Source organism: Lagopus muta, chromosome 1 (assembly GCF_023343835.1).
Source record: "Lagopus muta isolate bLagMut1 chromosome 1, bLagMut1 primary, whole genome shotgun sequence".
Taxonomy (NCBI): domain Eukaryota; kingdom Metazoa; phylum Chordata; class Aves; order Galliformes; family Phasianidae; genus Lagopus; species Lagopus muta.
In genome coordinates this window covers 83,778,926-83,923,104 of record NC_064433.1, presented here as the reverse complement: position 1 = coordinate 83,923,104, position 144,179 = coordinate 83,778,926, and the positions used below count along the sequence as shown (strand labels likewise).

Here is a 144,179-nt window from a genome sequence, read left to right as displayed (position 1 = left end):
TCCTCTCTTGTGTGAGGCCTGAAGGATGCTGTAGACCTGACACACACACACATAATAACTAACCGAGATCTAAAGCCAAACACACAAGTTTCTTATGTTAGCAGCTGGGACTAAGCACATAGATTTGGGTCCCAGGTTGTTCTGGTTTTGTCTTTTGTACCCTTCCTTCAGTCTGCTGACACTCTGGATTTTTGCTCCAGCTGAGAGGGGGAAAATTTATTTTATTCTGACTTACAACTTTATTCTGGTATTTGATTGATGAAGTAGGTAGTTACATAGCTTCCTCACTTCTGTTTTTGCCTGGTATTCCTCACTGGTCCCTCACAAAGAGCTGGCTGGGCACTGTGGAGAGAGAGATGAGCAGCACAGCTCCACTGTTTGCTCTTTGCATGTCTTGTGCTCCACTGAGCACACTTGCAGATGCACAGGCTGAACATGGTGTACAACCACACCAGAAAATTATCATTTGAATGCTTTTTCAGAAGAAGTTTCTGTTTTATAATGTATGCTATTAAGAAGCAATTCAGTAAGTACTTCTGTTCTGTCACCATAATGCCTGACACTCGGTCTTTATGTTAGTTTTCTTTCTATTCTCGAAGAGCATACTGCTACATTGACAGAAGCCAGTGCCTTGCTTCAGTCCTGAAATGCAAGTGCTGTATGAAGGAGGGGGAAATGTCAAATGAGGCTCCCCTAGTTCTGCCTGCTGTTGCAGAATCTGCAGAAGAACATTTCATTTCTAAATGTGAGGGGAACAACTGGGATTAAATAGCACTGTTCTTCAAGGAAATGGTTTCAGCTTTAAAGCATCAGGTTGTCAAAAACAATCCAGCAATTTGAAGTGCTGTTTTAGACAGCAGGGTGCAAGCTGGAGGCATGGCTGGAAGAGGGCGTCAAGCACTCCAGCATTTGTTTGTTCTCCCTGTAGGTATTCCATCTGGGTTTGGCTTCCAGCACTCTAGTTACAGCCATGTGAGGATGCAAGCATTCAGTGGTGGAGAGAAAGCAACTTCCCAGGGGGAGGATGAGATGCTGGTTGTTCTGTTCATACACTTCTGCTTGGCTTTTACTTTCTAGTTCATAAAAAGTCAAAGACCCTAAATAAGCATAGATAAATGTAAACATTTACGAATACTTTAGCTCAGGTGCTGTCTTGAAGAGGTACATTTCTGAACTGGGATCCTACTCATTTTTACTGGTGCCAAAGTTAAAGCAGATCTTCTTTATTCCTAATGTGAATTCCACAGTTCCTTTTTAAAATAATATTTTCTTTTAAATGACTTTATGCTATTATCCCAAAACTGAGTGGAGAGTTCCCTGCGATCTGTGAATGAATCTTTTTCCAATGGTTGCTTAGGAATCTGTTGGGATGTTGAATGTCCAGCATGGCCTACACAATGAAAGTACTCAGCACAGATGCCTGTGGTTTTACTTAGTGTTGGTGCTTTCCTTGCAGATTGCCTTTTACTCTTGCCTCTTTAGCTATTACATTGGGATACCAGAATGTGATGTAGGGATGGGATGGGAGAAGAAGATATTCTTTAGGGTCAAGGGAGTGCTTGTCAAATTCAGCCACAAAAGACAGTAGAATTTATGTCACAATTTACACTAAATCTTTATTGTTTGTGATTGATATCACTTCATCAGTAAGCAACAGTGCCCAGCTGATAACACTTCTGCTCTTTGTAGTAACAAGATTGGTAGTTAATAAAGTCTCAGATGTGAAGCAGACCACAGGATGATGTCTATAGAGGAAAAATCTACAGTAAGTATGTCCAAAGTTATTTCTGGCAGTTCAATAAATGTATAGACTTAAAATTAGATGTTAAGTATAATTGCTAAAAGAGCACAGCCAGAATGCAAACAGGCAACTTGACAAAGATTCCTACATTGATTTATGTGGCAAACACATAGCGAAGGCAGGCAGCCATTAGAAAATGTCTTTTCATACTCATTCCTGCTATTCTTATCACTCTGACTATTTCTGGAAACTGTCTTTCTCTGCCTTGAAAAGAGTGAAGACACGCACGTACAAGTTTGCCAACTATTATCCTGCAATTGCCATCTGGCCACAGATTCCAAGTAACTATCTAAAATAATGGAACAGTTCCTGGGACATGTCATTCATCAGGGAGATCTTGGCTGGAAGAGTGATATGTTATTGCCAGTGTTATTGGGTAATTGGGTGTTAGCTCTTCCCTCCTGTGACCCTACAGCATTTGGAAAAACTAAAAGGTGGAGAACGACTCAGTACCTCGGCTGGCAGCTACCTTTGGAATGAAGAAGGCTTTTTAAAAAGTTGGTGATAAGTAGATGCTTTAAAAACTCAGTTTTTCCACTATATATGTAGTAAAGCAGCCCCGTGCCTCTACCAAATGTGCTTGTTTTGTGAGTAGAGAACTAAGAATCTTTTTTGTAGTTGTCTCCTCTGCAAAAGCACTTTGGCTCTATGTGGTGATGAGCTCCATGACAGAAAGGGAATGAATCAGATATGCTGATTCAGTTTAATCAGGTTTAAACCTTTTAAAACCTTTTAAAAGTTCTTTAAACCTTTAGAAAGGGCTTAATGGTAAAAGAACAAACAAACAAACAAAAAAACAACAACAACAAAAAAAATCCTGTAGAATTTGGTTAGAAAATGTGATAGGGGCAGTTCTAACTTGCAGTTTGTATGCTACATAGTTTAACATCTTCTGCATTTGGGATAAAAGAATAAAGCTGATTGATGGTGTTGCATTCTCTGTCACTTAAAATTTCAGTTCAGCTGCTGTGCCTGATCCTGACCAAATTTCTCCTGTAGGCACTGCAGCAGTGTAGCAGAAATTCTGAGTCACAGCTTGAAGCAGTGATTGAGCACCTGGCAAGAAGGCAGGGCCAACCCAGGGGAGCTCAGGTGCAAGCAGTGCTCCTGATTGACCAGAAGGGGTGGAGCCAGAATCCACCCCTTCCCAGACCTCATAAATGAAGAAAGGGTTGGCAGCAGGGGCAAGGGTATCTTGTTGGAGATCCTTGTGTACTTGAGGCCTTCTAAGGGTAAGCAGGTTCTTTTCTCTGTTTCTGTGCCCACAGCTGCTGCGTTTGAGCAAGTGTTCACTTGCTGCAGCCTAGGACTTTGCTACTCTAATTGCCACTGCTGCACTTTCCATCGTGTTACAGTGGTACAAGCACTGTGTTGTTGAAGGTCACAGAACTGCAGTATGCTGTGGGTTCGAGAAGCTGGCCCTCTCAAGGGTGTCTGTAAGTAGATTGAATTTGCTGGGTACAAGGTACACTTCTTTCAGTAGTTGTGTTAATTTAAATCATTTGGAGACCTGGGGTTTGGCTTCCTACCCTGTCTTTTTGAACCAGCATCAAATTTGAGATATGGTACAGCTAGGAAGACCTCATTGGCTGGATGTGAAAAATAGAAGAGAATAAAATAACGATGTAGGGCGTTGAGCAGTGGTAGCCCCCTTCCAGCCAACTCTCTCCGGTTTTATTGTCAAGCATGATGCCATATGGTATAGGATGTCCCTTAGGCTATTCCCTGTCAATCTAGGTTTACTCCTCTACTCCTAATAAACTGGTATGAGCTTAATCAAAAGCATATGTTACAGTTGTACTATTTCTGATAGCAAATTGTCATTTTTACTTCTCAGTTTTCCCTTCTGTTCACAGTGCTTCAGTACTTGCACATGTTTTAGTACTGTGGTAGAAAAGTGCCATTTCCTGAATGCTTGATCCTACCTCCTGATAGTACAAATGGGCAATGCTGTGCTCAGTGAGGTCTAGCCAAACAAGGTGTTGCTGCAGGCATAAATAGAGACAGGAGCAACAGCATGGTTGTGCAGCAGGCGGAGGAGAAGGCTTCGTTGCAAGGAAGTAGCCACATGCAATAAAGTGTAAATAATAATAATTAAGACCTAAGTGAAGTAAGTCTTTGAGGCTCTGTATCATAAGTTGTCAAAGCATTTAGTGACGTGAATATAAATGTTAATGCTGTGTGCTGAGATGATGTGTTAGGTGTCTCAAAATAACTTTCCTCCTTTTGCTTTCCTTCCTACTCCCCAGATCAAAGGTGTCAGAACTTGTGTTAATGTTTGAAAAACCACAGTCAGGAAACTGAGGCAGGCAGCATTTTTTTTTCCAATGAATTTTATAGGAAAATGCATGATTGTCCCACCATTTGGTTAGTGAAGCCCAAATATGTTCCTGCAAATAAGCACATTAAACTATAAATCTTTCACACTTGAAGTGAAACTCATTCTACAGAAACAATAGATATACACAGAACAGAATGGATCCTGGTGTTGTGAAAGTAGGGTGGTTATGGTTCTCAGTGACTTGTCTTGTTTCTTGCTATCTATTATTTCCATGCATTATTATTATTATTTAGTGCTTTCCAGTATTAAACTTTTCTTACCATGCAAACTGGTACTTGTTGAAGGCATCAAAAAGTTGCTCTCTTCTAATATCAATGCATATTGTACTCTGAGTGCTTTTTTTAAATTTAATGAAATATTAGTGTTGGTCTCACAGACATAGTCAGTCTTTGTGTAATGAACAAGAGAGATGCAAAATCTGGTAGAGGCAGAAAGAAATGCCTTCAAGTGGTTTAGTCTTCGACAATCTCCTTTCCAAATCAAACTAATCTTATTTTTGTGAGAACTGGGTAGAGGAATATACAAGGGTTTGGTAGGTGGCTTGGGCTGGGAAGGGAAGCTAAGCAGAGAAGTGTCACCTATCTATAGGTTAACTCCATTTTCTTGCTTTCTCTAGATTTTTGGCATGTGCAGTGTAGATGCCTTCACAGTTAGTGAAGGAGCAGCTGGTCAAGGCTTGTGTTTAAATAGTCTGGATTCTCCAGGGTAAATTCACTCTTTGCTTTTCACACTGTGGTCTGCAGTAATTTTCTGGCTGTCCATCTCCATGCTAGCAGCCAGCACTCCTGCTGGCATGGGCTGCTCACTTGTCACTTGGCTCCAAACTGTTGAGGAGGGCAGTGGAGCAGCCTGGGCTGGAGAGAAGGGAGCTGAAGAGGTGCCACAAGAGCAGCCCTCAGCTAGCATAAGCCCTGCTCTGCTTCTGGCTGCCAACTGTCTGTCCAGCTGGTGCCAGGCTGGGGTCCAGCTGCAGCTCTGTCTTTATTCTCTGTTAGTCAGAGATGAAACCTATCTACAATAAAAACAATCTCCAAGCTGCTGCAGGTCCCTGTGTAACTTAGTATGGACTTAACAATCTGTATGGTTACAGAATGGCTTTCTGTATAATGAATGAGAGCAGTGTGTGGCTGCCTGCGGTCCATACATGCCTGGTCACACACTTCTCTGGAAAGGCAGTGTTAGATTGCATGTTCCTGATTTCTTCACTTTTTTATGCCAGACATGAGATGTTCAGATCAACTCCAGGACTGGCATTTTCCTGGGAGAAAGGCATGATGTTTTGTTACTGCAGTGCTTACATGACACCAAGCACAATGGCAGCATGCGAGATGAACAAAGGAATGTGCCTGGGTACTGATACCAGGAGTCTGGATGCAAGATGTGGAGCAGGGAGAAGTTTGTCCTCCCTGGTACAGAGTGTATCTCATGATGTAGAGCAGTAATGGAAGGGAAAAATTGGGATCTTCAGAGCTACTATTGAGAGCAAATGTCTACTTTGTTTGCTCCTTCTGTAGCTGTAATGAAATTAATGGGGCTGTCTGTGCATTGAGATACCAGGTTTTGCAGCAGGATTGGGTTCATAGGGACAGAAGTGTCATTTGCTGTTTTGGCTTATCTGAGCTCCTGAAGAGAAGCCGTGCTTCTCCATGGGCAGCAGGAGATGGATGTTATACATCATTTTAATTGCTCTAAGCAATGAAAATGCTGCCTGCATGCATACCTTAATGGATGTAATTTACTGTTTTTGTGCAGTTTGTCACACCTGGACAAATGATTCTGAATAATGCTGTCTTGCTCAATAGCGTGTGTTTTCACTGTAGAGCAGACTGTCAGCCCATCAAAAACCCGACAAAATGATCTCACCAGGCTTTTCTGACTGGGCATCCTCTAGTATATTTAGAGACAATAATGGTGTTTTAATCAGCAAGAGGAATAGCTCCATCCATCTGTGCTTTCTGTCACTGGGACTGGTGGCACAGTGAGGAGCTTAAACAATGGCTTGCTGCATGTCTTGTTCCTATGAGCTGCACCACTGCTTGGGGTGAGATATAAAAAGTGCCACTTAAGAGCTCAGTCTCTCCAGTAGGTGTGTTTCAGAGGCGCTGCAACTCTTCTGTGAGTTCTAGATTGCCCAGAGAGGTGGTGGATACCCTGTCTCTGGAGATATTCAAGGTCAGGCTGGATGAGGCTCTGAGCAACCTGATTTAGTTGCTGATATCTCTGTTCACTGAAGAGGAGTTGGACTAGATGACCTTTAGAGGACCCAATACTGTGAGTTCTTGTTTGCATTGCTACCTAGTCTGAAATGAGCTCAAAGCAAACCCAACCAAAGAGTGGTTGGGTTTACCTACTCTTAGTATGGAGAAAGGATTTGGTTACTGAGCAGCATCAGGTTTGCTCCTGGAAAGCCACGTTGGCTTACATGTGCTTGTTTTTCCCAAACCTCAGAAATTACAATGTATAGAGGAAAGATCCTGAGATTCTAAAGGGCACGAGCCATGATGAGTTGTATAGGTAAATGTGTCAATTTTAAGATATCATGAAATATGCTAGCCTGATACCCAGGAATGCCCGTGACTTTTCTGTTTGTTGTAGTATGTGGGGGTCCTCCAAGTCAGAAGCTTCTGAACTGTGGTCTGCTATTCCATTGGCATTTCACCTTGTTCTTTATGAAATCAGGGGGAACTTCCATCTGACTGAGTAGCAGTTAGTATGTGTTTTGCCTTTCCTAACTGAAGGATTTTTTTTTTTTATTTTTTTTTTTCCAGATAAATAGGGCCTTAATTAGGCTGTTCTTTGTGGAAGAGAAGCTGTTTGAAGGAGGATATTAGAGTGGTGGACAATTTTCTTAATTTTTCTGTGGATGGCTGAATTGAGGAGTGATATTCTTTGTGGGCTACAGCTACTTCTTTTGGTTACTTTTGTTATGTTGCTGGTATTTTTAACTGGAGCATGCACTGAATAAGCTGGGTACTTTTCATGCTTAATTCAAATAAGTAATTAGGCTCACTAGGGGATTCAATCACTCCAGTGAAATTCTATTCCTGCCTTGCTTCCAGACTTGGGGAGTGGGAATCTATTCAAGATACTGAATCCTCACTGCGAGACATGGTGAGTATCATAGCATATGTTGTATTACAGCATATGTTCTGTGTCTGTGAGGTAGGAATGTGCTCTGTCCCTTGTTTTATGGCTGTGAAGATGACTGAAGCACACAGGCTGTCTGATTTTTCAAAGCTATTCAGACAAAATGGCTTATGGATTTATATGTGTTTTGTTCTGTTCTTCAAATCCCTTCCTGCATTAAAATCGAGTTGGAGACCTGGATGTTTTGGAAATTCAGCTGAAAGCCTTTCTGTAATTTGAGGTGTCTGAATACATGCAGAAAATCCCTTGAACAGACTTTCAAAGGTCACGCAGAGACTTTGGGAATTGAATCTGATTATGTCAAAATGCAGAGCTGAAGTTTTGCTACCTGATCATGAGTCTCCATTTCCAGTCAGACTGAAAGTTAAGTGGGAGGGCAGCAGGGCAAATGACCCACCTGTGTTTCACAGCATCATTTTTGCAGCAGCCACCCCTTCTGCCCTGCAGGATGGTATAGTGCCAGTTTTCTGAGGACAACTCACACCCCTCTGTGCAGCATGTCCTGAGAAAAAGGAGCTAGGAGCAAAGAACTGCGCTGCAGGCAGTGCAGCATTCCCTATTCTAAAGAATGCTGCTTGGGATCTGACAGCGTGTTTACCGTGCAGGTACTGCAGCAGCACAGCAGGTGATTCAGAGTCCTTGGAGGCTGCTGGCAGTGGGGAGCCTCCTGGGCATTCTCAGTCCTCATGGCACACTGACTGCAGGGCCACACAGCAGGTGGCTGCTCTGAAACACAGCACACAGCTGAGGGCATATGTGATAGCTCCCTCCAACAAATCTATTGTTGGAGGTACAGCAGAGACAAAGATTTTCTGACAGTTTTCCAGTGCCAAAACTGAGAAGGCTACAGCCATCACTTTTCTGGTTTATTTTAGCAATCATTTACTGACTGTAGGCAGCAGTGTGATTTAGCAATGCAGTGTGGCGTAAGCTGCATCATAAAGCATTTGATATCAAACTAGAGGTAGCTGTAGGTACTGCAAATGCATCTCGTCCCTCCATCTCTGTGTGCTCTGCAGGTTGTATTTAACAACTGAGCAGCCCTCCTTGTATCACAGGCTATGACTCCAGTGGATCTTAGTGTTGCTTCTTGTTTTATAGGTGACAGTTCAGCATGATTGCTGTGCAGTGTGCTGGGTGCCTCAACCTCTTGTACTGTCAGGGGCCTTCTTGTGGCTCTGCAGTCCACCTCATAAGTGCAGCTCTGTGCCTTGATGCTCAGGCTAACAGGGCTGCCTTTTCCATTGCCTCTGGGCAGTGGTGTCTTTCCCCTTGTTAGTGATAGTCTCATAGTGTTGCATATCCTGAGGGGATTGTTGCTGTTGTGAGCACCACTGATGGGGTTCTAGCCCTTGCTTTACATTAGGGCACCCAATTTGATGCATCTGTAGAATTGATGTGCACCACCTGTGCTTGCTCCTCAGGTGCTCTGATCAGCACAGTGCAAGGACAGCCCACAGCTGATGAGTTGCTCTTGCTGGAAATTACAGTTACTAGGGATGAATGACCTGTTAAACTGGAGGGGCACTTGGGGAGGATGATGATTTGGGGGCCCTTTCCTGGGGTCCTTGATGGCCAATGGAGAGCAAGCTCTTGCTTGCTTTCTCCCTTTCCCCCAGAAGGAAATCCCACCATTAGAGCTGATGTACAACTTCACCTACTACTAAATCTTTGTGCATGTGTGCATTTCACTGTTCTTGTGAAGATATTCCATTCCAAGTAAGCCAGTCCTTTAGCATGCCAGCAGAATGAATGCACCTAACATTCATGATGGTAGACATCAGAAACAAACTTTCTTCCAAGCACAGTCATACCATGACTAAATTCAATAGCTCCTGCTTGGTGTTGTGTTTGAGGCTGATTATGTTGAGACCTGTGAAATTACTGCAGCCTGCCATATGCAGGGATAAAAACATTCTCCATGTTAAATCAATATTATATTACAAGTTTTTAAGCAGGAGGATTTTGCAAGAGATAAGGCAGCCCAGAACCTGCTTCCATAGCACCTGCCTGGGGGCAGGGACAGAAAGCAGCTGTGCAGCTGTGGTATTGACAGTGCTGCTTCACACTGACACAAGCTGAAGCTGTACAACCTCAGAAGAGATTCTCTGTCAGGCAGAGCAGGCTGCTCATCTGAAGAAATGCTTGGGATCGCTGTTGCTGGGAATGGCCTTGCTAACCAGTTCCTAATTGTGTTGGAGCAGTTACGCAATTACAGCTTGCACATCACTTGTAAACCCTTCTTTTCCTTTCATTTAATCTTGGGAGATAAAGAGCAACTGGTGGCATACACACAGCCTGCACAACGATGGCACAGCTGCAAGGCTTTTTTCTCCTGCTCCTGTTGCCCTCTTGCTGCCTGTGGCACCTGGGTGAAGGTTGTGCTGTGATATGGCAGGGTGCCAGCTGACAGCCCAGCGCATGGCTGCTGCTCAGGGGAAGCAGGGCTCTGTTCTGCCTCAGCCTTCTTCTCTTAGGTTTCCTCTGACTTCACTGTGGGTAACGCTTTCTGACTTGTACCTGATCTTGTGGGGGAGGCTGTGAGCAAGTGTGAATGTTTCTGAAGTGCTTAATTAACTGTTGTTATACACATTAAGCCTTTTTTTAATATATACTTAATATATACTTCAGAAGCTTAGGGGAAAAGTTTATTTAGCAAATCTTGCATGATACAGCCAAGACATAGTTGTAGCAGGAGATCCCTTGTAGATGGGGAGAGGATGAGGAGCACTTGAACATGGAGACTTAAAAGTAGGATTAATGATGAAAGTGCATACAGGTATGCAAGCTGTAATGTGCATCCCCTGTAGTTGTATTAAAGCCTGGCAATTTGGCACTGCTTCTGTGAACTTGGCCTGGCTGAGTGCGTTGCTTTCAGAGTTATAGGGACAAACCTGCAAGGAGGGATTGTTACCTGAAGGTCTTTTTCTTCTTTATAGTGCGGCATATTCAGCTCTGTAACCCACTATTTTTATGAATGTGCTATTTTCTCGATTGTTTTCCTTTGTTAACTGTGTTCTCTGCAATAAGGCATACTAGCCAGACTACAGAATCACAGGCCTTGAAGTAAAGAGGGAAGGGACAAAGCACTGCCAGCACAAAGCTGAAGTGGATGCAAGCCAGTCTGGCATGGAAAAACGTGGCACAGCTCATGGATGAAGTGCAGCTTAACTGAAGTTGCTTAGGCAACTGAGAATACTCTGGTGCTGTGTGGTGGAACATTTAGTCTCTTTCAATTTGTCACTTGACAGTGTTCAGAGAATAAAGGTTTCTATGCCTTCACAAAAATGCTTCTTAATATAAGAATGCTGTGTATGAAATAGTTTATTTTCCACTTTCACAGAGGTCATGGTTAGAATAAAACTTTATTTTTCACATGGGATGTGACATTGAGGAATTCTACTAGTACCAAATATTCAATCTGTAGTGTTTCCTAAGCAGATGTAGGACCAATTTTGGAAAAAGTTTCAGCTTTTATTTGTAAGGCAATGAAATGCCCATGCATGTAGTACTTTAATAAGCTTCAGTGCCTTGGAGCAATCAATCTTCTGCCTGGAAATTAAATACAGAGATCTTTTGGGGAAAATGTCATGTAATAAGCTGTGAAAATGGTACAGTGTTATTCTAATAAAATGAGCCTGGTATATTAGTGATTGCTCAGTTGTACTGAAGAAGTGAATCAGCTGAGTCCAGAATTGTCATCAGGATGTCAGTATTAGGGTACGGAAGTCATTTGAATGCCAGAGAACCTTTAAAACTAATTTAATCCAAAGTTACAGAGCAAACATTTGCTTTTTTTTTTTTTCCCCTTTGAACCTGACCTCGTTATTATGTCTATCAAGGGAGCCATTCTGAAGGATATACAGAGTATCTGAAGGCAATGCTAGATTTGCAGTGGATAAATGGTGCGGTGGAGGGGGGGGAGGAACAATCAGCCATAAATTCCTACCATCTGTCTGTACAGAGGGGTCTGATACTTCACTTCTGTGCTGTAGTGGTAATGCACAACGGCCTATGCTGTGAATTCATGGCTTTTCTTTATAGTGTACAGGCTACCCTTCTGTATGCCAGCTGAATACCTGCTGAAGCTGTTAAGCCCAAATCTGGCAGAATATAAGAACAGCTGTCAAATGTGTATCTAATACAGCACCAGTTTCTGACAATGACCAAATGTGAAGTACAGGACAGCATTAAAAATACACATTCCTCTGACTACTCACTCAGGCCCAGCCAAGATAAGTGTATTCTAGTAACTCTGATTTCTCTCTGAATTTGTCTGATGTCCTCCTGAACCCACACGTACTTGTACCATTTAGAGAACCCTGTGCAGTGTCGTTGAAGTTACGTGTCTATATAACAAAGAACCATCTCCTCTGGATTGTCCCCAACTTTTCTCCTGCCAGTTTCTTTTGATATCTGCTAATCCTCGTACTGGATTGCCAAGTTGTCATTTACACACACAATCTCCACTGACTTCAATATTTTACAGACCTCTGTTGTTCTTCATTCCCAGTCATCTCTTCTGCAGAGTTCATTTGTGTCATGAATTTTTCCCTTGCAGTGTGACATAGCTCCATTATGATAATGTAAAAGCAGAAGAAAAACCACGAAACCAAACAGATTGCGAGAGCTGGATTTGTCTTCAGATACTGTGGAGTAGAAGGCATATGAGCACTGATTTTTTTTCTCTTAGTGGGGGGAGAGATGTTGTTTGTGCTCTCCAGAAGGGAAGCAGGTGGATACTACTGCCTACTGTATTGCAGGCCCGGTTTGTTCACCAGTGCAGTGTTTGGAAAGAAGCTGGCTTGTGGCTGACTGGGTCAAAGCACCTGGAGTGGATGTGAGATTGCCGCTCTGAGCCATGCCACACATCCTGAGCTGTGTGCTCATTGCCGTACTATGGTAAGGGCGCAGAGTAAACAGCATCTTCAGAGTGGTGCTTTGCTATTAAGTCACATTCCTATTTTGTTCAGGTTTTACTACATAGAACAGTGCTGAAATAAACATGTTCTCATGCGAACTTCTTTACTGCAATATAGACATCTACTGCAGTATGTACCTTTGTGAGCCAAAAGGCTGTAAAACTGACTTGATTTTGAGTGAATAGATAGTGGTAGAATTACACCTTTTTTCTTTTTTTTTTTTTTCTTTCCTTTTTTTTTTTCTTTCCTTTTTTTTTTCCTTTCCTTTTTTTTTTTTTTTTTTTTTTTTTTTTTCTTTTTAAATGACAAACACAGCTTCCTGGGTAGCAGATTACAAGGAACTGTAAAATGGTCACAGTGTTATTGCCCCTGCCAAAGTCTTGAAGATCTACGTTTATGGAGGCTCCTCCCTGGAAACACCAAGTGAGCAGGAGAGGAGGAATGGCATCTCTCAGCAGGCCCTTCTGATCTGGTACCCTTAAAATGCATTACTGATACCCTTGAAAAGAACAGAAGCATTAAGACTGTTCTCCAGGCACTGCTGACTGGCAGTTAAGCCAGTGTTTGGTATTTCCTGGGCTCTGAACTTCTTCCAACGGCAGTGTTGACTGGGACATGTGTGACTGCTTCGACATAAGAGGAACCTTGATATATTTCAGCCTGATAGTATTAAAGGGAGAATGTTACCAGCATTATAAGCTGGCAGGATGTTATTGCAGAGCTGTTCACTGAGCATGGCTGCTGCGGTGATACTGGTGAGCTACAGTTTGCTCCTTGCTGAGGGAGCTAGAGGAACACTGAGAAGCTGGAAAGGATTCACAGGGAAGGAAGAAAATTGATGATGGGCCTGGAAAATTTTATTTATGGACAAGATTAGAGTGTTCAGTATGTCAGACTAGAAAAAATGGCAGATGAGAAGACAACAGTTTTGTAGATATACTAAGAAAGGAGAGTTATTTAGGACCCCTTCTAAGGTCTGAAAAAGGAAGGTAAAGTACTGAAGCAAGGGAAGGGAGAGCTGCGTTGGATACAGGGAAAATCTTTTAAATAGGGATGCGTATACTGCAGTGAAGATATATATTCAGGTGAATAATTATGACAGTAGTCTCCAGACTCAAAGAAGGGACTGACATGTTCATGGTCATGTCACAAACTGTTGATGGTTTATGCAGCAGTTTGGCCCCCACTGTCAGATGTGGCACTGGACCCCTGGGGTCACCATCCTGTTTTAGTCTGGGATGACCTGTTTCCAAGTCTCCGAAGTTAATACATGAAGGTGAATCACTGTTTTAGTGGGAACCACTGCTTCTCTGAGTATCTTTGAGACTGTTATCCCTGTCCTCTAGTACTAAAAATAACTATGTCAGTTTTACTTACTCAGCAGTTGTTTGTTTTTTTTTTTAATTAGTTCTGTTCCCTTCTGTTTTTCAGTGTTGTCTTTGGTAATGTCTTTCCACTACTCTTGGAACAAGAATTTACTGATATCATTGTATTGATCTGTTTTTCACGTAACATCTTACACATTAGACAATTTCTCAAGGTGAAAACTGTCATGATGTTAATGCATTATATTAGAGAGCTGTGACCAGATCATCTAATCTACTTTCCTGGTTTTGGCACATTGCTTCCTCACGTAAGGGACTTCTTGCTGTTTCAGTGATCAGTAAGGTTTTTTCCTCAGTCTTTTTTTCTTCAGTCACTTTATTTTTCTTAATAATGATCCCTTGCATGGTATTTCACCTTATTCCTTCGTAATGAATGTTCCAAAAACATATTTAGGATGTGATACGTTTCAATGCATTATCAAGGAAGTCAGTGTTAGTGTTCCTACTTTACAGGTTATGAAATGGAAACTCAGAAGGGAAATTGAAACCAGAGAGCCAGGGACTGAATCCCCAAAATCTGTTCTCTATCTGACACTCTTTTCAGTAAGGGGCCCTCCTTTCTGCTGAAGTTGTTCATCTCTGCTAGGTACTTAGCTCAGCTCTCTTGACTTTGCTGCCTCTACTGATGGACACATCTGTTGTCTTCAGGAGTTTATGTGAAGTTTGGATGTGTTAGAGTCTCAGGTTTTTTTTTAGGAAGCTAGGCTTCTTCCTGACAGTAGAGATGAAGCATCCTGGTATATTGTGTAGCTGTGTCACAAGAAATCAAACTGAGTCCTGATGAGGCCTATGCTTCGTGTATTTCTAAATCTAGCTTCTCTATAAGAATGTGGACTTGCATAGTGTGATCCTCTTGTTATTTAATTTATAGTAACATCTGAAAGTCTGTTCAGAGCCCCACGGGTCTGCACACCCCCTTAATGCCTTAAGCGGGTCAGCAATCCCATTCAGTGTATCTTCCTGGATATAGGAAATGCCTAAACAGTCATGGAGAACTTAATTTCCTGCTGCAGACCAGAGCATGACTTCCAGTGTCATGTTTGGATTGTATCATAACCTTAAACAGCTGCTTGTCTCCATTTAGGAAGTGGAAAGTCAAAACTGACTGGATACTGTGATAGCTACAGCACTCCTTTGTGTTCCACCACTTGTAGGAGCAGGTGTTGCTTGTCTGTTTTAACCTTTGAGGAGATACATATCTAGTCTGGTTGATTATTGGACTTACAGGAGTATCTAAAAGCTGCAGTGAATGACTTATGTGCTGTTGTGCTGGGTGTTGTATAGGACTGAGCATAAGGAATTTCTCTGTGTTAAGTGACAGGTAAGTTTATTGCCTTTGGCACTGGTGCTAATGAGTCATTAGTGCTATGCTGATAGAATTTTGAGTTGTGCTGTTAAAGTCACTTAGCTAAAGCCTTCCAGCCAGCGAGTGGTAGAGCTAGAACCAGAATGCACACACAGCTGAATCTTTTCCTTTAGTTTGTGACTAGGCTATTAGCTAAAATAAACTTCAGGCTGACTTTATGTTGGCAGACATTATTACATAACCTTGTGTCTATCTTAAGTGACAGAGGTAATGTACTTTTCCAATGGACAGCTTAAAGTGTACTATTTCATTATGCTCACCTGTTATTTCCTTCCTTCTCAACTGTGAGTAACCTTGTAAATGATTCTGATTAACCCAGATGGCTGTTTCTGCTATTCCAGCCCTCCCTACAGCCTATTCTGTTCTCAGCAGATGGAGTGGGCTTGGTGCTCCAGTGTTAGGGCTGCAGAGGACATGTGCATGCTTGGTGGAAGAACAGACTGAGTCACTCAAATATTTATGGTGTTCTTCCTGTTGAAAAGATTAATGGGGAGATGAGAAGTGCAGAAAAAAATTGCTTTGCTGCAGAAATAACTGTGTTTCCCAGTAAAGAACTATAAACAGCAGTACTGTAGGGATTGATTTAGGAAGAGCAGAAACAGGAGGAATTCTGCAGACCTCAGTTGAATGATGGCAACTGTTAGGCCATGAGAAAGGTAAGGTGCTATTCAAAGTGGGACAAAAAGGCACAGCTGAATTCAAGGGAAAGGAAATGAGTGTACATAATGCTGGCTGAATGTTGCTCAGATGTTCTGGGCAGTGAGACCTTTCTTCTGCTTCCCCAAAGGAGGGGTAGAGGGTTGCAGTATGTGGGGTAACTTGGTTTTTCACTGAACAAAACAAGCCTGAATTGTGTCCTAGAACTTCATGACTGTGCAAGGTTGTAGGGAGTAAATACAGGCTATTCAGACATCAGACCTGTCTGTGTGAAAGGAACTACTTGCTATTCTCCTGGAGCAGGTGTGTGAAGGTGGATGCTACAATTCTTTGTCCAGAATCTGTCTCCTCCTGCTTTTGATGAAACCAGAGAATTATAGTAACTCCTCCAAGTCTTCCATGAATCTTATTTTTCTTTCCTTATAGACCGAATTAGTTCTGGCTTGTGTCAGCTGCAGATGTATACAGCTTCTGAGGGAAATTTTAATGCTAAGCTGAGGCCAGATGGTCAGGCTTTTTTTTTTTTTTTTTTTTTTTTTTCTGGGGAATTGGAAATAAAGGCAGGTGCCACACTTTGGGGATAAATTCTAGTCAGGTCATCCTATGTGTATATGCCTGTGTCTCTGAGATGGTGAGGACTGTATTCATTTAGGTTACTCACTTCTTAGGAAATCCCTCCGTTTACTTGGAAGGATTCCAGCTCTGTTCCTAATCAGTGCAGTCATATTGATTTGCTGAACGAAATAAGCTTTGAATATTGGGTAACTTACCTCTGGGTAGAAATCAGCAGCAATGCCAGATTAAGTGAATCACAGAGTTTGAAAGCGGTAGTGGTGTGGAATGAGACCTGACCATTTAACAATGAAGCATTTATGTTTTTTGAACTGTTTTTTTTTTTTTCCATTCCTGGTAAGCATACTCAAGCAGTGCTTGGTAGGTCAAAAGTAAAAGAATTCTGTGAAGTACAAAGATAAAATCTTGGAAATAGATGTGCGGATCCTGTCAACATAGAGTAATCTTAGTTTCATAAAAACACCTTTTTCAGGTAGCTCATATCTCAGTTCATAAAACATTGCTGCCTTGATAGTTTTTCTGAGTTTTGATTTAAATTAGTGTATTTGATCAGCAACTCAGACGTGCTTCCAGATATCCTTTGTGCATGGAAAGCACACTGCTCACATTCAGCATCTATGCAGTAACATGTACAGTTAGGTACTGTAATGCATTTTCTGATATCTTACAATTTTGGAATGTGATTTTTGAGGCTCAACCAAGCCCTTGAGATGTACTTAGTGTGCAGGTATGGAAGCAGGCTGTATGTTTTGCACATATTATGTATGCAAATGGAAGAGCTGCAGTGCTGGTCCATTGCTAAGAGCTGAACAGCTGTCTCCTCCAGGAACCAATGCATGTATTTTAGAAGTAGGTTTAAAAGATCTTTGCTTCATGGCTCAGATTGGGTCAGTAAATAACACTTCTTCCATGCCTTGTATGGAGAGCAGCTTTTTGTCTCAACAAAGAGAATTGGGAGCAAATTATGATTTTTATCTTTATTGATGTAACAGCACTGTACTGTACAATACTGTACTTCAGCTAGATCATCTCTAACCTTTTTGTTGGCTTTTACAAAGTTACCGTTCTGTACCATTGTCACATCCCATACCATCTGCTTTTCTGTTATGCTCTTTACATCTCTTCCATAAGTACTAAGGCATAAAGTCTCCTCCAATTTCTGCCACTTAATCTGGGCTGGGAGCCTGATTAAGTGGCGCGATTTTACCCTATGGAGAACTTCAAATATCATTTGGTGAATTGGGCTTTTTTCCCACATTCTTCTGTAAAATATTCTTCCAGATCACTTGCCACTTTTCTGGAAGATGCTGACACTTGATAAGGAAACTCATGCAGATAACAAACCATGAGACTGTCTATCCTATGCCTCTTGACAAATCAGCTTAGGTGTTTTATTTTGTTTTGGGGTAGGTTTTTTTTTGTTTTTTAAGAAATTTTTCCAATGAACTCTGAGGATGATTTTATTTTCGTCAGTGTGGTAGAATTTCTGTGACTTCAATATGTGATGAAAGTGTTGACCAGCTCTGATTATTCTGATTGTTGTGCTTTTCAAAATTGTCTTGCTACCTAGCAACTAATGTGGTCTTCATTCTTATTATAACACAGGTAAAATTATTTATGCTTTTAAATGTTTATTTAGCTACATCTGATGGGTGATTTGGGGACAGTGCTAGCTACACAATTTTCTCTTTGTTATTGATAAATAAGCATGTTTGTTTTTGCTTTGTGCCAAGTCAGTTGGGAGTTGCATTCAACAATGCAATACTATCCTGATATTATCATCAACAGAACCCATAATAATACAGATAGGTTTTGTAATATTCTGTTATGTTACTTGCCTATAACAACCTCGTCCCCTGTGGATTGTGACCCAGTCCATGCAGAGGACAGTAGAATTGTTACAGGCTCATGGAAAACTGGCAGTCCCCATCTTCAAGGGCATACAGCATCTTCAGTGGCATGCAGTCCTTTGGGGCTTCTATTTGCTACTTACTCATTTTCTTACAATGCAGCAATGCATACCCTTCCTAAGTACTGTATTTGGGCAGATCATCTTTCTTTAACACCTTTGGTTTCTTCCCCAGTTCTATATAACTTGTTTGAGAGTGTAAGGAAGCTCTGGAGGATTGTTCCAGATATTTTGCTTTAGCTATTATCTGCTTGGAGAGTTGCTCATCTGGAGAGTTAACCGCTCATTTTAATCCCAAAGCTATGTGATACAGCCTTCAATAGTATTTGTAATCAAAAATAAATGTAGCGATTGTGACTTTTGCTTGCTGCAGGTATGGTGTGCTCATGACACACGGATTTCCTGAAAGAATAATTTTCAGGGAATCTCACGCATTGCTTCCTACTTTTGGATATACTTTTACTTAAGGATAGGAAAGTTTTCATAAGCTTGAAGACAAATCTGTAACAAAATCATAAAGGAGAAGTGTTAAAGCATTATTTAGCTGAGATGTTCTCCAGCAGTATGCACTCTGTGCATTAAGGTGGTCGCACCTGTTTGGGTGTTATTGCTGTTTGTTACAGGCTAACCACAGGCCTTTCCTGTGATAACACCTGTTGGCTGTCCCAGAACTGAGCTGCAGATAGTCTTTATTTTGCTTTTTGCAGAGCACGAATCTGATGCTGAGAGTTCTATAGGTATTTGAGGAAGTTGAAGATTCGTAAGAAACTGTGTTCCCTCTGACTCCAAAGCCAAAGAAAAAAATACCAGATAAAAATCCACTGGAGAATTTGAAGTGCTGCTGATAGAAAATGTTTCTGGCAGTCCAGTGTGAGGCTAGTTTTCATGATATGCCAAAGTCAGGGTGGTTTAAGTGTTCAAGTTTGGCTGCTTTTCAGACCCTTAGAGCTGTAGCTTCTAGCTGTGTCTTGGTACTTGATAATTGCTAAGGATGCTATAAATAAGAACTGAAGGTCAGACCAAATATGAACTCAGATCAAAGACTCGCAAGCAAAGTAATAGCTGATATTCATTTTCTTCCTGAACTGTTGCACTACAAGCTTCAGTACTTTTGTGTCACAGCCTGTAGTAAAGATCGGGCCATTGCAACTTGATTCTTTGTTGATCAACTAAGGATGAACAAATCAGGGTGAAACTGGCTTCCTTCTCTTTGATGTTCTCCTTTGGGTTAAATAGGATAGCACAGTAGTCTCTTGCTCTATACTGACTTCTTTGTGAATGCAGTGACTTTTCCAGGTCTTTTTTTCCGTATGCTGACTATTCAGATCTTGGCTGCATTAGAAATCCAGATCTTAGCATCAGCTGATGTTTGCTAGCTGTGCTCTGATGCTACTATCATTTGCCCATAGCAGGCCTATGTAAGGCTTTGGCACCCCACACAGCCGCAGAGGGCTTTGCCTGCTGTCCCCACGGGGGCAGCACACACCTATTTATGTCCTTCCCCACAGCTCCTTTTCATGACAGCAGTGATGGTGAAGTATCCTGTAGGTCAGGAGACAGATTTTTCTCCTTTCTGTCTGATCACGGGCCTGTTTCCAGTGCTTGGTGAAAGTCATCTCTTCCACTGTGCTTTTTCTCCATTAGTCTCTTTTTCCACAGGCAAATGAGAAAGTAAAAATGAGAAGACGCCCTCATCCTCAGAAGTGTGACCAGCAGATAAATGGGGAGAGGAGTGAGACTGAAAACTCAGGAGATGGCTGTATCTGATGTAAGTGGTGATGCATACATAGCATGGCTCAACTAAATTTTTGTGTGTGTGTGGCTTGAAGAACTAGGGGGCCAGAAAGGCAAGGCTGATATATTGAAGCATGGAACAAGACGTGTGTTGTGGCCTGGTGGGCCTCCACCAGAGATGCACATTTGCTGGGCGAAGAGCTATCTGTATCAAGGTATCTTTGATACAGCTTATTTTATTTGTGCTGGCTTCGAGGATGTGATTTAGGACCCTACACCTCGTCTTGTTTCAGAGAGAAGAGAGTGTGTGGCACTTTCAGACTCTATCCCAACCACAGCAGTTAACTGGTGAATGACTTTACCTCCTTCCTTGTTCCTCCTTGGAAATGAGGAAATGGTAAATGTAATTTCCAGGTGGGAGCTCTGTCTTGGCATAGCAAGGACCTGGGAGCTCCCTCTCCACATCGGGGTGGGCACTCCCCTGTCTGTCCCAAGAGTGTTGGTGCGTGACTGTCCCCTCACACAACAAAACACAAATGATTGCAAGTCTCTAACTCACTAGAGCTAGGCTGGCAGGGTTAATGCTTGAGTATTGAAAATTGGTGAAAGGTTGCAAATGTTACATTTTAACTTTATACCCTGTTGATAAAATGCAAACATGGCTGGATCTTCTCAGTTTTTCAGTGCTGGCCAGTCTTGAGATTACTACATGATGTGACTTTGTCCATCTCTGGGCAAGGCCAAGCACTGCCTTGTGATGAGTATCACTGTGATTTGTCTCATGCCTTTATGTGTGAGATAGTACAGAAGAAAACATTCCTACCTTCTCCCATAGCTTGCCTTTTGGGCTCAGTCTGTGTTTTATATCAGTCTCTGTTTGGATAGAGATGTAGCAGCCGTAGAATGTTGTGCAAAACAACAGTCTGGAAGCAGATCAAGTTACTGTGCCTGTACTATTTCAAAGCTCCCTTGAAGTGTTCTTGGTCTTTATTGCGTATGACAGGAATCTCTGTATTATTTTCAGTGATTAAAGAGAGCATACAACTTATAAGGGCTGACAATGGACTAATTTTAAATACCACCAAAACAGTACACTTTCCTGCTGATTATCTCCATTTTTAAACGAGATGGAGAAAAAGTTGACATAGGGGTGATGGTCATTTTAGGCAGAATAAGTGGATCTGTTCCTCAGGCATGGGAAATAAAGGGCATATGAGGGAAAAGAAGGATAACTAGAGGAGGTTTGCCAATGAAGAATGGAAGGGAATAGCTCTATCTCTATGAAAGTTGACTGGTTTTCAGAAGGTGAAATTTTTTTGGCTCATGATAGGGGGAAAAAAAAAGGGAGAGGTGATTTTTGGAGAAATGTGATTATGGGAATCTCATATGACTAAGGACAGATGATGACCGTTTTGAAGGGAAGTGCATACAAAAAGATTAAAAGCAGTTAAAGAAAAAAACAAGTATCAAAGTAAGCAAAATAAGCAATTGTACCACACTGTTGAGGATTACTTAACTGATCTTTATTGATATGAAACACCTTAACTAACTTTTTATTCTTATCTAACTGTCTTGTACTCCTGGATGAGTGGCCTATTGTTGTAGAGCATAGAGGAGAGTGTCCATTACAAGCACTATGTGTCTCAGCCTGACCTGCACCTTCTCTGCAGTCTTGTGGATTTTGCAGCCCACAGTGACAGGGAATAACTATGTTGTTGCCTTGTTAGGATGGTCAAGGCAAGTCTGGGACTTCTCTTGTCTGACAGGGCAGTAGAAGGTTATCTGGAGGTTTCGAAGGTTTGGAAGGTTTCCTCGGTTTGGGCTTCAAGTGAGATGGGGACATTTGCTGAAAAGATGGGTACTGGTTTGTCTTGATGCTGAGCATTCTGATAATGTGATAGGAGGACAGCGCTGGACAAGTCTTTCTGTGTGAATAGGCTTCTGAAGTACGAGATAGGATGAGGTACTACAAGAGCCACAGGAAAAAGCCATCTTTTATCTCTGATTTCTTTTTAAACATGCTTAGGTACTTCATGCTCGCCTCAGTCCTGGTTTAGGCTGACACTGTTGACCCAGGTTGTCAGGACACCAAGACCAACTGCTCAGCATATCTGATGCTGGGCTGTAGACCCAGCAGTCCCACTTTAGGCAGACTTCTATGTGGTATTGGCATTTGTGTATGAAGTTTTCATTGAGAAGCAAACCTTTTCATGTTCTGTTGCATTTTATTATCAGTGCAACATGGAAAAACCCTGTCTTGCCAGTTCCTAAAGCACAAGCAGCTTGATTGTTGTTTCCCCCCCCCCCCCCATATCTAAAACCAAATAACATTTGTTGGTTGAGTTATTGTTACCTTTGGTCTTCCAAAATGATTTACATGGATGGAAAGTTGGCAGCAACTGTACAACAGTTGTAAGTATGTGCTGCTTTGTTTTCCTGTGCTTACCCAAGTCATTAGAGCAGGACTGAGTAGTCAAGATCTGACTTCCAAGTAGTATTTTTTCAGTCTACTTAATTTGCAGAAGTGAGTTTTCAGGACATGTATTTTATGAGAATGTTTAGGTTTTTCTTGCATAAGCTGCTCATGACCAACTGAGCTGAAGAAATAATAGGGCATCCCTTAGAGTAGAACAACAGATCATGGATCAGATAAGGAACAGCATAAAAAATTTGAGCTGAAATAGCACTAGCTGTTCTATTCTCTGTGATGATAGAGATGTGACAAATATAACTTGTTCATCAGATCCAGCAAATGACTGTACTGAAGGCTTTGCTTCCTGTGACAAGTACTGATCAGTTGGGCTTCCTGAGCTTTTTGGAACTGGGAGCTTGGTAGGAGATATATTTTACATGAAAAGACAGGGCAAAATTTCTTTTCATAGGCTGTCTGATGAAATCCTATTTCAGATGTGGCCCACAGCCCAGGTTCACACAGGTACCATTTACCAGAAAAGTATGGTTTGGAAAGCAGAGTCATGCTGAGCAGCAGAAAGTTCACCTACCTGTTTGTATGGGATCCATATAAGTGAACCTTCTCTTCTGAAGGAGATAGAGTCACTTAAGGGAGATGAAAGTAATTGTTAATGGAAACAGTTGGTGGAAGCTGAGGAAAGTATGCTTGTCTTCCCTCAAGTGCAGGGCTTTCACTGTTTCAGGAAAGTGGTTGCTTTCTTTCTTTCATGTAGTATGTTTTGCCTCTGTACTGAGGTCTCAGCCCTAAATTTGCAAGCCATACAGAAGAGAGTGGATTATAAAATCATGGCCATTTCAAAGTCCTAGAAAACTATTTGGCTGATTACTGCTCTGAGGCAAAGAATTGAGATATGAGAGAGAAGAGAAGAAAAAGCCAGAGTGCAAATAGGAAACTGAAGTGATTTTGAGCCCCTTCTGTCTCTTCTACTGGATGGGTCATTTAATTCAGCAAATTCTTCACAGGTTATCTGTCTTTTTTGTGTCTAAATATGACCACTGTTAGCTAAAGATAGCTGCACTGTTGAAGCTGCTCTCCTCAAAGAAAAAAGTGGAATGATGCATGAAAAATAACCGGAGTTCTTTACTTCATTTGTATGTCTGGAAAGATCATGGTTTGCTGCAAGCACTTCCCTTTTACATTTGTCTCTTAAGATGCCTCTGTTTTAACATGTGATAACTGGCAAGAAAAGCCTAATTCAAAATCATAACTTTTCAGTGACATAGCTTTTCAATGACATGGTATCTGTATCTCTTTGAAAATGGATGAAGAAAGTGATCCTTGGAATTGCAGAGAAGCGACCATCTGATACAGAGCCAGAGCATTTGGACACCTGCAACCTCAAACACATTAATGTATATTCTTTGTGGATATCAATTTCTCTTAACTTCTCTCTGTCCATTTAGCCTAATTAGTCATCCATTGCTCTGCAACTCTATCCAGCAAATTAGCAGGGTACAAAACAGAGAGGGGCTTCTAGTCTTTCCTCTTCTCTGCTTTGCATCTTTTTGCATCACACTACATGCTCATTAGTCTTAAACATGGAAGTATTTTAAACACGTGCAGACTGATGTGGGTCTGGTCAAGATGTATTCCGAATGCTCATTGGTAGTATGGGGAAGAAAAGACAGTAAGTAGGGAAATTTTGTAGGTCACGGTAATTTCTTTCAGTTGGTGAAAGCTCTTAAGGTTTGTTAGATACTTCAGTGGGAATTAAACATCTTGGCAGTCCAATGACAGATGAAATTTGGCACGTGTAAGGCTACAATAATGCCCACTGGCAAAAGCAATGTAAGTTTCTCTTACCTGTGTCAGCTCTGCATTTGCAATCTGCTTCCAAGGCAGAGGGAGCATTAGGGTAGATGTTATCGTAGATAGCTTTATGCAGCGTACAGCTGCAGTTTCAAAAATGGAACTGAGCTGCTTGCATTAAGAACAAAGAAACAAGAACCTTCCACACACACAGTGAACTCTGGATAATCTGGTCGAAAGTTGATGAACAGCACAAAACTGACACTGCAATTGCTTCCTGAGGACGTGAGGTCAGCAGGTCAAAAAGAGTTATCTAGTTGAAGGGATATTAAAAGCACCTCAAATTAAATGAGAGAAATGCTCAGAAGGCTAAGTGTTCCATCTGTATTCTTCGGAGGCCTAAGTTAACTACTCTGAGACATGGAAGAAAGTGTTACAGATGTTTCTTAGGGATTTTTCTTTTCCTTATATGTTTCCTTGCAGCAGTAGCATTGGCTGCTACCAGTGGGATGGAACATCAGAATGAATTGCAGATCTGATCCAATAGGGAAATAAGTGAGATTTCGATAGCAAAATTATAGTGATACATAGTACAGTGCTCTGTCATTTCAGTACTCAGATCATCCCTCCTTTAAATAAAAGCACCATCACCTTATTAAGTGCTGGATTGGTAAAATTTTATGCTGAGATGGAGAATATTTAATTCAACTGGCCATATGCAGCTTTCAGGAAGTCTAAGAATTAAACACAATAAGAAAAGTTTTAAAATGACCTGGAAAGCTCAGCACTCATGATGAAAGTGAGATGTTTTGCTACCAAGTTGGCCTCTCCAGGAGCAAGGCGTGATAGAGTACCTGAAAAATTTTATGACCTGCTAAGATGAGGTGCATAGGATGTACCAGAAAATATGAGGACAAACACAGCCCTTAAATGTTGTATAATGCTCTTAACATTGAAAACAAGTGTTTTATTTCCTACTTCTACATGTTTAAAATGTTCTCAAAACAAGCATAGTTTTCCCCTTACAAATGCATGATAGACAATATAGCCGTCTTCTAAGGTGATCAGGTGGCACTGGGTTTTAAATACCTTATTTCTTGATTTGTCTGTCCAGTGCCAAGTTCCACTCAAATACTTTTTCCTGGAGTCACAATCATTTGGGAGACATTATCACGTGAGCCCGCAAAATTTTTGGTGTTTTTTTTTTTTTTCCTAGATGTTGCTACTCAATATATTTATTTTTGTTCTGTGAGTATTATTGTTCAAATAGTTGAAAGGTGAGATTCTTTCTTACAGGCTTTAGCAGCAAGGGAAAAGCTAGGGCAAAGTCCCAGCCAGCACACCTGGTGCCTTACATGTAAGATTTGGGCAGTGGAGAACAGTTAAGTAACCAGGGTCTGGCCAGCTCTAGTGCTGGTAGGTCCATTATGGGGCCTGCTCCATAACTATTTTTTAGTATGGGGGATAAAACCTAAGGCAATCACTTCACAAGTGTCCTTGGAAGCTCTTGGTTTCCCCTTACAGATCTGAGATCTTTTGCTGCAGAATACAAACATGCCTGGTCTTTTTGTCTTCAGCCTAGAGCTACTGATGTTGTGCAGGCTAGTACTGGTTGGCAGTTTTAAGTTCTGTTTTTATTTAGTGGTCTGGCTGGGTTCTCAGATGGCCTTACCTTAGAGCTTATGCAAAACACCCTAGGGACACGTTTTTCAGAAGAATTCTGTGCTTGACTAATCCCAAAGGAGATGGTGGGGATTGTTGACTAGTGTGTGCTGATGACTTGTATAGAACTTTTATCCATCCATTTCCTGAGACACTAGTCTGATGTATTTAGTTGGGGTTTTTTTGAGGGGAAGAAATGATGAAATTTGTTATCTCAAAGTCAGACCTCTTGTATATGTGTTTACCACATTAGTTTGCAAATTGAACGCCATCTATGAAGCAGCCATATGAGATGTTCTTTGAGTGTAGAGCATCTCTTTTTGAGGAAACAAAACGAAGGCTGACTAGATCTTTAGCTGTTGAAAAATGGCACTTGAAGCTAGTCTGTTTTTACTAGTTAAGGACTTGATTCCTGACTTTAAAATCTTTCTTTTTTCTTTTTTTTTTTTCCACATTTTTTTTGTGTGATATGAAACAATTATAAACAAGCAGTTGGATATTTTTTCTTTTTTCATTTGTGACTCTTTCAAAAGAAAAGTGAATATTAAGAAGTAGGAGTCATAGCGTTTGGATGGGAAAGCAATAAAGCTTTGTCACGAGTCTGTTTGCTGTTTTCCTGTAGTAGAGGAAGAACTCTGACATCTGCTGCTGCTCTAAAGGAGTTCTGCTCCTCTAGAATGGAACAGCTGTAATCTCACTGCTGCAGATTGTGTCTCTAGGTATTTTGTCAAGATTTCATAGGATTGTTACTGAGTACAGGATACTCACTGTGTTCAGAGCCACACCAGTAAGGAATATCAAGTTTTCATGACTCCTTCAATCTACTTGAATTCTGAGTGGCTGCTATTCTTCTGTGAAAAGAACATTTAATTGTTTTAAAATATAATGGCATCTACATTTATTGATTTGCAGCCTGTACTCTGTGCTTGGCAGCAAACTGTTATTTACAGCTACCGTTATGGTTAATCAGTGGGAGCAGAGGCTAAGAGCTACTAACTGTGCCTCTGAGCATACAAAGTAAACAATATATTTTTCTGCTGAGGGTCTTGTATTACAGTAAAGCTTAATAGGTTCCAGGCATGTAGTAACTATCTGAAAATTGTACTTCACTGTCTTCGGATCAGTAAGACCATCCGTGTTACTCCATTTGCTAATATGTATTGATACAGGCTAATACTAACTATAATGTACGTCAGCACTAGAAAGATCAATTGCTGGAGCAAACTGGCTTGTCAGTCAAGTGTTACGTACCTTGCTAGCACTGCTATGGGTTGATGGCTTACTTAGCAATTTTAAGGATCCTAATGTAATGGTGTAAATTTCATTTTCTTTCTTCTTGCTCAGCTTTTCATTCTGGCCCAGTACCTCACGAATTGTCTTAGTGTCTGATGATCAGATGGCTGACTTATTCAAGGAAAAAAACAAAAACAGAAAAACAATCATTCAGTCATTTCTCACTAGCTAGAATTGTATTATTGTGTCAAGTGTATATTTTGGGGAATGAAAGGCAGGATCTTGACACAGCTAGTCTGGTTCCTGTTTTTCTGAAAACTGCTTATGCTTCCACCAGAAGTCCTGCAGCTTGCATTATGTATTTGCTGTCCTGCTGGTAGGCTTTCATTCAAGTCCTACTAACTTATACAAATGGAAAAGGAATTGTCTGAACTTACGAGAGAGACGTGTAAGTTTTTCTACCCCTGCTATTTAGGATATTACTAGGTATGTATATGCTGTCTAATAAGGATGATGCTGAGGTGCTGTTGAGTGATGTTCATTCCACAACAAATACAAAGTTAAGCCTGAAGTTTTTTACAGGTGAGTATCTCAAACGAAAGGAAGTACTTAAGCTGTGTACAGAGATCAGCCTGCTAGAGTTATGCTGAGCCATACACAGAAATAAATTCTGGAGCTGCAAACTGTCTGTTAGTTGTACCAAAAAATTTCTGGTATCACTTAGGATTCAAATGCTTATTTCTTCAATTTTTAGTCAACAGCACTTTATAAACCTGAGCTTCTGCACATCCCTGCAGGAAAGTGCTTCTTGTTTCCTTCCTTATCTACTTCATGATTCTGAGATGGTTAAGTGCACTCCAAAATTTGATTGTAAAGACTATTTAGACTTCCCTTTATAAAGGATGGGAAAGGTTACCATTGATTTCTCAGCCAATCCCGTATATTTGGCAGACCCGTACAGAGTTTCCATTTCTTCAGGGAAGAAATTGTTATCTGTTTTTGCTGGTAAAGTTGAGAGGAATGTTCAGGCAAGAAGTTAGTGTGACATTTCAGGTGTTTTGTGAGTTTCTAATGTTTTATTCATTTCTGTTGAAACTTTATCTCCCCTGAAATACTATTCACATTCATATATTGGAGAATTATTCACCTGCACACTGTTGTGGGCACTTCTCATGTTTTATGGATTTGTGTGGCTATCTAGAGGAGATTGGTTGGCTAGAGAATAGCAAACAAACCCCTTCATGGCCTAGTCCTTGCCATGAATTACTCTGAATTTCACATGTAATGATAATATCTGATAGTCATTTTCTGATGGCCTATGTGAAATGAATTGGTGTACTCAGTCCAGTCAGAATGAACTGACACATGGATATCTGCCATCGGCCTCTGATGAGAGTAACTGTGATCTATACAAATGTCCATCTCCAGCACAGATTTTTCACGAAAGAGCCACTCGTGTCTTTCTTTTGTTTACATTTCCTATATGCAAAATGAGAGGGGTTACCCTGCTTGCAGGTTATACAGGTCCAAAGCAGAATCAGAAAAGGACACCACAGGAAATTGTAGTAAATGATCTTTACTACTTCTGCTTTTTTGGGGGGGGTCCCACCTCTTCATAGAGAGAGGTAATTTTCATTTAGGAAGAAAATCCTCTGTATCACATTCCAGATCTGCTTATATTGTTACTTCTGCCTTTTTCTGCTTATCAAAGGATTTTCTCAATTTTTTTTGTCATCACTAGAGTTTGCTTGGCATGACCTATATGAAATAATGGAGCTGGGATTCAAAGGCAGGACTTCCATGTGGGTTGGCTATTAATGCTTTCATGAATTTGTAGCTGAATTGACAGTAAGAGGAACTGAGTCTCATAGGGGAAAGCATGGCTTGCTGAAATGCATAGCAGCCTTGTGACCAGAAAATACCATTTCTGCATGGTGTGAAGTGTGTGGTAAGATGGGGGAAAATACAATCTATGATGCAGTATACTTGGAGGATGAGTGGTAGCTGAGTGGAGAGACAGAGTATGTGGGGAAGGATTTGTGTGAAGTGCATGGGTGGGAAAGGGTTTGTGTGCAGGGAGGTTCATGAAAAGGCTGTGAGGTAGTAAAGGAAATATTGGGCTTTGACACTTTATGTGCCTAGTGATATTTTTGGCTTGCAGAGGAGGAGAATTGTGGATAGAAGAAGGGTGTCATAAGGCTTCTTCTGAGGTAATAAGTAAGTGGCGCTTTGAGGAGACTTACCCATAAGAATGGATGATTGTCTGAATGGTTGAAGCAGAGAAATGTGCGTGCTGGTTCATTTTGCTTCCCTTCCAACTAGTATCTGTGGTTTTTATATAGTGGCTTGGGGTAAAGCCTTTGTGTTGAATCATCATGGAAAGATTGAAACATAGAGTTCAAATCATGCACATTGTTTCCTTAGCATCTAGATTATAGAGGATGCTCTCTGAAACATGGGGCTTCTAGAAGTTTTAGAGAGCTGGAGCACCTCACCTACAAAGACCTGCTGAGGAAGCTGGGCTTTTTGAGCCCAGCTGCGAGGAGACCTCATTGCAGCCTGCCAGTATTTAAAAGGGGATTATAAAGAGGAGGGGAATCAACTTTTTACAAGGGTAGACAGTGATGGGACAAGGGGGAGTGGTTTTAAGCTCAAGGAGGGAAGGTTTAGATTGGATGTTGGGGAAATTCTTTACTGTGAGAGTGGTGAGATGCTGTAACAGGCTGCCCAGAGAGACTCTGTCCCTGGAGGTGTTCCAGACCAGATTGGATAGGACCCTGGGCAACCTGGTCTAGTACCAGATCTGGAGGTTGGTGGCCCTGTCTGTGGCAGGAGGGTTGGAATTTGATCCTTGAGGTTCCTTCCAACCCAAGCAATTCTGTGATAAGTTAGAACTCATCAAATGAGAGACTAATTTAACTCTTTACTCATGGTTCTGACCACTGGACAGTTCTTGGGTTCTATGTAGTCTTTATGGCTAAAAAAACCCAGCAACCTACCTTTTCTTCTATCTTGCAGAGATTATTTTTGTGGCCTGTAGTTGGGATAGCTGTTCTCTTCTCCTAGGACAGCTGCATCTTCCTGCCTTTAGGTAGCTGTCTGTTTAGCAACATCTCTTTTGCAGTTAATTTTGTAGTATTTTAGTGCTGGAGAATAGTGGGAATCCAGGAGCATAATACCATTTAAAGCAAGTCAGACAGAACCTTTAATAATTATAATCATAGTGAGAGAACACTTGAGCTGTATTTCCCTCTCTAATTTTCTGTTCTCTTCTAAGTGATTGCAGAGGTCTGGATTATAAGAAAAGAAAGGGGTGAGGAAAAAATACCTCAAATGTTGACAAAGCCAGGCGTTCATCCCTGGAAGGGATGGACTTCAGTTGATCCTTTACATGTTAACAAGGCCCAGTCCCCATGTCTGATAGAGATTAACTTCCACTGAGTGAGCCAGTAGAATTGGTACATCTAGTATTATCATATTGTAGAAGTAGAGGTTGTAAATAATCACAAACTACTAGCTTTAGTCAAAAGCAGCGTACCTTTTATTACAATAAATTTCATGCTCAGACTTCTTGAATCTTGAATATTAATAATTTTGCCACCTTACCAGAGTGTAGTTCAAAAGCCAAGTATAGTAATGATGAAATGTTACCTGGAGTCACCCTATCCCTGAAAATTCAGGCTAAAGAACAGGTAGCAGATTTTATTGCTGTTACCTGCAAAACCTAATGCTTCTTCCAATTTCTTTATGAAGGAATGTCCAAGTGTAAGTGAGGATGTTTGTGAGGTTTTATTTTTAATTGAAAATTAAACAAATAATCCTCTCCAAGGTTAAATCCAGTTACTTGCAAAGAATTGCCATGTTCCCTAAGATGACAGGCATATGTGTTGACCTGGCAACATTTGGAGGTGCTTTGTGTTTGGTAACATTTACCACATTGCAGATGCTTTGCAAGTTCCCGAAACACATCCTGTGAAAGCCAGCTTGTAAAATGAAGTTAGAAGAACTTCAGTTTGATAGCTCTGCTGAAATAGCTTTGCAATTTCTGGGCAAGGGGCACTGAAAATCCATGGAGGGCATAAATTCAGATGTGCTTTTTAAGGACAAATTGATATGATCCTACCATCTTCACTGTGAAGACTGCAGTGGTGACCTCTCTGTGTCTGTTGCCTTTCTGGCTTTTTGCTCTCTGGTTCCAAGAAGGTCTGAGACAAGCCCATGGGCTTTTGTTATTGTGGACTTTTTTGTTTGGTTAAAGAATAAAACAACAACAACAAAACTTTCCAAAGGATGGATTTGTGGAGGAATATGTAACAGTTTGATCTTCACTGCATTGCACTGGCATAGAGCTGTATAGAGTGAACGGGGATGGCTCAGTTTCTAAATGTAAATTGCACAGGAGCAAGACTTCAGAAAGAGATTGTTACAGGTGCTTTTAAGGCTTTATTTTAACTGTACATTGCCAGATTTGGTGGCTAAAGGACAGTGATTCAAGATGAGGGAGAATCAAAAATTCCTCGTTAACATGTTTTCACTTCTATTAATCTATTTATGCTGAAGATGTGGTTCTTTTGGATTCTGTTTCAGGTAATCTAGTTTTATTGTAACTGGTTATTGTTGGCATGGGAAACAAGGGAGCAGCTGCAGGCTTTGTTTGCTTTGATTTTGAATTTTACTTTTGGCAAAGGCAATTTTGTATACAGGATCAGTCATTTCTTTTCCTTCTATTTGTTATAAAACCAGATAAAAGTCTGCCAACATGGAAACTGGAAGAATGAAATCATGCCATTAGATGAAAAGCCAAAGGCGATGAAATGACCTAGACACCATATTCAATGACCCCTTTCCATCAGTTACGATGAGACCGCATATTGCCTGCCCTGACACAGAAATAGTTTGTGTTTTTCTATTGTATAAAGTTTTGTAATCAATCTTCTCTGACTCACATCGTGTTTTTCAGTCCATCCCTAGACTGACTTCTTATGAAAAATCCCTTTTCTCCTGTAGTTTCTAAGTCTTGATAAGGAAGCGGGAGAGTAGCAAACAAATATGAGGAGAGCTAAGAAATGTATCTGGATCTGGAGTCAATGAGAGTAGATACAATTGTATCATCACTTTTTTGTAAATACGTTTTTTATCAAGAAAAAGAAAAGGGAAATAAGAGTGAGCATATCATGGTAAGACTGATGCTGCAAGCATTTCTTTGCTGGAAAAGGCCTGAATTGTATTTGGACCAGATGACGTATTAATGTGGCTGTCTATTTAACTGTCTATTTGGTGTACTGAAACTTCACTTTGGCTTCATGCCTGCTGGGAAGAGATATGGTTATCTTAGTAGCATTACTGTTCATAGGAATGTACCATCATTGTGGGTATCTAAGAAGGAAAGGCAGGTAATTAAAAATAGCTTTTTTGGCTCATCAGGCATCATTTCAGTGCACAGTGACTTGTCTGAATTCTGTGCTATATAGAGGTATTTAGCCTTGTAAATGATTTTACAGTCAGCATTCTAACAGGCTTTTCAGCATACTGCTTATGGTCTGTATGAGATGTACTTTGTGCATCTGTTTGTGCTCTACAAATTCTCAGCTGTGTGCGCTTGGCCTTTCAAGCCTATTTCAGTTCAAACTAATGACCTGAGAGAATACTACCTAAGGCCACAAGAGTTTTTCTGCATTTGAATCAATTGAGTTTAAAAACCTGGAGGAAAATAAGTATGGAAGGTAACAGAGTGTAAAAATGGATACACGAAGTGGGTACACTCTTCTAGGAAATGTACATTGGGAACTTTTTCTTCTTCTGGCAACAGAACTTTCTTTTGAAAGCCCAAATGTAAAAAATCTGGAAAAACATCTCCAAAATTAAACAGGAGATGCCATTTTAGGTTGAAGAACATGACAGTCTGTAGCATAACACAATTCAGACTTTGTTCCTGTAGGAATGTGGCTTGATTTTAACATGTATAGCAAAGCGGGGACTGGCTGCAAAGCATTTTGCCACAGTGTTCAGCTGGACGTTGCTGGGAATCTGTCACACAGCTGGGTTATCACCTCAGAATTTGTTCCCAGTCCAGAAATACAGCATCCTTCACTTGCATTTGGTGAAACAGTTAAAGCCGACCATGAAGCAGATGTGAAATATCAATGGCAGTTTCTGCAGATGAGTAACAAGGCTCTTTAGGAGGGCTAAAAATAATCCCATGCTATAATCATGAAGAGGCTATCCCTAGTAGTCAATCTATAAATAACTAGCTAGTGACTAGTATGGTAGATATGCATCTTTCGTATGTTTTAAGCACTTCTCAAAGCAGGGATAATGTGGTCAAGAGGTTAAAGCAAAGAACTGGGAAGTGAGGGCTGTTTCCAGACTCTCAGACCTGGTTTGTAGGACTTGCAGAACAGTGGTACTGTGTTCGGCCTTTGGCTGTTTCAAAATTCAGTCATTTAAGATGGGAGGAACATTTTAAAATGTGGTCCCACCACTAGATGGGAGGAAATAATTATCTTGATGGTAGTTTACAGCCCCCTTATTAAAAGGGAGGCACAGTGATTTACTGGTCATGCTGCTGCTTTTCTCTGCAAGCTGATTTTAGGCGTAGTCCATATAACCCAGCATAGCTGCCTTGACTCTCATTGTTAGACAGAAAACAAGAGCCACATCAGGGGTTTATTTTTCCCTTTCCAAAAGTAGTTTTCTAGATCCAGGTACCTGAATGACGTTGTAGAAGTACTGGTTTCTCCTGTGCTGAATTATAAAAGGGAGCTGAGGGGATTTATCAGAGATGTGTCCACCTTCTCTGTGGGTGTCAAAAGGCAGAGGAAATATATCCTGCACATGGGAGCTGCATACTTATAGATGTATGCACACATTTCCACACTTTCTGGGGAATGCCCTGCTGCCTACTGGACTGAAAAATGATTGAAGACACTCCTCTGTCTTTGGTTATGTGAAAGACTTAAGTGAAGCCTATTTGCTTGTTCCACTGAGTGCTTCCTCCTTCAGCAACCAGGAGAACAGGGTTGTCTAGCCCATAGCACAGGGCTCCCACTGCAGGCAGGGCCCTTGCATGCTGTTGGCTGCCTGGCCTGTCTCACCAGCGTCACAGATGCTCCAGCTCTGTGGTTATAGATGAGGCTGATTTAGAGTCATTTCCACACCTACTCCGTTCTCCAAACAGCTTTCGCTTTAACTCATGGAAATGTACAAATGCTTGGGAGGCCTTCAAGTGGGGTTTTTGGAGGCATTGTGGTTTTGTTTTGTACAACTATTGTCTGTTACGATACCTAAACCACACCAACAGTGTCAGTTCATGTGGTTCTTCATCTTAAAAATGTACTTGGAGAGACTTCGGGTTTGATTCAACCCACAGTGAAAACTAGTAGCAAGTTCTGAGATTCAGTGGTGACAGCTGAGGCTTATGATTCAAACAGCAAATCCAGATGGGCTCCTGTATTCAAATTTTCCAGCAAAAGTGTTTGTAATTAGAATTGGAAGTTGCTAATTTGTAAGAAGCTTTTTAAAAAAGCTCCCAGTCTCCATCTCTTAGTGCTGTGCAAGTTACATATCTCCCAGATCTTTGCTAATGCTAATTTAAAAGGTCAGAAGTTACTGTAACCTAGGTCACAGACTGTCTGAAGATAGAAAGAGGCACAAAGCAGAGAATAGACAAAATATACCTGTCAAAATACGTCTAACTCCTCAAGTATTGTAGAGGTTTCCTGCTTCCTTTCTAGCATGTAAACGTGTGGTTTTACTTGCAAACAGCTAGTGGTGAGAACAATACACCTTTTGTATTTAGATACTGCTAATACTGGTGTTCAGTATTTCTTATTCTTTAGAAGTGATTCACACAAAGTTCTTCTTTTGCCTGGTCCTGCAGGCTTTTGGAAAGTTGGCTTGTATGTGTGTGTGTATGTATGTGTGCGTATGTACACACACACACATATATACATGGTTATACACTGTGCACACAAAAATCTTCCTGGTTTGGAGTGAATGCTCAGTTGGAGGGATAAATTCTTTTTATTTCCTTTGTTGTTGTTGTTCTCCTCCTCTTTCTTCTCTTTCTTTTCTTTTTTTTTCTATCTTTTTTTGATTAATGGAAGCTGCTTTGTTTAAGGATGCTTTCTTCAAATTATCCCATTACGGTGGAAACCTGAAATCTTTCATTTTGCCAATTGAAAAAAGAAAAAAAAGTTCTTTTCTGACAAGTAAAAAAAAAAAAAAAAAAAAAAGAGAGAGAGAGAGAAATAATTTTAAAATAGTTTTTCATCCAAATGCACTGAGTAGAGTTGTTTTTTTTTTTTTTGCTTGTATTAAAGACTAATTTGGGGGTAAAAAATGAGTATTTGGTTTTGATGAGAGAATATGGAAAAGAAACCCAAAGTAAGTGTTGGCAGTGGGGAGGAACACAAATAGGACAGGCAAGAAGGTGGAAGGGAAAGTTTTGGAGGAAGTGTCAATGTGTAGCATGACAGTTCTGCACAAGGTGAAGTAAGAGCTGCAGATCTCTGTAGGCTGGTCTGCTGCTGTCACAGTAGTAACTTTACAGAAAATTTCCACTGGAAAAATGCTGTCTTTGAATTAAACCAATTATAAAATGGTACTTCATTAGAGGAAAAGACACCTGAAAATTTACAGGTCAAATCAATATTGTGAGATGGTGATTTTTATTTCCATTTGTCTTAAAATACTTCTATTTTTCTTAGTTTTTGAACCTAAGATGTAAAGGAATTCTGTTTTAAACTGCAAGAAAAATTATTCTTTTACATTAAACCAGAGGGGTAAGCTTGAAATGAGATTTTTCTTTCCTATTTGCAATTAGTTGTCTTAATGGTGGGTAAAGTTTTTCTCCCTTTATTATTGGAGATATTTTTTTTCCCCAGCACATTTTTAACTATTAGTAAGCCACTTAATATTGTGTTAGGCACAGATAATGTTTATTGACAGTTAAGATAATGAAATGTTTTTTGGGAATGAGCAGTTGCAGTGCTACATGTCTATTGTTCCACAGTTAATCCTGGCTTGCATGGCTTCTACTGCTGAATTTGAAGGCCTAAATGGATCACAGAATCAGTAAGGTTGGAAAAGACCTCTAAGATCACCTAGTCCAAGTGTCATCCCATCCCTACCATGCCCACTAACCACATCACTCAGTGCTACATCTATGTGGCTCTTGAACACTTCTGGGACAGTGACACCAGCACCTCCCTGGGCAGCCTGTGTCAGTGCCTCACCACTCCTTCTGAGAAGAGTTTTCCCAACATCCAGCCTAAGTTACAGCAGGAGAGGCTTAATGCCACTGTGCCTTGTCCTAAGGTACAGAAGCACCAGCGTGTACTCCACTTGTAAAACAGGATGCTGAGAAATGGATGACCTCCAAGAGTAACTGAAACTCTGAGTTATCATCACCTATCCTTCCTCACATGGCCAGCTGCAGGTGTAGGAAGCAGGCAGCTGCCCAAGGTTAAGTCAGCTACTGTCAGCAGGAAGGGGACTGCTTGCTTATCCTGTGCCAAGGCCCTGTGATTCTGCTGCTGCCAGAGGTGTAAGCCCTGACCCACAGTGCCATTGGCCTTGCAGCAGCTGGTTTTGATATCCCACACCTCCTTATTCTAGCTTCTTCCCTTCCTCCTTCCCACCCCTTGCCATGGCAGGAGTGGCTTGTCACTGGTCTCTCATCCTTGGGCATCCAAGCTGCTTTGATGTGTACCGATGAAATGCCCTCAGCTGGCTCTGCTTGGCTGTGCAGTAAGCCTGCAAGAGTTCTCTTCTTGCTGCTTAAGCGGTGCTGAGGTATTCATCACCTGCAGCTGCTGATCAAAGAGGAGGGAGACTTCTCATTGAAAATACCTCCCTGCAGATTAAACAGTGCCTGAGTCAATCTAATTTTTAGCAGACTGCCATGAATCTGTGAGCCTTTCTCTTTTTAGAACAGTATCTGCAGCTTTCCTTTTAAGATAAAAAGCTAGGAGAAAGTCAAGCTGACAGCAAAAATAATTCCTTATTTGTATATAGAGTTTGCATAAAGTACATTCCAGCAATGTTTGTTCTGTCAGCTGTTGGAGAACAGACCTGTTTCTTTTATGTTTACGCTTCTGTTTTTTGGTCTGTGACATACCAGGCACTCTGGTAGAGAGTGGAAGCCTGGCTGGATTGAAGCGGTATATAAACGGTTCCATTTTTGGTGCAGATCTAACATCAGAATGGACATCTTTGGGATGTCAGAAAATAAACTAATTACGGTTGTGAGTTTTGAACTGCCACCCTCTCCTGACAAATGGCCTGGGTAATTGGAAGCAGTAGAAGAATCCATGCGCACTCTAATCTTGCTGGGGGAAAAATGTCATCTATCATCAAATAAATCTTTCTCTTTGCCAAATGAATGTTGAAATGAGAGTTCTCTAGCATTTTCTCTTGATTGTAAAGAAATAATAATCCAAAACACTAGTAAAATAAGTTACTGTGTTAGCATTATGTACGTGCAAGAAGCTGCAAACAAAGTATCCAAGAAAGGGAATTAAAATTGAAGAAGCAGGCTAGCATTTGGAGCTCAGAGATGTATGTTGTCAACATTTTCTGGCTGTCAGGTACAAAGGCCAGTTTTATCTGGGATATCTTTTAAACTTAAAAGCTATCTGGTGTGTGCTGGAGTAGGAGCCATCTCACGGACACCCATACAACTCTGGCAGTGCAGGGTGTGACTTGCTTGCAAGTCCAGACCCTGTACTGATGCAATGGGGATTTTTAGACTTCGTGTTGCAGGGAATACAATCCTGAAAGTAAGATCTAAAACTGAAGATGCAGCTGGACTTTTTATTACTTCATTCCCCCTAGATCTTTGTATTTGCTGTACATTTGTTACTTTTTTTGTTTCTTGCCATGGTAAGATCTGATTGGTCTGATATTTCTTGTTTCTTCTTTCCAGGCTGTTTTGGACATGAATTGTACCTGAATCCTAAATTGAAGCTTTTCTTTCTGGTGCTCTTATTATCTCAGTATTAAACAGAAGCCCCTTTTGGAATTAAACATAATGAGTGCTTTGAATATCACATATGCTTTGTGTGGTTTGGCACTTCCTAGAAAATGGCTTAAACTGAATGAGAGTCCTAATGAATTTAGCACACCTCTATTGCTGATCGTAGCTGTATGATAGCAGGTTGCACATGGAGATCTGAGCCTTATTGCATCAGAAGCTGCATCTCCTGTGGGGAGATTCTCAGTCCTTAAAAGAGTCTGGGAGGCAGCCCTCGCCTCAGACACTTCCAAAAAAAAAGAGTGAAGACAGAAAGGGCTGCAGGTAGGAAAGGTCCCTGCTCAGGGCAGACAAGGCAGAGCAGACTGCCTGGTAGACAAGGGCAGTGTAGGAAAGGGGAAAAGCGCATCCTGTTCTACACAAGCACATGAACTCCATTAAGAAATGTACTAACGGAGATCAGAGTGGACACTAACTCTAAATTTTGCATTTAATGATTTTTTTGTTCTTTGATTCATATTTTAGTGGCTTTTAAGTTTTAAACAAACATTTAGAAAAATCGTTAATGCTAAGTGGACAGTGTGTAATAACTGTCCTTCTCAGAGCTTGTTCTACAAAGCGTATGGGGCCTTTTTCTCATTCAGCTTTGAGCTGGTGTCTTTGAGTATTCTCTGGTTCTTCTGCCTTTGACAGTAGGCATCCTACTCCTGTGCCAAGCACGCTGTATTTTCTGACTGATAGGCCCTACATTTTTATAGGTCAGCCCTTCTTTGGAATATTTGGAACTTGTGCAGCATATCTTTCTGCCTTTGTACATTTACCTCAGCCTTCTTAAAACCTTGATGAGGGCTTGGCTCTAAACTCCAGGGTGCTTACTGTCCCACAGTACCCCAAGGGAAGGTTGCTCAAGCTCTGACGTTATGGATATGCTTTTCATTGCGGAGCTCCTTCGTACAATTCTCCTCTGTTTGCATAGAATCTTATTTATCCTTAATTAATCTGATTTGCACAAGCCTTCTTCATAGGAGACAGAGTACCTTTTAAAACTTCTGTAAGTCTGTGTCTGGTGGTGTTGCTGTAGAAATATTGTCAGCAGCTAATAATAAGGAGCTGGGAACAGATGCATAGCTTTCAGAGACTGCTGAAGTGAAAGGATTGTGGATGCACTATCCAGGAAAAATAGTAATCTCTTCAATTTCATCTTGCTAACATGAATCTAAAGACTATCTTGGGGCAGTTGTATTTATTTATTTGTTTGGTGATACATCATAATTTTTCACCAATAGCACTAGGAAGAAGTTGACTTCTCATGATGTTCCACTGAAATCCAAACTGGAAAATTTCTGATTCAGGATATTGGTGTTGTTTTTTCTTTTCTTTTTTCTTTTCAGTGAAAATGTAGAATGTTTGACTGTTCATGAATAGCTTGTTCCCTCGGAAATGTCAGCCTTTCATACAAATACACAGAAGTTGAAATTCATTACTGTAAGTACACGGTGCTGCTTCTACTGCTCCTTTACATTTGGAAAAGTAACATTTTTAAAACAACCAGTACTGAGCAAGAAAGTCAGGTCTAGAAATGTGCCCAGGAATACAGTTTGCAGAGACTTTTTTTTCCCATAGCTGTCACAAAGGGAGCTGGGGTAGCAGTTTCCCAGCCCTGCTCTTTTATTTCTGTCTTCAGGGACTCTAGCAGATAAGCTCTGGTAAATCATGCTCCGGCGAGATAAGATGTCACCTTTCTCTTGCTGCTCACCCTCTGTCAGTTTGCTGGACTTCGTGGTCATGTAACAGGACTGGCAGATAGATATATGTGCCTTTTTGTCTCAGCTATTCCAGTGAGGCATATTTGTCTGGTGCGTTAATTTACATTCCTAACGAAAATGGATTTTCTCTGCTTTGCTGCACTTGAGAGCTGGAACTGCAGACAGATAGACTAGTCTGTGCTGGAGTAAAGCTGGTGGAATTACAGCAGAGATGGATCTGGCCAACTCTGAGACTCCTCACCTGGTCTCAGTAAACTTGTATAGGCAGGTAGAAATGCAGGCAGGCACGGAGTGGAGGTGGCTTTTATCTTTATATCTGTGAGATTTCACATAAAAGAAATTTCTTAAAAAAAATATGTCATAAGTCCTATGTGCTCAACTTGCTATTTATTAAGTGTTCCTGACGTAGTTAATGTTGAACGGGCATTTTGCTGGGACTGATCATATTTAAAAAAATTGTCTCTAACTTGGATCATTGTCTGTGTATCCCAGTTCATTGCAGTATTTAAATTACTACTGCTGAAGACTAAAATAGTTCCTGCTATTGCTCCTTGAGTACAAACTCTTTCTAACTTATGGGAACCAAGTGTTGATCTGTTGTTTATGCAGCATATTAAACTGTCAGGTCTTTCCCCACTCATAAATAAAATACTGAGAAGACTGTAATTTCTTAGTCTCCAGTGATGTTCATACTTCTCTGGAAATCATCCCTAGTGATCGAAGCCTAGAGCCTTCAAAGTACTTCCTGGGATCTGTTCTATAACCGTGTTTCTGTAGGCTTATGTATGACTGGATATTCTTTACTGTATGCCTAAATTTTGTGTGGGCTTAGTAAAGATGGGGAGTTGGAGAACAGTGTGCAGGAATGGATTTGTTCTGGGGGTCCTGGGATAGCACTGCTTTCTGTAGTTATGTTTCAAGAACGGAACAAAAGGCCATTGATAGGCTCTGCTAGATTCTCATGCTAGCCTTTTGGTTTCTTTTGTTTTTTCCTTTGCATTTATAGTTTTAAGAGGAGTCCTTCAAGCTTCTTTGGACAATTCAGAATGGTTTCCCTAGAGATATTTCATTAATGAAGTGCTATTTTCCTCTGGAGAATGTCACTTAATAAACTGTTGATGTTATCTGTTATTTTTTTTCCCTCTGTAGCATTTATCAAAGGAAGTGCCAAGCATAAAAATGAATCAGTGAAACTCAATCCAAAGGCTGCTTCAGGGATGTGCTCACCTCCTCAGTCCTGTTTCTGGCTTCACTGAGGTAAATGTGTTCAGGTTTTACATAGCTGACGTTTCATCATTGCCCTTCCAATATCTTTCCAACCCTCCTTTACTCACAAACCTGAGTATTGTGTATAGGTATGTGGTGGAATAAGAGCTATAACTTGAAAGAAGGTGACAAGGAAAGCAGCAGAAATGACTGGGACAGCGGCACGAGTTTGGAACAGAAGGCAGGAAAAAGAATGGGGAAAGCAATCACAGGAGGCCCCTCCCCTATGTCATCTTACACTAGTTCTACACAAGACTCACCTTGTGTTCACACAAAATGCAGCCAGCTATCTTTTGTGTAGGTGTGGGGATCTGTCCTTAGAGCTGCCTTTCACTTAGTGCTGCGAAAGGAAAGGGACAGTTGCCAGGAGAGAACTAGGGACAAATAAAAAAAAAGTAATGTTGAGATGTAGCCACAATTGTAGTGCTCAACATCAGCAGAGTACAAGCTCAGCTCCTGTGAGAGAAAATAAGAGGGCCTTTTTGGAGACTGAAGAGAGAAGCTGATCTCCAGTACGGGCCAGTGGTTTGGCAAAGGGAAAGTACCAAGTCAGCACTCTAAGCTGTTACTATTTTTTTAATCCCATTTAAAGCCTATGTTAATATTGGGAAAATACCTGCATTTTTAATGGGCTTTTATCCATCATGGAATTATAAAAGCTTTCAGAGAGCATCCGCTGCCTCTGGAAAGGCTAGAGGGACTAAACTTCAGATTTCAGAGCCTGAGATGAGGAATCTGCTGACAGAGCTTTAAAATAAGTCACAGTAGAGCAGTCATGCTTGTGAACCTGAAATAGACTGCCAAGGGAAAACACCCTTGCCTACTCACTGGAAAAGCTCAAGACGAAAATCTTGGTTATCACTGTGCAGCTGAGCAGTCCATTCAGCTCCTTTGTGGAAAGTTAAGCTCTAATGTCAGCAACAAGGAGATTTTGGCTAGTTAAATCTCTATTTATAGATCTATTATATCAGTATACCTTGTGGACTGATGTAACAAATTCTGGCAGTGTGCAGTGGTAAGGATCTTACCATGCCTGTAGCTATTTATATACATAGAGGAGGTTGAAACAAAGCTGGTTATTTCTGAAAATTCATCTGGTAAAAATAATGTGTGCTTCTGTCTAGATAGTGTGTATCTGTCTAATACACAATTTCTTTTAAACTTCTTTTCAAAAATAGCCAGCAGTTCAAAAGCACTGCCCCCAATGAAAATGATTCTGTTGTCGTGGATTCACCAAGTGTCAGTGCATTCAGTTGCATTTTAGTTATGTCATTTGAGATGGGATGCTCAGTTTCTAAAAGTATGTACAAAAGGGCAGAAAGAGAGATTTCAGTGTATTTATTGAGTTTTAACTTAGACAATGTAGGAGGGCTTGCTGCAATACCTTAGAGCTTTTGAAAACTTCCTTTGCCATGAATTACCTTAGGGCTTGCCATCTTAGAAATGAAGTTTAAACCAAAAAGTACTTAGCCACTCTGGCTAGAGATGTTCTGCATTTTTAGTGAGTGTACCACTGACCTAATGAAAAAAGACAAATAATTTATCACATTTTTGAGACTCTTTTTTTCCCTTCCTGAAATTTGAATCTTAGGGAAAAAAAAAGTCATTGATTTACAGAGTTTAAAAAAAAAAAATGTAGTGAGGAGCTCTGAAAACACTTCTCTTGCTCACAGCCTCCCTTTCCACACTCAGATATGAATTCTAGTGCAAAATGAGTGCTTGACACCACAGAATCAGAATACAGATTGATGACTGATTTACGCAGGACTTCAGTTCTACTTAACATTCATTCTATTTTGAGGATTATAATGAATCAAAGCACAAAACAGAATCAACTCCACTGTCAATCTCATGTGATCAAAACATTTTCTTTCTTATGTTATACACTTTTGTTCATCATTTGTTTGGGGTTCTTTTTAGATATAGGAAATGCTTCTGTCCTTTGATGTGAATATACATACAAAATTGTTTGGAAAATGAATAAAAAGGATCTGTACTGAATGGGTAGTAAGAAAATTCTTGCATTTCAGATGGATCAGAGGTCTCTGATAGATCTTTTCTGGAGGTGGCTGAGACCTGACATGTTTCGAGAATCCACTAAACAGTAAGTAAGCAACAGATGGCTTAAACAACTTGAAACTCTTGTGTAGTGCTTAAGATATTTTAATTAGATGAACTGCTATAGAAAACAGTAATAAAGACAAGAATCTGCAGATTGGAGTATTTTCCGAGGCTATTAAGAATGATTTGGAACAAAGACTCTTGACCTGTTCCTAGCTCTAATGCTTACTAGCAGTTTAACAATAGGTATACTACTCAAATTCTGTTTGATTTTAACCATTACATGATAAGTATGTAAGATTTATCAATACGTAACTGCTGGTGTTGCCATTAAGTCTTAATAGACATTCACTATACAACAATGCATGGTCAGGTAGGAAAGGCTGTGGATGTGTTATTACGTTTTACAGCTAGGGGGAGTAGAAACTCAACTTTATTGACTCATGGGAAATCATAAAATAAAGGAAAAAAAGTGTTTTGTTTTCATTGGGAAAAAGGAAAAAAAGCACAACTTTAGAACTTGCCTTACAACCACATTTTTTCAATCCTGAGGTGAAAAAAAAAATGGAGCCATTTTATTTTAAAACACACCCTGGCTATAGTTCTAGGGATTTTGCAGGCTTCTGCCACAAATTTAAGGACAACTGGGATGCCTTGGTAAGTAGAGTGTATTTGATAAGCCATGATCATGCTGACTTGAGCAAGGATTCTTTGGACTTTCAGGGTCCAAATGTTAAAGTCTGTGTGTCCGGCATTTCATTTCTTTGAGGAATCCTACATTATCTGCTTATCTAGTGCCAGGGATCCCAAAACTTTCATGATCTGGAATGATGGATTTTCAAAGCACACTACTTCAAGAAAATGGTGGAACATGGGCTGTCTTGCGGCCACATGCAACTCATACATGATCTACTCAGTCAGAATCACAGATGCTCTGAAGTATCACCGTCTTCCCTGCTGGCATCATGGCATGGGCAACAGAAACTCTGAGAAAACAGTTAGGCCGTAGTATCTGCACTTCCCATCTCTCACTACAGCATGTACCACTGAGTTTTTGGTGCAGTTTGGTCTCCTTGAGACAACTCTGATCTTGATGGAAATTTGTGAAATCCTGTTGGAGTCCGTATGGAGAGTCTCTTGGAATCTTTTTTGACTAGTGGGAAGGAACCAGGCAACGAATCACAAAAAATCTTTCTAATTGCGGCATTTCCACATTGAATTTTGATCTTAGTGGATCATATTTTTCAATGTTAAAAAAGCCATGTGGTGCTCTAGTTACAGTTTTGGAATTGTGAAGCTTCAAGTCAGCGCTGGACTGATTTCAAGACAATGCTTTATAATTCTCCAGCTCACCTGCAAGCCCTTAGTATTTTTCTTTCTATGCTGAATTGTTGGGGGGCACTGCTGTTGAACAGTTTCACACAGCTGCTCAATTTCAGTACTCATATAATTCTTTGTGCATTCACATGAAATAAGTAAGCCTTTGCTTCACGAGGATTTGTAACGAGGTGCTTTTGGTGAAAGATAGTGTAGGTGCAAACTAATGGTAATAAAATTCTATTGTACTAGATTGCCAACAAAGGAATATTGGTGGAATAAAATTATTCCATTTATTGTACTCTGCTAAACAATGGGTAACACAATGATATGAAGAAAAACAATGGACTGCCTTGAATTGAAAATGAGAGAGAATCAAGTTTATCTTAGCATTGATTACATAAATAAACATGGAGGAAGGGCTTGTTTGCCCCTGGCAAATAGCTGGTACGTGTATTTCAAAATAAAGCATCTTTTTCTTGTCAGCAGCAGGCATCTTATTTATGTTGCCAGCTTGGCTTCTCTCTGATGCTCATTATATGGTTTAGAAGGGAGAGAATATTATATTTTTGAGTCACCTGACCATAGCTGGAAAGTGCACTGCAGTCACAAAACAAGCACAGATTGAATTTTCAGCCTTGCATATACTATCCTACCTTCTCAGCTGTAAAAATAAATAAATAAATAAAAATAAAGCTTGTAAAGATTACTATAGAAACACTATTGGCATCTTTACTGTTACAGCCTTTGGCTGCTTTTCCTGTTAGTCACAAGCTGGTGACCACAGAGGCTATCCCCCATATGAGAAGTAATTTGGTTTTATAATTCAGTATAAAGGTATTGAGATGATCTATAGACATACAGGCCTGCCTCCAACCAGATGCACATTTTCTGCCTGAACACCTTCAAACCTAGTTTTCCTTCTCAGGATTCACAGTACGCTTTAATGGGTATCAGCTGAAAGAGCTAGAAGAGAGATTCTTTATAAAATCTAGATCCACGCTGCCCAAAGCAAGCTGTGAAAACTGTGGAAAACACCCAGAGGAGGTTATGAAACATAGAAAAAGCCAAAAGATCAGCAGCTCAGTTTATCCAGAGATTCTGCAGGAAGGTCAGTTCCAGGTCCTTGAGATAGCTCTAGACCTTTCAGTGATGTCCACAAGCAGTGTTGGCATGGATTGCTGTCCATCAGCTGGCCAAAAGTGCTTGCTTCATGGTTAATAGGCCAGGTGTCTTCTCAAATCCCTGCTTGTACTTATCTACTGAAAGTATGACAATGCTATTGATAAGGGTGTACAATTCTTTTAGCCTGTTAACATCTCTCATACATCAAACAAACCCCATGTATCATGGTTTGCTAAACAAAACTCTTAGTTTTCAGATGTGGACTGTATAGTTTAATTGTTATGAAGGATATTCCTTGTTACCAGTAACAACTCAAGTTGTGTTCAAGTCTGAATCATTCATTATCAGCACACAACACACTAGAATGTAGGTTGTTTTCCTCATCACATCACATATGAGACTTACTGTTTTCTCAGTGGAGAACTCTCCTGCTATATAGCTAACAAAAAGAAGGAAAAAAAGTGCTTTTGACAACACTGGAATCATTTGTGTAAGGAGAATTTTGCTTATGCTTAGTTAAGCAAGTAGAGTTAGAAAAACACGGTCACTGGCATAATGGCTTTGTAGAGGCTCTGATAAAAGGGGTGCTCAACCTTCCATCCCAGAGGAATCACATGCAACCTGAACAGTCACTGGGCATACCAAAGGCATGCTCCTTTTTCTCACAGAAGGGTTGAACATCACTAGCAATTTCAATGGGGAGGGTATGCCTGCAGGAGTTTGTGTGGATGCTTGGACTTCCTTCTTGACCTGTAAACTTAATATCAATTCAGCACATGTTTTCAGAGTGAAGAGCAGAGTGAAATGAAGCACTTATGGTTGTAATTTGTGAATTTAAACTGCAGGACTACTTTATGTCAGCTGAATGGAAAGTTAATGGGGGCATCCATGATTTACACCAAAGAATCTGACCCAAGTAGAGTAAAGGGAGATGTTTCTTTGTGTGTCTGTAATTCCAGCTGACTTGGTCTGAGACCAGGAAGAGAGATGAAGTAGCTCACATGGAAATGCAGTCTCATGCATTATTATTTCATACTTGGCAGTTCTTTTGCCTTCTTACCTTACCTAGCTGTATGTGGAGGTTTGCTGGCTCCTCACTCACTGTACTGGCTTGCATGTAGAGACTTGAAAGTATAACTCTGACTGAAGTAAACATGAATCTTGTGCTACTGTGGTTGTCCATACCCTCAGGTGCAGAAGCAGGAAGGTAGTAATTCATGAAGTGCTAAAGAAATTCACAGGAGAGCTTGATAGAGAAGAGGCTGAAGGTTAGTTGGTCCAAACAATCTCAAAAGTAGCATTAGTCTCCCACATCCAGCTCCATAAGGTCAGAATCATTTCTTTTGAAATGTGAAACACTTTCTAATAATCCACACTTGAGCAACAGTAAACAGTTCCCATAGAAATAATCAGCTACAGCAATCATGATTTTGGCAAATGAAAATTGCCGGGCCAAATTCAACAAGTTCTTCATCTGTACTCTGCTAAATATGTGCTGGCACTGAAGGGAATTTAGTCCAAATAAGAGGGTAGTAATTGTCTGGTGCTGCTGGGCCAAGTGAATAATTCTGAATCTGGTTTCCATTTGACTGCAGGAGCACCAACAACACTTGTCTGTCACAGGGATGACCAAGAAGCTGTAATTGGTATTTGCCAAATAATAAATAGCACCAAATGAACAGGCAGAAGAACTTGATTGTGTCCCAGAATCACAGCTGAGCTGAAAGACAATAATTAGAGAAATAAATAGCTCTGCATGTTTAGTCCATGAGATCTAGCATTTGGAAAGAGAGTCTGGCAGCATTTTCAAGAAAGTTACAAAACTTGGAAGATGAGTTTTTTTGCTTTGTATTTGCCGTGCTCTAGAAAGCATTCCTTCTCTTCCAGAGATGCCTGCAAAGACCGCTCTTGTGGCAAAAACAAGCCCCTTGTGACAGTGGATATACCTAGAATAGGAGGCTTCATGAACCCACCCTTGATTTGTGCCAGCTGAAACACAGGATAGTGGTGGTTTTTTGTTTTGTTTTGTTTTGTTTTTTTATTACCATGAAACAGTGAGGATAGATAGGGAGCATGGCCATAGAAGATTAATCTGAGGTAATAGAAGTGAGATGGGAGATGAACTAATTGCAGTATTAAGGTGATAATGTTTTCTTCCAGATGTCATTAACTGAACATGGGCCTAAACCACAACAATACAGACTTTCCCTTCCTTCCATCCCTTCCTCCTCTGATGATGTGCTGTTACAAAGGGAATTTGCATTCCCTAGGGGCATCCTATTTCATTTAGCAGTGTCTTTAAATTCGTTAGGAAATAATTGGATGTTACTTGATTTGTTAAATATATTTTTTAATTGACTCCCAGAATTACAAACTTCCTAGGTTTAAGGGTATTCTTCCTCCTTTGGTTGCTAAGTTCTCTAATCAAAGAACTAATTATATAAGTGTAAGCCTGAGCAGCTCTTATACATTTGCTAAAAGGTATATAGTGCCTAGGTGATCATAAATAATATCTCACTGTATTAAGTTACAATTCAAAAATGCAGCTAAGTGTGCTCACTTCTTCTCCCTGCTCTTCAGTGAGTGTGGTATCTCTGTGTTTCATTGGTGGTGGTAGTTGTTTTGTGTTAGTTTTCTTTTGAGAGCACTGCCTGACTGGGATCAGAGCAGTGCACTGAGCACTGAAGCGAGCTGTGTCCTGCAAGATAATTTCCACAGTTGTCAAATAAAAATGAGATTTTGTTGGACCTTCCCCAGCCACCCTCATGCAACAATTGGTTTGTTCATTGTGGCTTCCCTCTTTGATGTATTTTCCCCTCCATTAGCCCCCTATTGACAGCCCGCCACTTTGTTGTATGTGTAAATGTCAAGTGGCTTCAAAATGAATCAGAACACTATTTCTGCTGCCCTCAAATATCTATAATCACCTCCATTTCTGTGCTTGCACTCCTAAATGCTCTTGGTACTTACTTAGTAGAGGCTAAGATAGACTAATTTAGTAATAGGCCAGTGTGAAGTGAATTACTGGAACTTAGTTCCTCAGCCTGATTTCAGATTTTTCACATCCTTCACTAGTTGTAACAGCTAATATATTTAATGTTTCATCCCACACCATGTTAGCACCAATGCCAGGATATGGGTGCTTTTGTGAGAATACTCTTTACGCATTTGGACTTGAGTTATACCAAGGCACAAACTTAAAAAACATTTTCCAGGAAAGTAATCTCAGTCATTTCTTTAAGTTTCAGGCTTTCAAAGGTATTTTTGAATTAAATGTGGAATTTAAATATTTTCTAAGATTTTAATATGAAATGCAAATACAGACAGTTGAAGCATTTAAATATTTCAGGATTTCTGTGGGATAAGCTTTTCATATTCTCAACTCAATCACTGGCCGAGGTGAAGATGAATTTTCAAATTGTTTTGCCTACCTTTTGTTTCAGTAAATAAAATAAATACATTTCAAAGTTTCAACAACAAAATGTCCTCTTCAGCTCCATAAGCAGCATTCTTTATAAGTTCTTTATGAGTTCTTTTTGAGTTTATTTCACTCTTTATGAGTGAAATAATATGCTGTGGTTCCAAGGAGCTGTTCTGGCTTATTCAGCAAGCATGAATTTACTCAAAGAGCTGTTGTTTTGCACAACAAACCCCATCCTTCCACACCTCTAGCAATGGCTGGTATGATGCAGGCATTCTGTCACATGGGGCAATTACAGCTGGAGAGTTATATTAACATTCCATAGTAGTTATTCCCCAAAAATTCAAGTGGAAATGTAGTGTTGAACAGAGCCTGTGTTTGTACAGAGACTTCCTTTCTACCTAGTGAATAGCAGTTTCACACAGTTGGTATTTGTAGTTTGTGTACCATGATGGCTGCTCCAAAAGTAATGTCTTCTCTTTTATTATGTTGGCTGACAACATCAGAGGCAAATGTTTATGGTATGACAGCAGAGCTTAAGCCTTCCCACAAACATTTCTTTATATTTTGTTGCTATGTGACAGATGGCAGCAGAGGGGCCATCTGACAAAATGGCGCCTGACGTGGAAATGTGTATGAAGCAATACTTAATTCAGAGAGGAAAAAAAAAAAAAAAAAAAAAAAAAAAAAAAGCACCCATTGACGACGTTCTTTGGCAGTTGGTGAACATTTATGGAGACCAGACGGTGGATGTGAGCATAGTGAGGCAGTGGATGGTGTGTTTCAGCAGTGCAGACAGTGATGTGAAAGACAAGTCATGTTCCAGACAGCTATGCAGATTTTTAAAGGATGAGAAGCAGGCTCTTGTTTATTGGTGGCAGGAATTCATAGTTAATGGTGGTGACTATGTTGAAAAACTGTGTTTTGTAGCTGAGAGTTTGCACTGTCAAATAGTGTTATTGTGCTCTTCGTGTCTGTTGTAGTTTCTATGGAGATAAATAGGAGGCGTTATTTTTGGAGTAGCCTATGTATGTCCTGCTATATTTGATACCATGTTTAGCTAGCTGCTGTTTGCATTGTTACCTCTGTGTAGGCAGTCCTTGGGAGGTGCTCTTTGGGGTCTTTGCCTGACTGTGTTGGATCTTGTGTCTTTTGTGTGTGTTAGGGCTTTGGGGCACTTTTGACTGCTGCAGAGTTCTTTGTTAACACGTCTTTTGCCTGATATTTTCATGGCATCTTGCACCCACTGGAGGCCAGTCCTCATCTTGCAGTGTGCTGTAGTAAGGGACTAGCAGAGAAGCACAGCTAAGCAGCCGTTACGCTTCTGCTTTCTAACGTGCAGTGCACTGTAGAAGTTTCAGCAAGACCTTTCAAATTAACTTGTCATTGCATACACCATACAAAACCAGCTAGTCGTATTTTGCAGATGCTTACAGCACAGTCCTTGCTGGTTTGATTTCATTGATTCACCTCCGGCCGATAATGAATCCTGAACTTGTCAGACTGCTGGTGTAATGGTGTTGGGAATTCCTGTCTTCCTTTTGGCTTAAAGACCTGTGTCTCTCGTTGTTGTGCACAGTGAAGCTACCAAGCTAAAAAGTAGCCAGGATAGCTGTGATATGGAGTTTAATTTCTGGTGGTATCTATTTTAATGCAAATAAGAAAGGGATTAACGTGGGCCTCTTTTAATGGAGTTTGTGTTGCTATCTAGTGGTCATGTCCCTTTTGGCCAGAATGGCTACTTGTGGTGAGAATGGGTTACATACGAAGAAAATGTGAATTTTGGTGACAGAGAACCACCTCCTTCCTGTCCATTACCTGTTGGCGGCCACCTTGTGAAAGGTTCTTCCTGCTCAAACCGTGTTGTGGTTGACGTTCTCTGAAGTAAGTTTTATTTTAGCTACTTTTCTGCTGTACTGCACTATCTCGATTTTGAATATTGTACGTAAAGTGCCCCGCAGAGACACAGAATAGCAAGGTTAACTCTTTGACCAGGAAATTACTGAAAGAAAAAGAGAGCATGCATTCAGGAAAAGATATTCTTGCTTTCTCCTGGCCTCCGGGCAGCTCAGTCTGATACCACAAAGTGCGTGGACACCTGAGGAAAAGTGGGGAAGACACTGCAGGACATAATCATCTCCACAAGTCACACTGGGAATCATGCCTTTTTTGTGGGGGCAGAAATAGACAGCCACTGGGAAGTTTGTGGGGCTTCAAAACAAAACATTTTGGAGAGTTTGCAGATTTGTTTCTGTAAATCCAGGCTGTCAGCTGAAGTACTGAGATCTCTTAAGTGATTTTTGAGATGAAATAACCCAGTTATAGTCTACTAAAGTCTTTTGTTGCAGTCACAAAGCTTTTTTCCAATATCTTCTCTGTCAACTATTTCTTATGGTTGTAGATTTAAAGGCTGAATTTCGTTCACTGTGAGTAGTCGCAAAAGGGAGGAATGAGAAAAGACTGAGTTTAAAAGTGAAGTTTATCCTAGTTTTTTTCCCTCCAATTGAAAGGAGGGGAACTTTTCATTTAACAAGTTAAATCCAAACCTATAAAATACATGTCTTAAACCAAAATTCTTACGCTGTTAATTTTTAAAAGCAACTTAGTAGATCAACGAGATCTAGTGAATATTAAGATATTCAATATATCTTTTTATGTAGAAAATCAGGAAGTAAAATCTTTAGTTACAAATTTCAGCTTTATCAAAAAAAAGACAATAGTCAGAAGAGTTTTATCTCACCTAAATTTAGTCATCAAAAAAGTGGGTGTAAGTGCATCAGTGTCACTCTTTAGCCAACAGAATGAAATTGTAGATTTTAGGCTATTTGAAATCTCTGACTTGATCAATCTTGAGTTTAGTCTGCGAATTAGATCCTTTCATCATCTTGGAAACATCTCTTTTTCTTTGACTTTGGGAGAGAGTTTAGCATTTCAGAGTGTAGCTATTAGCATTTGTTGAAGTGACTGCACACTAACATTTCTCAAGGCTATTCCTGTGTAATCACCAGGCTTTGAGCTGGACTGAATTTCAATCCAGTTTTAATCCATTCATGAGGCCATCCATGGTGGAAGACTTTGCAAATTGGAAAACAGATGAAAAAAATATTAAAAATCATTTTAAGGTATTGTGACTTATAAAATGTTCAATGGGACTCTGTTTTTCTTCTTGATACAAACTATGACTAAAAGTATCAGTTACTGTGCAGTAAATAATTATCATAAATAATTACCAGTTAACTTTTTTCTAGCGTAGTAACAATCTTGAAATGGAGGTCTGCAATATTTTACAAGTCCTCATGAAAGATGCTGTGCTAGAAGGCCTTAATAAATCAAACCCCATCAGTCCAGGACACTAAAAAGGGCACCCTAAGGATAGTATCACATGAATTGGCAGCTCATGCTGTGGCAATTCCTGTTCAGAGTTTGTTTATTGGTAGGATTATGCCTGGAATCAGATTGGAGCCCTAGTAACAGTCATTTTCTTATCACACAGCACAGAAAGGTGCTAAGCAATGTAGGTCACCAACACTGAGGATAAGGTAACTCTACCAGTCTCAGAGTAGCTGGCTTGTGGGAGCTGGCAGCAGGGTGAAAATCTTGCAGCGGTTCTTTGGAAAGAAAGATTTTCCCCCCTGAGAAACCTACAGAAGGCTCAGGAAACAAGAGACAAAGGGGAAGTTTTCAGATCTGTCTCAGTTATTGGGATACTAAAAGTAAAATGGCTTTTATGGCCTTTTCCCTCCTTGATGTTAGAGACTGTTTTCCGTGATCTCTTTGAAGGAATAGAGCAGAGGAAAGAAGTGGAACTCCAACCAGAGCACATGCTCTGGAAATGTCTCAAATGAACTTCTTGAATTTGGGACGTTTGTTTAAATTGCAATCACATACTTGGTATTGGGATAGTTACTCACTGTTTCAAAAACATGCTTCTCAGCCTTCCTGAAGATCAGGTGAATGGTTTGCTCTAGTCATGTTCTACGTGAGATCTCTTACAGCCTGATGTATACTCTTTCTAACTATGGTGAAATGATTAGCAGAAGAGTTTGCTTGCCATACTTCCTTTCCTGTTTGAAATGTTGAAGCATGCAGGCAGATTGTACAAATGTGGAAACACCGTTTTTTGTTAGTGTGAACCTGTGGGCTCAATTTTTTTTATGTTTTCTTGGCCAGACAGTTAGAAGGATTAGGAAAAATAGTTCTTCTTCACTACTTGGGCATTAGATGCATTCTGTTTCTTCTGTGCTGCTTTTAACTCCTAATTGAAATGGGGAAGGTAAACAATGCCATGAAAACAGAATATTTTTGAAATCTGTGCAGCCTCTGTAGGAGTTGTCCCAACAGGTCTGTTCCCTTATTGTCAGATCTCCTAAACCAAAGTACAAGTTGAAGGCATGGATAGCTTGATAGGAAGGAGTGGGAAACAGCAGGCATAAATAGCTCTTAGTAAGTGCACAGACATCACAATAGGCAGAAAGAGAAAACAGCAGAGTGCTCTTGAAACAGGATGAGTATCGCTGCAAGAAGAGCCTTATTCATACCTAGAGAGCAGACAGGTTGACTGGAGTGAGCAGCAATGATGCCCATTGTAGCACTATGCATTCTTACCACTCCATGGAAATCAAATGCCTAGCTAAAACTTGCATTCTGAATTACTGACAACCATTAGCAGTGTACTGGTGTTACTGGTTCCTAAAAATTCACTAGTGGAAGCTTAGGACCTCTAGGTTTGCAGCACATCTTTTAAGCCTCTACTACCTCAAGGTAATGAGAAACTTGCCCTAAGACGCATGCAACAAACAGAGGCAATAACTCAAGGGAGAAAGCGAGTATTTAAAAGACTTCAGAAAAACACAATGGCAGCTAATACATATTGCTTTCTCTGCAACAACCCCCCACCACTGCTTTTCTATTTGTTATTTCCCTACCTTTCCCCTCGCCTTCTACTGTACTGGCTTACCATAAAATTTGAATTAGTGTCTTCTGCAGCAAACCTCAGTAACTTGGGTTAAGTAACTAATTCATTTCTGATTTAAATACAGGGTTTAAGTTTCCAAAATCCATGTGATGCATTGCTTCACAGGGAAGAGAAAAGGAAAATATTTGTATCTCCTCAGTTACTGTGAACGTCATGTCATGGAACAGTATTTGGCAGAGTAGCCTCACTGATGCATTAATATCTGTACAGAAATACTTCTCTTTTTCTTACATAGAGTCTTGAACAATCTGTTAAAATATGATCAACTTGTGAAAACACAAATAATGGAGACTGAAGGTATGCAAAAAAACATGATCAAGGAATCAGCTCATCACTGAGAGTTTGAGATTGTTATAATGATGCTTTCAGTGAGAGCTGGTTGTTACTGTAAATTTATCTTTCCAATTCCATAATTATAAACAGTGAAAACAGTATCACTGCAGTTACACAAATTTGCTGCCCAAGAATTTTTTATGCAAAAAGCCACCATGCACAGAGTGTGTCCTTACCCTCTCTGAAGATGGTGAAGCTATAAATGTTTAGTGTACTTGAGTCCACAGTGTTGTCTGCTGTTTTTTTCTCTGCTAAAGGTCTTTTCAAAGCACATCCCTTCTGTCCCTTTGGTGTGGCAGAGGACAAATGATTGTTTCAAACATTGTTGCCCGCTGCTCTGCCGTGTGTATTTGGAGAGTCCCCTCTGACAAAAGGAACCACAGTTCTTACAAAAGGAGTCAAAGAAAATCAATATTCATGTTACTGAACTATGTCTAGCAGAGGATGAGCAGAAACGGAAGCAGTCCCCATGTTCCCTACCTCACTTGGGGCAGAAATGAGTGGGCAGGCAGGTGCAAGGAGGTCATCAGGGCAACCACAGCTCCAGATCTTCAAAGGTACCTTGGAGCCTTCTATTTTTTCTAAGGAATGTGGCCCTTACTTGCCTCCAACACAGTGGCAGCACTCTAGTTCTTCATTTTGTTCTTGCCTTTTTGTGTGTGTGTCTGTGAGAAGAGGTTTTAGTACTATTTTCCAGAAGCAGTTTGAGAGCCTCTGGGAAAAGAACTAGGCAGGAGCAGTACTAGTACAAATAAACCTCGAGGTTATATGTAGCTAGAGATGACAAAAATAGCACAGACCTGGAACTACAGTAAGGACAGGGGTGAAATAGGCAGAGAAAGACAGAGAAGTCTTTGGTGACTTGGAAGAAGTAGATGTGGAATGTACTGGCTAGCCACAGTTTTCTCCCAAGAACAGCAGAAGGATCATTATGGATCTTGCAATTTGTAACAGACAAGGTGCAATTAAGGAGGATGATTCATTCTTAGAAGCACTTATTAATTAGTTCATGAACTGTGATGAAGATGAGCAGATATAAAATATTAATTTCTGTGTGATGTTTAATTAATATATCCTCAAGTTATGGTTCTCAAAATAAAAAAATAATATTTTCAACTAAAGTTTAATTCTGTGATAAGATACTCCTGAGTACGAGCTTTAAAATCCTGCTTGCCAGAATAGTATTTTAAGTCAGTTCTGCTCTCATAAGTGGGAGCAGATTGTATTTGTCTGAGACAGCATACCACAGAGATACTTTCAAAGGTAATCTTGTTATGTAGACTGCTAATGTTCTGATAATGGTGAAGAGAACATAAGTGATTCTGTTGTCTATAGTATGGGGGACTGGAGTCTTCTCTTAGGCAATTCAAAATGATAGAAAGCTGATTTATATGTTGGCATGCTCCAGAAACATCTCAGTATTGCTTTAAACCTGTAAAGCTCTTCTTACTAGGCCTGTTGTAACTTTTATTCTATGTTCTAGTGCAGATACTGAGGACTTCATCTCTGTTGTGCAGTGTGATGTATGCAGTCATCCTTATCCTTGCCCGCGCAGTAGCCCTGCTTTAAAACCTTCTGTCCTGCATAATGAAATGTGAACGCATTTCCCTTCATAGGACTGAGCCATGACGAGACGTGAGCCACAGGAGAGAAATTCTATGTGCAAATCTGACCAGAGCTGGAAGCACTCAGGGCTGGCTGTTAGAGGAACGTGATCTTATTTCTGTAGCGTTGTTTGGAAGTGCTGTAATTTCATGTGTATGGCTGAGAGGTTCTGTAATGAAAGTCTGTGTGTTAGACACAATACAGGCTACACACACGTGGGTAATACAGTGGAAAGTTTGTGCCTGAAGTCTCTATGCTTATAGCTGTCCTCCAGCGCTCAAGTTCTCTGCACACCAGTTTTCTCTCTTTACCCAGAGCTCCTGTGTATTTGCTTCTGATAATGTGAGGGTCGTCATTGGGTTGTTTGAGGCGTGACTTGAGGTACCCAAACTTTTGATGAGGTGTTGTCTCATGTAAAGGGTTTTACAGCTGAAATATGATATAGGAAGCCCAGAGTCAGATTGCTTGAGGGGAAAGCAGTGTCAGCTCTTGCTGGCTTGCCCAAATGACTTCACATTTGAGCCGTCAACTCAGTACGTGTTTCAACAGTCCACACTACATGCAAGCAGACAAATGTATGGTCTGATTTGAGGCTTAGAGTAACTTTATTAAAAGTATTGAAATTCATTAGTAGAATATATTGAGTTTAAAACATCAGTAGACATGTACAAATACTTTGTTTTCTGGGCAGGAAATTCATATGAGTGGGTGAAGCACTGACTCCAGCCACGATTTGTTCTTGCTTATTCCAAGATTCCTTATTTTTCCCGAGTTCTGTTTCAAATGAAGATGTAACTGAAATAACCTAATGAATGTTGAGAGTAGGATAAGTCTTCCCAAGTACGAGTCTGAATAGCATTGCATTCTTAAACTTGCCCTGAATTTGCTCCAGTCATCCCTTGGAGAAAGTTTGCATATATCTCCATGACCTGAGTCTAAAATCAGAGCCAACAGTACAATACTACATGTAAGAATAGAAAGCCCAAGGATCTCCTTCTGAATACTCCACTGCTCAGGTGATTGCCTGACACTATTTCTTATAGTTTATGTAAGTTTGAGTAACCATAAAATCATATAGAGTCTTCTGAATCTTGGCACACAGTGCAGAACATTGGCCCCCCATCATTCTGGAGGGCTACTCTTTTCCATCTCTGTGAGAAGTAATTTTCTTCCCTAAAACATGTGAAACCATCTGCGGCTTACCCTTAAATCCTATACTAGTCATGACAGCAAAGATGAGAAGATACCTACATTCAGTTGTAAATAAATATTGACAAGCATTTCAGACAGTAAGTGGTGTAACAGAGTCCAGCTATAACATGAAGAAGTCAGCAGACATTCAACCAGTGATTATTAGATTCCAGCGAGTCCATTTTTGTTCAGAGAATTTATTGCCCGTAGGAGTTACAAGTGGATACCAAGGCTTTCTTCCCTGTTGTATGTGGCAGTGATGACTCTTCCATTTTGTTGGCCTCAGGTGCCTGCCAAGGACAGGATTATCTTCTTCTGGTAGTACGTCTTTGGTCTATTCTTTTCATAGCTCCCCGCACCCATTTCTGGTCTGGGTGCACACAGATCTTGATACCATTTGTGGTGATAAACCTGCAGGGGAATGAAAGCCAGGCACCCATTAAGTTCTGGTCTCCAAAGCCAGGTTTGCAGTTCTGTTTTTTTTTGTTTTTTTTTTGTTTTTTTTTTTTTTTGTTTTTATGCAGACATGAGGACGAGTGTGGTAAAACCATATCACACGCTAGAGTTTAAAATGGTTACTTGGCGTAATGGCAGCTAGCAATATCAGTTCCCTATTCATGGCATGGGTAAGCATGTAATATATGTGATTTCATGCATGCATGCTGATAATTAATTTAAAATGTAGCATTCCTTATAATCTGAGAATTTATGTGAAATTGTGATGCTCAGTTCTTTCCTAGGAAATAGGTGTCCTGGATTTGATTAGAAACTACATGTGCAATACAGAGGCCAAACACATCTCCTACCAGGCATTACAGTTATTCTGCCAGCTTTCGTGAGCAACATTATTCTTCAGACTCTGTTATTCCACCTTTTGCCTCTCCCCTTCTGGGTAGGTGATTGACTCCTTCACAGGGGACTAGAACAGTGACCTGAATGAGCCTGAGTCTACAAGCTGGGCTGTGATGTGTCTTCTGATACATTTTCCCTTTTTGATGGAAGCTTGTTTGCCTAGTTGAGTTTGGAAGTGGGCCGTGCATTAGGTACTTACATGACAGCTTCTACTGGAACTTTCTGCTTTTCATAGCTGACGATGCTTCTGATGTCCACTTTCTGTGCAGACAGATCTACACAGGAGAATTTGCGCATTGACTGACTTGCAACGCTCCCTGCAAGGGGAAGAACAGATGATTGACAAAGGCAGTCAATACTGTATTCACATTTTAACCAGAAAACTAAATTAAACTCTAAATTATGAGCTCCAGCTGATTTCCAGCTATGGTTTGAATGGGAGCGTCTCATGAATGTGCAGACAATTCCAGTCATACAAGAGAGCTCAAGGTGTCTTTTATGACACATCCTACTGTCTCTCAAATGTCATTGGAATCTTCATGGTTAAATCATCATACATATAGGTGCCTGTATGAAGTAGTGCATCTTTACTGGATAGATTTTGAAATATCATCTGAATGTGGTTCAGTATTACTGTCCCTGCTATCCATGTGAAGGAAAAATAAGTAAAGCTTCTTCTTTCTCAATGGGCATCCAAAGCTAGCATTTAAAAACACACCAAAACACATCAGTACACATACTAACTGTTGAAAGATAGGAGATTGAACTGGCAGAATGCTGACTTCATTGCACGCTTGCTGCAAATCTAGTATCAGACCCAAAAGAATGCTAACCAATCCCCTCTTTCCTCCAACATTTGCATGTGTTTCAGGGAAATGCAGTTGTGATTAATAAGGAGGACGTATTCTCTGGAACATTCTCTGCACAGCTGTCACATTACATAGTGGCAATAAGAAATGGCTGCTTAAGTGAAGCACGTATATATTACTGGAAGCTTCTGCTTTTGGTTTTCCTTCACCCATCAAAGATAGATAGGTTTGGAAAGGCACAACAGGACAAACAGAATGTGACTATATTCTGAGGTTTATTCTTGATGAATGTATAGAGAAGCTGGCTTGAGAAGCCCAAAAGTAGTTCAGGTACCATTTGCTAACCATCACATCTTCCTTGGATAGTCTTACTATCTGTCAGCTTTTTTTTAAATTTGAAATAATTGCAATGTGCAGTCAGCAAACACAGCCTGCAGAGATGCTGCAGCATGGCCAGTGCATGGGTACTGGCAGAACTGCGGACTCCTGGGGTTTTGTTTGGCTGAAGAAGTTTCTTCTGAGCTTGCATTAGTCACAAGCAGTGCCATATGTTTTTTGCAGTTCAGTACAAGAACATACCTTACCACAGCCCTCAAATTGCTCTTTTAAAATGTAGCATTAAAGAGCTCAAAGGTAGTTGGACGGTTTTTATTATCCCTGAAAATATCCCTTATACTACAGCCTTAGTATCCCTTCTACTGCATCATTTCCAGGAAAAATGAGTAAAAAATAACGCAAAGAATACCTGCAGAGCTTCTCTAAAACTGAGAACAAAACCAAACCACATATCCTGGAGCATGGCAGTACAAACTGTCAGTTGGTAGCACTTAGCCACGTGTTGCTGAGATGAACAGCAGCAGCATTAATCAAACTATGAGAATGTAGAAAGATCCAGCTCTAGGGGCACTAAGATATCATACTCAGCATGTGGATACGTCGTTTTATGAATGCTTAGCAGGTCTCAGTTTGGTTTTCATGTGGTTTTGTGAAGTGTTTTTATATTTGCATGCTTTTGTGGGTTTGCAGATGGCTTGCATGAGTGTTTTCTGTGATTTTTCTGAGCTCTTTTGCCTGAAGCTAATTGTGCAAGTGTGCTACATGTAGTACGTTTACATGATACACATGGCCTAATCCAGAAACCATGGACATAGACATCACTAGTTGTAAACTCATTCAGAATACGACTAATAAACATGGTTCATTTCAATGCACATAACTGATCTCCAACAAGATATTAAATTATATGAAACCTGGAGGAGAGAAAACCTTGTATAAATACCCTGTTTTCTTTGCATTTTTTGTTCTTATCTGTTCACTCCAAAATACTTGTTTAGAAAGAAGCAAATTTTCAATATGCAGAACTGGAATAACTTCTAACATCTCGGGGCATCAAAATTGTTGATGACCATATGGTCTGAGTTTAAATAAAAACTGAGATAATATATATAATAGAATCACAAAATTGAGCTGGAAGGAACCTAGGGACCATTAAAGGCCATCTAGTCCAACTCCCTGCAATGATCAGGGACACCTACAGCTACATCAGGTTGCTCAGAGCCCTTTCTAGTCTGACCTCGAATGTCTTCAAGGACGGGGCGTCTGTCACATTGCATTGCATCTTCAAGCTTTCATGGTTTTGTGAGAGAAGGCACAGAAACTCTGTAAGGATTATAAGGCATAGAAAACTCTCCTGGCATTGAGGTAGAAGCCAACCTACTAATCAACACAACATCAGATAAAATCTCCCATAAATCCCCTTCTGCTATAGCACCTTTCCTTGCAGCTCTAATTCGGATTTCTTGCAAGTTTGATCACATGCATCAGCTCTGCGTGAGAATGAATCCTGCCTGACTCTTCAGACCAATAGTGCAGTGAGGAGCAATTCCTTTCTTAGGTTGTACACTTACCTTCTGCCTTGTGCAGAGCAAAGACGCCAAGCCAGACTATGACCAGGATAACTGTGGTGTGGAGTTTCATTGCTGGTGGCTTCTCTCGAGGCAGAGAAGAAAGTGGTTATGGTGAGGCACCTCTCACGGAGCTTATATATTGTTGTTCAGTGGTCAGTTCTTGTGTTCACTCTTGGGGCGTCATGGTGGGGTTGAGTGCAAGTGGAAAAAATTGAGTGTCAGTACTTTTTCTGGTGACAGAACCACCTCCTTTCCCCCACCCATCCTTCACTAGCCCCCCTGTGAAGGCTTTTCCTGCTCAAACCCCACTGTGGTTGCACTTGCTTCTGTGCTGCAAGTTGGGTTCATTTCAAGCTGCAAAAAGTGAGAGCTCTTGCTCTGTAGTGGAAACCTTTAAAAAATGTTCCTGTACTTTCATGCCTCAAGTTACATTGCTGCAGCTAAGGCTGACCACAGAGGTACAGAATAACATTCAGGCTTACCACTTTGACCAGTGGACTGCTTGAAAAGGGAATTATGAGCTAATGGATGATGCAAAGAGGAACAATTTGGCTTTTTCTGTAGTAGCCGTAGATTGTTCATCACTTTAATGTATAACTTAAGATGCAGCTTTGGAGTGCTGTCAATCCTATCTCATGTGTGTGTTTTAGCTTGCCAAATCTTGTTTTGTCTGCAATCTCAATTCAAAGCAGATACAAGTAATGCTCTGGAAAAAGAAGATTGAGTATACTGTTATATAGAGAGCCAGTTCCACTCTCCTGCTAGCCTTCCAGAGCTATGTTACGGTGGCCTCAAAGAGGACTAAGAATTCATTAAGCCTAAGTCTTTTCGTATTACACTCTGTTACTAAGAAAGGAGATAGAAAAATAACCAAGCCATCAGGCACAGTTCACAGGAGAGAGGAAAAAGGTTCACTACGCTTTTGTGTAAACGTGGTGTCAGTAACAGGCCTGTCAACTTGTTTTTCCATTTATGCCTCTGTCAGAGGTGTCCTTTTACACGGTCTGTGCAGTCAAATTACCCTGTGCTGTGTGTCCTTCCTATGCTGTGGTGAGGTGGTCTTGGACAGTACAGAGGTTTTGTACCTGCGCATGTTTTCCAAGCATGCTGTGAAACTCCAGGCACCACATGTGGCAGGACCTGAGCTGACATCGTTATCTGGAGCCTCTGAGGAGAAATCTTCCTTCCCAATAGAGAAGCCACACTTTTCATGCATTCAAAGACCCTGCTGGACCTGGTATCAATAGTTGAGAATCAGGCTGCCTGATGCATGAGACAGAAGGCAGTGGTTTACAACAGCTGTCAGCACAATGCCTGGAGCAGATGGGAGTCTGTTGTTTCATCTCAGCAAGCTACTTCCAGCTTTTCAAGTTCTTGGTCACCTCAGTCTAAATTGCTTTACAGGTGGAAGTACAGTCCTTCCCCAAGATTGCTCAGAAAAATTAAGATGGAGCAAAGAAGTGAGCACACGTGTTTGGCTCCTACGTTGTAGTGGCTGACCTGTAAGACCAGGAACAACTTGTAGCTCTTACAGCTTCTTTAAGAACATGCTGCTTGGTTTACTGGCCCATACATGCACAATATTTGTTCCTTACAGTTTGATTCTTTCATCTGTGTTATGCAATCTAAGGAAAATTAATGGAAAAAGTAGAATGTAAGCAGATGTAAGATACTTGCTGCTTTGTTTGAATGGCTGTTAAATCCACCTGTAATACCAATGTAAGTTGCACCAAAATGGAAAATTGGACCCAAAGCTTTGAAGCCAAAGCTTCTTCCCAGTGCACCTGAAGTCAGTGTTTAATGCCACACAGAGGAGGAGTAGCACGAACCTGAGCAGCGCTACTGGGGAAACTTGATGTTAACTCTTTGTCCAAGCACTGCTGCTGAACGCTGCCTGAAATAACTCCTAGGATGAGATATTTCAACTTGTTGGTGTGTGGCAGCTTTGAGACGCAAAATAGCAACCTTGTCATTGATGACCACATTTTTTTTCTGTGCAAAGAGAAGGGATGCTCCCCCACTTCTCACTGATATGGTGCATACCTGAATATATAGACTCACTGATACTGCACCCACAGCACTGAGTGAAAGGGCCACCAGCTGTACGGAAAGAGAACCAGCTCAGAAAAAGAGCCCCTTACAGTAGCTCTTGCAGTTTGTAGATTCATCCCTGAGGCAGCATTAGAAAGCCTGTTTCTTCTTCATTTTTTTCACCATTCTTGAGGTGGGATGGAAAAATTGCTTTGTGGCAAATTTTCCCAATCTTCATATTTCTTATTTGCTGTGGCCTTCAGGGCTGTCCGGTGAACCTGATTTATGTCCAGTAAAGTCTGTTTTAGAGAAGAGTTTAATAATATGGAGTCCCCAAACCTTGTGAATAAACTCACTTTTCCCCACAATCTAATATATTTGTGGTTCTGCAAAAGCTAAGTGCAAGATCAGATGTCTGGTCTTTCTAGTTTCTTGCTGCTAATTCATATTAAGAAGAATACTAATAAGTTCCCACTGGACTTTTCCTATTACTGCTTCTCAGCTCTAAGTAAGTTGAATGCTAGTGATCATTCTCCTGGGCATTATTGACTCTTGTGTGGTTCACCTAACGTAGGATGCTTTCTGAGCTTGCTGGAGTGAAAAGACTATTTCCAGCTTGTGATATGGATAATGTTGGATAAGTACGATTGTTTTGATTGTACAGTTTGAATTGTGGATTAACGTGATTAATTTGACCACGTTGCTTCCCAAACTCTTGGCTACATGTCTGACGTTTTGCACACTACTATAGCTGCATATAGGCAGTCAATACCGTATTCACATTTTAACCACAAAACCTTCCTCTAAATTATGAGCTCCAGCTGATTTCCAGCTATGGTTTGAATGGGAGCATCTCATGAATGTGCAGACAATACCGGTGATACAAGAGAGCTCAAGGTGTCTTTTATGACACATCCTACTGTCTCTCAAATGTCATTGGAATCTTCATGGTTAAATCATCTACAAATAGGTGCCCGTATGAAGTAGTGCATCTTTACTGGATAGATTTTGAAATATCATCTGAATGTGGTTCAGTATTACTGTCCCTGCTTTCCAAGTGAAGGATAGGAGAGCTACTTTTTTTGACAGTCTTATTACCTGTGCACTTTTCTGTGTTTGAAGTAATTGCAGTGTGCAATCAGCAAATTCATGTTATCCTGTAAGGGATTGCCACATGGCCCATGGATGGTTACTTGCAGAACTGCTAATTCCTGATTAAAAAATTCTTGTTTGCCTGAAGGAATATCTCTTCTGAGCTTGCATTAGTCAGAAGCAGTGCTGTATGTTTTCTTGTAGTTCAGTACAAGTACATACTGTGTCACTCCAATTATCAGAGCGAGAGGGGATATTCTTTGATATACCTGGAGTGAGACTGAGACTGAGACAGAAGTGAGGTCAAATGTTGTCTGACCAGTTTATTATCAATTTAAGTAATGGGGAAGGTAAAGGCTGGTGATTATTACAAATCAGGGTGATTGGGAAGGCAGACAATAGGAAAGATAGGAAAAGAGCAAAAAGTATGTAAAGTGGGGACAGTCACCACCAAGGATACAGCAGCCTCTCATTGTGCACTATTCTGACAGTCCATGGCCATGGCAGGAGTAAGAGCGCAGGGGTAGATGGTGACAGAATGGCTGGCCTTATGCAGCAAGTAGGTAAACATTAGGCAACCAACAGTGGGTCCAGGAAAAACAGGCAGGTCTCGGTAGCAGGCCCAGGAGACTCAGGCAGCAGGCAAGTATCACTCCACAAGGTGTCCCATATCCAGCAATATTGGACTGATATCTCCTGTAAATCCCATTCTGCTCTAGCCCCTTTCCTTGCAGCTCTGATCTAGATTTCTTGCAAGTCTGATCTCATGAATCAGCTCTATCTTGGGAGTGAATCCTCCCTAAGCTCTTCAGTAGTGCAGTGTAGAGCAGTTCTTTTCCTACTCTTAGGCTATAGTTACATTCCACAGTGTGCAGAGTGAAGATGCCAAGCCAGACTGTGACCAGGATAACTATGGTATGGAGTTTCATTACTGGTGACTTATCTCACAAGGCAGAGAAGAAAATTATCATGAGCCACCTGTCACAGAGTTTACATACTGTACAGCTGTCTGGACATGAGGCAATGTCCAGACGCTGCTTTATGCTGGCGATGTTTTGGTTTAGAGCTTGTTCATGATGCTTGACGGTTAGTTTTAAGCTTTTGCTCTGTCTAGAAAGACTTGACTCCCACAGCCTTCGTCTCCACAGAATAAAGTACTTTACGTTAGAGACTCTAAGATGCTGATTTTCCAATCTGAAATATTTCATTGTTTGTATTAACTAAGCTAGTAAATATTACCGGACACAACGAAGACATGGAGCAGCTGGGTCAGGTTCTCATGTGGAAGAGAAGAGAGATCGGCTTCAGATCACCATTGACTGTGTAAGCTCTGCCAGCAAGTGCAATAATCAAGATGAAACACAGCCCTGGGAGAGGAGAGCAATAGCAAACTCTTGCTCAAGATGCTCAAGGGCTCTCCACAGCCATCCAGCCCCTATTTAGGCAGATCAGCTTCTCTCCGTTTCACAAATATAATGACACAGAAGAATGAGAAGGACATGTGAGAACCATCATGCAGAGCGGGAGGCAAAGTCAGAGCCTACTCTTGCACAGCTCCTAACCAGCTAGTGAATGCACTTAGTTCTTAGTTTTAGGAGTTCATTTTAACTGTAGCAATTTTTGTACATACCCTAATTCATGTCAGCAAACCTAGTGAAGGAAAAAGAATATGCAATGAGCTGCACATTGACCCTGGTGTCAGAATTTCCTTACCAGAGTATGAGTCTGACATACTGCATCTTCTCATACTGTCCTTATCTTTCAGAGTCAGGCCAAGATCTTCACAAATAAGTCCATCAGGCAGTCCTAGAAATGAGTATCTTTAGTGACTATTCCACAGCCCCTGGAACTGGAAGATGCCCCAGAGGGTCACTGAGCTAACCGAAGAATCTCAGCTTAGACACATAGTTCTGAAAAATCTTGACTATAAATATCCCAGTCAAGAAAAGATTTAGGTGCCTTTATCTTTTCTCTGTGCGTATGTATACTCTTCTTCACTTACATAATTGAAAATGCTACAAATTTTCCTTAGAGGGTTACTGTAAAGTTGTAGATGTTAATTGCTTTTTATTGACCTTTTTTTTTTTCCTGCTGTTTATTAGCTTAAAATTTCAAAAGAACATCTACTTCAGTCTGCTCTCTTATTGCAGATGAGTAATCAAAAAATAAATTTTTAGGATTGTAGTTTTAATGAATTATTTAAAAGGTATCCTTCAATTGTCAGTGTACTTTGGAATAGTAAGTGAATTTTTTCCTTCACCTCTACATTTAATTCAAGTACCTTGTGCTTGCCATCATTTTTTTCCTACTACATCTCGTTCTCGGTTTATCTTCTTATTTGAATGAATGATATAGTTTCTGATTTTGCATTATTGTATGATCTGATACATAGGTCAGTCTATTTCATTAAAAGTATCTTTAATCTCTCTTTGTCATCTGCAAGATTTCTGTTAAAATTCTTCATGAAATCCATACCAGGAAGAAGTCTGAATGCTGTGCAAGGATGTTGCTGTGTGGAATCATAAAGGTGACTCTGACTCTTCTTTCAGCATGTACCATATTTAAATACCTTTATAGAATTGGGCTACATACCTCTCAGAATCTGTGGAATATTCTCAGGCTGCTTTATTTTTTTCCTTCCTTTGTTGTTGTTGTTGTTGTTTCTGCTTTCTCTTCCTTCCTTCTCAAGTAAGACATAGAATACAGTTTTTGTTTAGCATTTCTTTCTGTGCATGCCTTATCTGTGTAGGATCAAGGGTGTGGAAACCAAATCTTACTCTCTTAGTCTTCAGGAGAACATTGAGACTTTTTGTATGACCACAGACCGTCTATGTCTGTGGACCCTGGATACAGATCTAAACAAATGGGCTGCTTCTAGGTAAACATGAGCTTTCCACAGAAAACTGAAGAAACTCAAGTTCTTATGTTTTCTCAGTAGGAACAGTTTCCTCAGCTGTATCTCACACTCTGGAGAGAGCCTGGCCAGTCAACAGGAGCTTGGATTTCTTTGCTCCATGAGGGTCACCAAAGGGAATATATTGAACTGAATTATTGGGGAAAAGGGGAATTGGAGATATAAGAACACAGATAAGTGGTGTTTGCATGTCTCTGTCTCATCTGTTGTGCATGTAGTATTACAAGTACACAGGGTTTTCCATACACTGCCAGGGAATAATTTTGCAGTTGAAACTGTTTTAATGGATGTTTGGGGTTGAGGGCTAACTCATGCTAACTCCTCTTGTTTCCACCCAGTTATTCTAATTTCTCAGCATTTGTTTACAGCAGCTAGAGAAAACCATGTGTGCTCTCTGCAGTCCTGTGGCTGTCCAGTTCATCTGTGTTGACAGACCTGCTGCCTACTGCCAGACAGCGAATGCCCTTTCATTGCTGCCATTTCCCCACAATGGAGGCACCATGTTGAGTCTTTCTCCCATTCAGACACTACTATTTTGGAAAGCTTGTAGGGATTTATTTCTTCTAACTTCAGTGGAAATTGGCCAATTGAATTGGAATTTAAAAACAAACAAACAAACAAACAACAACAACAACAAAAAACCACAGACAAATAATGCAACATTTGTTTTCTGAAATTTCCAAAAAGGAATCCTTGGGATTTTGTCCTATTTATTTTTTCAGCATGTAGATAGTTTCATTTGTTTAAAACAATAATTATTAGCATTTTTAATAACCAAATCTACACGAGTTCCTGAGATAGAGTTTAACAAATTTGCTAAATTTTAAGGAGTGATGGAGATACAAAAGGACCATTCCAGCATTTTTGAGAATGAGAATGAGAAAGAGAAATCTAAGGGATTTATTTTTCTCTTTAATGAGAAAATTAAAGAGAAAGCAGACTGAAAGCAGAAAGAAGACTGCTTCCTTCAAAAGCAGTTCAAGTAGGCACAGCATTTTGAAGAAGTACTTTTGTACTTTGTCTCTCAGATGAAGAACTATCACACTTTCTAACCACACCACTGCTGAGGTGCATTGCCTTTCTTCATGCTAGTTACTATAATCTGATGATTTTGGGCCACATCCTGTTCTGTGAAGTGTTGAAATATATTTTAAAACTGATCACAGCACCTGATCCTAATCTACTCTTGCTCTACGAAATAAAACATGGTGGTCATGCAGCTGTACCTTTCAAGCGATAAAGACTGAGAAGAAGTATTTTCCTTTCATATGGCTTTTCTGTTTCTTTAGCCATTTCCTCAGTGAGCCAGTATCAGTGATAGAGTAATAGTGCAAATGAAGGCTTAGATGACAATGGTGAGGAAAACAGAACTCAGCTCACACAGGCCTGCAGCAGACACCTACTCTTGACAATGTTCCACTCTGAACTTTCTGAAAGACTCCTTGGGGTTTATTCATTCTCTGGGTTTTTCCCCTCATAATCACTGTGAGTGGGAAAGCATGTGTTAGACAAATGCTCGAGTCTGTATTCTTCACCTGAGCTCACTGCAGTGTGTGATGCAGTGTGGTAGGCAAGAGGGGATGGGAAAATTCCGTCCTTAACCTTCCTCAAATTAGCATTCATGTTATACTTTGTAATTTCAAACAGTGGGCTGTGGCTGTTAAAACTGTTTCACTTTTCCTTTGCAACCTAAGTTTATCTCTCAACTCAAGGGCTGCAGAAAACCCTACCATGTCTAAGGCAGCCATAAATTAAGAGCTCCCTCCCATGGCTGTTACATTTCTTGCACATAATTCAGCAGATTTTGGCATGGCCAAGGGCCATTTTATTCCTCCTCTATGGTTCAGTATGCCCATATGTGCAGCACTCTGCTCAGTGTAACAAGGCATGCCAGACCTGGTGATTGCCATCACTCTCCTCTCACACGCAAACCCGCCACAGGGTCCAGTAAGCTTACCTGCTTGTGCCAGGTCTAGTTTCCATTAACTCATTTGCTCTATACGTAAGATCTTATTTATTGGCATGGGACACTGGTTTCTTCCATCCTCTACACTTCCTCCTTTGACAGAAACAGTTATTTTTGCAGAATCACAGAATGGCTGAGTTGGAAGGGACCTCTGGATGTCATCTGGTCCAACTCCTCTGCTCAAGCAGGAACACACTGAGCAGGCTGCCCAGGCCTCATTTTAAACACAGAAAAGAAGGCTGCTAATTTTATAATTTAAGGCACACACAAGAATAGGTGACCTATTTAAGAACTGCCCTGTCTATCCTAGTTCCTACCTTGTTCTTGCTCTTTTTTTGTCAGTCCACCTGTGACTTCATTGCAGGGGAGTTGAACTAGATGACCTCTAAAGGGCCCTTCTCACTCAAACAATTCTATAGTTCTATGAGGTATTTTGCATCCTCTCACCATGTGCAACCAGCAAATTCATCATAAGTTATGATGCTGTTTTTGTATAGTGCTCCTCTCATGAGGTTCTCAAAAAGTTGGAAGAATACTGGAAAGTATAATTAGCATCCTCCATGTCAAAAGAAGAAAGGTCTAGCAAAGTAGAGAACTTGTGCTGTAGCAGTGCACTGTTCCTCAGATTGGCTGTGAAGAGGATTGTCTGACAGCTAGACTTCTCTTGGCCTCTACTCTGCCATGGATAAGGCACTGTTGTTAGAAGCAAGAAAAATTCTATAGCCTTTGGTCTCAAAGGCTCTAGGAAATAGCTACTGTGACTCTTGCGTTAAGTTAGCAGTATCAGTTTTTTCTGTGGCAGTTAGCTATGGTTTTTAACATTTAGGTGAGAATTGTATGTTTTTATTGTTTGGAAGCGAAGACAACAGGAGAAGTGTAGATCAGGTGCTCCTTAAAGAACTGCAGGGGTTCCCTCATGGGAAACTGGAGCTAAGAAGTTAGCAAACTCTGGCTCGTTCTCCAAATTTGTACCTTGCTCAATCCATCAGCCACTTGGTTGAGCCTCACAGTCATGATTTGTTACTTAGCCTTTAAGCTCTCTCTTGCTCCCATCTGATCTCTCCTTCTGTACCCTCTGATTAAATACATCTTAGTCATGTGTATCTTCTTCATGAGGGAACACTGCTCTTGCTGAAGATCAGTTTGACTGGATTGGGGATGAATGGGGTGAGACAGATGGGTCATGGAGGCTGCTGCTACTTCTATTCTCCCTTCCTTCAGATCAAGGTGTGTAACATAGGTAGTTGTGTCATGAATATGGGCAACAATGTGGTTTCATTTTGCTATTCTTCTGTAAGAACTCAGCCTCTTGGTCTAGAGCAGGTAAGTGTAAAGGCAAGAGGGAGAATGTGATGCATTAAGGAAATATTGCTGGAGAAAGAAGATGGAAGTAGCCGGTCCAAATAAATTGAGTTTTTCTACTCACTTATTACCTATTCTTTGTCTGATGATGTAAGCTTTGCCTCAAGGAAAGAGAAAGCTGAAAGCTGAGTCATAAGGTCAGGGGAATTAGCTAATGTGAGCAACAAGGGGAGAACTGAGATTGCAGAGAGAAGAAACTGGCAGGCAAGCATTAAGCTTCCTCTCCCTGGGCAGAAGTGTTGGAGAAAGGAGAGGAGATTTTCAAGATTTAGAGGCCAAGTTGCCTTGGGGAAGTGTGACTTAATGAACGAATTTCAAGGGCAAACTGAGTTGCTTGCTCTTGTAAGGAAAGCACGTGCGTCACCTGCTGTGACAACCTTCATTCTTCCTGGTCAGGAACCTGCCCTGGCCTGCCAGTGCCTCACTGCAGGTTACGAGGAGGAGCCATCTCAGCACTTCTGCAGCAGTCTTTGGCATGCAGGAGGTCAGGCCAGGAGCTTTGCCAGTCCTTGTAGGCCTGAAAAACTACTAAAACACATTTTCCTCTAGTAGAACTTGCTATTACAGCAATCCAGTTTTAGCTGACTTTGGGCATGTCCTTGCTTGGCCACCTTCACAGTAGAAGGAAGGAGGAAACAGTTCAAACAGGTGAGAATCAGGCAGTTGTGCTTTGGAGGTTCCCTGTGCTCTGCCCACTTTGTGTGGGTCACTCTAGCTGGAGCCAAGCAAAGCAGGAAGCTGGTGAAGCAGAACAGAGTTAAAAATCAGCATGGTGTACTACACAGAGATAACGTGCTCTCGGAAAGAAATAGACATAACTGTCGAGGCTGGTTTTGCAAGGCCTTACTTTCGTCTAACAATAACTAGATACAAAAACTCTTTTTAGCAGCTGTTGAGGAACATCTCCTTTTGAGTCTTATTTCTATGCTCTACATCTGGTTTACAGGCATGCTTGTGAAGCACAAATTCCAGTTTTGCTTTCCTTCTTAAGGACTTAAGACTTTCCACAAGCATGGACAGACTGTTTGATATCCTGCCAAAACCTACTGAAGTGTTGTCTGAAAATTGGAGTGGACTGTGCCTCAGCACCAACACCAGCCTGCCTTTGCTACCACCATGCAGCCAAATTCACTGCTTGTCACCAGTGTCTAAACTCTTCAGTGCAGAAAAGGTGTTATTACACCAGAGTACGGGGATCTGTCTGGACATCAGGTCCTGCAGTGCTGGGATATCTGGGCTGCTTTGCAGAGTTGTGTATAGTGAGGCTAACAGTGGATTTGGTTAACCTGACAGCTAATTTGGTTTGACTGTGTGAAGTCTGCTGTTTTCTGTTGGACAGAATTTTTGGGGTGAACATATTGGAAGGGTAACAAATCCCTATGCGTGAGGGATTTTAATTTCCCAGTTAGAAGGTGGGTAAGTTGCTTGATCTTGGTAAAGCAATGATAATGATAATGTTTTCCTTGATCAGCCACATAACGGTCTTCTTTCTGAGTGAACTGAGTGACTTAAATTGTTTATCCAGATATATCTAAGGTGCTTTTTACTATAGGGCTGATCTTCTCCAAAGGTGTTTTTTCCATTTCCCTTAATGTAATGACAGGAGATCAGGCCTTCCTGGTACCTGTTTGGCACAGGTACAGTGTGAACAAGTACACTGTTGAACAGCACTTAATGCACAAAGGTTGTTGTTTTGTTGTACCTATTGTGTGATACATGGAATTGTGACAATGAAATAAAATGCTTCTCAGCATCTTCTGCCCTCTTTGCTATAATTGCTGAGCAAGGATCTCTCCTTCTCACACCATGTGGGTTAAATAACCAGATTCAAACTATCAACAGTCTGTCATTTTGATTTATCTTGGTATTTTAAAATCCTGAACAGGATCAAGAGGAATTATTTGCTTGTAATTTTAAAGGTTCAGATATAGGACATGTTGATTTTTGAAAGTGTTGAAGCCCATCTAGAAGCTGGTTTGGATGAAGCTGGGCAAGGTTTTCAGAGATCTCTAATAGCCTGTTATAAAGAAATAAATAATATTCATTTCCAAAAGTATGAAATGGGAACATAAATGAACCTACTGACTTTGTGTGGATCACTCAGAATGTTTCTGAAAGCCTTCTGTGTTTGTGCCTTGTGTACTGTCCTGTTTCATATCTGCAGATTCAGTTTGTGTATAGAGATCACACCTGTCTGCCCTTCACACTGGAGTTGTGCAGCAGGTCCTTTCTAGGAGAGGTTTTGTTTTTCCTTCCTGTCTGATGGTGGCTTTTGTTAAGCAATTCTACTTCAAGTTAGAGGCTTGAAGAGGCTCTTTTTTTTCAGAAAGCACTAGAAAAATACTCTGAATATCTGGGTTCCTGTCTTGTCCTGATGGTTTATTCCTGTAACATTTGTGTTGGCTATGCCTACTCGGTGAGGATACTTCTGTTTCATTCTCTGCATTCTTCACTTAAAACATATACTGAAAATCTCTTAAGACTACATGATATTCAACTTGTACAATCCTGATCAAGCTGAGGGCCCTCAAGATTAAAAAATCATGGCACTTTTTCAAAGAAGGGATTTGCTTTTTTGTGTTTAAAATTCTAAGTATTTAGGGATATGGTCTTGTAATATTGTCAAGGTCATCTTAAAATATCATGAGGAATAGATTTGTTTTTTTTTAATCATAGACTGGACATACAGATAGCAATGGAACAATGCCATGTCCAGGGAGAACTAATCCACCAGACCCCTGAAAGTAAAAGAGAAATCAAAATTCTAAATTTCCATAGAGGAGTATATGCTGAGAGAGGGAGGAAGCAGTGTTCGGAAATGCAACTGTTCTAGCTGTACTGGGAGTTCTGGCAATTCTGAATGTCAGGTGCCAAATACCTCAGGCACAGCTTTGAAATTACACTGTTCTTATGGTTTCCCTGCTGCTTCTGTTGGGCATATGATTCAAAGCAATGAAAACTGAGATGAGTATCAGCCCACCACTACCTTCGCTTACTGCTGTGCCTCTGACTTGGTTTGAAATGACATGCCAAGCATTGGTTCTTGTGCATGAAACAGCTGGTTTAAAGGTATTAAAGCACCCCAAAGCAAAAATGGTCTCACATGGCAAAAGCTGGGCAGGATTCATGGTTTTTCCTTTCATCACAGGTTTTTCTGTTTGAGCTCAGGCTTCTCTTAGGCCATTGGCAGGTAACTGCATACTCATACACAATGCTGGCTTAGCAGGCTGCCTCTGTGCCGGGTGCTTTAGCCTGTGCTCACATTATTGCAGTGGCAGTTCCAGGATGCAGAGCTTGTGTCTGTTTTTATGCCTTCTGTAAATGCCTGGACTCCAAAGAGGCTTTGATCAAGATGAGCTTTCCTTCCTGCCCCTGCCTGTATAGCTGTTTTCCAGACAGCTCACAGACAAGAAGCAAAGTGCTTCTCCAGGTGAGTCAGGCTGTGAGCTGCCCCGCTTGGTGGGTGTAGATTCCTGCAGGCTCTACAAGTTCTGCTCCAGTTCTACCTGAAAGTGGCTGTATCTGTTCTTCCTGGTAAGCAGAGTAGTTGCTTCTGAATGTGGCCCTGACTGTTTTACCAGAGGGTTACAGACCTTACCAATGAATTTTGGGATCCTATTCTGAGAATATGAAAGGCTGTCAACTTATATAAAGTCTTATGCAAGAAATTATTCTAGGGAGAATTCAAAGCTGATTTTTCCTCCCACCTGTGGCTATCCATTACATTTTGCCTACGTGTTCTTTCCATGCCTTTTTTATAGTGAACTTAATACCTAAGCTGCTGAGCACATTAGTAATGCTTCATTGCAGCCCCTGCACTTTGATGCCACCACTGTTATTCCAAGAGAGGGAATGTCCTTGGCCACTCACTTGGCTGCTCTGTGACCAGGAAACAACACCTCATTAATATCTTTTACTGACTGGTGATTGCTGGATGCCGCTTTGTGGAATGAGAGAAGGAAAAGACTCTGTTGCGGCACTTGGCCTATCTTCTGGATATTTAAAGGTCTGCCCTGCCTATAAATAAACTGTTAACAGGAATTGTCTCACTGCAAGTTATTGATGGGCCTGCTGTCATGACAGCAGAGCCTCCGCACTGTGCCAGCGCAGACCTGGTTGAAGGATCAAGGTCTGGGGCCTGCTGCATTGCCAGTGTATGACAGTGAGTGTTGCAGGGAGAGCAGGCGGCTTGGGGAGAGCAATACTTCCATCCTGTGAAGCATGGGACCCCTGGCACACGCTGCTAGTGCCTGGGTGCAGAACCGTGGGTACAGAGCTTATAGCAGGTACAGGACCACGACAGACACCACTGCTGCTGGCTTCCGTGCCTGCTTTTACTTACGTCAGGGCAGCTTGCTGCTAGTGGGGTTAGCTATCCTGTGTTTGACTGTTCTCATCTTTCTAGTATGCCATATGTTAAATTGTATCTACTGTGATAAAAATGCCTCTTCCATGACTTTTTTTTCCTCGATGGAGAAACTAAATGGTGCTGTACTGTAACAGTAAAGCAAACAAGTACAGATAGCAGCTTTTGAGTATGGGGAGAGCGTGCGGTCCAATTTATATTCTTGTGGATGGATTTTCCATGAAGAATTTCTGTCCCTAATTTAGAAGGACCTTTCTTCTGGGATAAAAAGTGATAAGACAATATACTGCTTCATTCTGCACTTCACTCAGATAATTGCTGAGATTTTTATAGCAGTTGTCCACAAATGCTATGTTTCTGCTGGGGAATGGCAGGCATCTCTGGGTTTAGTGCATCCTAATGGTCAGAAGTTGTACTTAAGGATTTGCACTTTAGATTTTCAGTTGAGAATAAAAGTATTAGTGCTGATACTCTAAAAGAAGGAGACCTTTGCTCAGATTTGTACAGTACTTTTATGGCTTTAATTTCATTACTTAAAAATTAAATCTATTTTATATCTCAAATGAACATAACCAACAATTACTAGAAATTAAGAATTTTACAATCATAAAGGAATTGGAAAATGTCATTCATTGAATGGGTGAGCTTTTGTAAGTAGTCAAGTCAAATTATTTACAGAAAGAACGAGGTGCAGTATCTTTAGCTAAATTACCATATCACACTTCATAATTAAAGTACAATAAACTATTTCCTGAATTAAGAAAGTTTCTATTCATTCAAATGTCAGCACCTACAGAGTTTCTATATTGGCATATTGACTGCTGTTATCCAAAATTCTGTAGAATGCTTTACTTAAGATTTTAAAAAATTATTCTACGTATAAAATTTATTAAGGGATAGTAAAAACGATTTAAAATGTTAATTCTCAATGGATGAATCTGAATTCTAGTTTCCTTTCAAAATTAACCTAACACAAATAATAGGTAGGAATTTTCCTCATTCACCTCCCATCTACTGCAATTGGAATATTAAAATGAAAACAAATATATTGCTTAAGTACAAGGGCGGCTCCAAAAGTATTGTCTCTTATGTTATTATGTTGGCCCATGACATCAAAGGTGGATATTGGTGATATGGCAGTAGAGGTTGAACCTTCCCACCAGCATTCCCTTAGGTTTTGTTGCGATGCAACAAATAGCAGCAGAGGTGCAGTCTGAAAAAATGGTATCTGACATGGAAGTGTGGATGAAGCAAAGGTTTGTCACTGAATTCCTCCGCGCAGAAAAAATGACACTCATTCACCTACATCAACACTTGCTGAATGTTTATGGAGACCAAACAGTGAATGTAAGCACAGTGAGGCAGTGCATGGAGTGTTTCAACAGTGGTGACAGTGACAAGCCACGTTCCAGGTGGCCAGGCACAGCTGTCACACCATGTAATGCAGTGTCTCAATCATCTCATCCATGCAAATTGTCTAATGGCAGTGATTATGTTGAGAAATAATGGTTTAGTAAGTTATAGAAATTTATCCCAAATCAGTCTCAATTCTAACAGTTGCCTTTTTTTTATCCTTTGCAAGAAAAATCATTTTCCGTCTAACATCTGCAACAGTGATAAGATCCAGATATATTTGTTGGTGTTTATATTTTATGACAAGATGATAGCATTTTACTTCTTTACTTTCTTTTTTCCTTCTACAAATGATGGTCAATTGGCCTCAATCTTTCATGTCATCTTCAGGATATTCGCTGTTGATGTTTAAGGTTGGAGTGATATGACACACTGTACAAAAATGCACAGCATTTCCATAAAAAACGAAAAGTTGAATGTCTGTGTACAGTACTTAGTTTTATATTATTTGCCTATAGTTGTTCTAATCATGAACACCTTTTAAAACAGATTTATCATTGCATATCCTCTGATGAGTGGCATGCTGTATGAGTTCACAATACTGTATCTTGGGCTCAGCAAGATTGTTGGGCTCAGGATGCTATCACATTAAGTAAATTAGCTTTACAGTGAATGACTGAATATTTACAGAAATATCCAAGGTATGTTGTGTATTAAGGTTCTTCTTTTCAATGTTCTTCCTAAGAATTTGTATTTGAAGAAGATTTACACTTTTTTTTGTCTATCAGTTTATCACCTCATGGACAAGGAATTACAGCATTTTTGTATGTCCTAAATGTTTGATTTGTTGGCTGCTAACCAAGGGAGATACAACAGATCACTTCTGATTCCAAAGGAGATGACACTGGCTGTGTAAGCTCAGAGCTCAGCATTGACTCTCTTATTACATCTTTTCTTATACATGGTTTAGATCAGTGTAGGTGATTCCTCCATTGCGTTGCACATCTTATATTTCTTGTGTGTCCGTCTGCGGTTTCATCAATTATTCAGGGATAATTGCCTCATGTAAATGTAATGATCACTTCAATTGAAAGCTTAAGAAGGTTATTTTTGGCCTTAGGAAAAATGTTCTTTGTCATCACCATAAGATCAAGGAACCTCAATCTTGCACCAGTAACAATTTTAGCATATAATATGAATGTGGGAGAGGAACATTCCGTGAAAGGCAAGCCTACGACCTAATAAACTGAAAGGCCCGTTACAAATAGGCACCCAAAACAGTGTTTGAAAGAAGAGCCCTAAATAGAACATTGAGGTTCTGACTGCGTCAAATGATTTCATGACATACTTCAAGTCTTCTGAGCAACATAAATATTTATTTATATGTATAGTATAGACATTATATATGCTTCTTATGAGATTTCTGGAGATATTTTTAGATGAAGATGAGAAATCCTCTGTACATCTTTTTAAGTATAGAATATTAATAGCTCTTTGTAATAGCAGCAGCTAGATTATTCACAGGATGGAAGACGTCTGAGTCCTTTTCTCATTCACTCTACTTGTCAGATAGGTAGGATGTGATGCAATGCTTTATTTTCAGGGTTTTTTTGTTACAGAACATTCTGTGATCAATACTTACCTGACACAGAGTTCATTGGTCTTCCCCTGTGTTTCTTTGTGTGTGCCTTTACTGCTCTCACATGCAGAGAAGAGAAAAGGGAAATGGTAAAGTAATTCTGAATGTGGTAACATAGAATAAAAAACTGATGTATTTAAATGTTCATCTGGAAAAGGTAAAGCTAGCTAAACAATCTCTTTTGCACAACAAAAGAACTTGGGGTCCATACAACTTCTCTCCTAGCTGACATTTTCTTTGAAGATTAAATTAGTACACATGACAAGTAAAAGAGATACATACTAATGGTTGAGAGGATGGGGCATGTTCATTCAAAATGCTGAAATAGCATTATTAAGAAATAGATCCAACAAAATGAAAAAGTAGAATAAACATCAAGAGTATGAGTAATAGTTAAAAGCTTAAAGATGTAGAGTAGGATGAAGTGCAGCAGAATTTTTTTCTTTGTTTTCTATTTCATTTATCAATAGATAAAAACCCACTGCAAAGGCCAGAGATGAAATAGACTTTTCCTTCTGGAAGTAAAGAGAACAAGGAATTATTGCCTCTAGCATTAGGAGTGTCTGGAATTGTTACATGACACTAAAGAAAAGCCATCATAGTCTATGAACAAGGGACTTCCTAAAGAGCTGTCTACATCCTTCTTTTTTTTTTTTTTTCATTCTCTATATAATTGTGTGCTGGGGAATTTAATTTTATTTTATTTATAGTGTTTGTTTGCTGTTTTGTTCATGCTAGCCTATGGTATAATTAGTTTATTTTGCATATTTCGTTAGGCTTATTTCCAGCTGTTCCATCCCTGGCTACATTGTATAGCTGTGAACAATTAGTATCTGAAGTTGCCAGTGGCATGTGTGAGAAGCATGGGTAAAGAATCTCAAAAAAAAAAAAAAGGTTTTCTTGTTCATGTTTACAAGTGGATTCTCAGTTCTAATGTCATATTCCTTGGATGTGTGCTTATGGCCTTTTTGTATCAGAGAAGGCAACAATTTTGAAGGAAGAAGTAGCATCTTTTATTATACCAGTTGAAATATTCAGAATACAGAAATAACATCAGGGTCATGAGAGGTTTAACTGATGGAAGAATGGAGTAAACCTACTTTCAGTCTCTTGGGGACTAAAAGAAAAACCATAAATATTCAAGTTAGAGGGGTGCTCCTGTATAGTGTCCCTTCCTCTCCACATTCTTTCTTATTTTGTTTCCAGGAGTTTATTGAGTTTATTTTTGGAAATGGTCTCTCCTTTTTTGTTTATCAGTAGCTACTTTATGAACATGCAGTCATAAGTCGTTGTAAGGCTTTCTGAACATCCAGGGCCACATGTCTATGAGTCTAAACCCCTACTAAAGGGTAGGGGTTTGCACACCAAGAGCAAAAAATAAGTGTGAATAGATGAGTGGATTAATGTAATGAATTCAGAAAATCCTGTGTAACCTGTGAGTCAGACAAACAAGTATTTATGTTAAAATCATTTACAGGACTCACCGTGGGAAAACACAGACAATTTTAGTATCCTCAATTTGAACTCATCACCTACATACAAATACATTGAACAGTGCCAGAGATTCCCAGATCATAGAATCATTTGAGTTGGAAGATCGAGTCCAACCTCCAGGCCATTTCATTTTATTTATATTTTTCTCGTGTTGTCAATAGCATGTTTTGCCCCTAGCCATGTAATACTCTCCCAGACAGTTCCCATGCACAGCTTGAAAGGTAACAAGAACCAAAATGGCAGATGAAGACAGAGCCAGTTGGTGCTAGACAACAGATGTTGGGCACATTTACCTTCCTGATATAAACCTTTGATATCCAAAAAATAGACTTGTTTTGTCAGCAGCCCAAGGTGGATGGATGGTTGCTAAGCTGTCATGTCATGAATTAACCAAAGCTGAATCTAATACAGACTTGGAAAAGACTATTTTTGGCCACTGTATTTGATTCTGACCTGGAAGTTTAGTGGATTACAGTGTTGCTTTCTTTCCAGAACAGGTAATCTTCTCAGTGTAGAGTGTGTATCTCATCTGTATAAGTTGAAATAATCATGTTAGAATTGTTTTTATTCAATTTCCTGTTACATAATAGTTTTTCACCTTGAAACCATTCCTGGTCATTATCTTATTTCATTTTTGAAAAGACTGTAGGCTGGTGGGAGTTGGCTTCTCTTCCCAGGTAACAGTGATAGGACAAAAGGAAATGGCCTTAAAATTGTGACAGGAGAGGTTAAGGTTGGATATTAGGAAAAATTTATTCTCAGGAGTGATGGGTTATTGCAATAGGGTGCCCAGGGAGGTGGTGAAGTCATCGTCCCTGGAGATGTTTGAGAAAAGGGTAGAGGTTGCACCGAGTGACATAGTCTGGAGTGGTCACAGGCATGGGTTAATGGTTGGACCTACTGGTCTTTCTGACCTTAATGATTCTATGATTCTGTGAAATGAGAAGGGCAGCAGACAAGTGGGACTCCTTGTGAAATTTTGAGGAAGGAAGTGAACAAACAAAAAACCCCAATAACACCTAATCGTTATGCTTCTGAAATAATGTCGTAGTTCCTGAAAAGAGCTTTATATCAGCTGCTTCCAGTCTTCTAGTTGCCTGCCTAGCTTGGGGCTGCCTCCTTGGACTGCATGTCCCATGGTGCCCCTGCAGCCTTGGCAGTCTCCTCCCTGCAGGGGATTTGGTGCCTTTCTCCTCCCTTTGCTGAATCATGTGTGATGGCATTCCCTAGGAAACCTGTTTGCAAGCAGACATTTTTATGCCTAGTATTTGAATCAAAATCCTGTGTTTGCAATCTTCTCAGTCCTTTTGGTTTCTAAAAGAAAGCCAGCCAGCCCAAGGTGCAATGGCATTAACTCTTTACTCAGCGTGGGAGAAAAACGGCTGTCTCCAGCTGACAGGTAGAGAGACAGAGGCATGTTATCTAATCTAGGGTGAATAGCATAGCTTGGGAACAGAGTCCCAGTCGGATTCCCCCCTGCCAAGTGGTAAAATAGGTGACTTAGAGGTGAAAGGCTGCAGCTGTGCAACAGTCCCGTTTAGCAGCAATTAACATTCCTGAAAAGCCTGCCCAGGCTTATGTTAAGTAGCCACGATTTAGTGCGTTTTAGTCTTTATATAAGACTTTACATGCCAGCTTCAGAAAGCTCAGATGCCTCCAACCTTAAATTTTAATTTGTATTATTTCTCCTCTTGCTTTAATCAAATAAAATTCCTTAACGTTCTACAGGAGTAACACAGAGAAATGTAATTTCTTCTGAACAGGTGAACAGCCTGGTGCTGTAAAACCTCGCTAAGGCATTGAACAGATCGGGTTAAGAAGAAGAAATGAAAACCAGAAATGAACTTTGTAGCTCAGTTCCTTCCTGTGCTGGCACAATAGAGCACTGGCAGCTGCTGCATCACCCAAGCTTCCCTGCCTGCAGTACTTGTGCGCTCCTGCCTCTAGTGAAGAGGTACCTCCCCTTCTAACGCAGCAAAGCTAAATTTAGCCCCTGCAGAGTGCACATTTCCTATATTTAGTGCTGTGAAAGTCAGACTTCAGCAAGTAACTGGCTAGCTATGAGGTGCTCTGCAGTCCAGGAGACTGAAATAGAAATGCAGCTAAGTGCCTCTTTGGGTTTTCCCCCTCTGGCCAGCCCGCAGTGACAGTGGAGAGGCCTCTGCAGGGCTGGGACTTTTAAAAAATATATATCAGGGTAGTACGTGAGCAGAGTGCTGCAGAGCCCAGTGCTGCTGGGAGAAAGCTGAGCATTGCTGCTGCCTGTGTGATGAAGCCGGCTGCTTTCACAGCCCTGGCATCTTCTGGGAACACGGCAGTGGCTCAGCTGGCTGCTGTGGTGTTCCCCCTACACCCTGCCCAGTGCAGGGGTGGCTTATGCTGCCTTTTACTCATGTGCTGAATGGTTGTGTATCCATATATCGCATCTGCAGAAACAGGCGTATATGCATGGATATATGGCAAGCACCTGATTCTTATCTACCTAAAGATTGCCTTGTGTTACCTTGGCAAGATTTGTAAGGCGATGTAACATCATTCGCTAAGCTACGTAACGTATTTGGCAGCACTATACTTTGGGTCCTGCATCAGTACAGCTGATGCATGTTGCAGGTCCTGTGGTGGAGGTGGAAATGTTGTTGTGGCTTATACTCTCACAGCCCCCAGCCATGTGAATGAGTGGGGTAAACACGGTTGTACCCAGACGGCAGCAGGGCTCCCTTTGCCCAGTCCTGCACAGGCCCCCAAACATGATGTGCACCGCTAGAGGGCTCATAGACTGTGCCTTACCACATCTACAAGTAAACGTGCATTCGGATTGCAAGATGTGCTGGCACTGAAACCTTTTTGTGCTACCTGGGAGGTTAACAGAGTGAGTGCAAGTAGACAGGTATTCAGTGATTGCTCCAGACTGCCTCTTGGATACCACAAGCCATACGATTCAATTCCTTTGTGAATTAGAAAGCATCTTTTGGGCAAGCATCAAATTGATTTCATCAAATAAATCACTGTTGTTTTTTTCATTTAAGTCTTCAGAGTCTTCACCTTGAACAAGATTGGATTAAAGTTTGATCAAAAGGACTGATGCATTAAAGAGACAGGTCTCCATCAGGGTATTTGAGGAGTCCTGTGGGAACCTGTTTTCAGAAGAAATGTAAGTGTTGTAGAAATAGAAGTATGTAGGGCTGGAAAATTCATGAAGGTCCCTTGCTGTTGTAGTCATTGGGTCATAAAATAGTAAAACCTTCCTAAATTGATCCTATTCTTTCCTAAAAGTAGCCATATTTTTTGCCCCCTGTACTCCCCCTAGAAGGCTCTTCCAGACCAGCACAGGAAGAACTATTTTCTAATCTCCAGCTTAATTTTATTGTGGCTCATTTATTTCCGTTTGTTCTTGTGCCATTTGTTCTTCATTAGCTCTTCTTCCTCCCTGATGTATCACATCTATAAATATACCTGGGATATTCATATTTTGTGCCAGCCTTTGCTTGGCTGGTCTAAATTGCAGATTCTAAAATAAGTGTCAGTACTTCAGCCACCAGGCATAAATACTTCCTTTTCTACCTTTTTTTTTTTCCACTTCTTTGTCCAGAGCATTGCACAATGGCGTGCAATGGAATGGGGTCCCATGCAAGGGGAGCATGGGGAAAATTGGCTGTTATGTCTTATTTTGAAGTGTGGCATCAGAGCAATTTTCTGAGAAGAGAGGATTGCACTGAAAGGACCAGTGTTATGATGCAAACTGCCAGGTAGGGATCTATATATGGACTGCTTATTTCTTCTAACACTTTGATTTCTCATTTTTTAAAATGCAAAGTAGGTTTGTTACTATCAAGAAAGTCAGACAGTTATAAACCAAGGAGCATAACATCAGACAGGGATTGAGAACAAAGCAGCAGAAGCAGAGAAAAAAGAGCAGAACTTCAGAACACCTCAAATTTTCCCAGATTTTCTATAAAACACCTGAATTATATTGAAGTATTCAAGGCAGTGTTCAGATATTCGTTGCTTCTTACATATAGGCTGGTCCTTGGAAAGAGGAAGATGTTTCTAGTGTTGCAGCAGTATTCCAGACTGAAGCGAGCCTCATGTTCCTTTTTTCCTCTGTCTCCTGGCTGAGTTTCAGTGCAGATGATGAGTTGCTGCATATGTTTTTTGACCACTCCTTTAAGCTGGGTACAAGCAGCAAAGAGCTGACAGGGTCTGAACTCTGAATCTGTGTATGAATGGAGAAGAGGAAAATATCTCTGAAGACCAAGGTTGGGCCCATGCAGCAAAGCAAAGCTTGTAGCAGAGAACATTCTGATAAGCACTGAGTAACTGTCTTCATCTCTGGAGTCATGAAACCTGAACCATCATGAGGTAGGAGGTGTCTGCAGCACGTTACTGCCAAGAATGACAGGCACAGAGACCATCCCATCCTGCTCCAGTTCTGATTTCACTTGTCCGTTACCCATAAAGTGCACTCTGACTTGAATGTTCATTCATATACACAAACATTAATTATCTACGAAAGCACATCTATCTTGACATCGTCTGGCCCATGTTCAGGGCAATGTTTTGTTAAAAAAAAAGAAGCGTGTATGTGGGGTGGAATGGAGTGTGTTACTCTAGCTGGAGGCCCAAAGCTGCTAGAAAAGAATGGAAACGGATAGGGATTCCATGCTGAAGGTAATTAGGAAAGATGAAGTATTTAAATGAAGTGAAGGCTTCACTGTGCTTAGTGTAAATGCTGAATTTTACTGGTCTGAGAAAAAGGGCTGAAATATTAGTGCTCAGGTTTGTTCTAATAATTTTTTCATATGCTACTGAATGACTCAACTTGCTTTGTTGTGAAAATGATTCAGCCAATGTCCTGAGGACTCCAGGAAGACTCAGTACACAGAAAACCAGCTCTGATGTGTCAGCACATGAATGATCTTATCTTACCTCCCAGGTAAGATCCAAGACTTGAAGGAAATGGGGGCCTTGTTTGCCAAACAGTGCTCTTTTCAGTAAAGAAAGGTGAGGTGAGTAAGGTGCAGTACCACTGCTTCTACAGCAGCAGGGTGATTCCAAGTGACTTCCTATGGTCTCACTGTGTGGCAGGTCACCCAGGTGATGTCTAAAAACTGGCTTCACTGTGTCATCCTTGCTTCACCTAAACTGGGGGTGTAGACAGAGATGGATCCCTGTGTGAGGCAAGCAGAGAGTTCCTTGTCACATGGAGCAGAGGTGCTCCAAGATCTGGCTGGGATGAGTCACTCTACTCTAGGCCATGGATGTCCAACCTTTAGGCTTGTCTGGGCCGCACTGATTGAAGAGAAATTGTCTTGGACTGCATATGCAGTATGTATTATAGTAAATATAATAAGTAACAAAACATATTTTATTGTTTTAATATTTTTAATTAGGCATTAGAAAAGGAACAAAAAACCCCATGAAATCAGTGAGATATATGACTTTGGTTTTTCTGAAACTAACGCTTCAATTTGCTTTGATGGCAGTGGCTGCTATTCTCAGTGAGCTTGTCAGAGATTTCTGATGAAATTTTACTCTTCCTGTGCTTCATCCTTGAAAATAGTTGTTCACAAATGTACGTACTTCCAAAAGCGATGACAGCGAATAAGGTGTCTCAAGTATATGGAGCCTAAATCATATAAAAGAATCGATGATTTTTTCAGCAATCTTGAAAACCTATTCTTAAATCCCTTTATCAAAATGGAAAGCATGGCTGCGTATTTTTTACTGTTTACAGGACTGTGTTTAGCCAAACTGCATACAGTTATTTGCCATCACTTGAGTCAGCAGCACACTGCACTCCATGTACTGGGTGCAGCCCAGACAGCGCTGCTCACACAGTGCTGTGCGGTTGTTGTGAGCAATGGGTGCGTGCATGGAGCCGGGCCGGACTGCTTGGTGGGGCAGAGCCGCTGCCACGGTGAGGTGGGGCAAGGAGTGGCTGCAGGGCGGGATGGGATGCAGCCCGTGGGCTGTGGGTTGGACATGCCTGCTGTAAGCAGTAACGTGGTATGGTCTTCGCCTGGGCCTCCAACCTGGGATATGTCTCCTCATCACATGATGGCAAAGCTGTGGTGAAAACCAGCTGTGCTCAGGTCAGTAGGCAAATTCCAGTGACTCTATGGCCAGGAATCCACCTTGATGAGCTGCTTAGTAATGCCATCCTTCTCACAGCCGTAGCCTGATTAGCCAAGTGATACCAAACTGCTCACTAGCCAATGAGTACCAGTTGCTTGTTTCCTATCTCTCAGGTGCTTACTTGTGTTGGCAAAATGTCTCTCTCTCTCTGTGTCAGGCTGTGTAAGGAAGGATGGCACCCCTCTCCCCTTCCCCAGATGGTCACTGCTGTCTCCTTCTCAGCCACTAACAGCTGAACGTGAAAAGATTCATGACATGAATGTTGACATAGCGAGAGGCTGAGAAATTCCCTGGCTCGTCGTGCTGTCCTCAGCCTGACCTTCTACTTCATCTATATTTTTGTGTGCGCTCAGGGTGGAGGAGGGAGGCCATGACTCATCCTGGGGGCTGATGACTCATATTTTCAGTCAGAGCTTGAAGCGTGCTGAGGGTGTCTTGAGACCATGCCCAAGCTTCATGCCCGGAAGCTCAGCAGAGGGGAGGACTCTTTCTGTCGGGCAATGTGCATGGGTTTTCCTCACTGTGATTTCTAGCCCCTAATTGTCTTTTCTCTATTTTGCTGTTTCCTCCCTTGCTGGTAGCTTTTCTCTCCCCCGCGATCCACCTCTGCTTTGCAGTTAGAGAACAAACCTATTTTACATACGCGCAAACATTTTCTTCTAACATACCGTACTCTTCTGCTGGTCAGAGAGAACAGACACATATTTCCCGTCTGTATGAGATGCAGCTCTGTCATAGCTTGGAGAGCCTGCATCAGTATGCTTAGGTTGTGCTAAGAAGCACCACATTCTTTTGAGCACTCATTTGTTATTAAAATTTACATGTTAATGTGTGTCATTCTTCGCAGCTGGTATCACTATGGGTTAAGCAGTTTCTGAGCGTGAATCTGTGGTTCTTAAAATATCCATCCCAGTTGAGGTTTGTGTATCATGCATGATGACTGGCTGAAGCAACTGCTAGGCCCAAGAACTACTTGTCTCCTCTTACGTGAGTCTCACCTTCACATCAGACAACAGTATTAAGAAGCAGGTTGTATTGGACTGTGGAAAAGAATGGCAGATAAGAGGTTATCCACAGCTGCAGGTGGTCTGCTCCAAAAGGAGGTGGTGAGAGAGTCTTGAGACAGGCAGTGAGAAGTTGCAGGAAGAGTTCTGCCTGAAGTGGTACTGGAAAGGGATCTGAATGAGAAGGGCACATGAGAGGTGCACTACAATGGGGAAACTGAAAAAGAGGACAGCATTGGAAGAGAACAGATAATTGAAGCAACTCCTCTTGCCTATTTTGAACTGAGAAATATGGCATTCAAAGGCATCTATGCAAAACTAAACTGTTATCATACACTGTGTGACTGAGGAGTTAGCAATGCTTCATTGTCATTTTATGGATTTTAACTGAGGTTGCCTCAAAACAATAAGGGGCAAAAGTGTTTTGCCATGATGGAGTTCTGAGCATGAGGAGTTTGTTTGGGGTGGAAGGCAAGGGGGAGGGAAGTATAATGGAGAAAAATGGAAAAACAAATTGTTTTTCAGTTTTTTCAATTTTTCTAATTTCTTGTTTACTTGTAGATGGTAAAACACATAAAGAATACAGGGATACTGTATGGACTTGCAGAGATGGGATTAAGAAAGCTAAGGCACGGAAGGAACTGGATTTGGTGAAGGATGTTAAAAACAGCAAGGCAGGGTTCTACAGGTACATAGGACAGAAGAGACAGGCCTAAGAGAGTGTACCCCCTCTGCTAAAAGGGAAAGGAGAACTGGCTTCTGCAGGTACAGAGAAGGCTGAGGTACTAAATGAGTTCTTAGCCTCATTCTTCGCTGGCAGTCAGGATTCTCACATCCCTGAACCTTTCGTTCCTGAACCTCTAGGTGGGAACTAGGGGAGCAAACTTCCCTCCACTGTAAGAGCAGAGCAAGTCCAAGACAGACTCATGAGACTGAATGTGTACAAGTCCATGGCAATGGGTGATATGCATTCCAGGGTCCTATGGGAGCTGGCTGATGTGATTTGTTAGTCTCACAAAAGTGCCAGGGAAGGTTATGGAATGGATAATCTCAGGAGCCATCATGGATCAGTTAAAGATCAACCAGGGGATCAGGCCCAGTTGGCATGGGTTCATGAATGGTAGATCCTGCTTGACAAACTTGACTTCATTCTATACAAGGTGACATGCTTAGTGGATGAAAGTAAGGCTGTTGAAGTGGTCTACCTGGACTTCAGTAAAGCCTTTAACACTGTCCCCACAACATCCCCATAGGGAAACTGGCTGCCCATGGTTTGGATGGGCATATGCTCTGCTGGGTGAAACACTGGCTGGATGGCCAGGGCCAAAGAGTTGTGGTCAATGGAGTTAAATCCTGTTGGTGGCCAGTCATAAGTGGTGTCCCCCAGGGCTTGGTTCTGGGATTGATACTGGATCAATGGGCCAAGGCAAACTGCATGAGTTTCAATAGGGCCAAGTGTTGGGTCCTGCATTTTGGTCACAACAACCCAGGCAACCCTACGGGCTTGGGGAGGAGTGGCTGGAAGGCTACCTGATGGAAAAGGACATTTGTGCACTGATGGACAGTCAGCTGACAGCACACAGCGGTGTACCCAGGTGGCCAAGAAGGCCAATGGCATCCTGGTTTGTATCAGGAATGCTGTGGTGAGCAGGACTAAGGATGTAATCCTGCCCCAGTACTTGGCACTGGTGAGGCCTCACCTCGAGTACTGTGTTCAGTTTTGGGCAACTCAATACAGAAAGGACATTGAGGTGCTGGGGCAGGTCCAAAGAAGGGCAACAAGGCTTGTGAAGGGCTTGGAGAATATACCCTATGAGGAGCAACTGAAGGAATTGGGGCTTTTTAATCTAGGAATAGGGGGCTGAGAGGAGATATTATTACTCTTTTCAAATACCTGAAGGGTGATTGCAGTGAGAGCTGGGCTGGTCTCTTCTCACTGGTGACAGGTGACGGGACGAGGGGAAATGGCCTGAAGCTCCACCAGAGGAGGTTTAGGATAGATATCAGGAAAAACTGTGGAGGCTGCTAACAAGTGATGTCCCCCAGGGGTCTGTCTTGGAATGGTACTCTTTAACATATTAATCAGTGATATAGATTATGGGAACGAGTGCACCCTCAGCAAGTTTGCTGATGACACTATGCTTAGTGGTGTGTTTGATACATCAGAAGGAAGGGGTGCCATCCAGAGGGACGGTGGGCCCTTGTGAACCTAATGAGCTTCAGCAAAGCAAAGTGCAAGATTTTGCAGCTCGGTCAAGGTAATCCCGGATATGTTTACAAACTGGGAGAAGAACTCCTTGAGAGTAACCCTGCTGAGAAAGACTTAGGGGTTCTGGTTGATGAAAAACTTAACAAGAGCCAGCAGTGTGCACTTGCAGCCTGGAAGGCCAATGGTACCTGGGCTCTCTCAGAGGGGGGATAGCCAGCACGTCAAGGGAGGTGATCGTCCCCCTCTATTCTGCCCTTGTGAGGCCCAGCTGGAATGCTGCATCCAAGTCTGAGGCTTCAAATACAGGAAAGATGTAGAGCTCTTGGAGAGCGTCCAGAGGAGGGCCACGAAGATGATCCAAGGGCTGGAGTACCTCTTCTATGAAGATAGGCTGAAGGAACTGGGCTTGTTCAGCCTGGAAAAGAGAAGGCTGCAGGGAGACCTCATTGGAGGTACTGGTCTTCCAGTATTTGAAGGAAGTTTATAAACAAGAGGGAAATTTTACATGTGTAAATAGTGATAGGACAAGGGGGAATGTTTTTAAACTAAAGGACGGGAGATTTAGATTAGATGTCAAAAGGAAATTTTTTACTGAGAGAGTGGTGAGGTGCTGGAACAAATTGCCCAGAGAGACTGTGGATGCCCCATCTCTGGAGGTATTCAAGGCCAGGTTGGATGGGGCCCTGGGCAGTCTTACCTAATACTTGATCCAGCAGCTGGTAACCCTGCCTATGGCAGGGGGGTTGGAACTTGTTGATCCTTGAGATCCCTTCCAACCCAAGCCATTCTATGATTCTACGAAAGGGAAGAGGTGCAAACAATTTACTGCCTAGTTTCATCACATTCTTTCTCTGACTTCTTTCCTTTTACCTAAATTGTAAATAAAAGGAGCAAAGGGAGAGAGGAAAGTGAAAAATAATCCAGTTTGGGGATTTTCACTGAACAAGTAAATTTTTTGATATTTTTTGATATTACTATGAATATTTTTCCTTCTCTTTATTCTTTTTTTTTTTTTAAGACAGACAAAATTTATGTTTGTTGGATAAGTAAACAAGAATAATGTGAATTGAAACTCTGAAAAGAATGTTCCTGAAAGAATGAAAAAAAAAAGGCTCCTGATCTCTGTATCCACCTTTGCTTTAGTAGATTTAAAGATGCAGTATACATACGAAGAATGTAACTACTGCACCATTTACTGAACTGCAGCACATCTCACATTTTGTGTGATAGGTTAAAAAACTTGTATTTCATGTGAGCCAACTCATGATGAAGAATGAAAGGAGAAGTTGTTAACAGATTGTGAAGGAAGTTAAGTCATTCTGCGCTCTTTTCTAACCTTGATGTTTAAAAAGAGTTATCAGGCCAGGAAGTATATATAGAGAGAGAGGTTCTCAGATCAAAGTGTCCCCAGAAAAAGATTTGCTGCAATAAAGTAGCTTCCAAAAAAGTTGCAGAGCTACTGGAGCCAAGGCCCCTGGAAGCTGCCAGCTGTGTTGTGTGTCTTTTGGCACCTCTGCAACATACGCAAATAGCTGGAGACCTTTTTGCAGCCAGGAACAAGTGAGACGAGAAAAGGCCCTGTTTCTAAATTTGAAAAGAAAGCTGTAAACAACAGGCATGCTGATTGTAAGTGTGCCAGGGGACTTCAGGAGTCTGCCCTTTGGTCCTCTGTGCAGGCAAGGTTAACCTCCTTTCTGTTTTTTTGTAAAAGTAGATGATGCATAACCATTGGTCTGGGTTTGCTCTTTCATGAGAACTGAATCCCAGACTGGTTAGAGTTATCCCAGTGTGATCAGAGTCCCCACACTGACACCTTAGCTTTGTTAAGGCACTGCTTGCAAGATGTCCAAAGTGGCTGCTTTAACAATGCATGGTCCTGTTCTGCTTAATCTCACCTTTGTAAAGGCTGGGCAAGATTGATTTTAGGGGAAATCAGAGCAATAAGTAAAGACCTTAGGCCATGGATCTCTCTGCCAACTAGAGTAAATGGCTGTTCTCTCCCTTGTAACCAGGAGTCCTCAACCTACCACTCTTCATGACCACCAGGTCTTTGGCATCCATCCAGGTGAATCTGTAACAGATAGTAGATGTCTTTGTTGTTCCCTAATCCTGTTCAAATGGCAGCCATATTACCAGCCTGCACGAACTTGGCAAACCCTCCCCTGTGGGCCACAGATTCTGTTAGTACAGTTCTAATCATCATTAGTGCAGTCAAGAGACAGCAACATGTTACTGAGACAAGCAAAGCCATATGTTGAGGAATCTTTTCCCAGATTTCCATTATTTACAGTCTGGGTCTCATTTTGAAATTATGATAGTTTATTCCTATCTTAAAATCCTGCTACTTTATTTCACTGAAGTGTTTATATATTTCACTTGTCTAAGGAGAAACATTATCTAACAAGACAATTGAGGATTCTTATGGCCACAGCGCTGTGTCAACAGCATTTTAGTTCCTTTAGGAAGAAAAAAAAAAAGATTGTCTACATTTATAGATGGTATTATGCATCATTGAAAACTGTAGCAGAGTAGGCAGCTGCACATGGTATATTTCACACCTCATATACTCAAAGCTGCTAGAATAACTTTTCAGTTATTCCTTCTTGCAGGCAAGGTTGTGAACTCAGAGAAAACATAAACAAATTTCTAGTAATAGAACCATAGAATTATAAAATGTCTCGGGTTGGAAGGAACCTTAAAGACCTGATTCCAATCCCTTTCCACGGTCATGGCCAATTCCCACTAGACCAGGTTGCCTGAAGCCCCATCCAACCTGGCCTTGAGCACTTCCAGGGATGAGGCATCCACATCTTCTTGGGGCAACCTGTTCCAGTGCCTCATCATCCTCATAGTGGAGAATTTCTTCCTTATATCTAAATCTACCTTCTTTTAGTTTAAAGCCATTACTACTTGTCCTTTCACTGCACTCCCTGACAAAGAGTCCATCCCCATCTTTCCTGCAGGCCCCCTGTAAGTACTGGAAGTTGGTCATACGGTCTTTCTGGAGCCTTCTCTTCTGTAGGCTAAACAACCCCAACTCTCTCTGACTGTCTTCACAGGAGAGGTGCTTCAGTCCTCTCAGCATCCTTCTGGCCCTCCTCTGGACTTGCTCCAACAGCTCCATTTTCTCATGAGAGTAGACAATTCCCTCCCTTGACCTGCTGGCCACACTTCTTTTGATGCAGCCCAGGATATGATTGGCTTTCTGGGCTGCAAGCAAATATTGATAGCTAATGCTGAGCTTCTCATTGAATCATAAAATGGCCTGGGTTGAAAAGGACCACAATGATCACCTGGTTTCAACCCCTCTGCTATGTGCAGGGTTGCCAACCAGTAGAGCAGGCTGCCCAGAGCCACATCCAGCCTGGCCTTGAATGCCTCCAGGGATGGGGCATCCACAGCCTCCTTGGCCAACCTGTTCCAGTGCGTTATCACTCTCTGAGTGAAAAACAACCAACACTTCAAAGTCTTTTTCTTGAAGGCTGTTGAAATAATTCTCCACCCAGTCTGTGTTTGTGCTTGGGAATGCCCTGCCTTTGTAAGATGCAGAACCTTACACTTGACCTTGCTGAACTTCAAGAGGTTTGCATGGATGCCCCATATTGCTCAAGGTGCTTCAGATTATCAAGTTTTTTGACTTTTTGCACACCTTTCTAGTACTCTGAGGTGATCTTTCAAAGTTTTCAGCAGCTCAAAGATGAACTCTGGGTGCAGGCATTTCTTCTTAGCACTGCTTCACCAGTACACTTTATATATAATTGTTTAATCATTATTTAATCATTTTTCTATTTCTCTCTTTGTGAATATGAGTTGCAAATGATCAGTGTTTATATATATATTTTTTAGATCTTGACAGCATAGAACAAGTTAACTCTGTGGGCCACAAAAATGTTCTTGCTGGCACTTGGTGATCTGTGGTTTGAGACGATGCTCTTTCCTCCATCTGGCCAGTCACATTTACTCAACTGCTTTGGCATCATTACAGAGTTTTCCAGAATCCATAGCTCCCATATCAGAAATGGTCGAGGATTATTCAACCGCATACGTAAACCTTGTTCTCCCCAAGTTACCTCTAGCCTGCTATAGATTTAGCTTTTTCTCATCTTTTCTGTGGCATGCTTAGAAATGTTTTGATGGTGTTCACTGATTGCACCTGTCACCACAATAAACTCAACTTTATTAGTTGTATGTAATAATGTTTAATAGCTTTCACAGCATCCTCTGGACACCACAAATGAGATCAGCTTCTCTGTTTCACAAGGGAGCATTGTTCTTCCTGTTTTATGGGCAGATAACAGGGCCTTGACGAGACTATCAGGAAAACCACTGCAAAACCCAGTTTGTTTTCTGTCTTTTTTATTATCCTAGTCAGAGGACAATGCTTCCTCACTGGCATTACCCTTGTGCTGTGCATTACAGCTTGCTTAATTACCAAGTACTGATGTTCTTCTGTGTGAGAATATTTTGTTCCCAAATCTTCATAACTTCAAGCCACAAAAAATAACTGTATGGATGAAAGAGCTGTTGCTTTAGAACAGCTGTTGAAGTGCATATAAATACTCTGTTGAAATTGCTTTGGCTGTTTTGCATATTGTTTAGTAAGAGGCTTTAATAAAAGTTTCTAGCATGAAATCTCAGATCATGCTTATAGCAAATGCTGCTACAGGCTGTATTAGATTAAAGCACTACCAGAATTCTGGTATCAGAAGTGACTGAGGAGAAAATTGTCTTAGGGACAGATAATGATCTTTTCACCTGATGCACATTGCTTTTTAATCATTCTATCCCAAAAGTTTGTACATCTGTGGTTTCCGAAGATGATCTGTGCTAAGTGTTTGAATGCCCTCAGTTACATTCCAGGCGAAGCGTTTCTGTAGTAGCACAGCTGATGCCTTATTTTTTCACTATCAGAATGGGAAAAGTATTAGGACAGTAGGAAGACAAAGCTGTTCTCTCAGTCTGGGCTAGGCTAAAACTCATTGCAGTGAGAAGGAAACATATCTGATGTGCAGAAAAAGAGAAGGCTGCCATCCCTATGACACTGTTCTTAAAGGTGTATGCTCTTTGTTCTCACTTACTGAGCTGCTGAGTGACTGACGTAAAAATATAGACTTATAAAAAAGATATATACAGCTGCATTTCAGACATTTAATGCAACTATGGGGAAACTACATGGAACAATGCTTAATAGCATAAATAGATAAATGCATATATATATTGATCAGATCTTGAGTGGGTAAACATTTGCTGAGTCTGTTGACCTGTGTGGAAGTACACCAGTTATCTATATCTGATGATTTGTTCACAGGTATTTTAATATCTAACATAAAATGCACAATTAAATGTAGATTTGATATCTGATGTTTTCTCCATGTTGCTGTTTATTTCTAAAGCAATTTAATTTCCTAAATCTCATAGTACAACACATAGCATTCAGCTAACAGGAGCAATCTAAAAATTGTCCTATTATTGTTACTGTAGGAGCACAGCTCTGCTGTTTTCAATTATGTTATAAGGTGGAAATTTAAAAATGTCCATTGCTAATTGTGATTGTTGTTTGTTTTTAAACGTTTCCAACTTCTTTCTTTCCATGCAGGTGATGATTTGCTGAACAAATACTACAGATCGAAGCAGACCTCAATTTTCAAGGAGTATGCTTGCAACTGAAAGCGTTGTGACTTTGACATGAATTTCAGGTAAGACCAGGTACAAACCATCTCTCACTTTGCTGTGGTTTCCTTCTTCCAAAATGGAAGATAAGGGCATTAACTTGTCATTGATTGAACAAATATACCTGTTTGGTGATAATGAAAAACAGCAAAATAAGCTGCTATGTAAGTAAATAATGAATGTTGTCAGTATAGGTTACTTACACACTCTCTGTATTAGCTTGTACATGCCTCTTTCTATGTATGTTTTACCTATTTGTTGTGGGAGCTGGTCCTTTACTTCCGAATACACCAACTAATGCTTTTGAGCTCTCAAAGTCATGGTGTAGTGCCTTGTGAAAAATGTGTTACCATCTGTCTTACATTTATGTAGCAAAATTTTCTCAGTGGGTGAATGTATCAGTGGCCTTTATGAGAGGAGGCCAGGGGCTGCCCCATGCTGCACACAGTTGGTCCTAGCTGATTCCAAAACAGCCACTGCATGATACAGCTAAGCCTGTCAGTAAAGCCAGTGGTATCTCTGAAAATATTTTAAGAAAGGGCAAAACACTTTGGAACAATGAGGAATGAGGGGAAAAAAAAAAAAAAAGTGTGAGAAGCAACTCTGCAAACATGAATGTCAGAGCAGAAGGAGGGAGAAGTGCTGCAGGCACTAGAGCATTGATTCCCTTGCAGAATATGAAGAATATACAGAATATATAGAAGAAACCATGGTGCATGTTTCCTGAAGGCCATGTAGCCACGGAGGACTGCTTTTGTGTCTGTGAAGGACTGCAATCCATGGGATGCATCTAGATGGGAGCAGGGGCAAAGTGCAAGGAAGGATCATGTTTTCTCCCTCTGTCCTGTTGAGGATGGGAAGTGAGAGAATAGCTGGGTGGATGTTTGGCAGCCAGCTCAGGTTGACTCATCACTGCATTTCAGAGTTCTTCAGCACATCGCTGTGGCTTTTCTGCAGTTCTTTGACCTTAATGTCAGGTAAGGCAGATTGGCTCAGTGAGCAGCAGTGGCAGTCTTTTGGCCTACTCTGTAATGCAGCTCTTCATCATGGCTCTGCTCCTCTCAACCAACAGTGTGGAAGGGGCAGCTATGTCACATTACAGCTACATCTGTGGACACACAGCTGCACAGCATCTGCATTCTTGCCATGGCTGTGTCTACTCTTGGTGATAGCTCACAACCCTCAGGCTCCTTGCACCAGGGCAGTTTGCAGACCTCAGCAGTGAATGGAAGGGCAAGAGGTTTCCATATGGAAGTTGTTCTTCGTTATCCTAACAGATCAAAAACCTGCACTTCTCAGGTCACTGTACTTTTCAAAGTGGTAACAAGATTTGTGACAGAGAAGTGCAAAGAAGTAGAGGCTGAAGGAAAGTCAATTATCAGTCTACAGAGTCAGGCTGTCTGCCTGGTAATGTTTCCAATGGATTGGGCATCCTACATTTTATTAACTCAAAAAAACAAACAAACAGAAAGAATCACACTCAAAAGAGTTCCTCTGGGGAAACTGAACATGATAAATAACAGTATGAAAGAATGGAGTATAGGTTAACAGAAATGAGCATTTTGTAAAGAGAGGAAAGTGGACATCACCTGTGTCAAAGGGAGAAGGTGATTGGGGGATAGATTTCAAGGATGGAGGGCAAAGGTTTACCTGGCAAAGAATGTTGAAGAGGAATAATCTTGTGCAATTTTCCTTTGATGAGACTGGAATGAAGGTATCTGTCTAGTTTACTTCAGCAATCTAGACGACAGCTCAACAGTTAATCTTCACTTAGCAATCAGCCACTGATGCTGTGATGCATTACAGAGAGAGTCTGCATTTCAAAAAATAAAAATGATTTATTGAGAGCAAATCTTAACAGGCCTCTGTTGGGATAGAAATGGAACAAAGAGACTGATGCATTTGCAATTCCACACTTCCAGTAACCTGATTACAGAACTTGCTTCTTTTAAGTGAAAGGTATGACATTTTAAAGCATGCTTAGATTCCTAAGGATGCACAAAGGTGCCTCGTGGCACTCCCAGAAGTGTCTAAATATCATATTTCAGGATAATAAGTAAAGTAACTTTCATTTCCTTACTTGAATTTTAGATGTTTCATTTTTTTTCAAAGCTAATGCTAGGAGGTCAGATATACCACAGCTTATGTTTACTTCATGACTAATGTGTACCTGTGGCCATGAGTATTGTTTACTTATTATTTATAGCCATCTTACAGCAGGAATGAAGATTTACTATGTGTTTTTCTAAGGAATTTATGAAGGTTATTTTCTCTCTATTTTCCAGTACTTGCATAAAATGCATAACAATGCAGAGTACTGTTTATTTGGTGACATGTGATTATGTGTTAATTGCTCTGAATCTGGAATTATTTATCTCTTTACATTTATGATTTTCCCTCTAAAGAATTCTTGTTCTCATCTGGAGAGATTTGATTTCCCAGGGACTATTTGATAGTGCCTCTTATTGTAAATACTGGGCTGGACAAGGCATGAAAATGAAACCTTACATTTAACAGTGGCAAGCAATCAATAAACAAAGTGTATGCATTGCAGAACGTGCAGATTGAAACACAGAGCAAATACAAGAAAGCAGTAAACCAGTTGATTTTCTTCTTGTTGCTACTTCGTTAGCTTTTGCTATCTCCCTTTTTTTCCTCTTTTTTTTTCTTCTCTTCTTTCTCTTTGCCTTAATGACCTTCTTGACCTTAGGTGGGAAGCTATATTCTTAGACCTCAGTTCAGCACAGTATTTAAACACAAAACTTAGGCCTATTGGTAATTCAAGGTGATAAGTCTTAACCCCCCCATCCTTTAAACATAAAATTCTGGGAAAGGAATGGTAAGGAATAGGAGCTGCACTAGGGAAAGAACCCTCACTTTTCGTAGGCAACCATCAGGATCACAGGATGTTTTCTGTGTATAAGCACAGTATCAAGTGCATGTTGTTACCAAAGGCAAAGAAGAAACCTGGAAAAAATATCTATTGAAAATCTGTCATGGGGGATTGAGGAATTAAGAACTACCATTGGTGTAGCAGTTGCAGATATTAATGTGAATTTAATTAAGATAAAAATATATGCCTTAGGGTGCTGGAAGATTACTCTTTAATTATTCATCCACAGACTTGTTTACTTGTCAGACAAGATAATCCATCTGCCTGAGTTTTCAAGCTGTGGTCCCATTTTTTTCACCAGATTTAAAACAAAATGCAGTATGGCCATGCTTGTTTAAAGGCTTTTCTTGTGTTCCACGTGTTTTGTTCTAAGGTGATGATTTCAGAGTTTCTCATTCTTTTGCATCTAGCAAAGTTTTCTCACACTGCCAGTTTGGATCATGCGTAGATGTTCTGATTATTCTGTGGGGTAAGTTGAAATGCTTATTGCTGTAATTTCTGGCAGTTAACTTATTCTAATTATTAATGCAAGAATATAAATCCTATTGGCCAGGAGGAATATAACCGTGAGGACATTGTTTACGTTTGCTGGTTAGTTCTGGACATTTTCCCACTGCTTATGTGGTTCCCCAGTGCAGTGCTATCTCAAATTGAGTCATGGAACATCCTCAAAGTCTCCTTTTTCAGTAAATCAGTGGATTATGGATATCATAGTAACAGAAAAGGCCAAAGAACAAAAGGGAACAAAATGAATGAAAAGGACTGAAGAGGTTTGTGAAAAGTGGTGGCCATAAGTAGTTTGCAGCACATGATTGCTAATAGCTGTGACAGCTAGAACTCACAGAACAGCTGCCACAAAAAAATACCAGGCTCAGAAGAGGTATTTTTCCCATTGGGTGCATTTGGATGTTATTTTGAACTCTGTGCTACCTTATGGATTTAGTTCTCACATCTGATCTTAGAACAGTGCTCAGACTTTAGAATCCTAAAGAGAGACAAATAAAAATTTCCAGGAAACCAAGGAGGCCACTTGCTCTTCTTACAGGACAGAGGGTGGTAGGATCTGCAGGTGACTCTGGTTCATCAGCTGCCTGATAGAGATAAACCCCTTCAGCCTCTTCTTTCAGCACTTCATTGTCCTCCATCCCAGAGAACAGCAAGGCAGCATATTAGCAGCTGCTCTGGGAGCTGCTGAAAAACCCTGGAGATACACTCTGCTAAGTTGCTGGAGGCACCAGTAAAATCAACAATCGTTGGCATGCCAACAGGCTTGAAAGGCTGTCCTGCAGGTGGTATCCTTAAATCCATCACATCTTAACTCAGTGGTGAAAGAGTGGGAATTTGTGGTGAAGCGTGAGTCAGGCTCCAGATCGAGCCTGGGAGGAGGCAAATGAGCCTGAGAACAGGATTTGTAATACATGTAATTAATGCTATTGAATAGTGCTGGATAATATTTGTTCTTCCTCTAAAATCACTTGGTGTGATGGTTGGAAAACATAAATAGTCTCTGGCTATCTGGCAAAAAAGTGCAAGTAAAGGCATCTCTGCATTCCAGATAGGACACAGCAGCCCAGGAAGGCCAGCCATATCCTGTGCACAGCCAGCAGGTCAAGGGAAACGATTGTTCCCACTGCACTAATGCAGCTTTGCCTTGAGTGTTGTGTGCAGTTTTGGGTGCCACAGTACAAAAAGAACACCGAATCATTAGAGAGTGTCCAGAGGAGGGCTATGAAGATGGTGAAGATTCTGGAGGGCAAAGGGTGTCTGGGGCAGCTGAAGTCCCATGGTGTGCACGGCGCAGAGCGGGGCAGGCTGATGGCGGCTGCTGCTCCTCACAGGGAGCGGAGGGGCAGCGCTGAGCTCTGCTCTGTGTGACAGCGACAGGGCCCGAGGGAACGGAATGGAGCTGTCAGGGGAGGGCAGCTGGGGGTGAGGGACAGGGCCTGCACCACAGGGCACTGGACACAGCCCAGAAATGCCAGAATTCATGAAATGTGGACAGTGCTCTCAGACACATGATCAGATTTTTTGGTTGTCCTGTGTGGAGCTAGGTGTTGGACTCGATGATTCTTGTGGGTCCCTTCTAACTCAGGATAGACTGTAATGATTCAGCTCTTGGAGGAGAAACGGGGAAACCAGTGGCCACAGAAATCTGAGTGAGAGCAAGGAATTGGAGGCACGTAGTACAGAGCTCTGTGCAGGGGGGCTGTAGACTTCCCTCTTCCTGTCTCAGTGCTGAAGCTCTGACCAGCTTCTTCTCTAGTAAAACACAGAAGTGACACAGTCTACTCTTTTCTAGATGCAGGTACATAAAAAGGAGAGGCAACAGAACAGCAGCAGCGTAAGAATATGAGTTTTCTGAGGAGCTTGGAAACTTAGGATTCACAAACAGTGCTTCTGTGCTTGTTCCAGAAAAAGATCCTTAAGGAGTCTTCTGATAAGAATCATGTAAAATGGATCATGAGGAGGGATGTGGAAGGTCTGAGAAGCATAAAGATTACTGAATCACATGGGATGGATTTACTTGTCGTTAAGTATTAGCAAACATCAGGTTTTTGCTCCACAATCCTGATGCAAATCAGAGCAATGATTTTGAAAGTTGCCTTTCAGTTGAAGGTATTTTCATGGTGAATGGGGCATGCTTGTGGCAATCACAGGCTGTAGGAATATCTGGAGCAATTTTACTTTTGGTCTTATGTGATGCATATGCTCTTACAGTTTTCCTGACAGCTGTTTATGTAGCTTCAGAGCACTATAGGAGTAAGAAGCTGGAAATAACAATTCACAGTAGTGTTTGTGGTTGGCCTGCATCTTGCAGCACATTATCAGTGCCCTGGAATCAGATGCTCATGTGCAATCCTACAGAACACATTCTGTCATGCTTCTAGCTTCCCAGGGGCTACAGTTTTCACACCAGACTGCAAGTTCTGCACAAAGACTATATTTCACTTCCATTTATTAATTTATTTATTTATTTGCTTTGGAGCTTAGGAACTAACACATGAATTGAGAGACAGTGCTTCCATTTTATTTTGCAGGAAGGTAGAATTGAAGTAGAATTGTGAAACTGGACTGGTTGCCTATCTTGTGTGTTAGCCAAGATAGGATGAATCAGAACATTATAAAGAGGTCTTAGATATGAGTGTGGGGGCAATTAATCTTCAAGTCAAGATATATCTCCCTGACCCTGAAACAATCCAACTTTACTGATGACATTTACTACGTAGTAAAGCCAGGATTTGGCTGGCTTCTTCAGCAGCTTTTGGCTGAACAGGTATGGAGTGTAGTGGGGCTGTTCTTCTATGGAGAGTGAACACTGTGCTATTTTATTTTTCAGACTGCCCTATGGGATGCATTCTGAGTCCTGTGTGCATTACAATGTTAATAAATAGTATAAATATTTACACATTCTGCTTCTTTGTGACTCTCCAAATGGACTCTCATGAGAGAGAGAGAGAGGAATATTACATACTTCCCATGCAGTCAGCAGGGTACGAACTGATATTTGACCCTGTGATGACTGAGCCTGTCAGAATCAGAGATTTATAGACAGCCATGACATGACCTTTATCTAAAGAGAGAACTGCAGGGCTGTGACTGTGTCACAAAATGCAGGATTGCACATTGCACTGACTCGTGCTGGAGGAAAGGTTTAATTTGCTGGCAAATGTGTGCTTGAGTTTTCACAGCCAATGGAGAATGAAGGGAACATTATTTTTGGAGAACTTGGTTTCACAAGGAGCTAGTGAAAGGCAATACATATTGAATAAAAAACTCATATTTGTTATTTGTTATCTTTTCTCAGTGACAGCTTCCTGTCAACGGCTTCCAAGTTGATTATAAATGGAATATGTGTATTCTCAGTGGCTTCATTCTAATTGCCTAACAATGAGATTTACTACAGTTTCTGTACATAAATAAATGAGCAGATGTGGCTGTGCTGCATTCAGCAGGTTCATCAGACTTCCCCTTAAACTAGATGAGGTGCACAAATCAGCATGAAAGAGAAGGTTTTCCTTGGGCAAATAACATGAGCCTGCTTAACTGCTTAGGCAGCATCCTCACTTCTGCCCTCTAAGAGGAATTAGATTTAAATCATCAGCTGATTTCTCTAGCCAGTGAACTTCACATCAAGTTATACCAATTTGACCACGGTGAAGTTGAACCTCATTTAGGTGGGACATGTGGACCTGAAATGCTATCAGTTGTACTATGCATAAGCTTAGTGAATCATTCTTTGCCCCAGACAGATTCATGCATTCCCTCTTCATTACTACAAGTCTTTTCCCCTATTTAAATTTTAGTTTGTGTACTAATTATAGCTGTTACTAATTTCTGTAAAATTAATTTGTCATACAATCTTTGTTTCTTCATTTCTTCTATAGCTGCCTTCTTGTGATCATAAAATGATCAAGCAGGCTGACTCTTTTACAGTAAACTAGAAGATAAAGGGGAGAAAATGTGTGTACAGGTGCCACGAACATTGTGACCCAAGGGTAATTTTGCCAACTGTTAGCAATCTTCCAGCTTTATCAGCTCAGTTCTTAACATGAAAATTATTCTGACCTAGCATTTTATACAGAGATTTATTATGAATAAAACACAAACTGGGTGACTATTCCTTTGTGTACACGCACCCACCCACACACTTTTATAATTTATTTCTTCTTCCTTTTTTTAACCTATAATAACAAGAAAAAAGCCCAACTGAGAAGTATGGCTTGGCAGAAATTTAGATTAGTTTGTTGAAAGCATTCTGTATTGTTACGGTGTAAAAACAGTTATTCGCTGCTAGGTTGGAAATGGATGTATAAATCATCATCTTTTACTCAGTTACTTCCCTAATTTTCTTGCTTAATGAAATAATGTCACTGAGTAGTTAGATCTATTTGCGGTGTGCTGAAAAAATGTAATAGCATGCATGGGCAGGTGACAAGAATTAGTGGCTGACTAATCAATTAGCTACTTTTAATGATTGCCTTGGCCTGTAATGGTACCTGAGACAAGACTAACTGCTTTTCTCTGAGCTTCCTCTTGGAGAGACCCTGCTAAACAAGGTATTTTGGAAGTCCGTGTAATTTTGAGATGCTATGTGCCTGTAATATGGCTTTTCAATCATTGATTTTCCTGTGAAGCCAACCTTCTATGGCAAATCTTATCTGAAGGTGGCTTCCAAATGTAGATTGGATTCCAAAATGTAGGAGTCAAAACATGTAATGTGAGAGTCCAACATGTGAAAATAAGAAAATATCCAATGGCCACATGTTCTCTGTCTTCCATGTCAACCTCTAATGAAACTTTCTTGGCCACCCAAGAGACGAGAAAGAGGGAATCTCAGTGGTTTTCACTGCCAGCTGATTAACCTACTGCAAAATGGAGATCTCTGTTGATGGGATGTCAGTATAAACATCTCCTTTGTTGACTGTTTATTGCTGCTGAGGTCAATATCCTTTGACTTTGCGAAAGTAACAGAGCTCATTATTTCTGTATGATAAGGGTCTTGTTTTCTCTGTTCTTTTTTCTTTTTGTTCTGAAAGAGAATGTTTCTGATGGCAGCATGTAGAGTGTGTGCCTGTGTGCCAACACGTGTTTCAAAGGTTGCCTTGACGCTGGCACTGATGAAGTTCCCCTATTTTTAAAGCCTAAACTTGCAGTTCAGCTATTCCATGTATCACTCCACTTAAGAAAGTCATCTGTAACTGCTGCCTGGCAAGGTGTCAGCTTTGTTTACTAAAGCTACTTTGATCTGAAATAAGTAGGTAAATTGCTCTGTAGGTGATTAGATTAAGAAGAAGATACATGATAAGAAGAAAGTTACTCCTTCTGCTAGCTGCATGATCTGCTCTGGCTGTTTGATAACTAAATCAAATAGCCAAAATGTCGTTGTTGACTAATCAGCTGGTCTGTGAGGTCAGGTTCAGCTGTGAGCAAGGTTTTGTCATGCAGTACTAATGAAACTGGGAAAATGTTAACAGTTTGTTAACAGCTGTATGGTAGGCTTCTCTTAAATTAACGCATCTTTGCTTATTTGTTTTATTAAGACCTGAGAAAATTAGAGGGAGCTGATTTATTCTTTCAGAAGGCATTGTGGGGTGGAAATGTGTAATGAGGTAAAGCAGTTGAGCTAATACAAGCTTACACTGAGCTTATGTTTTATCTTCTATGCACTTTGAAATGTTATTCTTGCTATGTTTCAAGAAACCATTATTAGTGTTGTATGTCACTTTTTGGAAATAAGTCATCTTTGCAAGTGAATACAATGCTGCTGCATTTGTCAAGTGAGACTATATGCTAGGTTTTCCTGAATGGACTCTGGTTGACCTTTGCAGACCCATGAGAAATTAGTCATGGATTATATTGGGCATGAGTCAATAAATGGAAGACAAGAATATTAAAAGGTAGTTTCTGTGATGTCTTTTGAACAGATGACAAAAGGATAGCAGCTCTGGTACAGTTTAATCCCATGGGTCCTTATGTTCTGAAGAACAGCTCTGCCTTTCCAGAGATTTGCACTGGATGCCATATGGAATTGGATCAAAAAAACTGAAATGCAGGAATTATAGGCAACCTTCAGATCACCTGTGCACTGCCTTCTCCTAAATCCCACCCTGTCTGTGAACTAGACTAAGCAGCAGTTGGATTGCTTTATGGATCAGTTGTCTTTGAAAGTGCGAGAGAGACCATCTATAGAAAAAGCTGCAAGGTACCATATCACAACTTCTCTACGAGGTCCCCTATTTCAGTAGTTGCCCTCCCCTTTTTCGCTACTCCTTTCTGCAAAGTACTCTACTAGATCAGTTAGATCCCTTATCTCAGAAGAACTGTGCCACATTGTGAATCGCTGCGCAGTAAGATTTCTTATAGTGTAAGTTCACCTGTAATAGACATGGGGAATAATTATGATGCACATGCTTTTAAAACCAGTTGGGAGATACCAGACTTTCTTGGGAAAGATTTTTGTATCTTAAACAAACATTTATAAAAAGTTCCATTAGCTTTCATTTTTATCTGCATTTGTAATGATTTCTTGACGTTTGTTAAAAAAAAAAAAACAAAAAAAACAAAAAAACCAAAAAACACTATTTTGTGGCCCAAAGGTTGTTTTGTTTCATGAAATATTGGATATATATATATGTATTTTTTCATGAGAACAAAGGCACCACAGTGTTTGAAGATGTGAGAAGACTTGTATGCTGGTTGGCCACAGAGGCTGTTTGAATGCTGAGGGGAAGGTGTGAGCTTCCTGTTGTGAGTGAGCTTGTTCTGCATCAGAAAAAGAAGGAAGTGTTTCTAAGCCTGTTGTCTTGCAGTCTATGGAGCTCCCAGTGGGTGAGGTCTCCTGTGGAAGTATTGCCAGGCCCCAGTGCACCAGATAACAGGGGATCCATCTGGGGAGTGTGCGGTCTCCAGGCAAGCACTATTCCTGCTGTTTGTGTGAATACAGCAGCAGCAGTGCAGCTCTGAACTCTCTTCACAACAACTATGCATTTCCTTTTTGTGTGAATTGAGGCACTGTTATGATTAAGACTTCTATCTGAGGGACAGATCCTACTTGATGGATCAGCTGGGGCCTGATGGCATTATCATCAATCTTGCCCAGAACTGGACAATGTGTTCCAATACTGAGTCAAAGGACAACACATGAGGAGCACCTCCAGGCCTATGCTAGGAGAAACGGAGTTGATGTTCATTGCCTGTTGCAGTCAGTCTTTGCAAAACGAGTCCTGTATATAAATGGAAAAATTGTGCCTTGGGAGGCTATTTTGTAGGGTGCAAATAGCGAGATTCCTGTCACGGCTTTGGCACTAGCTGGATAAATCCTTTCCCTTGGCTTTCAGGAGCCATCAAATCAGCCACAGAATAATATTTACCTCTATTATCTCGGAGGGCTAATAACTGGGAATGCTTTGAGGTTTGTAGGAGAATGGCACCAAATTTATTGAATACAATGTATGGCATAAAACACCAGGAGTGTTTTGAAGGGATAGATGAAAAAGCGCCAATTATAGAGCCCTTTGAAGTCCATGTTAAAGTTTTCTCAGGTTTCTTTGGGCTTTTAATCAGACAATCAGTGTGAAAGAAAAAAACCTTATGCAAGGTCATGATCTACTTGTTTTATACAAGTAAGCAAGCTGGCAAAGCTATGATGTGATCACCCTTTATGCTGGTTCTCAGAAAAAAAGGAAGTTGAGGGAAATTATATTGAGATTCCATTGGTGCTTAGCCAGGTTGGAAGTGGATCTTGGAAACTCTCTGGATTTTTCTGTCTATAGATACTGATCTAGTGATGTGCACACACAAAAATTAGAAAGAATACTCTCTCTGGTCTCCCTGCTCATCAGTTACTCTCACAAATAGCCCTGCCAGCAGCTCAGAGTCGCATTGCCTGGATTATTGCAAGAGTCAGAGCCCGGCTGAGGAATGTGACACCTTGGGCCATCTATGTAACGCCAAATCACGTAACAGGTGAGCAGGGATGTAGCCCATGTACAGTGTAAATAAATCCTTCTGCCATTTTTCCCTGCATTGTCAGGTTAGTTCTGATGAAGGAAACGTGAAAAGTTGAAGCCAGGGATCAAAGATTGGAGTCTGATGGGATGGGATTTTCAGGAGGAAGCGCTGCATTGAGGGTGCTTTCATCATGTTTCAAGTGAAGACCGAAATGTTTTCCCCACTTCTTCTCTCTCATTTGTTAGATTGCTCCCACACTGCCTTGGCTCTGTGCTGGGGATACTTGTGCTGTGAGGAGAGGGGCTGGTTGATGCCACAGTGTGTGCCATGGCACCAGGAGCTGTGGTCTGCATGCGAATCACCGTGTGGGTCCAGATCAAGTTATGGTGTCTTGGTTTCTCATCTGTGGGTGATGCATTATAAAGGATGCTGGGTTCACCTGGTGCTTCCCAAAGGAGTAGGTAGTTGTCTGCACTGCCTCCTCCACACAACTTTTATCTGGGAGCCAGTCAGGCAATGTATGCATAAGGTGATAAGGTGCCTGTGGCTTCTCTTACACTTTTATCACTGTGCAAGCAGCTGGTAATCAACAGCTTTTCTCTTCTAATGAATTCATGTTAAAGAAGAGCTCATACATCTCTTTCCCCTGGTCAAAAAAGAGTATTTACATTTGGCACCTGTTAATTCTTCAGGATCATTGATTTGCTCAACAGGGGTGCACCACAGATTCTATAATGTATCCTACATCTTAAGCAGCCTCCTCTCCACTTACATGCAGCATAGCGTTATACCTGGAAAACTCAACCCGATTTTTAAAAAAGGACATTTCTCCACATTTACTAAGCCTGCTATACTTATCATCAATAAGAATATTTAATAACTAGTTGCACTTTCTCAAGGGGAATATGGAGGAGCATTGCTCCATTGTCAACTGAGTATTTTTCATCCATGTTTCATAATTTGCTTCACTTTTTTACTTGTGCTTTCTCTGACAAGGACGTAATTAAAGGCAGTGAAGTACACATTGTTTTGTGCACAATAAATATATTATTAGCATTTTTTATCAAGTTAAAGGGAGATAATAGAGAAATAATACCTTTGGTTAAGTTGATCTCAGAAGGCAAATAGCTCTTACATCTAATATAATTGCCTGTAGTGAGCATATCATGTCTTCTCCATCATGGTGATACTTTCACATTAGGGGAAGGTATGAACAAAAGGAACAACAGTGCTCTCATGCTGGGTTATGGTGAACAGGAAGCGCTGCTCTGCATGTGTCTACAGTTGTGTCCTTGTGCTGCCTCCCTTACCCCAAGCAAGTGGTCATCTTACCCTCAGTACATGCATATACTAAAAGCAAAGCAACACCCTTAAATTAATACAGCTTTGTATTACGTAGCCATGCAGACGTCAGTCTAAAGTCCACTGGATTCCTGGGGGATCAGTTTGTCCTCTGAGTTCATCTTCATTATCTTGGATAGAGGCAGGAGAATGACTACATCAGAAGTAAGTGGACAAACATAAAGAATTGTGAAAGTTTTCTCTCGTCCAGGTCTCTTTGAAATACCCCAAGTACCAGCCTTCAGCATGCAAGATATTCAAGCTGTCTGCAGAAACTCTCTGTATGTTGTACTGCTAAGCAACTGAAGTTTTCCTGTTGGCTTCTTTTAGTCTGTGCTAAACCCTCTTTACTGGAAACAGTGGTGAGAGAGTGGAAACAATTTAATAGCATTTGCAAAGCAGGGAATGATACTGTACTAGACTAGACTTGCTATAAACCCACTAAGCTTCATGGAAAGTGTTGGTTGTGGCTTTGGGACCTTGGCTTTGGTGTTGAGAAATATGCCTTTAATAGTTCAAAAATGAGACAATTTCTGCTCTGGTGAGGATTTTATGTAGAGAATTCCCTTGGAAGATCGGTCAGTGTCTAATGTACTTAGCCTGCTGTGTGAAGTCTGCTCGGATCACTATTCTGCACTGTGCTTTCATTTGCTGACTCCTGGACTCAGTCCTGTGTCCCTGATGTCCCTCCATTGATTGTGACTGGATTAAGCTAAGCAGTCATCCAAGCATATTCATTTCATGGCTGTTTGTGGGCTATATTTTGGAGGTTATAAGGGTGCTGACTGTTATAAATATCTTTATAGATCAACCTTATAAAAACACAGTGCCTTCACTGTGTTCTCATGTCTTTATTATTATCATTATCAAGTTACTCCTTTGAAAACTTCCATGGTTTAAAAGCAGAAAAAACCTTCCATTACAAAAGCCTAGCCATCTCCTCTATACAGTATGATTTAATGTCGAGTCATTAGCATTGGAGCATTTTGACTCAATTTATTAGCATTTGCCCTAAGCCACTAAGAGCAGTAAGCCAATGCCACTTCCAGCAAGTGGGTATTATTTCAAAATACTCTGTACTCAAGAATTTTTCTAAGCTCTGTAGTTTGTAAAAAGCTCTGCTAAGTAGAACAGTGACTATTCCATGTGTCACTAGCTATCTATGGAGACAAGTTTTGAGAACATGGTGCTAAAAAGAGTTCACATTTTCTTGGCTGCTGTATCAAGCAGCTTTATGTCAATGTCTTCAAGTTACATTCAGTCTTGACCTTCAGTGTCCGGCCTAGGACTTTCCAGAGTGAGATTCTTTAAATGAGCAGTACCAGGATAGTGGGGGCAAGTGTCTGATCTGTTTCATATAGGCTACCAGAGAGGATGCACCGTTGCACTGTGTTTTTCAGATCTAGTTCCACGAAGAAGCTGGAATGCCCCCGTTAGGTGCTTTGCAGCTCCTTTCAACCCACACCCAGCAGCTGTTTCACTTAGAGGTGTATGATCTCTGTGTGTGTGTAAGTCTTCCTGGAAAACCCTGACTAGTTTATGCTGCTGAGCACAAACTCAGCTGTTTGATTTCACTTGGCTCCGGCCTTAAAACCCAGCAAGACTCTCAGGCATCTCTCACCTGCAGGACCCCAGTGAACAGATATTCGCAGCCCATAACAATCTGTTTCAGACTGTGCACCAGACAGCAGTGCTTAAGATTACTCAGGATGTGGTGAACTAACTTGCAGTCCCTCTTCTGCCTTCTTTGAAGTAAGAATTTTCCTTTAGATTTTATGCTTAGAAGGCTGGCCTGTCTTCTGGCAAACGTTGCTTGTTTTACTGAAGCTACTGTATCCTCATGAAAAACTTAGTACTGGTTAGAGAAAATAGTTTGCTACAGTTGAAAAAATGAGGTGATGGAATTTTTAACAACCTCTTTCACTGGGGGACTCAGTGAATGGTAACACTGAATAGATTGTTATGAGCTTTCACAAGGAGTTGCTTCCTTCTGAGATGGGTAAAGGACCTAGAAGCTTTTTTCCTTCCCCTTCACCACATCTGCACTAGTAAGCAATTATAACTAAGCAATTACATCCCATAGCAGCCATGCAGTAATGTAGGCTGATGTGGTACAGGGGAAAGTTTTCCCTTAAATCTCTCAAATCCTATCTTTATTTCTGGCAAAGTGGGTCTGTACTTAAAATACCTCACTTTCCCTGCTCCCCTTCTCTCCCCATGCCCTTGCTGCTCTCTAAAGCACTCTGTTCCCCTCATTTAGGCATGTCACTGTGCACAGTTCCCAGGAGCTTTCTCTGGATTTCGGTGTTCTTTAGTTGGTTATGCTTTGCAGCTGCACCACCTTGTCTAGCACCACACCACTATTTGAAGAAATCCTTGAGGAAGAAAAAAGGCCCCCTTCCTCAATGGACAGACTTTCTTTTTCTCTTCTGAGTAAAAGCGATGCGCACTTGACCAAAGCATCCATGTGCCAACCTTAGCAGCTCTTTACTTCTGAGTGAGAGATGCAAGATAAGCTGGAATGGAAGAACAAAAGAAAATACTAATGGCTTATTAGTGCTTTTGGAGTGAGACCGAAATTGATTCTTATGCCATAAGGAGTCATCTTTATAAAATGAAGTGAAATTATTTGGTAATAACATAGCAATCTAAGTGGATCAAAGTGTGCACACTTCCTAAACGCAAATTATATGTCATATTCTAGTATAAAAATGGTAGATCTAGTCGGGGGGACATGCCTTGCAGCTCCTTGGCTTGGTGTCTATAAGCCACTGTCGTAGATTCGCAGAATATCCTGAGAAACACAAGGATCACTTGAGTCCAACTCCTGGTTCCACACAGCACCACCCAAAAATCAGACCGTATCTTCGAGAGTGTTGTCCAGATGCTTCTTGAACACCAGCCAGCTCGGTGCCATGACTACTTTCCCAGACCTCTTAAAGAACCTTTTCTTTCCTTGCTACCTTCCTTTTTCCTTGCTGGGAAGGGTGTCCTTAGCACGCTGTGTGTTTCCTGCAGCACGTCAGTATTCCACTGTTGTGCAGCTTTAGCATCTCAGAGGCAGTAGAGTAGCCCCTCAGTTTTGTCCCGAAGGACTCTAGCCTGGTAAATAGGTATTGGCACAGCTGGAAAAGGTGACACCTGCCTAGACCACTAGTGGACTGTATCTCTTCAGCAGTGATCCCTAAAGAGTGTTGACAGCAAAATCCAGTTTACAACTAGCTCGTTTACAACTTCTGTGTGCTGTAACTGGACTAGCAGTGAAGGGTGAAGTGGGTTGGGTGTGTTTTGCTGCCTGGATGTGTTGTTCCACACCACCATTCCCATCAGATTCTGATGGGTTAGAAGTCCCCCGAGTGGGTAACCTAGCATTGTTTTGTTCATTGTGATGCCTATGCTGTCTGGGAAGCTGCTGTGCTGCTGTACTAGTTCTGGGAAGACCTGCTGGGCATCAGAACCCTGAAGAGCTGGACACACTGCTCTTGACAGTACTGTAGCAAGCAGAAAACACCAGAGGTGGAGCTAGTAGTTTCACACTATGATTCATCTAATCTGTTGTATTTAGAAGTATCTTCCTTTCTCATCACAGTGTCTTAGCTCAGTGTTTTCACTGAATTTAATTGCATAAAATGTCACTGATGACTACTATACTTAATTTGCAGAAAGATAAGATGCTAAGAAACACAGGGCATGTTTCATATATCTAAATTACATACTAAATAAAGCACAGTCTTGGCCAAGTTAGCCATGCTGTCCTGGAATCAGGCAAGCCATATTAGCTGAAGAATGCATCTTGATTAATTAGCAGTCAAGTCACGATGACAGTATTCCTTTGAAAATATGAAATAGCATCTCTGGATGGGTCTTTCAGCAGTACTAGCCTGCTCAAAGCAACAGTGTGATCTCTAGCCTTGTTCTGCTTATTCTGCTCTCAAGGAGAGTGGATGTAGGTAGGAGAACTGGACTAGATCCTCTCAGGTCCCTGGGTAGCACTTCAGCCACTGGACAGTTTTTCCATGGAGACTGTTCACGATTGGACTGTTCAAAGTGGTTTATGAGAGGATTTTTCAAGAGTCTAAACACATTTCATGACTGGTGTTAATGCTTATTCTCCAGGACTCCTTGGCACTGTGGAGATTTATTTCCTACATCCATTCCTTTACCCTTTTTTTCTTTCTTTTTTCTTTTTTTTTGCTGTGAAACAGTGGCTTACATGACTGAAGTCTTTTTGCCTTGCTCGAGTACTGAAGATACAAATTGCAACTTGAACAATCTGTTGGAACATGGTCCTCTAAACTATGGGTGTCCAACCCTTTGGCTTACCAGGCTGCATTGTGTGAAGAGGAACTGTCTTGAGCCACATATAAAATATATAATGTAGCTAATGTATCTAAGTAACAAAACCTATTTTATATATTTGTTATTAAAACATAAAAAAGTGGGCAACAAAAACATAAAACTGGGGGATTGGACATGTATGCAACAGAATAATCAATTTGTTCTCTCAATTGAAGAACTTAGCATGAATCAGTTAAAGGCCTTTGCCCAGGCAAAGACTGGAAGATGACACAGGTGTTTCTGTGCTGGACTTGCAACATGAAAGTCCCTCAAGAAATAGGCAGTTATGATTATTTTTGTTGGACTTAACTTTCAGTTTTTTTAAACTCTGTTCACACAGACACTCTTAATTCTAAGATTTCACACCCTGTGGTGCCAGTGATTCCTTAATTTTTTTTGGTTGATTACTGATGGCAATTATTAGTATGGTAGAGGGGATAGAGGGTAGACTGGGCATTTCAAAAGGCTTGCCAGGGGTCAGGCCAAAGTATGTACACTATATAGATGCTCATGACATGCAATGTTGTTCAGGCAGAGCACAGAGACTGCATGGAGGCATTGGTTCTGCATTTCCTTGGCCCAGAACAAGCAGTGCAGCTGCAGGCTTATCTCACACTAAACAGGTGAAGTCCCACTACTGCATCCTATCTGTAGTAGCCAAGGGACCAAGAGAGAAATTCAGTTTAACAAAGTATTGACTAAAATCATGATGTACATTTCTTTCTTGTAACTTGCAAATGTACTCTGTGTGAAGTGGTTGCAGAACACTGATGCTCTTTCAGTCACTGTATCAAGTAAATGCCATGGTGATCTACACATTTACTGTGTACTGTAAATGTACATTTACAGCACTTTATTACTCAAAGCCCTTTTTCTCTTGCCTGTTCTGTTAAATAATGCAGAGAATAAGAGTGAACAATAGCTCAATTTGTTGGCTTGCCTTGATGTTTCTGTGCCTGTGACTGCAATGTTTGCTGTGCTGCAATTTAAGTGCAGATTCAGCACTGTGTGTGCTGTAATTCCCACCTGCAGTGAAGGCCACCATCAGCCAGAGACATCTGGAAATTGAATAATGTTGGACCACCAAAAGTGCAAAATGCACATTGTGTTGCTAAAAAGGTTCAGATTTAGCATTTGTAAGTGTGGTAAAGAAGGATGTTTCCATCAATTTTGTGTCATCTAGCTTTCACCCTGGACCATAGATAAAGAAATTGAGATAGGTAACTTTTTCCAACCCAAAGCACTATACATTCAGCAAATAAAATCATTGGAAAAATCTCTTTTTGTTGAGGCAGTCCAGTCTGAGAGCTGTAACAATTGCAAACCTGTTACAATTTAATGACTATCTGAGTGCTGATCTAGAATTAAGTTTACAGTCATGAGTCAATTCCTAGCAGAAAAGCCATAGCAATAGCTTTTGTTAAGCCTATGTTGCTTGCCTCAGACATACAGTTGTTGCTGAATGAGCCAAAGGCCCTCAGCTGTTCTCCTAGACTCCAAAGAGGTCCATTTAGGTGAGAGCAGAAAAAGCTGTCTCTGTTATGGTAGTTAGGAATCTTCAAGGCCATTTTGTATTTTCACAGGTACCAAATTCACTCTGATTACATGAAACTAGGATAAACAAGCTAAGCAAGGAATTTTCCTTGTATCTTGATGCCACCAGTATCAATGGGCTTTGGACTAGGACTTTGAGAGAGCATGCAAACAGGCAATTGCAGAGTAAAATCACATGATGCCAAGGAGATGCTTGGCGACAGTGGCAGAGGGGATGCTGGTTGTTTGCCTTCCATGTTACAGTACTCTGGATAAGAGCTAGCAAGGTGAGACCCACAAAAGGCCACTGTAGATGCTTTACAATGTTGTCTTCCGTATGAAAATAGAAGAAGGGAATGAGGAGGAAAAATACTGTGAGCTAGCCTGGGCAGAAATCAGTGGATTTAACCATGGCATCTGTTAGTTTTCAGTGAAAGATGGAAGCACTTAATTTTGGATGACTTCTGTTGTTATGGCAGTGATTTTGCTGATGAATATATCCGAGTCAAAGCTTGTTCACTTTTAAGATTGGTCTGAAGCCAAACCTGGAGTCTTAAGCAACTTCAGACTTGGAAGGATCTTGGACAATATGTGTATTCTAGTTGAAGCAAAACCTTTTATGAAACCTCAAACAACTACAGAAAGCTAGGACTTCAGTTCTGGGGCTTGGGTTTTATTAATTTGTTGGGGATTTATTTGCTTCTGTTCTTTTGTTCTCTTTTTTCATCTGTGATTTCGCCTCCTCCTGCTCATACTTCACTGTTAACTCATTGCTCCTGGACTCATCTCTCTGTTTCCTTTGGTCAAGAGTTCAGAGCTTCCAGCTCAGATTAAAAGAATTATATCAACATTATCAGTTGGACCAGATTCAACTGGCAAATCCTTTTCTTTTCAAGGATAGTATTTAATATACTGTACTAGCTTTTTGCTTTGCAAAGTTTCTGTGAGAGCTTTCTCCAAATTCCTGAAATTTTGCTAGTATTAAATTATACTACTCATTGTGTCTCCTGAGACACTGAAGCATGTTTTTCTTGTAAGGAATTACGTAATTCTTCAGATGGTAGCATGTCTCACTTGCACTGCTTTCTCTACTGTTTCTTTCTCATTCTCAGTTTTCTCACAAAAAGCACCTTTCCTGTTCTGTGCCTGCCTTCTCTGTTCTCCACAACTTGGGACCGGGTTCTGTAGTGTATTGGCTTGTCTGGCTCAAACAAGGCCTGGAGAATTTGATTCTGCATGTAAACTAAAGTTCACATCACACAAAAAATATCATTGTGTCTTTCTGTTTAATGCAGTGGGACTTACCATGGACATGGCCTTTATGTGAGGCTTAGGCTTGCAAATTTGCTGTGTAACAGAGCAATGGGGCACAGCTGTCTTTGGAGTCAGGGGAATAATGGCTACTATAAAGCTGATATATGGGTAGGAAATTTAGAATCCATTCCTGCAGCAAAGCTTTTCTTTATTCTTTTAAAATAATTTAAAGCTAACGTAAGGCAGAGTCTGTCCTGCTCTCTGAGATGAAGTCAGAATTTTGTATCTGAGAAAATAAGAGCAGGTTATACAGTGTTTGTCCATCTTCTTATATCTTGGAAGACTCTTTGATTGATTCTCACTAACTCAGAGCTAGTTTTTCCAATCCTCCTTGAAAATATGCGCCAGCTCAACTAAGATCCTGCAAAGTGTTTAGATGTCTGCCTCTTGCTTAAGACTGAATTCCATTGATTTTGGCTGACATCTGCAAGCGTTCCCATTGATTTCAATACATAAGACTGAAATTGATGCTGTTCAAATATGCAGCTCTTGAAAGACTGAGCCAAGCCTGCTGGATCTGACCAACAGACACTTGTGCTTGTCTTTAACTTCAAGCACGTGTGCAGCCATGGTACCTTTTCTAAACTTCTCAGTGTACAGATCCGGATTACTCTGAAGTGCATCAGCTGCACATGTACCAGTACCCTGAAATAATGAGGAACAAGGCAGCAGTCCATTGCAAAACTACCCTATCTTGAAAAGTAAGTCACGGCACAAGCAGTGTTTTACCATTGGTAGAGAGTTGTCAGCAGAAGTCCTGTGGCCTGTGGCTCACGCCAACCGCTCTGGAACTGAGTGCCACTACTGGTATGTTATGCTCTGCCTGTAAACAGTACAGCAGCCTTAAAGATGCAGGTCCGTACAGTAACATGTTACTGATGTGATAAACATGAGTTTGAAATAAAGCTTAAAAACAGAAAATGATTTGGTGGCTGTGTGTCAAGGGCCAAGTGTAGTCAAGTTCTCCTAAGCGCCAGCTGGTCTTCTCCCAGGTATTCTTCCTCCGCAGTCTGATTTCCCTTCAGCTGTGTTGGCATCTCTCTGCTTTGGTGCTACCATGACTTTATGCTGGGCTTATCTTGCATTACACAGTCCCAAACACTGGACTGGAAGAGGTTGAAAGATCTCTCTTGATTTTACAGGAAATGTGCCATGTTTCAATAGGGTTACAGGTTTGCTGTTTCTTTTTTCAACCTGTGCTGTGTTGCTAAATCTGGTATATTTTATCATTAGTATCATGGGATTTGATGTCCTGCAAAACTTGATTAAACAACAAATCTCAGCCATCACTTAAAAAGCGCATTTCTAGGCTCAGTGTTGTTGGGAAGTAGCTGGAAAAGACTCTGAAGTACTCAAAAATACTAAAAGTGCAAAATGTTGAAAAAAAATGGTAGCGCTTATGTACTCTGAACACTGAGGAAATTGAGGTTTGCTGCATTTTGCTTTGTGAGTGCAAAGATTACCCTGCTTTAGTTTGTTTAAAAAAGTCACTGGCAATGCTGATGGTGTGCTGTCTGCAACTCTGGAAGCATGACTGGGCAGTGCTTAGCCATTACAAAAGAGGGCTTTTCTCTTAGGTGTCTGAACTAAATACAAACTTTTGTTATATATGAAATGCATAGAAGACTTTGATGATGTTTTATTTATTAAATTATTTATTCATTAAAAAAAAAGGTTAATTGAAAGTGTTAGGCCTATATGGGAATTTGGTAATGCAATATCTGCATAGGTTCTCAGATCAGCGTGACTCTTTAGGAGTGAGATAGAGTGCCTCTGTGCCGCAGAACACATCAAGCTGAGGAAGTGCTTTGGGCTTTCTGTGCCACCTACCAGCTCCCAGATGAGTTTGGTCTGAGTAGTCATGTTTCTGAGGCAGTGGCATCTGGTTTGTGTTAGCAAGAGTGGAATATGGTTCCGGTCCAGTAAAGGTGTCCTAAAGAGGTTGAAAGGCTCCTTTTCCTAGAATAGGAAATGGAATTATTCCATTTAGGAATGTCAAAGCAGACAGAACCTTGAGAACTTTTGCAAGGCAGGTACCTTGTTGCCTTGTGCGAAAGATTTCAGGCTAGAACCTTATTAGCTCTGGAGTGATACCTTCCTACACACAAAGATTACCTAAGCATTAGAGATGGATGCTACAACAAAGACAATAACTAAGTCTACTTCCTAGCTTTTGCTAACTGGCTGTCCTAGGACTTACAGGAGGCACGCTGTCTCTGTTCTGCTTTTTGTTTTATGACGTGTGGTTTTTTGTTTTTTGGTTTGTTTTTTTTTTGTCCACATCCCATTTCTGCCTTCACTTGAGATACATTTTGTTTCCCACCCACAGATTCCCGCATCTGAGAATTACTTAACTTTCTGAAGAGGAGTCCTGTGAAATGTATCCCACACAGATGCACTGCTAGGGTGGAGCTGGGAATAGAGCATGGGTGGAAGGAAGTGACTGGGACAGATGAGGGAGAAAGGTGGCAAATGGGACAACATGACACTACAGTTTCAGTGGACAAGGGACCAGAGGTGCTTATTCTATAGCATTATGAATCTGGGGCCCTCAGTGTCCTGAGTTGAAGGACCATGACTGTGGTAACAGTAAACTCCCAGCCAACCTCAAACTTGTGTGGGATTTGCTGCTCTAGCTAGATGCATACAAGTCAATGGAGCCCAATGAGATTCATCCCAAGTACTCAAAGAGCTGGCTAATGTCATTCTGAGACCTCTCTCAATAATTTTTCAATGGCTGTGGGAATCTGTAAAGGTCCCTATCAACTGGAAGCTGGCAAACATTCCAGTTTTTAGGAAGGGCAAGAAAACTGTGAAGGGCAAGAAGACTGTGGTAACTATAGGCCTGCCAGTCTCACTTCGGTACCTGGCAATTTTCTGGGGAAGGTTATCCTGGGAGTTTTTGACAAACAGCTGAAAAACAATGCAGACATTGGTCACAAGGGGAAAGTCCTATTTAATGAACTTAATCTCTTTTTATGACAGGGTTACCCACCTAGTTGACCAAAGGATGCCAGTGGGTGTGATTTTTTGGATTGAAAGCAGAGCTTTCAGTACTGTTTCAGTACAGTATCATGCTACCTTTCTGGACAAAATATTTAGCAGAAACTAGAGAAAAACAAAATACAAGGAACGTTTGGACAACGTTCTCATACTTTGGGTTTGGATTTGAGGTGGAACTTATGTGAGGCTTATGTGGAACCAGGAGTTATATTCGATGGTCCTTGTGGGTCCCTTCCAATTCTATGATTCTGTGATTCTTAGCTGATCTTACACTGTCACCTCAGAGGACTCCATGAACCCGTAGTGTGCACACAGAATCGAGAGCAGCTTAAGTAAAGATTGTAGCAGGAGAAGGATGTACTATATACTGCCATCCGTAGGGCAGGTGTTCCCACAAATGTGCCTAGATATAGTGCCTGTCCTTTTCTATCAGCTTCTTTGCATGAGTACCTTCTCCTCTTGTGCTCATCTCATGATTTCCTTTGCCTGTCTACCAGCTAACAATCTTCTCCAGCTTCTCTCGTCCTTTCAATTTCTCTTTTATTTTGTTACTTGCTTGTCTCAGAAACTGGCTCTCATAAAAACTCCCTAATTACCATCACAGTCTCTGAGAATGACAGTTTCTTTGTATGCAAATGAGTAAGTTGTTGTAGAAAAAGTGAAATTGAAAGAAAAACGAGGCTATAGCAATGCCAAATCTATTATTCATTTATTGGACAAGTGTAGTTTTAATGCTCACATTTGAGAGTATGCTAGTAAATATGTTAAAAGTGCCTGGAGCTTGGAAACTGACTGTCTGACACCGTTTCTTATGAAGCTTATAATCTTAAGTTGATAGCTGGCATCATCATGGCTCTTGAGCCAGTGCTGCTGAAACTGCTAAGTTTGTCACTGAATCAATGAGCCAAGAAACTGAACCCTAAATTATGTTCCAAAGCAAAAATCCTACTTTGGATCTTCCTGGAAGAGCTAACAGTCTTTCTTGTTGGAATACTGCTGCACAACTGCTGAGCAGCTTTGAAAACATGGTCAGCTCATTCTTTGCATGAAATGATATACGCAGAGGAACTGAGGTCATCCAGATCGTTAACTTTATTTGTCTATTCTAAGCCGAGAATATGTTACCAAAGGTGTTCAGGCCCCACGGTGGAAACCCAGTCCATATGAAAAGTAGACAAATACAGTATGCATATTTTTCGAGAGAGTGGCTTGGCCTGACCTATTCCTGGGTTTACCCAGAAAAGATCTCCCAATTAGTTATGTCATTGACAATTTTTAGGACAATATAAATTACTCTCAGTAAAGCTAGGTTAAGCTTTTGTTTTTATTGATGGATCTGCACTGATTTTAAGCAGCTAGTGACATCTTCCAATTTTAAATACCTGGAATTTCGCCATGGTAGGAAGACATTTGTAGCATTGAAGTTTTGCTGGAGGCTGTAACCCCAAATGTGTTTTGTCAAAGATCTGCTGGTACTGCTTTCTGCACACTTTTAGCTACTAAACACTGAGAAGCTAGTAGAGATCATTGGGTTGGTTCCAAGTAGGAAGTAGAAGGCAGGAAAGATTACTGCTTTCTGGAAAGTTTATAGTATCCTTCACTCCACTTCATTTGGAGTGACTTTGCTGGAAAGCAATTTATATAAAGTTGCTATGTGAAAAAAGTTCTATGTGTTGAGAATGGCTATATATGGATATATATAAAAAAAGGATATTAACATAGATTTGTGTAGCATTAACATGTGTGTGTCCTAAGCAGTATTAGTTGGGGGATACAACTGTCAGTGCAGCTCAAAGGAGTCCTCCAAAACTTCTGCTGCAAGCATGTGGGGTGGCAATTTATTGAATAGCTCCAGAGAGAAGAATTGTATTATTCAACAGACAGCTGATGAGTGCTACATTTTTTGTGAGCCTAATTGCCTTTCACCCATAATCACTGACTCTCATCACATCTTGTCCATCCTCAAGCTTTCCAGTTTGGGTATACTCAATATTTTTAAACATTCTGGAATGGGCAGTCATACTCTGTCATCCTGCAGACAATGAATTTCCACTGACGATCCCTGCATGAGAGAAGAAAGAACAGATGTGAGATGGCAATGGCAACTGCAGAGTATAACACTGTATGAGTAAGAACAACTTTACATAAGGTATGGTGGCAACAAAAACATTTATCTACCATTAGCTGTCTTTCTTCTGAGTGCTTCGTGTTTTTATAGAGTAGAAGGAGATTGAATATAACTGCTAGTTACAAATCTTTCCCACTCCTCTACAGAATAAGAAAATCAGCTCTCTGAATAATCATAGAATCATTAAGGTTTGAAAAACCACTGAGATCATCTAGTCCAATCAGGTCTCTGAATATCCTTCAGAAGACAATGACTATTGATAATGATCAGTCCTAAATTAACTTTAAATCGGTGTTCAAGTGGAAAAGGATGGTTCTGTCAGAAGTTACTGAAGTACGATCCATTGCTCCAGAGTCTGAATGAAGTAAAATAGGTGAGTTTCAAGCTGTTTCTAAGAGGAAAGTTGTACACTCTGTATTTTTCTCTTTCCCTCTTCTTTCCCTCTTCTTTCCCTCTTTCCCGTCTTCTAGCTAGTAATCTGTGTGAAAGGTAGGAGGGAGTCAATAACAAGAGAAATTAAACTTTCTTCTCATTCTTGATCTCCCAAGTCACATGTGAGACAGAAAACATTTACAAGTGTAAAACGAGCTTTTACTGGTTTGTGAGTAACTTAATGTCTGGTTTTGCTCAGTGAAGTGATAGAATATCTACCAACAATTGTTAGAAGCATGGCTGGCACAGGAGGATTCAACAGTGGGGGCCAGTGATTTGGTACCAAATAGCAGGCTGCAGATTTCCACCCTAGCTTATTGTTCATTATATTTCTCTTGACAAAAAGGCGTGAGTTTAGAGGGTCAAATACTAACCTTCTGTGGAGCATACACAGTGCAAATGATCAATTTAGGCTGCTTAGTACAGTCTTATTGGGGCGTTTTGGTCTAAAGCACAGTCCTTAAAAATAGCAGCAGTCTTTTAAACTGGTAATAGGTTTGCACCAAAAGGTTTCTGAATGTTTGGGTTCTGCTAGTGATGGTCTTGTAAACCTGACACATGGAATGGGCAGTGCATCCAGATGAGTTCAACAGGAGCTTTCTTTACAAGAGCCCTGCACAGACCCAGCTTTCTGGTGGCCAGCTCCAAGTGGTGAGGAGACTGGTGAAGAACCCATTGCTACTAGGTGATGTGCAGACACAAGGCCAGATGTTATAAGGGCTGCTGCTCAGTGGTTCCAATGCCTGGGTGAGTGTGTCATGCAATAGGATTCATTTGACTCTTCAGCTCTATATGAGCATAAAGCCTCTCATTTCAGCTTTTTCTTGCTTTTTCTTCACTTGCTCAGCTTTTTCTAATTGAAAATTTTACTATGCTGATTCAGAGATTAATGCTGAGTGCCATTTGGAATTGGGTTTTTCTCAGACTCATCAGCAAGTTCTTTTTTGTTTGTTTGAAAGTCTTTCCTTGATAGATTTTTGTCTTTTTTTTTTTTTTTTTTTTTTTCATAAGACTTATCAAAGGTTACTTTGGTAATGCAAAATAAATTTTTAGGTTCATTTTAGGAAGATTTTGTTTGGATTGTTTGTGTGCTTTTCAAAAACACAGTCACTGAGTTACCCAGATATACAAAAACAGAAAAGATAACCCATGGATTAATAGGATTTTATGGATCGTAATGATGGTCTGCTAAAGTAGCACCTATTGTCAGAGAGACTTTTAGCTCAAAAGCAGAGGTATAGTCATTTTTTTCTTAAAAAAAAAAAAATATATATATTTATATCTAAAAATACCTGCTGTTTGAAGTGATGAGGAAAGCTTACACAAAAATATCTTCAAAGGCGTTTTTTTGTGCTTCTTGTTAGCTCAAGAACATTCCCTGACAGGGGGTAAATAGCACGAGCACAACTTTAATGTGCCTGAAGATAAAAAGCAATCTCAAAATTTACAGTGTGCTTACACTGACAAGCTGCACATGTCTGCTTCTGACAGGCTGGGACTGGGAGAAGGTTTTTTTTGTTGTTCTTATTCTGCCTTACTCAGTTGTAAATAACTATGGAACGGCGAACTGTGCTGAGCTTTGAGAGAGTCACCAATTAAACCACTAGGTGAATGTGAACTGCAAACTGATGTAGCAGGACTAGGCAGAACAAGTTAGTTTTAGGCATTCTGAGATCTCTGAGAGCACATTAGCTCAAAAAAAAAACCTTCTTAGATTGCATTTGTAAAACGTGTTTTTTATAGTTTTCACTTGCTACCCTTTTATGTTCTTCTCTATTGTCACTGCAGTGGCAGAACAGAGGTGCTGGTGGCTATTCCCTCTTTCAGGTCCTGTGGTCCCACAACGTGTGGAGATGTGTCTCCTGACATCCCTGTGGTGCTGCCTCTGCTCTTGGTCAGTCCCACACTGCCAGCCCACAGTGTACAGCCTTCAAAAGTCACAGGCAGAAATCTGCTCAGAGGCAAAGGTTCCCTCAGCTGCTCTTTTCCAACTTTGTCTTTATGACTCCTGATGTTGCCCTTGTCCCCAATTGAGGGTGACTGGAATCCAGTTACTGGAGAGCACACTGTGTTATCTGTCCTGCTCTCTACAAGGGCACTTGGGAAAACAGGATTAGGAATAGCACTGGGAAATATTTATGAGGAAAAAAAACCCCAAAAGCAGAGTAGAGGTGTCCCTTGCAGTCTTACAAGGTGTTCCTTACAGTCTTTTATCTAAAAGGATGCAGAGATACTTTTATGTCAGCTAACTGTGAAAGTTACTCTTCTACTTGTAAGAATAGATTACAGACATCGGTTCAACTTGCTAATAAATAGAGCAACAAATATTAGTCTGCAAAGTATGTCTATGGATCTGGAGCAGTTTGATGGTGTGTTATCATTTCTGGAAAGGCTTTCTTATTATAGGAAATCCTTTTTCTCAGGGGATCTCTGAGAAGAACTCTGTCAAGCTGAAAGTATCCCAGTGACAAAAGCATCTTGGCTCCTCTGGGTGTAATTAGAGACAGCCTGAAATGTCGGTGTGTTTGAATTCCCATTTTTCTCTCTCTCTCTGCTCCTTTAGCTAGGCTTGGCAACAGTGGGCCAGGGAGGTGTGCCTTGTCTTGTGTCTGCATTGTGTAGGATAGCAAATACTTTAATATACTGGACTTAAGAGGACTGGAATGATTAAAAACCAACAGCAGAGAAATAGCTCAAAGAACTGATGAATTAAAGATCAGCTCGAGATGAAGGAATCAAGAGCAGTCTTCCACAGTCAGATTTCTGTGACTGCTTACACTCACTAAAACCAGACAGCACTGTTGAGTTTATGTTTGGTTCAAATTCTAGAACTTTGTAATTGTGCATAGTAGAGAGGGAGGGGGGTATCTTTTTAACCGAGCAGAGCAATCACGTGCTCATTTGCACGACTGTAGCGTCACTAGCCTTGCTCAAGAGGAATAGTACATGACAAGTAATGGCCAGATCTGATCAAGGAAAATTAGTAAACTCATTTTCTGGAAGGGGATTCACGTGTATCACATTAACAGTAATTCCTGGTGTGAGCTCATATCTGCTAGAAATGTGTTACAGTGGATAAGGGCAAGTTACAGCATTCGCATTGCGGTGTGATCTTGTCTTTGCATGCTGGCAGAATCTCTGCTTCTCTTCAAAGAAGGGTGGGCCAAAATGAGTCCCTCATCCACTGAAAGGCCAGACTTTTCCAGTCTGAGGATTTACTGGGTTAAAATAGATACTAGCTTGAAATAGGTAAGTAACAATTTTGAAGATGTGTTGTACTTTACAGAGCTCAGATGTAACCATTACCATATATTTCATTACTCAAATGGACAAGACAGATGATCCCTTGTCTATGAAGGTCCGCTTCTCCTGACACACAGCCCTGGACTATTAGCCTCATGCACTGTGGATTTAGGTCCTCAAAAGTAGCAGCCTAATGCTAAGTATCACAGCAGATGATGTGTAGCCATGCACTGTCTAGGGGAAGTAGGAAAGGAAGATCTGTCACTTCTTTTTTTTTTCCTAGTGAAATAGATGAAAAACAAACCTGTCCACAGCAGAGAAAGTTGTTGTTGCCCCACGGATGTAGTAGTCATAAGTGTACATCATCATGTCCATATCTTCTCCATAGTGCCCCGGGTATTCTGTTGTTAACCTTTATGTGAAGGAAAAAAGAGGATAAAGCAATTCACAATCTTATAGAAAAGTCCAGTTGACTGAATGCAACTCAAGTAGTTTATTTTCCAGTTGCTTTGAACGTTTTAGTTTCTTAACAGAACTACAAGATGCAGTTTTACTTGTAAGGCTGCTTTTCTCTTCTACACAGTTAATTTTTGTAGCTTTCTGAACAAATGTACTAAAATATTATAATTGTTTAGAGCAGCTTGGAATATTGTTTGTGTACATACATATATATGTAGTTGTAGGATAGAAGCAGCCCTAGCAAGAATTTAAAGCTTGTCTACTAATTAGATTTTTACTGCAGGGATTTTCCTTTTATCAGTCTGCTTGGGTAGCTGCTGTAATGTTCTGTAAATGTTGCCGCGCCAAACAACTATAAGCATTTATCCATTTTTGAATTATAGTTAAGGAATATAGCAATTAATCCATTCTTCTTTGTTCTTTCAATTTTCTGTCTATCTTGTGATGTAAAAACATTGACGTGGACAGCATTTTCTCAGTGTATTTTCTCTTAGAAGCTCAAAGTGCTTATGTACTTATTAAACAAATTATGATTGCTGCTTCCTTGGGAAATGCAAAAGTAATTCTGTACTTGATTTTGCAGACGTTACACATTAATGAACAGATGTTGGGAGGGGCTGGGACCTCGACCAGTAATTTATGCCAACATTATGTTAGAGATCAGGAATGGAAACCGGGTGCTCAATCTTCTCCTACATTACACCATTTAACGTGAGAGTTGGTGGTGGTGTTGGATCAGCTTTGCTCCAGAGTGGCACAGGGAGAATCAGGTCTGTAAGGGAAACGCTGTCCCGTTTGAAATGGCTGGCTGCCCTCCTGTGAAGACTGAAAGAGTTAGGATGCCTGTACAGAAATCCCGACAGCCAGTGTTCTGACTTCATTCAGCCCAGCAGCAGTATACTGGAACAATGCTTGAAGGTGAACCTAGCACACCCCAGCCAAACAGTCATTTGTGTTTTCATATTTTTAAATCAGCAGAATATGAGCACAAGATTAAATAGTTTACTTGCTAGGAATGTGATTATTGGGATGATTTTAATTTTTTAAAATTAGGTGCTTTACTGGTATTTCAGGCCCAAACCACTAACTGTTGGAATTCTCAGAAATTGAAAGTTTACCTGAAAAGTGGCTGGCTTTGGAAGATATTCTGTCAGATTGCATTTTCATAGACATACTTCCAATAACAAAAACAAATTCTTTGAAGTTGCCATCTCTCTCTGTGTATTTTAAATGGATTTTTGATCACTTTGTTTTCCCCGTCTTATGCTTTTTAAATCTTTGCAAAGTAGAACTGACTTAATTCTGGGTCATTTTCATAGCTTTTCAAAATGGAAGAAAATCATGACATCATTCCTAACAATTCACTATTCCTTACCAAATGAAAAACTGGACTAAACATCAAACTCTGGTATATCCATACAAGGTCCTAAGTTTCAACAGTCCACTTCTTTGAACTCCCATTCTCATGCCTTTTGCCTTTTGGCCATGACAGCCATCAGTGAAAGTATAGGCTGTGGTACAAGAAACACCAAACGTGTGTGGGAAGCAGATCAGGGCTGGACATGGTGTTCATTGTCAAAGCTGTGACCAAGGGCTGGAGGTTTGTGCAGCCCATGCAGCATTGTGCTGTTGATAAGAAAAGAGCTGCAGTATTTCACGGGTCATGGAGGCAGCTACTGCAGTCTGGGAGAAGAAAATGTGTATGCCAGCAATTTTTAGGACAGATGAATAGATTCATCAGAGTCATCAGTAGGCTCTGCAGGTGGGAAAATCATGGGAGCTGGACTGAATATTGCAGCTCTGAAAGTCTGAAATGAGATCACTGTGGATTTTAGGGGAAATGACTCAAACCTGGACAAAGAATAATTACAAAATATTACAAAACTGCTTATCATGGCTTCTCATCACTTAGCTGGTAGTTTTTTCCTAGACTAAAGATTGTCACCTTAATGTGTTTCCAAATCATGGCAAACATAATTAATCCACTGTTTTGACTGGAGGCTGATTCTCTCAGCTGACAGAATCATTTTTGCTTTCAGGACATTTCCTCTCATGCTCCCATGTGTTTGTATTCGTCAAGGTCAGACAGTTTACAGCACAGATTTGAATACTTTTTTTTTTTTTTTTTTTTTTTGCCTAGACAGTCTGTGACTTGAATCTCTGATACACCTCCCCAGTTAAGAACCTTAACCTGAGCATAAGCCGATCCCTTGGTATAGCCAACTTGCCAATAACCTCCATTTGTCCAACAGCTGCTTTTGGGGCTCTGCACTCTGTGTCTAGAGCTCTAATACAATTCACGAAGCCTGACCTTTGCTACCCATATTTTTTTCAGTGTATTTCTTTGCATGCATGAGTGAAGCTATGAGTCTGAATCTGGGAACTCAAGCATGTTTCTGGATCCATAACCAGAGAACAAGAAACAGGGACTTCAACTATACTAGTAAATTTAACAATACTAGAGAATGTTTCTGAGCACTGTAATTTGATTGACTAGGCTTGTAAATTCAAAGAACAATCTCTGTCTTTCCTAGTTTTCGACTGGGATAGAGTTAATTTTCTTCCTAGTAGCTCGGTGCATTTAGAATTGATAATAATGTTGGATGAGAATAATGTTAGTAGCACACCAGTGTTTTAGCTGTTGCAGAGCAGTGCTTACACACTTAGTTTTTCATGCTGGCTGCCCCACAGCAAGGAGCTGGGAGTGCAGAAGGAGCTGAGAGGGGACTGAACCAGGACAACAGACCTAGGTGGCCAAAGGGATGCCTCAAACATGTGGCATCGTGCTGAACAATAAAACTGGGGGAGCTGCTTGGAAGAGGAGTAGGGAGGGGCTGCCACTGCTCAGAGACTGGCTGGGCATTGGTCAGCAAGAGGTGAAGAAGTGCATTGTGCATCACTTTTTTGTGTACTCTTTTTGTTGTTACTCTTTTTTGGCTTTTTTTAAAAAAAAGTTCTTTTTGTTGTTTTTTTTTCCTTGTAGGAACTGTCTTTATCTCAATCAGTGAGCACCAAACTAGCACAGTTTCAATGGATGCTGTTTGGGACCTGTGAGATCATTCCCAAAAGGCAGATGTGAGCACTGTCATTAGAGGTAAGAAAGTTCAGTAACATAACTGCTTGCCTATACTAGAGGAGATCCTCCATATATAGTTTACTAATTTGTAGCTTGAGTGCCTGAGAGTGCATCCTCCAAGATTCATGGGTCACAGAAGATTTTTAGAATACAACATAAGAACCAGGTATGGACTAGGATTTCATTTCACATTCCTACATCAATTTCAGAGTTTTGGGCTTGTTTGGGCTATTATTTTGAGAAGAAACTAAGATGTGTGTTTATATATGTTCTACCAAATGTGTTTCATAACATCTGTTTGGCATTCAGCAAGGAAAATGTTCTGTAATCTTGACCAGCAGTATGTGCTGGGCAGACCAGACTCAGAAAAACACAAGGTTAAAAAGCTACTTCAGCTCTACTCAGAGGCAGAAATTAGTAACTGAGAGTCAGTCCTTTTAACTTGTTTAATGATCTTTCCATTTTAAAATTAAATCTGATGACAAACTGGCGAATAACTGTGAAGTGTCTTACAAACATTTTACAGAAGCCGTCAGTGCAATCAGTGTTATTATGAAGTAAATGGGTACAGCAGGGAGGCTTTCCTCTCTTTTCTTTGTTCCTATTACCTTTTCCCCCTTTCTCTATGCTAACAGCTCCACACCTCTGTTGAGCCACTCATTGGCAACTCTACTAAGATAAATTCAAAAAGCAAATTTGCAATTACAAAATAATAATAATATTAAGAGGACTTGAACTATTCTGAAGATGTTCTTGTTACATGGACAGATGCCTACCAACTCCATTCATTTTGCATGGAAAAGTTAGTGCTATGAAAGCAAAATTCAAGTTCACTTGTGTCTGTGTGATTTGTCTGATTCTTTTGATTTGATGTTTTCTGTACTCATTTATGGAATTATTCCCTTAAGCCAGTCTAACCCAAGGTCATCTGGATAGTGCAGTATCCTTTGGAGGGAAAATGCAATTCGTTATCCACACAGCAGGGCTCTGCTGAGTAACCCTTCTCTATTTTACCCGTTTTTTACAGAATCACAGAATCCTTTGAGTTGGAAGGGACCTTTAAAGGTGATCTAGTACAACTCCCCTGCAATGAACAGGGTCATCCACAGCTAGATCAGGTTACCCAGGACCTGACCCAGACTCGCTTTGAAAGTCTCCAGGGCATCCAGCACATCTCTGGGCAACCTGTTCCAGTGCCTCACCAGCCTCGCTGTGATAGATTTTTCCTTATATCCAACCTAAATCTACCCTCTTTAAGCTTGAAACCATTTCTCCTCGTTCTGTCACTGCAGACCCTGCTAAAGAGTCTGTCCATTTTCTGTAGCTCCCCTTTAGATACTGAAAGGCTGCTATCAAGTCACACATTGGAGCCTTCTCTTCTCCAGGCTGAGCAGCCCCAGCTCTCTCAACCTATCTTTGTAGGAGAGGTGTTCCATCCCTTGGATCATTTCTGTGACCCTCCTCTGGATGTGCTCCAACAGGTCTGTGTCTCTTTTTGAAATCTCACAAAATTTATCTCCCCTGAGAGATCATAATCTAGTTTTTAATGCATAGATATATCTTATACTTGATTTCTTTGTCTTGAAAGGGAGAATTAGTTCACAAACATGGTAGCATTTGTGAGCTACGCATGGCAATTTATGGTTTATACATGAGAGGATTCAAAAATCAAGGAGGAGGTACCTTTTCCCCTTTTGGGAGGCTTTATCTGCCAAAAGAAGTCTGGAAGAGCAAGGACCAGGCCTTCTTGTGAACAATCATCAGCCTGCGTGAGGGCCCTATAACCACTTCTAGCATTGATCTCCTAGCAAAAAAAAAAAAAAGGACTAGGGAAACACAAAGTAGCCTGAGAATTGCCAGGTGCTGAGACAAAAGGGCTACTGCTGTTTGGGTTGATCTGAGGCCTCTATGACCAAATGGTGGTGCTTGTGGCACCTTAAAGGCTGTGAATTACCCCTCTCTGGAGGCATTCAAGGCCAGGCAGGATGGGGCTCTGAGCAACCTAGTCTATAGGGAGGTATCCCTCTCTATAGCACGGGGTTGGAACTACATGATCTTAAAGGTCCCTTCCAACTCAAACCATTCTGTGATTCTGCTTTGCAAATCCACTTCAATAGTACTCATTGTAAGATGTTTGAATGCAAGACACTTGAAGCAGTTATGGCACTGTTGAGAGCAGGAAACAGAAGTTCTGCATTAAAAGCTGGGAAATATAAGCTTCTGTGAAGGGACATAAGTGAATGCAACATATGTACAGGGGAAGGCAAGAAAACCTGTCAGGAAAGTATTGGTATAGGTTTGTATCTCTTTGGACTGGTTTGCACACCCCACCCCCATACCCAAGTTTTTCTGATATACTTTACTATAATCCTGTAAATGTTGCCTAAAGCAAGACCCTCCTTTCCCCCCTCTACCCCCCCCCCCCCCCAAAAAAAAAAAAAATCCCCCCAAAAAACAGAAAAATAAAGGCAGGATCTGTTATGGGATTACTGTTGTTATTACTTCAGTCTGAAAGTAGTAATGTTGTTTATTTTCCATGGTGAAGAATTACTGTGTTAGGGATTAATAGGAAACAGGGTTATGCAGTTAGCACTGAGAAGAATGTTTTGTGCTAAGCTAAAGTGATCCTTAGCACTCTTTTAACAATTGACTTCAGAGATAGTTATCATGAATCTGTTTTTCGCTGATAAGAAAATCTAGTCACACTGAGGCCTCTACTGTTGTATGTGCCTCCCTTTACGGAAGTAAGTGGGAACTTTGGACATGCCTTGCCTTCAGATATGAATTGGACAAAAGAAATGAGTCTTTTAAAATATCAAAGACAGTCAGTGGTACAGCTCATGGTTTCCTGCTCCAGCTGTTGAATATAGTTATTCCCTGCTAGTAATTACATTGTTAGGGAGTGCATTGGCCTTTTCTCTTCTTGTGCAACTACAACACTAACAAGATGAATGACTGCTCTTTAACCCTCTTTTTCCTCTTCCTTGCTGAACTCTCCCAACAAAGCTACGGCCAAAAGAAGAAGCTCTTTCATTTCAATAGGAAAGCACAAGCTTTAACATTAACTTTCTGACCTTTGGGGACAAGGAGTATCCCATGAATAGCCATACCTTTTCAGATGTTACTTGTGTAATTCATCATGTACATCAGGGCACCTTCTGCCCATTTCTCAAGAAAAACATGTTTGAAATAGCATTAGCCAGCTTCTTCTGTAATACCCGTGGAAGGTGTCACTGGAGGTTGGACTGGAAGGTTGTATTTGCTGGGGTGACAACAAAGTCGGTAAAAAAGAGTGGAGAGGAATTGAGTTGTCCAGAGGCATAATTTTCTGCCACGTGTGTTCTGACTTCACTTCTAGTTTTATATCTCTGATGTTGGTAAGCCTGCTTAGGATCTTATCAGTTTGAAAATGGCTTTGGGAGCTGGTTGAGTCAAGAAAACAAATAAGTTCTTTAATCCTCATAGCTCTTGGAAAATGTAATTGTTTGCCTGGATAACGTCACTGTGACAGCTAGCAGCCACAGCTCCAGACAGACCTTCTGGCACATGCACTGCTGGTTGTTTGGAGAGGGAAAACAGTCATAAACAATCTGTGCAGACTTGGGGTTTTTCTGTGACATGTGTTTTCTTTAGAGAGTACGGAGTCAAGCTTTCAATTTCCTGGCAAAGAGAAAAATCTGAGGTCTAGTGGGACCATTTAATAATGTTGTCTCTGTATCTGCGATGGATTTGCTTCCTTTGTGGTCTCAATAAGAATACAATTTATTTTACTGTGGTAAAATTCCCCAGACAGGTAAAATAATTGGACCTTTTCTGCCTCCTGTGGGGAATGTTGATTATTTTCAGTATGGTAAAAATGTGCAGAATCTGTTGCAAGGCTTAGCACGATGGGGAAGGAAATAAAGTAGTTGTAGAGAAAAAATAAAATAGCAAGTGCAAAACTATGAGACTAGTATATTTATTTGCAGTATGTGCTTACTGTGCAGGTAAACTGGGAATTAATGGTGAGAAGATGAGTTGTGAAACAGAAGTGCTGGGCTATAAAGTATAGAGGTATAGATACTACCAAGTAAACTAAGGAAACTCTTAAAGTGCATTTCAGTCTGCATGACGGAGTTATAAAGTAGTATTTCAATAAATGTCAGTGGGACTCGAGACACAAAGAAGATTCCAGCTGTAAAAAGTGGATCAAATTCTAACAAACCATTTGTATGGCTCATATTCATGGGGAAACACTGTCTCTCATTTTAGAAAACAGCTCATTTAAGGACAAATAGTCCTGAAGAAGAGCCAAGAAAAACCATACATGAGGATCAGCTGTACTACTGCTTATACATATTTGCCAGAGAGACATGTAAGGAGACAGCTGGAAGAAGAGATCAAATACCAAGATGAGAACTAATTTAAAGCAAGGAGTTTTGTTGTATCTCAGTATTTCAGTTTTCCTGAGATATGCCTTTCTGCCTGTAGCTGGTTTCACAATGAGGGATTCATTGCAAGTTAAAATTCAGGGCTCCTAAGAAGTTATGCTGTGTGCGTTGTTGTTGGTTTGTTGTTTTTTTTTTTTTAATATGGATTTTCCTATGCATCACACATGATCCATGAGGTACCGGAGTCATTACATACTTTCCACATAGCTCTGTACTGATAGATGCTTTGCTTGTAATTAATCTGCTTCCCAGAAATAGGAGTCAGCAAGACTTGACTAGCTGTTTCTCCACAGCTGTTTTGTTTTGTTTTGTTTTTTGACAACTAGTTTCTGGAAAAGAATAAATATAATTATAGGCTTGAGTAGAAACTTTTATATATAATGCACTATACACATGCATATTTTTATTGTGTTTCATATGTGTATACATTTTGAGGTACTAGCTGTGGTAGTCTTGAACTGCTTTGTGGATTGTTTGAAAAACATAGTCTCCGTGGCAAATGTTTCTTAAACCAAGTGCAAGATACAGACTAGAAGTGTGATGTATAAGTGAGGGTTTTTAACGATAACTTGGAAATGTCATTGGAAGTGGATTTTTGAGTGAGCTTAGCAAATGGGAAGTTTGGTTGCTATATATAGTTGTTTAGCCGTTCAGGCAAGTCACATCTGTAGCAGAGGCAGTTCCAGGGCATGGGGTTTCATGCTACCACATTGCGGTTCATGTTGCTTGTATTCTATCAGTCCCCAGATACTAGTGGGGCAAAGTAAAGGGAATAAAACAGGAAAGGTGTTGTTCCTAGCATACAATGAGCAGGAGACCACTTTTGAAGAGAAGGGATAGTTTTGGTGCATGATGTAAGTCCGCCAGTGGACTCCTCCTGTTTGGGATTACAGGATAAGTCTGGCAGAAAGAGATCTCAGGGGGTGTCTGGTACAGCATCCACCCAAAGATGGGTTAGCCCTGAGGTCAGATCAGACCAGGCTGCTCCAGACTTTTTCAAGACTGGTCTTGGAAACTTCCAAGGATGGAGCTTGCACAGCCCCAGCAAACCACCTGCTCCTCCGCTTCACTGTCCTCACAGAGGAAAATATTTTCCTTATATCCAGTCTACGTCTTCCTTGTTTGAAGTTATGTCTTGTCCTCCCACTATGGATAACTGGCCCAACTCCATCCTCTTAACAGTGTGTACTTACTGGAGCTGCGCTTCAGGCCCACTGCAGCTGCTCCTTCTTCACAGTGAGCAAGCCTTTCCTCAGCACAGAGGTTTAGTGCTCTATCTCTTGGCTGTTTTGTTTCCCCTCTGCAGGACTTTTTCTAATTGACTGACGTTTTTCTTACATCAGGAGATAACCACAGAACTGGATGCAGTATCTAGATGTGGCCTCATGAGTGCTGGCTGGAGTGGGACAATCACTTCCCTTGAACTGCTGGCTGCTCTGCAGTTAACGCAGCCCAGGGTGCTGCTGATCTTCCCAGCTGCCAGGGCCCATTGCTGGCTGCTGTGCAGGTTACCGTCCTCCAAAACAAGCTTCCAAATAGTCAGTCCCTAGTCTATATTGTTACTAGGGGCTTTTCTTTCCCATAAGCAAGACTTGTTCAATTTCATAATAATGTCAGCCCCTTCCTTCAGCTTGCACAGGTCCCTCTAAGTGCTCACCCTCTAATGTGTCAGCTTTTCTCTCCAATTTGGTGCCATATGCAAACTTCAAAAGAGTAACTTCAAATGCGACTCTTAAGAAGACACTGTGCAGCAGACTGTTAAAGTGAGAGGGGATATGAAAGTGGCGAGACAGACCACTGGCTTGAGCAGAACAAACTGGGCCCTCACAGAGTAAGCAAGGCTGGCAATACCTGGTGCCAAATAATTCTATAACAAACCCATGATAACACAGTACATCCCAAAAGCTTTTCACACATCAGGTGAAGATCTGTGAAAACCTTCTCAGGGATTTTAAACTGTGATATTCAGCTCTCCACTCTGACAAATGTAAGCATGTGGGACTTCTTCCCTTTTTAGGGGCAGAAACACTTCACCTGCCTTTGAAATGCTGTTTTGTCTGCATGGAAAGACTTGTAGCTGCAAATTGTGTAAGGCACTCTTCCAAGCAAAGAAATGAAGTGCTGTCACTGGACAGTATAGGAGTCTGTGTGCAGCTGGGATGAAAATGTCAGACATCAGTAACCCTAAACATTTATATTTGGGCTTGCACTACTCTGGATGGCAATTTGCAAGACAAAGCTGTTCCAAGTTGTCAAGACAACGTCTACAGAATTGTCAACAACAATTAAAGAAGCCAGAGAGGATTTCTGTTGTTTCACTGAAAATATAGGCAATATTAGAGGAGTAAGAGAGTTTGGAAGAACTGGTTAAAAGTTAGTTTTCCTTGGAGGGAAGAGTGTGGGCAGTTGTGTAAATAAATACAGAGGTGGAGAACGTCCGTAGGCAGGGTAAACTGGAGAGCAAGCAGAAGAAAGTTCAAAGACTTTTATAGAGTTCCTGTGATTTTATATCCTTAAAAATAAAAAATAAATAGAAAATGTCTATCTTCCTCCTCTGCAAGAATGAAGTCTGCAAAGCAAGGCACTGCTGTTGATTTTGGCCAGTAGCCAGCCAGATAAAGAAAGACCAGCGGGCATGTAAACAGCTTGTGCACATCTCAATGGGAAATATACTTCAAAGCTGAGTTCTAGAAGCAAAGATTCAAACATGGATTTTTTCACCTGTTTTTAGTGTTTTGTTTTGGGTTTTTTATTTTTATTTTTTTTTTAAATTCAGAGGGTTTGTTATTTGTATCAGTAAGAATAGCTGGATTAGTAGCCCTGGAGCCTAAAATTAGGAGTTCCTTTACGTAGAATGGACAGGAGCAGTTTGAGCTTTCTCTATGCAGTCTGCTATTGTGCATCCCCCTCAGTTTAGAGGAACCACGCTTGGGGCCACAGGGAAGCTCCACTTAAAACGCTCATTTTTTCTTAGTCTCTGTGAGATTATCTGCACCAGTTGTGATTTGGTGTTGAGGTGAGACCACCTTTTCATTAGGTTTTGACTATGATCAAGATCAGTTTTGACTTTGGGCTTCCAACAGCATTGACAGAGGGAACAATTTGTATGCTATAAAAATTCAAAAATCCAAAGCTATGTGCCAGAGGATTTTTTTTTCTGTGGTAGCTGGAAAGAAGTTCACTACAGTCAGTCATTACAGCAGAATAGCATGGCATAGAAATGCTCCTGCTCCTGTGAAATTACTGGATCAGGAAGCAGGAGCTATGTGACTTTTGAAATGCAGTTTCACTTTGGAGACTCCTGTCATAGTTTCCAGAGTAGCTAGGCTGATGCTGATACTCAGACCTGTTCATTTAGGGCTAACTACTGCATTCTACTGTACAGTGCTCTCATTCATTTCCCTTAGTCACACATCCCCCAAGAAGCCTGTGGTCAGACTGTAAATGGATTTTTTAGCCCCATAAAATGCAGTTAAGTTTCTCTTAAGGAAGGATGTAGATGGGATTAGTGGCCAATGACACTTCCAGGAACTGCTGAGGAAGAGGGTTAATAGGTTTGGCTTCTGTTTGAACATACCAGCACGAATATGGGCACCTCCGGCTGTAGCGGCAGCAGTAGAATTGCCATTCACGGTCAAGCACAGATGGAAAATACTGACTCTGGAAACCAGCCACCAACCCATTGTTTGAGCAGGTCTGGTACCTAAGAAAGAGGAACAAGAAGGGAACTCGTAAGGAAACACTGTCTCACATTACTTGATGGTTTTAAGCACTTTGGAAAACAGCTTTTTTGGTTCAGGTTAGGAGCTGAGGGCTTTGCTGTATATTTAGTTAGCACTGTATAATAAAGCAGCAATAGTTAACAAATAATGTCTTAGCAATTACATTGCACTTAAAACAGTTTTTATGCATTTATGTATTTAATCATTCCAATATGTAAACGAGGCAAGAAATTGTTCTGCTGTTGCCATTCTCAATCATTTACAAATCATGAGATTTACTTCAAAGTAGTCCATTAACTGTTGGTATTTGAGCATCTGGAGTTCACTGGGGTCGTTTTCTCAACTGCTTCTCTACAAAAAGAATCCTTAGTAGATCTTTTATATGAGAAGATCAGCACTTTCTTTTCTTTCTTTTCTCAATAATTTGTTTTTCAAGGAGAAAGCAATGACTGCTAAACATTACAGGCTGGAGATGAAATGATGAATTAATAATAATCACAAGAGGAAAATTGAAAGCCATGTCTTACAAAATTATAAGACTAAAATTTTTTGTAATGGGATTTTTAAAAGAAAAATCTATTTCTTCGTGTTTTCTGTGTACTCAGGAAATCTGTCATATAAGTAAATCAATATCTTCAAGGAGAATATGCATGATCTTCAAGAACACACCTCTCTTTCTGCTCACCCTGCAAGTATGTGGACACTGATACCCTAGGTAGTTGAAGTGATAACCATAGTTTGAATAGCTCACAAAGCATGAAAACAGACAGCTTATTAACTCAGATGTTGAGCATTCATTTTCTCAAGGACGCTCTTATCCTCATTACTTCCCTGTTGGAGAAAATTATTTGAATTCAGTTTCTTCCATTTCCTTTCTCACAGTTGGTAATGTTTGCAAAACTCGAGTCTCAAGGTCTTGATTACAAAAGCTGAAAAATGGATAAGCTTTGACCAGCACATAGATGAATTTGTACAATCATAGAATCCGCAAGGTTGGATAGGATCTCTAAGGTCATCCAGTCCAGTTCCCATCCCATCCAGTTCTTTCAGCTCCCACCTTTGAACCATGGCTCTTTTCAGTATGTCCCCTCCATGCTGTTGCACTGTTTGGGCATTATTATTTACATTTGTTTGTTTGTTTGATACAAATCTCACAATTTGCTGGGACCACACATGTGCTGTGCTTTCTGAGGCTCTTCTGAAGACCTCAGCAGTGAAATAGTGATGGGGACTCTGAGTTGCTATGGTATCACACCGAGTAAAGTGGTTTGGCTCACTCTCAGAGGATTTCATCAGGACTTTGGTAGGAAGTTGTTCTGTTTTTTATTGGCACATAGGCCATGGGAACATATGGCTAAGGTTCTGTGTAAACATATTGGATAGGTTCAGATGATTGGTGTTATCCTGATAGAAGAAAAGATGATGCACAGAAATATAGGGAAATGGTTGTACCTGTTGCAAAATGAGCAGTTTTCTGCATTAATCTATGAAGTAGAACCAAACTTACATTTTCTTCTGCTTCTCCCCTTCCCATTTAGTCATTTCCCCTGTTCCTTGTGCCCCTAGGAGATTTTACAGCTCTTGTTCATAGATGTAATAGTGGGAGTATTTTTTTCCCCATTTCTTTACATACATTCGTAGCCTTCTTAAAAATTAGTTTCTTTGATGCAGAGTGTATTTGGGAATAAATCATTCCTTGTAATTACATTGCTATTGTATGTTAAAAACATTCAAAGGAACATTTGAAGTGATCTTTTAAGCCCTAGTTCATTTATCCCTCTCTCCTTCTGTCGCATATACATAAAATCCTGCGATCTTTTTTTCAAGCTCAATATTTGGTTCAGAGAGCTAAAGATAATGGTGAAATTGAAGCACTTTTCTTTGGCTTTGAGACAATGCAAGATGATTTTTCTTCTCATCTTCCTAATTTGCAACTCAAAATCATCCAAAAATTAAGAAATGCTCTCAGAAAATGGAATGTTTATTTGTGAGTTTGCATAAAATCTCTTCTTCTCCTTCCTTTTCCCATTTGGCCTCTTTCCTACAATCCAAAAGTAATGCTTCAAGTGAAACAACCTATCAGCCTTCTCCTCACGTACGTTGTTAGTCAGATACTCTACATACTAATCTGAAAACAAGTCTTAATCTGTGAAGATTTCTTTCTTCTGTATCCTAACTACTTGTGTCACAGCAGATCTTCAAACTCCTAAGGTGAATCAAAAACAGTGATTCAGATCCTTTGATTTATGACAAAGTCAAAAAATGGCCTTTTTCACCAGACCTACTCTTTAGCACTTCTTGTTAAAGAGGATAATTTGGAAATGTTGCTGGGTTCTCTGTACTCTCAAAGTCCTGACACTGCTAAGAAGAGAGGAAGATACCTTTTGGAAAACTGAATGCAGAGAAGCATGAGAAACCAACTGGAACTGTGTGGGATGAAACTTGGCAATGGATGGGTTGTTTTATTTTTCTAGTTGGCTCAAATTGGATTGTGTGAAAAGTTGCCTTTTGGGTCTGATAGTGGTGGAAGAGGAGGTGAGCTGGCTAGTAGATGAGGAGTGGGCAGATTGGTGAGGAGATGTCAGGTGCTGTTGAATGGGATGTTGCCATTTCCCCGTTCGCTGGAAATGGTTGCAGGGTTTTCTGTGGAGAATAAGTAAACTACAAAGCCTTATTTTTGGAGGGCATTCTGTGTAGTAACAGGTAAGGATATGGTAGCTGAGACTTCCCACTCACTGCCTGCTGCAACTGCTGTGAAAAGCCTCTCACACACCACATCTTCTTCTGAAGTGGCCAATAATTAATGTTGTATGATTCTGTCATGGCAAGCAACCAAAGAAGGTGTTTATGTTAGCAGTTTAGTTCACATCAGGACTGCACTTCCAAAATAAGTCTCCCATTCATCCCTGCTTACCGCTGTTTGCCATTGTATAAAGATCTTGGAACATTTAAACTGAATTTGCTGCAGATGAGATTTAACCAGAAGATTTATTCAAAAGCTTCCATGGTTGCGTATGTACATGGGGCCAGACTAGATCTGATCTGAAGCAAACCTACTCAGTTGATGTGAAGCAAACCTACTCAGAATGCATGTATGGCTTTTGGGTCCTATGCACAAGCTGTTTCACCCTACAGATCTGCTTAAACCATCCCACAGGATTTGCACATGTTGATAGCCAGTGTATGGATCCTGGACTCAACTCAGTAACTTGAAGGCAAATCAGGTGCTTGCAGCAGTATTGTGCTGAACTGAAGTGCCAGTTGTGGTAACGCTTCCTGATTATGTCTGCATCTTACTGTTGTTCTTTGCTAGACTGTGTCGCAGTGTGTTATGCCTCATCTAGTGCTGTGCTGTAAACCTTTATCTGAGACCCTCTGTCCTTCAGATACGTTAGAAATTAGCCAGAGCAATGTACTGTCCCTGAAGATGGTGACATGTAGAGGAGTAAATCTGTCAAGCTGCAGCAATACTTTTGAGTCTATGTTAAGCCTCTCTCTGGAAAAACGCAGTCTGACACACAGCACAGTAGACACCTGGTTGTGTTGCATAAAGGGCAGTTTGTTCCTTATAACAGGGTAAACTGAGAATGTAGTTCTACATACTTCCAAAAGTCATTTATTTGTTTGTTTGTTTGTTTGTTTGTTTGTTTTTGCTGTAGAGCAGATGGCTTCTGTAAAATTTTTACAATTAATTTCTTTCTCTGGAACCTATCAGAGAGGAATGGATCTGTATATTATGTCAGATATGACATACTAATGCAGTGGCAATAAAAATACATGCTTTCTTCTGCAATCCCGCCTGGAGCGCACATGGAGAGAGTTGGCCTAACCTCACGCAGCTTCTAAGATTGAGTCTAGAGTGTGGGAGGCATGTGTTAACAAGATACTAGGCACGCTGTTTTCCTCTGGTGTCGTTTCACCAAAACCTGTTACTTTCAGTTTCCAAAACTTCTGGCAGTTTGGAAGGGAGGCCCTGTCATGCTGTTCTGAGTGGTTTTTATGGACTGTCCTTCCCCTGTATAATTTGGTCGGTTGCATAAAGAAAGCTAATTTAATGATCCTTCTATTACACATGAGTGGGGAGAGATAAATGGCTGAGGACATGCTCAGGACACTTGAAACACTGACAGTCAGACTATGGGAACTACTTCTCTTCATTTGATTAGCCTGTGCCAGTCTCCGGTGGCCACTTCTACAAAGTAGTCTTTACTATCTGTTGTGGGGTGGGCAGAGATGCTGTCACTTGCTTCCACATATCAAAAGAAACCTCATTCTGAACTTCTGCTATGTTTTTATTTCCCTCATAAGAGACAGATGATCAGTTGGGTAGGTGCTGACTTTCCTTTCTCCTCACTGCTCAGAGGGAAGGCAAGTTCATAACTCCCCTCTTGATCTTTTTCTCATAGCCATTGGTGAGACCTCCCTGTCCACCTAAAGACCCTCTCTTCTTTGCAAGTGCTCCCACTGGACTCAGGCCACTGCAGATGTGCTAAAAGCCTCTAGCATTGTCCCTTTAACATAAAGTGTAGGAAAATTAATGTTTGCATAGATAGTGCAAATGGGAATATTTTAAAAGGCAGCTTGACTGTCAGAGATGGAGAACAAAGGGGTGAGCAGCCTCCTGTCTGAACAGGAGGCTCCTACAGACATTTCCTTCCTTTGCTTGAGTCTTATCTTTGCACCCAGTTTATAGGAAATTGGGTTGTATGCCTGCTTGAAGGGTCTGCGTGTATGCCTGTGTGTGTTTGTGTATGGAATAAGAAAGCAAAGAAAAGCAAGAATGGGAATGAGGTGGGTGAATCTAGACATCTGTTTTTTCAGAGTCTCTTCCAAACACTTTCTCATAAGTCTAAACAAGGAAAAAAGGCAATAAACATGCATTAAATAGCTCTTTGCTGGAAACTTTTCTATTTTGTGCCTTATGGATAACTGGGAGTATGCTGGGGATATAGCACTGTTCCATCTCTCTAATGTGTAAATCAAACATTTTCTCCTGGAAGGAAACGTTGCCTTTCACTTGCAAGTTTTAGTTTACTTGTTTGTTTCAACCTTGTCCTTTTATATATTCACTTTTAGCCAAGAAAAATCATTTTTCTTAAATACTTCACTGGAAGTCTGGTCTGTCGAGACAACTCTGTAGTATCCAGGGAAGCAATGAAGCAGTCCCTTCAGCTTAGACCTTACATTTTCTTAGTTGGTGAAATATTTACCCAAGGTCAAATCTCCTCCAGTACAAATTGAAATGTAAACATCCACTTTATTTGGTTTGAAGAGGCACAGTTCCTTGTGAGGTCACAGCAAATAAATAACTAGAAGGACTATGTAGAACCAGAGGGTATCCTGAGGACTTTTGCATACTCAAGACATGATTATTTTCCAAATTATTCAGGAACAGGTTTGCTCCCAGCTGAATAGCATCTTGGTTTGCAGATAGCTAGCCTGAAGAGGCAGTAGAGCCAGTACTAAGTTGCTGGGACAGATTCACCAAAGCCTTTGTCCACATATTGAACTTTGAACTAGAACACATTCATAGATTTATGGAGCTGAGAAGGCTGAAAAGAAATTGGTCATCTAATCCAATCTCTTACCCAAATATTCCTGAGAGTCTTACTAGACATTCACAGGTTTCTTGTGTCTATTCAGCAAAACACAAAAGAACATGCTCTCTTCAGAAGTGCAAGTACATAGATGATTGGATAGATGCCTAATATGGATCTGTATAATCACCCTCTCTTTGTTGAATCCTTTTTTCGTATCTGTAAGATGAAAAATGGTATGGATTTAATCCTAGAAGTTTATGTACTACCTAATGGTAGTTTAGGAAGCAAACTTACCTAAACTATCTCTGCCAGTCATCCTTCCTGCCCTCCCATACACCCTGCTCTCCCAGTCCAACACCCTCCACATCCTTTCTGCCATTTTTTTTCCATAACGCTGATGGCCAAAGAAAACAGCATGTTGGAGATTGTTCTCCTCTTTCTGCTTTGTATTCCCACTCTGTTTTCTCTCTAAAGCTTTCCTTGGTTTGATGGCTTTTCTAAAGAAACCTGTCTTGGGTTTGTCTCTACTGTGCATAGCATGGCAGTCAGAAATGCTGATCTGTGAAATGCCACAAACATAAATTTATCACAGATCAGGTTTTTTGTGTGTGTGTTTTTGCATGAAGGCAGAACAAGGAATAAAAAAACCAAACCTCAATTTCAGCAAAGGAAATGTAGCTTAAACTTTGGGAAAAACTTATTAGCTTTGTGGTTATTGGTGGAAGAAACCATTGAGTATCCCTGGCTGTGATGTATGTAGTAAGACAAACTACCCTGTGACCAGAGCTGAAGAAGAAATATTACAGTCCTTACTCCCAGGATTGGAATAGATGAGCTAGTTCAGCAGAATGCTGCCTCAACTGACATGAGGATGATGTATGGCTCACCAACACATCAGTTAATCAGAAGATCAGCACAGAAACAGAGGTGGCCAAACAGGAACTGATAGAGGTTATGATTCATATTTGTAGTCCCAGTTGATTACTGAGTGAATCTTCTTAGAGCTTGAAGCAGCTCCAAAGAGCACTGAGATGAGAATGGAAGAGAGAAAAAAGAGGCTGTTATGAGAAATAATGTAATGACTACCAAGAGAGTAGGTGTAGGATTATCAAAGGCTCTGTAAGCTATATCCATGTTGTCACATTAACTTGAAGTTTAAAGTTTGCCCTTGGACACTCCAAGCTGGCTCTCTGCTGGCCCACCTGTGACCCCCTTCCAGGATAAACCTACTGGATTCTTGGGCAGCAGTGCCTGTGAACAGCAAGGTATGCTCTTGAATGCAGCAAATCCTCTCCTGCTGAATATGCAACCAGCTCAGCCCTGTAGTACAGAAAACTGTGGAGTACAACCAGACAAAGCTAGGATGAACAGAAATAGCCAAAATAATTATTAGGTTCACAAATTCACCTTTGCAAAGAGATGTGTGTTCCCAAAACACTTCGGTGTATTTGACACTCAACTCACTCCACCTCCTAGATAGGTAGAAGAAAGAGGTCTTTACAGAGCAGAAGAGTAGATGTAAGGATGATTGACTGGAAGGCCAGCTAGGGAAGAAGTGCCTATGAAGTTCCAAAAGCTAGGAGAGAGAGTTAAACAGAGTTAAAAACATTAAAGAGGGGTTGGACAGTACACATGTTTGGAAGAAAGATAGGATTGGGTGAAAGGCAAGAGGAAAACATGTAAGGACAAAGTGAAAAGATTAGTAAGAGGTAGAAGAAATAAGATTTAAATAATATGCTGTGGATTTAGGCACACTAAGCATACGGAGCATGATGACAAATGTGGCCCCAGACAGTAGAAGGAAATGTTCTGTATAGACTTACATAGTGTCCTGTTTGTGAGAAGCAAACTCAAGCAATTGCTGCCAGAGATTTTTGGAAAGAAAACAATTTTATCTTGAACAACAGAAAGGTCTAAAGCAAATTTACTATGCAATAAGTAGAAATTGCATAAATGTAAGAACGATGATGAAGTCACCCAGTATTATCACAGGGTCTTTTTTCTGCCTGTTTTGCAGCCCTCACCCTTCATTTTCTTATTCCATAGTGAAGTATGGGGTCAGTCCTCAGCAGTTGCATCAGCCATAGGAATGTATCACGTGGTGAATGAAATACTATGAATAATTATGGACAAAATTGTAACTCATTTATAAAGCAGAAGCTTTGCATTTATTGTTGACCTGTTCCCATATGATGTGAAATCTAGAAAAATTATATTGCAATTTCTGGAGCAAAACCATTTACAATATTTGAAAATATCCTTGCATTCATTTCATTTTGTTCAAAGGTTGTTTCATATTTGGAATGTTTTAAAAGTATATTCCACATTTTATGAAAAAATCAGAAGAAAATTAAATATTGGGTATATACTGCCTAAACATGAAATACTATACATATTTCCATGTATTATTGCAGCCACAAAATGTGATCACTTTTGCCTCAAAGCTGAATAGGAAATGTAACATCTAGTGCACCAAAACTGACTGCACCAAGGAGTTAACATCATCTTCTGTGATCATTATCGTGCATGCATATGCCACCATCACCACTCATTAGTGTGGATTTTTGGCTCCTGTAGTACCAGCATAACTCAAAAACTGCCTTTCACTGGGCTAAAGCCAAAAAGCTTAGCAACAAAAACACAAAGAGAAAAGCCAGCACGATATGGAGAAATTTTTGTCCAGTGATAAGAGCAGGAAGTTGGAGTCAGGAGCTAGACAATTTGTTCCCCAGTTTAGGCACTGATTCGTTGTGTGGCCTTTTGAGAGCGACTTTGTCCTGCACTCCCTGAAGGTTTTCTCAGCTCTGAAATGACAGCTGCAAGACCAAGCCACCATGCAGCTGAGGTTGTGAGTGACCAAATGGCACAGCATTTGTAAAGGAAACTGCTACAGAGAAGGCAGAGGAGATGCTGCTCACCCCTCACGCATGCATCATGAGGAATGTGTTCAGGAAGCGAAGCCGCTGGCTAGGATCACAGTGCTAAGCACTGGCATTGCTATGTACGAGCACCCGCATTCCAAATGGGGTATCAGAGCTGTGCCCTCCCAGGGTGGGTCAGAGTGTCCTACCATTCAGTTCCCGCCCTGTTGATCTCTTCCCACCAGCACTCTGTCGGCTCACCGAGGCTCTGGGCTGCAGGCATGCAGGCATAGTTCCACAGTCTGTCGGAGCCTTCCTTCTTGCTGAAGACACTCCTGATGGCCACGATTACCTGCCCATGTGGGCACTGGAAATTGAAACCCTGCCGGTATACATTGACCCACTCATCGTTATCTCCATAGTTATAGGGGCCGTACTCATAGTCACCATACTGGCCCCATGCCACTGACACCAGAGGCAGGAATACCCACAGAAGGACAGGGTCCATCCTGAGGATTTTTCTGGCTTAGAAATGCCCCACTGGCTTGTTGGGCTGGCCCTTTTATATCGTTTCTAACATTTGGCTTCCAGATGTTATGTTTCCAGATCCAAATGCAATGTGTCATTGCTTAGCAAACCTTCCCTGAGTTACAGACACATCCAATTGCTTTTAAGGTGGAATTCTGCAAGTACAGTAACTATACAGGCCCTTGGAGTAGAGGGGTCTCACCACCACAAATCATCTATGCACTCAGCACAGAGCTAGCACTTTAGAGATAGATATAGGTTGTAAAAAAATACAACTGTCACAGACACCCCTCTTTCATCCACAAGACAGCAGTTAAGTTTGAAAATGACTTTATTTGAAATTAAAGCTCTATTAGAAGTCACTGTTTCCCATCATGAATAACATCCAATAAAATGTGGTCATTTTTTTTCACACTCCCCACTTTCTTTTCCTTAACTATGTTTGAAGGGATTCTGCCAGTTCCTAGAAAGAAGGGAATAGGGTAGGGTAGAGGAACTCACTGCTCCTGTTGTGAAAAATCCTTTAGACATTTTAGTGTGGTTTGGTTAGAGGAGAGGTGGAGCCCAAATGACTGAGAATTTGTCTTGTCCTGGAAACAGCCACACTATGAAGCAGGGCATAAGTTTCCACGCAGAGCGATTTTACTATGACTGTGAGTGAGCACCATAAAGTGGTGGACTCAGTGGGTATTTTAATGTGAGGATAAAGCATGTAAACAAATTACGATAAATTTCATGGGATGCTATAGTCTAATGGAATCTTTGAGCAAGACCTTTTATGCTACCTCACCTTTCTCATTTGCTAGAAACAAGAAATTACACCTGGGAACTTCTGTGCTGCAAATTCAAAACCTGGCTTACTACTTGGAAGTGATTTATATGCCATGTCCTTCAACTGTTTGTCAGAAAACCACCCTATTCTAGAGAGCATGGAATGGTATACTTTATTTAATTCTGTACTTGGCTCATCAAAATCCAAGTGACTTGAGGATGTTTTAATAAGTAAGAAAGTTCAAAGTCAAACTAACATACTCTGCATGTGCATATGCTACTTGTACTGTGTTACTATTGAAAAGTACGACCTTTGGATTGGCTCC

At 40.8% G+C, this 144,179-nt stretch overlaps 2 protein-coding genes and 1 long non-coding RNA gene across 3 annotated transcripts; 1 reads left to right on the top strand and 2 right to left on the bottom strand.

Annotated features, from left to right (window-relative positions):
• The first annotated feature begins 39,299 nt into the window (after nt 1-39,299).
• LOC125698445 (uncharacterized) lies at nt 39,300-133,157 on the top strand. The gene is made up of 6 exons (XR_007379191.1): nt 39,300-39,412; nt 40,843-40,950; nt 42,990-43,063; nt 93,717-93,816; nt 125,909-126,019; nt 132,449-133,157. It is a non-coding gene; the product is annotated as an uncharacterized LOC125698445 (long non-coding RNA).
• Nucleotides 56,367-60,758, bottom strand: LOC125698440 (lymphotactin-like). Its single transcript, XM_048956773.1, has 3 exons — nt 60,556-60,758; nt 58,039-58,156; nt 56,367-57,398 (listed from the first exon to the last, which is right to left on the bottom strand). The coding sequence occupies exons 1-3, from the start codon at nt 60,623-60,625 to the stop codon at nt 57,293-57,295; spliced, it is 294 nt and encodes a 97-aa protein (XP_048812730.1). The 5' UTR covers nt 60,626-60,758; the 3' UTR covers nt 56,367-57,292.
• On the bottom strand, nt 117,327-143,104 carry DPT (dermatopontin). The gene is made up of 4 exons (XM_048956759.1): nt 142,764-143,104; nt 134,009-134,134; nt 122,771-122,878; nt 117,327-118,725 (listed from the first exon to the last, which is right to left on the bottom strand). Exons 1-4 carry the CDS (start codon nt 143,060-143,062, stop codon nt 118,659-118,661), a joined length of 600 nt encoding a protein of 199 aa, XP_048812716.1. The 5' UTR covers nt 143,063-143,104; the 3' UTR covers nt 117,327-118,658.
• Nucleotides 143,105-144,179: the final 1,075 nt, after the last annotated feature.

Excerpts from the sequence above, each read along its gene's own strand:
- LOC125698440 (XM_048956773.1), bottom strand. The coding sequence starts at position 60,625 with ATGAAACTCCACACCACAGTTATCCTGGTCATAGTCTGGCTTGGCGTC. Across the intron at positions 58,157-60,555 it reads TGCTCTGCACAAGGCAGAAG|GGAGCGTTGCAAGTCAGTCA; the intron begins GTAAGTGTACAA and ends TTCCCCTTGCAG. Across the intron at positions 57,399-58,038 it reads GTTCCAGTAGAAGCTGTCAT|GTTTATCACCACAAATGGTA; the intron begins GTAAGTACCTAA and ends ATTCCCCTGCAG.
- DPT (XM_048956759.1), bottom strand. The coding sequence starts at position 143,062 with ATGGACCCTGTCCTTCTGTGGGTATTCCTGCCTCTGGTGTCAGTGGCA. Across the intron at positions 134,135-142,763 it reads AACAGGGCGGGAACTGAATG|GTACCAGACCTGCTCAAACA; the intron begins GTAGGACACTCT and ends CCTCTTTCTTAG. Across the intron at positions 118,726-122,770 it reads ACTTTCTCTGCTGTGGACAG|GGATCGTCAGTGGAAATTCA; the intron begins GTTTGTTTTTCA and ends TCTCTCATGCAG.